Raw genomic sequence first — 144,179 nt, 5'->3', positions numbered from 1 at the left:
TGTGCGAGGTTCTATATAAACTGTAGGGATTCATTCATTCATTCAGATATTTATTTAAGCACCTACTATGCACCAGACCCTTACATGGCAATGAATAGAAAAAAAAATCTGTGGCCTCATAGAACTTACCTTCTCCTGGGTGGACATGAGCAGAGCAGAAGTAAATATGCAAAACTTTGATACGTGGGATGGTGGTAAGTATGGTGAACAGTAAACCCCAACTATACAGAAGCAGATGGGGACTCCAAGGGCAAGAATGATGGGCTAACATGTTAAGCAGAGAAGCCAGGGGAAACATTTGAAGGAGATCACTCAGATGGACATCATCCTAGGCAGAGAAAACATCAAGGACCTACCCTCAGAGTTTAGAATGTGCCTGGTGGATTTGAAGAACTACAAGAAAGCCAAAGTGCTCATCAAGGGGTCGACATGGAGGAAATGAAGGGATAGGAGGAGGGAACGGTCAGAATGGGGTGTTGATGATATTGCAAAAGGTTCAGAGAAGGCGTTGGGAGTGGAGGAAAGATTTGAATCAGGTCTAGAGGCTGGGTAGAATGTGGAGACTCAACAGAAAGAAATAAAGGTGTTCTACACGTGGGAAATGATCATGAGGGGAGGTGAGAGGTAGAGACCATAGCATGTGCTCCGGACTTGAAGCCACAGAATAGGCATTCACATTCCACATTTAGACTTTGCACAATTACATGGCAGGGGAGCGGCATGGCCCTCCCCTGATGTCGTGAGGTTACCTGTGTGCCAACGTAGCAGGTGCTAAAGAAAGACAACACTCCCACAGAAACAGATATCCTTTGCCAGAAGTAAGTGTGCAACTTGCTATTTCCCATCCTGGCTTGTGTACAGGCAGGAGTCTGGTCTCTATGCCACATCGGACACTTTTCTTGCTTTGAACACCTTCCCCCAACCCCCAGCCCCTCATTGAGATAAGGATAGCATTTTCGAGATGGGTAAACTGAACAGTTCGGTGTTTTGCTGGAGGTCTTCCAGAAAGTCAGCTCTGGAAAGAGGAGCCAAGATAGGGTTCCAGGGTCTGTGTGTTCTCCTGCTGAATATGCTTCCCTTTCCCAAAGCTAGCCAAGCAGTCTGTAAAAATGTTCGAGTGTGGTAAGATGTGCATGACATTATATCTTAACTGTAAAGCGTACAGTTCAGTGGTGTTAGGTACGTGCACGGTGTTGGACCATCAATCTCCAGAAATCTTTTCATCTTGTAAAACTGAAGCTCTATACCCATTAAACAACTCCCCATTCCCCACTCTCCCCAGCCCCTGGCGACCACTGTTACACTTTCTGCCTCTCTGAATTTGACTGGCCTGGGAGCCTCAGAGAAGTGGAATCATATGGCATTTACCTTTCTGTGACAGACTTTCTTCACTTAGTATAATATCCCCAAAGTTCATCCATGTTATACCAGATGCCAGAATTTCTTTTGTCTTTAAGGCTGGATAATATTCCATGATGTACACCAATTTTTAAAATCCATTCATCCACCAACGGACCCCCAGCATGCTTCCATCGTTTGGCTATTGTGAATAATGCTGCTTTGAACACAAATGTACAAATATTGAGGCCCTGTTTTCAATTCTTTTTCCAAAGTGGAATTGCTGAATGGCAATATGGTAACTCTATTTTAACCCTATTAGCCATTATGATGGTTTCTGTAGCGGCGATACCACTATACACACACAGGGCACAGGGTTCCAATTTCTCCACAACCTTATTAACGCTTCTAGGAGTTTCTTTTTCCCTTCCTTCTTTCCTTTCTTTTTCTGATGGAAGCCATCCTAATGGGCCAGAGGGGTGTCTCACTGTGGTCTTAATTTGCGCATCCCTAGTGATTAGTGCTGTTGAACGTCTTTTCATGTGATTATTTGCCATTTGTGTATCTTCTTTGGAAAAATGTCGGGTTAAGTCCTTTGCCTATTTATAATAGGGTTGTTTGTTTGCTAACCACACATTTTTAATGATCACCAAGATAAGAAAATAAATATAAAGGAATTGGGCAAAGCCAGTCTAAGAGTTTATCACCTACCCCACTGGCATGGTTAAACCCCCGGCTCAGAGTGGCTGTGACACTAGTGATGAGAAATTCAACCCCCATCCCCTTAGATGGTGAGAACCAGGGCTGGCTCTAGGGCCCTACCTTTCATCCAAGCTAGGGTTAAAGAAGAAATTATTTGTGTAAAAAAAAAAATCTTATCCTTTTCATTTTTCCTCTTGCAGCCCAATCTGAGGATCACTACCGCGACAACTTGAGTAACTCTTGCCACCTCCAGTGCTACTAACACGGATCAAGTGCTCACTGTGTACCACATCTGGCACCCTCAGGATCAGAATCCATCAGTATTCAAATCCCATAGGTGAGAAATAGACAGTCATTCAAGTCATCTGATTGGCTAAACATCCTAAGTGCCTGAAAATGAGAAGAAAATGTGGGTGTTTCTTTCTTTCTTCCTTCTTTTGATTTTTCATCCATACTAGAGAATAATGAAGGCTGTGGTTAGGAATTTTAAGCAGCAGCTTCAGTCAGGCTGGGTGGTTTATAGAGATTAACTTACCCCCTTGGAGTGTTCAGCAACCAACCAGAAGGCTCTCCCAAGACAAGCAATTTTATAATTAAGTGATAATTGTTTTTCGGAGGTTTTTTTTTTTTTTTTTTCCTGGGTAGCCTAGGGAAAGATAAACAGCTGCAGGAATCAATAAGCATCAAGGTCATAGGCTGAATTATTTACCGATTCTCTGCTATTTATCTCAAACTTTCCTCTCTACAAGGAAAAATTGTGTCTACTTCACAGAAGATTTAGAACACACCTGGTTGAGTTTCACAGTTGTTATTACTGTCTTTACCTCTTTATGACCGAGCAAAATTGCCGCCTCACTAACAGAGTCTAGCTAATGGGATCATGAAAGGGTCTGACGACAGGGCTCCTTCACTGAGCCGAGTCAGGGTGGATAAAGCCTGCCCAGGACACCATGCTGTAGGGAGTACAGGGCTCAAGGGTGGATGATTAAAGACGTACACCATGTGCACTATTCCCATAATTGTCCATCTCCATGATGGCTACAGCATCTTCTTCATAGTCCTCTTAGCCCTCCAGCCCTATGGATTCCATATTCTTCAGTCAACATGATCTTTCCTAAACCTAAATCTGTCTGTTCTCTGTGAGGATGTCTTCAGGCCCATTCTTGGTCTCTGAGGATCATCTAAATCCACACACAGTCCTTAGGAGTACAACAGCAGCATTCCTGAGTGCACATACCGGGCCCCATATCCTCCTGCGACATATTTGCTTTCCTCCCTAAATCCTGCCATGCTTCTCAGAGTTCCTCAAACAGACCCCGCTCTTTCTCCTCAGGTTCTTCTTAGCTGTTGGTCCCATTGGGATAATCTCCCTGTTTCCCAGGGCAAGTCCTACTCCTCTAAGTTCTATCAGCCCATACTTTTCAAGTCTAAATGATTGACACTTTGTGGTCCTCGCAAAGCATACCTCCCAACCCCCATGAGAAGTCCTGAATCATTTGAGATGAGGGACCATGTTACACAAGCATGCATTATATCACTAATAATAGTTCAATATGTAGACCATAATAGGCAGTCAGCAAATATTTGTGCAGTTAATGAAGGATTCTCGTAAGTTACCTCATACCACAAGGAAGGAAAGAGGGCACGTGGACAACCATTGCCTAGTAGAATGTTGCTGTACACTTCCAGCCGAGCCTGTCTGGAACGTGTTTTGCTTGCCTTCGATGGAAACTCACATTAGCAGGAAATTATTATGATGGTTTAGAGAGAGAACAATATATAAAAATTAATATTAACAACCTGCTATGTTGTGAGTTGGTTAGAAGATTGGTATTCTTCTAAGCAAACCTGCCCATTTCCGTGTGTTTTATTGTTGAATCAATTTGTATACAACCTGCAAAGAATACATTTTTTATATAAAGCAACAAGGCATTTGTATTAAAATAAACACGTTCTGGTGAGTCACTAGCCCTTTCAGATCATTAGCATATTGGGTGACAGGTATAGGAATAAAAGGAGCTTAGAGGGACAGGTTAGCCTAGAGAGAATCCTCTGCCAATTCTGAATAGAGTTAGAAGCACCTGCTCCCCAAATCGAATTGACTTATTGTTATTTGATGTCCTTCTCAGGTACAGTTCCAGCATTTTTCCTTTGGCAGATAAGGCTGATAAGAAACTTTGGGTTTGCTAAAATACCTCTGTAGATCTGTATGGTGCCAAACATTTGGATGGAAAGCTATTTGATATTCTGTGAACAAAATATTGGGACAGATAACTCGGTCTTTTCTTTTTTGTTTTGGAGTTTTGGATGCTTTGCAGACAAGTCTAAAAGCACATGACATCCTATTCCTAGGTCCTCTGCCCTCCTCCGAGGCCTTGGATGTTGACCTTGACTCTAGGCCAGGGACCAGACATGCAGGCCCAGTGCTCTCAGAGGCCAGAAGTGGCTTTTAAGAGCTTCTTGATCTCTGTTAAAGGTGTAGATACCAACAATGCATTCATTTTCCCATCTTCTTTTCTGTCTCATCCACCCCGGCAACTATTAATGAACTCAAAATCAATCTGTCTGGTTGCTTGATGAGATTAGAGGACTTTCACTAGTCTTGCAACTGCTCATAGGAAACCAGATGCAGTAATCAGTTTATTGTGAATTCTCTCTCTCTCTCTCTTTCTCTCTCTACATCTCTGCTATTGATTAAGTAATGCCACCCTGGGGCTTGTTCCTGATAAAGCAGCTTCGCAGAAAGCAAAGTGATGGGTCTCCACACAATCCTGGTTATTATTCTCTATCCAGACACCAGAGCAGACATGGCTTAACTTAAGTAAGGTAACATGTTGGTACTAAACAGCCCCCCTTGAGAATCTGAGTTTTAATCTGAGATAGTGATTATCATGAGAAGAGATTTTCCAGGGGTTAGGTAGGCCGTAGCCTACATAGGGGCTGGCAGGCTCAACATATTCAATATCAAATACCACTGGTTGTTTGGAAGGATTCAAATCACTTTATAGCAGGAACTCAAATTAGCTTTTCTGAGTGTTCCACAATCCAATTCTTCCCATTATCTTAAGTATTCTAATCCTAACATACAGAGACTGGAGGGCTGCAGGGGGTCTCCACTGTGGCCACTGAAAGAAAAAAACAAAACCCAAACCAAAAAACATAAAAACAAAAGGAAAATTCTAGAAATAGGATCAGCTGAACCTGGGAGACCATAAAGCCTGTGGCCCAGAAGAAGCTGGGTTCAGGGTGAGACAAATGATTAGGTGATTAAAAAACCCTAAGAGTATCGGAGCAGGCTTGCTAATCCCCCTTTCATGGATTAGACAACCAGTGGAGGTTTAGAAGAATGAAGGACTCATCCATGCCACACAAATTAGCACTTGAATCTATACATGTTGGTTGTTTTCTGTTAGTGCAAAACTACATTTAATATCTATGCCTAGAGGGTCTCCACTTCCTTAAAGACTAGCAATAAGCTGTTGTGTTTTTAAGACATAAACTGATTCTATCATGGATAAAGATGGCAAGCATTAAAGTAGGGAGGTAGGGGCAGGATTCTCTTTTCAGAGTCCCTGTCCTCAGTTAAAAAGTGATAGCAATTTTCTGAGTTTTTTTTTCTTTAAATGATCCCTATCACATGAGAAATTTGACTTGCTATACAAAATTACCAATTTCTCTTGGGCAAAGAAAATTAAAGAGGTACTATATTAGAATTTACTCTACGCTGTTATTACAAAGAGAAACAGTCAATAGACTGCTTAAACAAGAATAAAAATCTTAGACCTCTTATCAAAAGTGATTCTCAGCCAGTAGAAGGAGTACAAATGAATGGGGCTCATGCATCATTTCCCTTAAAGCACAACCAGGAAGTGACAGACCTTAGTCACATGGCCACATAGCCTGTCCAACCTTCAGCTGGATACCAATATTCACAGACAAAAGACAGGAGTTCTGTTATTGAAGGAAGAGGGTTGGCCAAATTTTATTGGTGGACAGATTGTAGGCTCTTCCACAGGTGCAAACATAGAAGAAATGCAAGACAGCATGGAACTCAATTTAAGATATGGGTCTACTGCTTGGACCGAAGTAGCAATTGGATTAAAAAAGAGAAGGAGAAAATGAAACTTGAGATAGGTAAATGTAGTCATCCCAGACTTAGATAAAGAGGGCCAAACATAGATGGGTATATTAGAAGTTGGAATTGGAACAGAAAAGGGGCATGCAATCTGTTTTCATCTTTAAATTCGAGTCCAAATAGGCTTAAATCTACCATATGTCAATTTCTAATCAGTTGGGATGCTTGATAATGGCAGTCCTTTAGGGCAGTTCACTTAGTTGGGCTGGTTGTGAAGATTTCTAATTCCTTAGCCCTTGATTTTGAAATGCTCGTCTTTATTCCTGGTAATTCACTTGTTCTGAAGTGTATTTTATCAGATACAAGTATAGCCTCTCCAGCTTTCTTATAGTCAATGTTTGTATTACATATATATGTATATATATTTATATATATAAATATATATATTTATATATTTAAAATTTGAGAAGGTTTCTTGTAGTCAACACATAGTTGTATCTTCTGTAGTCAGTCTAACAATTTCTGCCTTTTATTAGATCACTTACATTTAATGTAATTATTGATATGTTTGGATTCGAGTTTACTATCTTGGTATTTGTTCTCTATTCATCTCATGTCCTCTTTGTTCTTATTTCACCATTTTCTACTAACTTTGGGTTAAGAATTTTCTATTTTTCCATTTTATATCAACTATTGCCTTTTTAGTTATATCTCTTGTTTTATTTATTTTTTAGTGATAGTTCTAGAGGTTATAATATGCATTGAAATAATATTACATCATTTCTTGTATAACGTAAGATCCTTATAACAGAATACTTCCATTTTCCTGCCTCTCCTCTGTGCTATTATGATCATACATTTTGCTTGCATGAATATTAAATATCCCCTAATACATTGCTATTTGTTTTGCCTTAAACATCCATTTATCCTGTAAAGAAATTAAAAGATTAGGAAAAACGCAAATACTGACATTTTAAAGTGCTCTTTATTTTTGTGTAAATCCATGCTTCCCATCTGTTATCATTTTCTTTCTGCCCAAAGAAATTTCTTTTCAATATTTCTTATAGAAATGATTTACTGGTGATAAATTCTTCCAGCTTTTGTCTGAAAAAGGTTTTATTTTGTCTTCATTTTTGAGGCTATTTTCACTGAATATAAAATACTAAGTTGACAGATTTTTTTTCCTTCTATCTGTTATTTAAAGACCTTGTTCTATTGATTTAAGGGTTGCATAGTTTTCTTCTCTCATTCTTCTCTTTCTCTGTACATACAGTGGCTTTCTGTCTCTAGCCGTTTCTAATATTTTGTCTTTATCACCAGGTTCAAGTAATGTGATTATGATGCACCTTAGTGTGGTTTTCTTTCTGTTTACCCTAGGTGGAATTCTTTGACCTTGTTGCATTTGAGTTTATAGGTTTTATCAAATTTGAAAAACTTGAACCATTACATTTTTCAAATATTTTTATATCTTATTCTTTTTTTTTTCCTTCTTGCTCTTCCTATTTCATGTATGTTAGACTAATTGATATTGGCTCTAATTTCAGTCTCTCTTCATTTGATTTTCAGTACTTTTTTCATGTTGGCTTCATTTTATTTTTATTTTTTATTTTTTTTAAAGATTTTATTTACTCATGAGAGACACAGAAAGAGAGGCAGAGACAGAAGCAGAGAGAGAAACAGGCTCCATTCAGGGAGCCTGATGTGGGACTCAATCCTAGGACTCCAGGATCATGCCCTGAGCTGAAGGCTCAACCACTGAGCCACCCAGGCATCCCCATGTTGGCTTCATTTTAGACAGGTTCTACTACTATCTTCACAATTACTAATATTTTCTTCTCTAATGTCTAAGCTGTTGTTAATTTTATCCAGTGAAAATTTCACCTTAAATATTATATTTTCATTTCTAGGGCAAAAATAGCAAGCTTTTTCTATAAACAGGTAAATAACAAATATTGCAGGTTTTGCAGGTCATACAGTCTCTTGCATAGCCTACTATTCAATAGAGCTCAAAGGAAACCCTATGTAGATTTCTAAACATTTTTTTTTTCTATCTAGTTCCCTCCTTTAAGAAACTCTATCTTACACTTCTAGCTTCCACAAGTTCTTCGAACTCTAGTCTTCCTCTCCTTAATTCACCAAGATTGCACTTTGTTAGGGTTCCCTCTTCTGAAAGCATAGTTCAGAGATTGCCTCCAGGTAGAAATCTGGGGAATCCAGAATCTCTGAGTTCACCTCATTTTTCTCTCTTCTTTCAAGAATTGCTATTTCCTCCAGTCTGTTGTCCAATATCTAAAGGCAGTTGGATTCATACATTTTTTTTGCGTGTGTTTTCTAGTTATTTAATATGGTCACATAAGCCCACTCTTTGTTATTCCTATCATGGCTAGAAGCAACGTCTTTTCAGCCCTTTACAAATAAGTTGTCACAAGGGGTGCCTGTCATATGTTTATATAAGCCTTTACATTACATTAGTGTGTCTTTCTATGACAAAATGTCTAACCAATAAATTAACAATAAATGACAAAATGCTGGTAATTCAGTGATCACTGACATGTTTCATGGAGTGATGCTACTCTAGGTTCAGTGATATTCGACATTATAAGATGGTACAGAAATGGTAGCCATAATCTGAAGTTTTGTTTTTCTTTTATTGAGGGATGTTAATAATCATTAAAATGGGTTGGTGAGGGGTCCTTGGGTGGCTCAGTTGGTTAAGCATCTACCTTTGGCTCAGGTCATGGTACTAGGGTCCTGGGATCGAGCCCCACATCAGACTCCCTGCTCAGCGAGGAGTCTGATTCTCCCTCTCCCTCTGCCCTTCCCTACCCCTGTTCATGCTCTCTTGCTCTGCTCTTTCTCTCTCTCAAATAAATAAATAAAATCATTTTTTAATTAAGTAATTAATTAAAAAAAAACTGGTTGGTGAAAACATCCTGCTGCCTCCTACACAGGAAGTGTATTATTGAACAAAATAATGTTTACCAAAAACTCAAAATAAGTGTAGTAGGTATGAATTCAATATCACTCATTTCTTTCCACATTCACACCAATTTACAAACATTTATGGTGTATATCCTGGAGGTCTGACAATTATGAGGTGCAATGGAGATATGTTTCTGGGTGAGGGTGGGGTGTATATGCAGGGAAACTAATTGAAGCCTAGTAATTTAAGCTTGAAGCATGACTACAGGGATTCCTTCATTGACAAAGATATGGAGCAGCCACTTGAGTTATAGATGAAAGAATAAATATCAGTTCAACTTTGTTTTTAGTTCCTCAAGGTTAGAAAGCAGAAAGGACTGAAAATTGTCAGGATGTGAAGTTAATACTCATGGGCTTGGTGCGGAGGGGAAGGACAAAACATCAGAGGCATTTTAGAAGGTCTCCTTTTGAACAAGCAATCAGCATACTTTGTTGGGCTGTCTCTGAAAGGAGTCACATGCTGGGTAAACAGTCATATTAAGGCTTCCCTATAAGGGGTACTTCAAAAGTTTTATAGGTGAGCTCTGTATTGACAAACAATGCATCAACAGTTTTATTAAAAGGTCAAGGCCAGAGCTGTCAAGCAGGAAAGTCAAAATAACATCAGAGTGTACAACCTCAAAATATGGTTTCAAGTTGATCTTGGGAATAATTGAAGGACCTAGGTCATTAGTAGCTAATTTTAGAGACTAGGGGAAAAAAGATTATAATTATTCTTTTTGGAAATATCTTGGACCACCTAGAAATTGAGTAACCCTTAGTATTGAATATAGGAGAATTAGAGAGTTGAATAGACTTTATTTGAATGTATTCCTAAAAGGATAATTTGGACGGGCACATATATCCTCCTGTGCTTTTCTACTCCACCAGAGTAGGAGGCTCTCTATACCTCAAAAGATGGTGCTTACCCTGAGATCATGCTGGCACCCTGAAGCCTAAGGAAAAATCCTCTTAATTAGCACAAGTAAGGCCACAGTCAGAGGGAGATAGCCTTGATTCAGAGTAAGAATTGGAGGAATCCCACCATGATGGATTGTCATCACCATTCCCGGCAGATAGGAGTCTATCAAAATAGTGAAAGGGAATAAAGGGGAAAGGAGAAAAAATGAGTGGGAAATATCAGAAAGGGAGACAGAACATGAGAGACTCCTAAATCTGGGAAATGAACAAGGGGTGGTAGAAAGGGAGGTGGGCAGGAGGTGGAGGTGACTGGGTGATGGGCACTGAGGGGGGCACTTGATGGGATGAACACTGGGTGCTATTCTATATGTTGGCAAATTGAACACCAATAAAAAATAAATTTAAAAAATCTTTAAAAATTAAAAAAAACAGAATCAACAGAGTTTAAGTTTATCTGTACAATTTTAAGAGTGCTTTTATATAGCTGTGCTTTCCAAGAAAACTTGTTTTTTACTTATTATTTTTTTCTCATCTTGGAAGAAGTATGTGCTTCTGTTTTGAGTTCATCTGAGTTCAAATTCAGAAGAAAATAGTCTTGTGCTGCTTTTCTTTGGCATTAGAATGCAGAATTTGACAGTGTCTGGCTTTGAACTTTCAGGCCTGGTAGTAGAACTGGTATTGAAGTGCCTTTGCATTCATCCAAGAAATATTTTGAATGAACCAGTGATACTACAAGGTGATGAAGATACAAAGATGATCAAAGTGCACATGGTCCCTGTCTTGATGGAGCTCACATTTTCATGATAGAGAACAAAAATTAAAGAGGAATCACACACATAATTACGTGAGTACAGTTGTGATCATGTCTGGAGTGGGGGAGGGAGAGTAAATCTAAAGTGCTCAGAACTGATGATAAGGATTTAATTTAGTCTGGAAATTGAATGCTGAGGAATGAAAGATGAGAAATTAGGCAACGAGGGGCAAGGATGGGGGTGGATGAGGAGATGGAGAAGTGGGAAGAAGCTTGACAAATTTGAGGAAAGAGAAAAGACCAGTGTGAAAGGGTCAAAGTGAGAGGGAGGGAGATTGTATGAGATTCTTCTGATCAGGGGCTCATTCAAGCTGGACCATAGGGACCATGCTGAAGACTCGCAACTTTATTCTAAGATCAATGGGAAACTACTGAATTCTTTTAAAACATGATCACGACATGATCAGACTCTACTATTCAAAGGAGAATGGACTGGAAAGACGTAGGAATGCGCGCAGTAAGATGTTGCAGAAGAGCCAAAGTGAGCTGTCCATAATTTACTGATGGTCTCTGCCATTTTCTCATCCTTCCTAATGCTCCACCCAAATTAAATACTCTTTTGTAACACTTAGGGGACAGGTGCCCATTTATTAAGTAAGTGAACAAAGAGGAAAAGAGAACACAGCACAAATTACCAGCCCCTCCACTGTCATCGTGCCAAATGTGACGGACTCTCCCTCGGGTGTGTGTGACTTATGATGCTCATAGAGTTCACGGTTCCTCCAGAGCGTGGCCCCACCTTTCCCATCCTGGAGGCAGCTCAGGGGAGTAGACGTGGATACCAGGTATCACTGTAATGAATCTGAATATTATACCAACCTCAGTGGCCCTGGTCTGTGCCCAGATCCTTTATCATTCCTTTCCCAATTCTGCCTTTGTGAACAAAACTAGTTTTTCACTACATTCCCCATCCTGCACTCTCTAAGAGGCAGGGACCTGTCTCACAGGACTTACTTCCTCAAGATTCAGGAAAAAGTTGGGTGGGGAATAGCAGTCTAATTCTCTTTGGCTCAACATGTTTCTCTTACTTAAAGAGACGAGTTTAAGAAATAACAGCTACAAGAACAACAAAGCACCTAAACAAACAAAAAACCAGACAGATAAAAAAAAAAAAAAAAAAACAAACCAACAACAACAATCTTCTACCAGAAGCATATTAACTGGTAATAAATTCTTTTTGGTTCACACGGTTTAGAATCACACATTTTGAATATCAGCACTTCAACACTGACGTGGCCGTGTTTTTGCTTATTTTGTTTTCTTTGTTTGTTGCAGTGGTAGGGAAAAAGAAAAAAATCAGTAACAAGAAAATTCCTGTATAGAGGCCGAAGCGTGCTTTATAATTTTTCTTCCCATCATCCAGCGTTAGATAACCACAAAAACACTCTTTGATAGCACTTAGGGTAAAAGATATTTCAAAAATATCCTCTTCAGGAGAACTTCTCTGTGATAAGATCGTTTGAGACCAAAATTATCTCTGCTATACTCAAGCCTAGTTTCCATTTCTTGTCTCAGAAGATCTCCAGAAGAGTTTGAAGTAATGCTATTTAGGTGTGGTCTGTGGATCAGTGCCAGGTCATGAAACATTTGTCACTGGTCTATGATTAGATGCATATACAAACCGACAATAAGCATTTGGAAATTTTCATAAAAGCTTCTATAATTTTATGTGTGCTCTATTAAATGTAATAAAGATTTTGTGTAGTCCCATAATTTTTTTTTCATTTTCCTGCTAATTCATTTCTGTTGTGTTTTATAGAAACATCTAATCTACAACAGATTGGGGGAAAAAAAACAAACCCCCAAACCTAGCTCTCTGTGTACTATTCTAATTTTTATGACTTCATCTGAAGCTATAATTCTTTCAAATAAAAACAACAAAAAAATGTGAAAATAAATAGCTGGTCCTTCACCACAGAAAGTTAGAGGAGCATTGAATCAGATGCATATGGGAAGAGTAACTAAAAAAAATCTGAAATTCATGGTCAGTAGTTATGGCTAGAGTCCTCAGGATGTAATTTGTTGCTACCTTTTATATCCATTATGTCTTACTAGAATAATGCTGTGTAAGAAAACCAAACACACACAGGACCAGTGGTATAAACCAACGAACATTCATCTAGCTCACTGGCAGCTCTTCAGAGCTGGACTCGTCATCAGCATCCGCAGTCAGCTGGCTGCTTGGGTAGGAATGGGCAGGCCTCACTGGCCTCAGGTGGCGGGCTCTGGCCCGCGTGGTCTCCCAGTCTCCAGCAGACCAGCTCAGTTTTGTTCTTGTGACAGACACGGGTTCCAAGGGAACACACTCGAGACTGTAAGGTCTCTGCAGGACTAGACTCAGAACTGGCATTTTTCATTTTCAAGCATTCTACAGGCAAGGCGCATGGTCAGAACAGATCCCAGGGAGGTCAGGGAGGTGGGGGGAGGATAGATCCCACTTGATAGGATACTGGGTTTAAGAAAAAGAAGGAGAAGAAGAAGAAGCAGGAGAAGGAAAAGGAGAGGAAGAAAGAGGAAGGGAAGAAGGAGGAGAAGGAGGGAGAGGAGAAGGAAATACAGGGGCCATTTTTCAATCAGCTTACCAGGTCCTGGCTAATTGTAGGAGCTTCCACATTTTCCAAGGTATCAGAGTGATCTCAGATTTCAGATGTTAGTGCCTGATTTCCCTGCCCTAAAGGGCTATTGATAAAAAAAAAACAAAAAACAAAAAACAAAAAAAACTGCCCTCCTCCCTCAAGTGACCAAAATAGATACCATTAATTGATTGCTGTACTCTGCTTGATTAACTTGGGAGCGACTTTAGAATCTTTCCGAATTGGGTTTACAAATTAAAATCTGTCACTCAACCCTACAGTTGTGGGCAGCTGGGACTAGCTCAGAGGCCACTGGCTTGCAGGGCATGTTCCTGGCGGTGAGTAACAGGTAACTATTCCCTCAGGGATTAATCTTGCCCTCCTCCTGGTTAATCGTGGGCCAATTACAAGGCCTGGGAACAGTCAGGTCTTGGTCCAGGAGAGGTAGTGTCAGGCTGTGTGTGGGCTTCCTGGAGCTTCTCTGCATTAAGATATCAACATTTTTGCTTAGTTTGGGGATTATCAAGGATAACGAATGTGATTACAACACAAGAAACCCTCAAGAATGGCACAAAGAAAATCTGAACACACTAGGGAACATACTATCTGAATTTAGGGCACGGATGAGATAGTTGGGATGTTCTCCTAGAGTTCTAGGAGGTGGAAGGACAAGGTCGAGGGAAGTGGTGCTGCACAGGAAGAGGAGGCGCTCTCTGCTGCAGGAATTATGTGCTTAGCCAGCGGCCGCAAGAGTGGCCAGCAGGTTCAGAGAGCAGGGCTGAAGCTGGCCCTCGTGAGCCACGGAGATTTGCTGGAATTCTTAACCAAGTACGAGGTCTCCGTCGCTTGGCATTAGCTGAAGTCTGCCTCTGTAACGATGATAAAGTTCCCCAAGAACAATTATAGAGCCCTGGGGACTTAAGAAGAGCAGAGACTATTCATCAGGTTTTTTTTTTTTTTTCCCATCAGTATCTCTCTGCCAGACACTATGATAAAAATCTCACCTAATCATATTGAACCTTTACACCAGCTCTGTAAGACTGTGACCCCGAGGCGCCAAGGGGAGTCAGTCCTGCGGTCAATATTCAACTCAGACGGGTGACAGTAAAGCCTATATCCTGACCACATACTCTCTAACCTCTCAAGAATTTCAAACCTGGATCCCTGGGTGGCTCAGCAGTTTGGCCCCTGCCTTTGGCCGAGGGCACGATCCTGGAGTCCCGGGATCCAGTCCAGCGTCGGGCTCCCAGCATGGAGCCTGCTTCTGCTTGTGTCTGTGCCTCTCTCTCTCTCTCTCTCTCTCTCTATACGTCCATCATGAACAAATAAATTAATTAATTAAAAAAAAAGAATTTCAAACCTTTCATAAAAGTAGGGGTCGGTCTGGTTTGTTCGGGGGATGAGAACAATCTCCAGGGCTTCCCCAGGGAAGGTGGAAACAGGTCATGGTCATAGCTCAGGTCAGAAGTACCCTCCTCTGTAATCCCTCAAAGACACAGCAGGCCTCTGAGGACCTCGGTCAGCCACGGAGGACTCGGCCCAGTAAAAGGCAGGCCCCAACAGCAGGCAGACCGGGAAGGGCACCGAGCTTTGAGGCTTAGATGCCGGACAAAGCGTAAGTCGTAGGATTTGAGTCTGTGATGCCCTTAGGATGGGCCGGAGGTGAGAGGGGTCTTACCCATCCTGCAGGGCCAGTAGGAGGGAACTAGTGTGCACCAGTGTGGGGACGGGAGGAAGAGGTGACCGGGGAGGTGTGAACAGGCAATGGAAGTCTCCTGGGCAGTCAGCAGGGCCGACCAGACGGCCGTGAGCCGGGCACATGGAGGGGGGACCCTGCAGGGCACAGGTTTGGGGGCAGGTGAGGCCAGCCACAGTAAGGCAGGGACCTCAGCCCTGCAGAGACCACTAATTGCAAGGTGTGCCCATTCCTCCCCTCAGTTACCAGACCCAAGACGGAGCCTTAAAGGGAACAGCAGAGAGCAAGTCACCAGGAGGGCCTGGGTGGAGGACTGGGTCGGTCCCACCCACACTCGCAGGCCCTGATTCACAGACTCAGGGGGACCCAGTATCGCGCTGGCGGGAGATGGTTTTTATAGTTGGCGCAGGGGAGAGAGCCCTTCACCCTGAGTGTCTCTCCTGCTCACGTCAGGCCCGGCTTTCAGATCCAAGGTCTCAGCCTGGTGGACGCCATCGAAATTTCTTTCTTTGATGTCACAGCATTTTGAACCAGGACATTGGCACAGTTTCTTACGGGGTTGGTCCACGAGAACATGAAATTGGCTGGAACTACAGGACGGGCTGAGCTAGACACGTCAGAGGACTTCCGGGTCTGAGGGCCCTGGCAGGAGAGAATGAAGTTACTGCTGTCCCTGTCATACTCGCTCTTTCCCTCTGTCCCTTTCCCTCTCTCTGTGCAGCAATTCCCCCTCCCTTGCATTTCCCTGGCCGATTGGAGCCACAGCTAACAGGGCGCTTCCTTGCTGGGGCTCACTGTGGCTGCAGAGCTGGGCTGGGCCCTGGCGGGACAACCTACTGTTAAATTTATAGGTTCTCATTTTTGTTGAGTGTATTTCTGTACATTTTATTTCATCCTTTAAACATTTATGTTCCTGTGTTATGATTAATTAAGTGTAGTAAAATGAAGTGTTTGCAAAGTATAAAAAGGAAAAAAGAAAACCCCTCACTTCTCTGGAGTCTTTGTTCCCCATGTCCTTTTTACTCTTGCCAATCCTTATTTCTCTTTGCTCTTTTCTTCTGTTTGCCACCTTTCTGTATTCTCCCTTTTGTTCCTCTGGGCCAGTCCTTCCATCCCCACTCCATTAAAGGATTTGCTGATGCAGAATGCTTTCAAGACAACAGGGGTTTCTTCTCACTAGAGAATCAACTCCTCTCTCTCTCTCCCCTCCCCTTCCCTGCCCTCCCTTCCACTTCCTTCCTCTCTTGTGTGATCTCTTTCCTTCCCTTCCCTCCTCTTTTTCTTTCAATCCATTTCATCTCTTTCCATTTCTCAATCTCAGCCAATCCCTCCCATAGTAATAGTTTTATTGAGAAAATGGCAGTGACTAGTAGAGTCGGTCTATAATGTCAGTAGCTGGGGGAAATTCATTGGCAGCGCTGAGTGGGGGTCCCTCAGCCCATGTGCCCCATCAGACAAGGAGATGAGTTATGGATAGGAGACGAACATTCTGCACTCACTTACTTGCAGGCAAATACTCTTCATGAAGGGACTACGAGTAAACCTACCCTCCAGGTTGATTTATCTAAACCTTCCAATACTCAATTCTCAATGGGTCCAGGGAAAAGCTTTGTCGAGTGCTACTTTAGAGATGTCTCAATGCGTGGTTTAATTGATTTACTAAGGGCTCTCAGACAAGACCTAAAGGTCAGCATTGGACAAATAATAGTTTGTCTAAGTCAGTGGTTCTCAAACTTCAAAGCACACAAGCCTCACTTGGTGGGCTTGTTAAAAATGCAGACCCATAGACCTCATCTCTGAAGAGTTTGGTTCAGGGGCCTGGGAAGGGGCCCAAGAAGCTGCATTTTAAAGAAAGCCCTCGGGTGATTCTGAAGCAGATCGCTCATGGATAACACTCTGGGAAATGCTGCTTCCACGTGCAGAGGCTGTCCTCATCCTTGAGGTGAGGGCAAGGGAAAAAAAAAAAAACTCTGAGTACTCCTTGATATGACACAAGAATGCGGGTATCCTCTGTATGAAAAACTCTGCCAGGCACTGAGTGGGAGGCAAGGAAAAAGAAGGCCAGGCGTGCGTCAGGAGTCCCTCTCCTGTCTTTAACTGCTCCTTCAAGTTTGGAACTTGGGGCAATGTATCCATGTCACAATGTACTCGGCCACTTTTGCATTTGCTTCCCTAGGTTCCTATGTGGGCTGTCTGACTACTGTGTAAATACACAAACGGTCGTGAAAATAAGGCGGTAACTATGCTATCAGCAGCAATAGTAATAGCTGAATGGAAGTCTAGGGTTATGTCCAACCAAGAATGTCTTAGAGTCCGTATGGAAATGGTGCTAAGGACATCTCATAGCATGGCCTTTCCTCTACGGTTCTCTGAAAGTACGAAAGGCATCACACGGCACTCTTGCCTGTGATCAGAATGGTGTTTGTGTGCCTGCCGTACTGCTTCTGACCATAGCCAGGCTCTCAGGACTGCGTTCTAGAAGGTTGGGTGCAAACCCGAAAGTCCCTGCAAAGCGCCCCGCAGGAAGGTTGCTTTCTTCTGCTTTAAAGCTCTGCAGCAGTCACCCTGATTGCATAAATTCTGTTTCTTGCCTTCCTGTCTTAATTTTGATCTGTAGCCATGGATTAGTGGAATCATCCTGGCTGCCTGTTTTGGGGGCAAGACATTTTCCTGCTCTTTGCTCTGCCTGCAAAGCCATGAACAGCCAACCTAGGGAGGGGCTGGGGCTCCTGAGATGCTTTGAAAGACCTGCATGATCCTGGGAGGCAGGATGCTGTAGAAACACAGTTTTCAATTCTCTAACTCTCTGCAACATGCAGCTGCCACAGGGAGCATTGAGACTGGGGCGGCAAGAGTGTGTGTGTGTGTGTAAAAATCTGCATGTGAGTATGTCGAGTCGACCTCTATTTTAAAAAGAGTGATTTCTGAAGGGAATTCTTCAAATCAGCTTTTTAAAATTTTATAAAAGGCGTATTGAAAAATTCTTTATGTAATAATCAACTTGGGAATTTTACATATTTTAAATTGGTGTGTCATCAATATTCTATTTGGTATAAGCCAATTTATCTTAATTTTTTTTTGTGGAGGATCTCAAATCACCCCCATCCTCGCCCCAGTGAATGCTATGAATGTAATTCCCAAGAAAACTTACATAAACTGAGTGCAGTATTTTAAATTTCAAAGGATTGGAGACCCGGAAAAGTTCATCCACTGCGCTCTGGGTTAAGAAATGCTGGTAGAGGTGGATACGAAATGCCTTTCCATTTCCTGACTATAACCTGGAGACAAGACCCAGAACAGGTGGCCACCTGTAGAAAGGTTGGCAACCCTTGAGGCACCTGGGTGGCTCAGTCTGTTGAGTGTCTGACTCTTGGTTTAGGCTCAGGTCATGGTCTCAGGTTCTGGAGATCAAGCCCTCTCATCAAACCGGCAAGGGTTCCACGCTCAGCAGGGAGTCAGCTTCCCCTTCCCTCCCCTCTTCCCACTCCCTTGCATGTGTACTGTCTCTCTCTCTGTTTCTCTAAAACAAATAGATAAATCTTAAAAAAAAAAAAAAAGAAGAAAGGAAATGTTAGCCACCCAATGTGAATCATGGAATTGATTTGGAGCACCGTAATCCAAACGTTGAGCAGAAATCAGGAGTTCTTTCACACGACGTTGTAATGGTTTACCTTCTGGTCTGACTGGGATTGAAGTGTGCATGAGAACAAAAAAATAGTCATTAAGAATAAATGCATGTACACTATTTATTTTTTTTAAGGATTTTATTTATTTATTCATGAGACAGAGAGAGAGAGAGAGAGAGAGGCAGAGACACAGGCAGAGGGAGAAGCAGGTTCCATGCAGGGAGCCCGACATGGGACTCGATCCCGGGTCTCTAGGATCACATCCTGGGCCAAAGGCAGCGCTAAACCTCTGAGCCACCTGGGCTGCCCATACTATTTAATTTTTGTGTCTATTCAAATATCTATTACACACCTACATTTTTTTCGATGCCTAATAGTTGTATTACGTAGTATTAGGGTGGAGGAAGGAACGGTGATTTATCAATCAGTTATAAGTTGAGTGTTTTCACTGATTTTTTTTCCCACAAGGATGCTATGATGCATTTAGCTTTATCTCCATTTTGCAATGAAGAAAGGAAAGCTCAAAGAGGTTAGATTACTTCCCCGTGGTCACACAGCTAGTGACAGAGGACAGGCCTTGATGGCAGGCCTTTCTGATGGCAAAGCCTTGCTGCTCCCTCCCTCCTAGGGGTTGCCTGCACCCGTCGCCAGGTCCCCCCCCCAATCCCAGAGCCAGAGGCGAAATGCAGCTGCTCAGCTGAGCCTCAGGACGCCCAGCCCGATCGCAGGCCTGCTGTACGTTGATACCCCACCTGCAGGTGAAGGGACGGCAGCTTAGCGCCAGAGAGTGCTGGAATCAGGCTGGAGTCAGGCTGGAATCAGGCTGAGCTACTCCTGTGCCACTACTGCCCAGATTTCACATTCCTGCCGCCGAGTTTTCTCCATCAGCACCAACTGGACTCTGTCCTTGAGGCACATCCTGCCTCCCTTGCGTGAGCGGCCTCCTTCCATGGAACCAGCAGAACCGGGCCGGGGCCTTGTCCACCCTGCAAAGCGGGCAGCTCCGGGCCCCTGGGGCCTCGCGGGACGATCCTGCCAGGCCTCCCGCACTTCAGGGGACGGCCGAGCAGGTCGCGCTCTCCTCACCAGTTATCACACAACATAAAACTCTTTGGGAGAAAATAAATTAAATCCAGACCTAAAAAAAAAAAAAAAAAAAAAAAAAAAAAGCAATCCTTTCCTCCAAGTTAATTAATTTGAGCACTATTTTCAGGAAAAGCGTTTCTTAAATCCCTATCGCTGAAGGCAATTTTCTTGCCACAATCACTCAGTGTTCCTGACAGAAAGGAGCATAATCACTCCTTGACAGAGGTGACTGGCAGAAAGAAGGCTGAGGGAAAGGAAATTTCTACAGTCACCGAATGGGTGGCAAGTGCCTCAGGGGACCCCACCCCTGTAACCCCAGGGAAGCTCCGCAGCCCGGAAGACATGGTTCTTGCAGCAGAAACCCTGACTGCTGTGGGGGGCGTGGCACGGGGCCATGTGTGTGCATGTGTATGCATGTGTGTCTATGTGCACCTGTATGTGCATATTTGGTGTGTGTGCGTACACGTGTACTTGAGTGGTGCGTGTGTACGTGTGTGTGCCTGTGCTGGTGGATGGAAGGAAGAGCGGGATCTGCACACTCACGGGGACCCTGGGCACATGACCATTGACCAACTGGGCTGCTTTGTGTGCACCATGCATGTGGGCATGTGCATTCCTCAAGCACTGGGGTCTCTTGTCTTGGATTATCTCCACCCCTACCTGTTGCCTTAGCATCGTCTCAAGCCCAGGTGCAGCTGGGCTTTCTCCGAGGGATGGAATTAACCATAATTGATGAGAAAACTATAGGGGAGCTGTTCCCACTCCTGGAAATAGGGGTAAAATATGGGGTCAGTGCCCCAGTTCCCTGAGCCATTAAGAATAATAATGACTTCCATTCATCAAGCAATTGGGCACTAGGTGAATGTCTTCACCTACATTCTTTCCTATCATCCTTTTTTTTTTTTTTTTTTTTTTTAAATTTTTTTTTTTTTTAAATTTTTATTTATTTATGATAGGCACACAGTGAGAGAGAGAGAGAGAGGCAGAGACACAGGCAGAGGGAGAAGCAGGCTCCATGCACCGGGAGCCCGACGTGGGATTCGATCCCGGGTCTCCAGGATCGCGCCCTGGGCCAAAGGCAGGCGCTAAACCGCTGCGCCACCCAGGGATCCCCTCCTATCATCCTTTTAACACTCTGGAGAAGTTGCTGTTTTAGTCAGTGGTTTACAGATGAAGAAACTGAGGCCCAGAGGCCACACGACTCATTCAGTTCATACCACACAGCCAGGACCTGAGCCTCAGTTGGCTTGATTGTCAGTCTTGCTCTGAACACCCCAGGGTCATGCAGCCCATTATTCAGGTCCTGGGCGCACCTCATGCTGTGGTCCCGGGAGTACTTTGACTAGGAGGATGGTCAGAACAAGGGGCTTCTCCTTTCCCCTAGACCCTGGGACTGATTCTCTGTGCACTTCCCCAGCTGGAGGACAGACTCCACTCCCTCTTTGACGGGTGAGGGCAAGGGTGAGGACAGACAGTCTTGAGGGTGCTTGTGTCCCCCAGGATGCGGGGTGAAGCTAGACAGGTGCCTTAACTCCTTACCAGCAATGGGCTCACTAACATCATCACCTCTGAGCCTGTGCTGATTCAAGAGGAAATTGCGGATAAAATATTTGCCTCTCAGGGTTTTGTGAGCATTAAATGAGAGAATATATTTAAATGGCTTAACGCAGTTCCAGGCTGAAAGAATTGCTCAGGAAACGGTATTATTATTAATTATGTTCTCTTCCAAGTGGCAGAGAGCAAACCTGCATTTCATGCTGCATATCTGTACCCATCAGGAGTTCTAGCCAGGAAGGTCTAGATGCCTTCTGGGTCTGATGCTTGTCAGTCTTGTGACACCAGGCATGATATTCATCTTGCTGTGACTTATGTTCCTCACTGGCAAGTGGGGAGGTTCATAAGGTAGTGGATACGGGCGAGGGTCCAGCTAACGTACGCGGCGTGCTTATGGCACAAGAAGAGGTGCTCAAAATGGTAGATGTTGTTGTTGACCATCACCATTATCATATCATCATCATCATCATCATCATCATCATCATCATCATCGCTGTATTGCCAATTCATCAAATCGTGTAGGAGTTGCCCCAACTCCTGTGGAAATTCGGGCTGCAGAGAATGTTCTCCTTGCCTGGAGATTAGTGCATCCGTACAATTCATAGTTCATTAGAAGAGGCTGTGTGCTGCTAAATGAGTCCCCTAGGAGTTGAGGACATTTCTAAAAATTGTTTTAAGTTAATCTGGAGTATAAAGCAAGGACAGAGAGCAGTCTTTTCCTCGGGCCTCCGTTGTGTTCACTTTGCACCAAGCACACCCTGCCTCTGAGAGGACATCTGTCTTCTTTCTTTTCTCAATCACCTGAACTGGAAGCTCGGCACTGGGGACGAGCGTGTCACCTGAAAGATCATTCTGCCCGTGAGAATATAGGATGCGTTCACCTTGCACTGGGCATCGGGACTTTGTCTATATTCTTCAGCTTTTATCCATCGGACCAGACCAGATATGAGTGTTCTCAGGTCTTCAGTCTTTCTGCTGCTGTCTCCCAAATTTATTTACTTGGATTTTACGTCCCTCTCAAGTTCTAACACACTTGTCGTCAGTCAATTCATCTATAAATGTTTGTCTCATTTGGTGGCTCTCAACCTGGTTATATGTTCAAATCGCTTGGGGAATTTTATTTGCTTTTTTTTTTTTTTTAAAGATTTTATTTATTTATTCATGAGAGACGCAGAGAGGGGCAGAGACACAGGCAGAGGGAGAAGCAGGCTCCATGCGGGAGGCTGATGTGGGACTCGATCTCAGGACTCCAGGATCATGACCTGAGCCAAAGGCAGACACTCAACCACTGAGCCACCCAGGCGCCCTTTGGTGAACTAAAAAAAAAAAAAAAAAAAAAAAAAAAAAAAAAAAAAAAAAATACTGGCCCACTGAGGCCGAGGGGTTGGGAAAAGAGGAGATGTCAGTCAAAGGGTATGAACTTTCTGGAGACTGCAGCATGGTGACTATTGTTAATAATAATGTGTGTATACTTGAGATTTGCTGAGGGACTAGATCTCAGGTGTTCTTACCATCCACCCACAGGAAAAGTAGCTGTGTGCAGTGACGGCGCTGTGAATTAGCTTGATTATGATAATCATTGCACAATGTGTACACATATCACAGTATCATTTTTATACACCTTAAATGTATACAATTTCTATTTGTCCAAAAACAAGCAACAGAAGTCGGAGAGCTCCACATGGGGAATGAGGAACATCTGAGTGTGGGATGCTTGGGGTAGGGTGTGCCTGTGAGGGAGGCTGTCAAGGGGTTTTAGAGGAAAATGAGAATACGGGGCACATGAGGGACATGGAATGGGAGGCAGGAGGGATTTTAGCAAGTTGAAGATAAATATGGGTTGTTTTAAAGCAAGATTGGCCCACGATGGACCCTGGGCCAAATCCAGCCTTCTGTCTGTTTTATTTCTACAGCTAAGGCTGTTTCTACATTTTTAAATGGTTGGGGGAAAAAAAAGTCAGAAGAGAAACAATAACTTAAGACACATGAAAATTATGTAAAATTCAAAATTCAAATTTTAGTGTCTACTAATAAAGTTTTCTTGCACCCCACATACAAAAATAAATACTAGACCTGCGTCCCATCTCAGACCACTGAAAGGGGCTCCGGGTTGGGTGTGGGAGGAGGGGTCTGGGCAGCAGTAGCTCTTTAGAAGCTTCTCAGGTAACCATGTGGCCCAAGCGGGACTCTAGGTTGGGAAAAATCCCAGCCTTGCAAGGTTGATGAGGAGATTCAAAATGTAGTCATGTCTGTGGAAATTCTTTGTAAACGAGTCAGCAGCATGCGTACAGATGCCTCTTGTCACCTTTGGCTCTGAGATGCAGACCCAGGAGCTGGAGCCCCGACGTGGGGGCCCCCTGGAGCACTGAGCACCCTCTCTGCATGCGGCCCTAACCCCCCCACCTGCAGGCTTCCAGGCTCCCTCCTCCCACCTCCCCAGGCAACCCGGTTGACCTGCACCTGCCGCTCCGTGTCTCCCGAGCTCGGTGACTTCAGAGGTGGCCTCGCGCCGGGGATCCACGGGGCCAGATGGAACCCTCGGACGCCTCGCCATCGGCTGGGAGCCGACACGGTCCCCGACGGGGACTAAGGCAACCCTCCGAGTCCCCTCGTGCCCACCTAGGGCACCGCGTCACGTCGCCAGGCCCTCGGCCAGGCCTGCCGGCCACTTAGCGCCTGCACCCGAAGCAGCTGCTTGCAGCCGTGTCCTCACGTCGGACAGCGCCTGTGTCAAATCCATTGTCGCGCGGCGTTGCCCTGGCCCTGATTCCGTATGTGAAATCAATTACCGCACATTAGGGCATGTTTAACACTTTAACGGAGTCTTTTTCTGTGCTACCGTTGGCGTGGGGGTGCGATCCCTCAGTCATTACCAAGCGATTAGAAATGGATTGTACATCCGCATGAAGGGACAAGAGGCTGGGGCAGAGGTAAGTGGCTCCAGGGTGTCGAGGGGGCACTCCTTGGGGTCTCATGCCCGCCTCCCCTGATGGAGGGTCCTCAGAGGGGCCTGCTCAAACCTGGTGGATGAGAATGGTTTCTTCTGAGTCTTTCGGGTGGGCACCTGCCTCCGGAGTGCTGGCTTTGTCCACGGCAGGCCACGCACGGCCTAGTCCCTCCCCGAGGAGGCACGGAGGCATGCTTAAAACCGGATCGCCGTGATATGAACCCCGATCCAGCCACTTCATTGCCGTGAGGCCTTGGCCGAGGCACCCAACCTGTCTGCACCTCGGTTTCTGTATCTGCAAAACGGCGGGAACAACATCACCTCCCCAACAGCACGGTCAGGAGCATCAGGAGACGCAGATGCGAGCGAAACATTCGGTCCCGTTCCGGGTACGATCTCATAAATCTGAATGCCATAGTCCATTTGGGCTACTCTACCAGACAACCACAGACCGGCGGGCTGATACACAAAGGAAATTACTTCTCACAGTTCCAGAGGTTGGGAAGCCGGGGAGCCAGGTGCCTGCCAAGCGGGTGTCTGGTGAGGATGACCAGCTTCCTCGTTCATTACTGTTGTGTCCTTGCTGGCGGTGGGGGAGGGGGAATGAGGGGACCCTGAGGGCGCTCACCCCACTTGGGACCAAAGCCCTCCTGATCTAATCACTCCCCAAAGGCCCCACCTCCAAACACCATCTCACTGGTAATTAGGTTTCAACATGGGAGCTTTGGGGGTGACACATTCGGTCCATGGCACTAAATAAATGTTTTAAAGTATGTGGACTTTCTCCCCCTCCTCCTTATCACAGAGCCCCTCGTCCTTCAAACATGCTCTACACCTGCCCAGCAGCACCATATTCTGCAGCCGCTCTTCCTCTTTCTCCCCCTCCTGCGTGCATGTCAATGACGAGGCTGGCCTTGCTTATCTCTGAAGACATTCCCACCTCCAGACTCCTAAGTGTGGCCTGTGAATTCGAATAAACACACACACACACACACACACACACACACGCACACCCTCCCTTGCATGCACAAAGACAAAGAAACCAGATGAAGGTTAATTTTTTTGGCCCCTTCTCATAATGACTCATCCATAACGATTTCTACTGGCTGGATTTTCTTCTGTGACAGAAACAATTTACTGCATTCCTGCAAAGCCCATTTTCTCAGCATGATCTAGTTGTGTGGTGGTTTGGGAAGTAATTTACCGATATTTTGCTTCAAAATAGCTTACAAAGACAAAGGGGTTCTGTTGACACCAAGGTGCATTCCTTATGGGCTGGAAAAATAGGATAAAACAATTTAGAAAGTAAAAACATGGTATTATCATCACTTTGAACTTCAGCTGTAAATCACACACCCCTAGTTGAGACTGGCCTCTCCTCCCCTTCATTTGTGCATCTTGCTCTGAGTGCTCTGCAGTGGACTGTTTGCATGGGCAAATTCGTGTTCTATCTTGCTGGAAGCAAGTTTTTCTGTTTGATCGTGGGCCCTATCCTCAGGATGCTAATGCATGTTTTTCTTCCATTTCCTGTCTTTCAAACCTATAAAAGGCAGGCAGCAATCCCAAGACCCATAACTAAGGAGTATTGCCCTCACCTCCCTGGATGCTGTCCTCCTTCCCAGTGCTCGCTCTCCCTCTCTCTTCCTCCCCAACCCTGGACATTCCTCAGTCTGGGAGTGTGGATTCTGGTTCCCCTGATCCTTCTCTGTTCAAACTTCAGACTAGAGAACTACCAGCTGATCTTTGTCGGTCCCCTGATTTTGGGCAGGAAGGGTGAGCCTGTCCTCCTCATCCTTGAGCTCTCCAGGGAAGGAGAATCCTCAGTCTCTCTGGATAATCCGCTCCAGCCTGAGCTCTCCAAATTAGACAGGATTTAGGCCTCGTATTGGTCTTAGAGTTGGCACACATTTGTTATTAGTTTTGCCCAAGGTTTTATGCTCCTTTTAAAATTAATAATGATTTTGGGATTTCATAATGGGCAAGGTTTATGATCGTCAGTCTAATCCTATAAGCCTAAATCCTAAACCAACACGAATTATGCTCAGGACAGCCTAAGCAGCAGATCTTTGATTTCCTGAGCAGTTGACATGAGTAAGGGGAGAGAAACAGCCTTTGTTAGCTCTACATTGTGTTCTCGCCAACCAAGGGGAGCCTGTGAGAATTTACTTCGAAGGAGGAGGGCTTCAAGGACCTGATCGAGATTACATTTTGTGAAAAATTCATTTGTTTAAGTTGCATTTATAAATTAGAATGTGAGTCTCTCCATTTTTTTAAAGCAAATGCTGAGTTCCTGTACTATATTTCCGGGCACTTTATAATTTATTCTTTCATTCTTTGCTCATTCACAAACATCTACGGAAGCCCTACTACCTGCTAGCCATTGTGGTAGAGGCTTCAAAAAAAACAAGATTTAAAAGTGATCTCGGCTTTGGAGGAGTTCCCAGATTAGTGGAGGATGTCAACATTCTCAAGAATCTGAGTAGCAAGATCCTTGTCTTGCTCTAGTTGTTATTTTCAGTCCTTTTGCTGGAGCTGAGGAGTGACGGGGCTTCCCGAGAAGCGCTGCTGACTCAGTAGGGAGAATGTCTCCTTCCACATTCATTTCTGCCTCCTGACATCTTGACTCTTCCTTCCTTCTCTCTGCTCCTGCCAGCAGATGAGGGTCTATGTTTACTTATAAACAAAAATACCGATGACCCATGAGTCACGAAAGGATCCTAGAAAGGGTCAAGTTTCAGAATGTAATCTAGAATCCTGCCTGTTTCATTTTTGTCTGTCCTGACTTCTGCTGTGTCCCAGGCGTGTGCTGATTCGTACTTCATTATCATAGTGACAACTGAGTTCCAAGGACAGAATGTCAATTCTCTGTTTCTCACGACTCCAGAGCCATGCCATCAGGTAAGAAGTCTGGTGGGTCTTCAGATAGGCTATTTAAGGCCTGAATTGTCCCACCTCTACTCCATGTTCACGACCTGCAGGAAGGGACGGCACCAACAAGAGGCCAACTGTGATCACAGAATTATCACTGGGCCTCTCCTGGACCACTGGGCCACATGAAGGGCATTGTCTTCTTTGTCCACCCCTCGTGGAGACTGCTGAGCACAGCTAAGTGGTCTCGGACCCCGTGGAGGAGGCTGACAGTCCTCTTGATCCACCAGGAAGCCCTGAATCAGCTACTCGACGAGGCCCTTTTAATTTATTAGAAGGGATGCTTCAGGTGCTTGGAACCAGGAAGGAAAAAAAAAGTGGGCAAAGAATGTTTCCTTGTGCCTGTGGCATCAGCTTCGAGAACGACTCTTACTTCAATCTCTTTGACACTTTGGGCACTCAGCTGGTCACCTCCAATAGGAGAAGACTTTGCCCTAGTGTCCCTTCCCCTCCTCTGAGGCCAATGCATTTTATTTAATTGACATCACCCCCATGGTACCTGGACATCTAGAATTTGTCCTAATGGCCCTCCTAATGCCCCAGGGAGGACCCTTGAGGCCAACCCAGAAGGGCAGCCTTGGCCATTGAACAGGCGACTCCATTAATTTGGGATGAACTGAGTGTCAGCAAATTGAGTTTCAAGGGCAGCCCAGGAAACCTGTCAATTTGAAGCAGTCTGCTGTGTGTCCAAAGGATCCTCAGTAGCTGGATTTTGGAGGCTTGTTTATGTTGGTTTATGAAACAGCCACAATCCCCCAGGTAGATTAAGTAATTTCTTCATTTAGAACATACAAAATTGTATGACATTTGAGAGATTTCCTCAACCTTGGCAAGGGCAAATGCTCACTTTATTGTTTTCCCTATTCTTTACTTAAAGACAGCAGACTGCGTTCTCCCTCACGGTGACTGCAGGAGCAGAGGTGAGCGGAAACTACCACAGATGCTTTATGATGCTCAAGCCCTTGCAATTGTCCTCCCCAAACTGACTAATAGTGTCTCTCCTGTGTTTTCTTGTACTGTCTCCTCTAATTTTTCCTCCCATTTCCTTTCCAAGGCAAGATCTTTGCCCTTTACGTGAAGCATAATAATACTTAGGATTTATGCAACACTTCACATTTTTAAGACCCCCAAATGATCATTAATTAGCTAATCCACACAAGATCATGCTTGTACAGCTGGCCAGCTGTTACCCCATTGCACAGCTGGGAAAACCGAGGTCCCAGTGGACTGACTCACAACCCAAAGCCAGATATTCCTTCTCCCACATCAGAGCCTCTGGCTTCAAGAAGAGGCTCCCTCCACACTTGGCTCCCAGATGGAAAGTCAAGTGAGAAAGAAGAAAAGATCAGAAGTTATCCTTATGTGCTTTCTCGATTAAAATCCAACATGTTCTTGTTTTCAACTATTTGTTCAGTAATCGTCTGAGCTATAGAGAATTCTAGGCCTGCCCTGACTGCACTTGGGGGCTACCCATGACTTAAGAAGATCATCTGTGCTCCTATTCTCCATGTCATCAATGGAAGTTGGAAATACTTGAGGACTTAAGACCAGTTCCTATCAAACACCTCTTCTGTGGCTTCCTTGGATTGTACCCACCTGCTAGCGTAGTCACCTAGGCTATGTCGTATTAGCTTATTTGTGAACGTATCTCAGAGAGCAGAACCTTGTTGTAGTAAAGCTATAATTATTTATTAACTCACCATTTCTACGCAGTCCATCTTGCTCTTGGGATAAGAGTAAACTGGATTGGTCGGACACGATGTATCCCTTTCAAAGCCATGTTGGTTGTTACCCAGCACCCAATGATCTCTCTTACAATTAATTCTCTCCTCATGTGTCTTGAAGTTCTTTCTCGTAGGCAACTTAGGTGTTATTACCAATATCTACTTTTCTGAGCTCTAATCTTTCCGACGTTTTGAAAACATACATTGCATTGGTCTCTTTCTAGTCTCTGGAAACTTTATCCCATCGGTCATGAGTTCTCAAAAATGGGGTTTGTTGAAACTAAAATTCTATCAGTCAATGTTTAATGACAGTGTCCACTAAGTTATAAGACTCTGAATAGCAGAGGCAATATTTTATTTTACTGTTTTATTTCTTTATTCCCTGCGGTGCTGAGCACTGTGCCCTGGCAGATGTACAGGTGCTTAAAACCTGTGTGAAATGCACCTGGCTCTCTGGGAAATGCTGAATTTATCATCTTGCCCAGCCTTCTAGGAATTTTCAATTTAGGCGGGCAAGCAAGTTTTATAACCATGAAACTTTTAGAAAATAGTAAATGACAATATGATCCAGGGCCAGAACAGACCATAAAGACCACGTGTATAATGCTCCAGCAAGTAAGATAATTAAGAATGGGATCTTAGAGCCAGCACACCTGCCAGTGTGCTCTGAATACATCTGGGAGCAGTGGCAGGGTGGGGTTCCATTTGAGCTTTGGAGTCAGATTTGGATTCAGCCTTCTGTAATCCACTATCTGTGTGCGATTTGTACAAATTACTTGAAGTCTGCATGCCTTGGTTAACTCATCCATAGTATAGGAGCGATAATATTTCTAAGAATGCAGAAGAAAGAGAATGTTACTACCCCATAGTAAAAGATCAATAAATACTTGCTGAAACAATCAACATCTCCAGGTTTTCATTAGTTTAGGTAATACATTATTTTAGAAATTTAACACAGTATTCAGCATAGTAAGTGCTAAATGAGTTTTTGTTTTGTTTTGTTTTGTTTTGTTTTGTTTTAATAATCTCTATCATCATTTCCCCTGGGCTTACGAGCACTAAGCCTTCTGGCCATGTAAGCCTTGAGTTTTATTTTTCCTCTAGCAATGATACAACAGCCTTTCTAAAAGAATATCAGGTCTGTTGAAAGCTGTACGCACATTGTGACCTGTTTCATGAGTTGCTTTGCTGACTTTACCTTGCTATTTTGTCATGGGTTGATTCCAATCTTTCTGGATCTTTCATTTCTTTGTTATTTTCCCCAGATTATGTGATTCACTGGTGGCATCACTTTTTTTGCAGCCTTCATCTCATCTTGATGGCTGGAGGTGACTTTCTTGTGAATGAGCAATGCCCACTGTGAAGCCATGATACAACTGGAAGGCCTACCAGCTCCTGGATAACTAGCTTATAGTCCCTGGGAAGGCATGTCCTCGGACCTTCTGGGGACTAGAAGAACTCCCTGGCATATGTGAAGCACTTTTCATCCTACCTGAATAATTTGAAATTCAGAATAGGACCTAAGAGACCTAAGAGACACTACTACTACACTAAGAGACACTACCTAAGAGACACTACTTTTGTAAAGGGAGCATAGACTTGGCATTCAGGCTCTGCTCCTTACTAGCTGAACAGTTTTGGAGAAACTCACCTCTGATTTTCTATTTCTTCTTCAATAAATCATGGTTAAAAATACCTAATAGGGTTGTGGTCAGCCTTAAGAAAAATGATGTGTGTAAAACACTTTATATCCTGCCTGGCATATAAGCTGCTTTTATTTTTCCTGTTTCTTATTTCCAGAAACCATGTCCAACCATTCATGAGTTCTCCAAGACAGATCCATTGGTCCAGAAGTTAATTTTCACACATGAAGAGAATGATGCTCCAAGAACTGACTTCTTACAACCAATTTGGAGTGTGGCCTGTACTTGCAGACACTGCAGGATGCTGGGTGCTGCAAAGAATGCCACAGACTATGAAATCCCCCGTCTAACTAATACTCTAGACTCGAAAATAATACATGAGACCACAGCGAGCAGCACAGAGTCGCATTTAATGAGTTAAATTAGGTAGTGCAACATCTCAGTGCTGTGGTCATCCGGAAGAGAAAAAGGTCAATGAGAGCTGAGTGAGTTAGAAAGAGCTCCACTGAAGATGCCCTGGAAGCTTCACTGGTCCTTGAAGAATGAAGTTGAGAGGAGGCAGGGAGAGATTTTTGCTGTCAGCATATTGTAGAGAAAAAGATTTCGCTGGACTAGACTTAACCAGATGCCTTAGAGGTATTACGAAGCTGAAGAAGCTTTCTATACTACCTGGTAGTCAGGAGATACCCCGCCCCCACTGCGCCCCAGTCCAGGAAGAGTAGATGAAGACTGAGCAGTCCTCCATGGTGGTCAAGGCCCACAGGAGACCTGGGACTCGGTGCCCAAGCTTCCATTCACAGAGGGGAAGACATAGCCCTGCAGATGTTGTCCTGGCCAGCAGGGAGCATTGCAGCAGGTGCCCAGGAGGGCAAGGAGTGTAGTGTCAGGGCCACTGCAGCTTACAATTCCAGGGGCACCCTCCATATAGAATACACTGGGAAAAGTGCCATCTGAAGTCAACACAGGGTGGCAGCTCCGAGTGTCGTCCATCCTTCACGAGGGTGCCTTCTGCATTCAGCACACACCCTGTGAAGATGCTCTCTGCAATGAAATAGTCCCAGGTTCTTGATCAGCATGGGATGAGTGTTCAGAAAAATAAGTGTATCAGGGCATTACAAATAGTACAGTGACTGTGTTACTACTACAACCATATAAAAATATGTCACACGCGACAATTCAGCAAAGTGCATCGTGCGTTGATTGTAACTTGGAATCCCCATCCTTTCAACGTGGCTTTTTACAGGCTTGTGTCCTCCAGAGGCTGAGTATGTTGAGATTGTTTGAAAAGAGAGGATGGGCATAAAATGGCCCCCTACTGTTTTCACAAACTTACTCTTTAAATTATTCTTTCTCTTTCTTTCTTCTCTTCCTTCCCCTTCTTCTTTTGCCTTCTCCTTGCCTTTCTTTCTCTTTTCCTTCTTCCTTCTGTTGGCAAAGGCAAAAGGTATAACATGCCCATAAGGAGCTCTGGGTGTGAGCCCCACTTTCCACTAGAGGAAAAAAAAAAGAAGATGACATTAGGGGACAGCTGAAGACACATCGACACATCTGGAGCTTGTCTGACCCACCTGTCACATTCTTGTCTCTCACTTTCTATTTTATTTCTGCCACTGCCTTTGATTCCTGGCTCGGTTCTTCTCCATAGATTTTGTAGAGCAATTTTTAATCTTTCAAACTTTTCTCAACTGTGAGATACAGCATGAACTATATTTTATGTCCTTAACCCAGCAGATGAGCACAAATACACATGCACACACATGCAAAGCAAACGAGTTATTGTTGAACCATAGTTAACCTTATCATGAGTGACATTTTCTATTCTGTTCTCTTCTCTCCCTTCCCATCCATTCAATTTCATTTAGAAATAATTCACTGGGTCATAAGCCACTAGATTCATTTCCTAAATAATGAACGGATCATAGTTAGTGGTTTGAAAAACTGTTTTCGATGATTACTGACTTCTGAATTAGTGCCATCTCTGCATGGTCTTTTGCTCTTTTGTTTCTACCTGATTCCAGAATATTCCTAATTGGATTATCTCCTTGAAATCTTGACCAAACATGATGAGATCAATAATATGTATTAAAGAGCATGTAAACAAGTCTGAAATGGTTTTGTGGAAGCAGCCTCGTGAAGTTAGTTTAAAACTCGGGATCTCACATGTTATTCAATATATGAAAAATTTTCTTTTTTTCTATTCTATTATAATCCCTTCCTGCATTTGGACGAAGATGCCCTCAGGCCCATGACAGGTGTGCCTACTGGCCAGTCAGGAAGGACATTGGCAGTACGCAATCCTTAGGAGTGTACTGGGCAGGCTGGTCCATATCACATCGGCTCTTAAGCAACCAATCATCTATTTAAGTCACAGATGCAATCTGAGTTAGGAAATTAGGAGACACAGCCTAAGATTTTCATCTCTATTCAGAACTTGATTTAACATCAAATCAGCCGTCTGCCGGCAAGACAGCAGCCTTCTCTTCCTCCCTCCTGCAGCCCTAGATAGCCTTTGCTGGGGATGGGCAGTGGGGCTGAGGGGCAGGACCTGAGCCAGGCTCCCCGCGGCGGGGATGGGGATGTGCCAGCTGAGGCCAAGGTGCATGCCCGCATCGACAGAACGAGCATGAGGTCCCAAGTGGGGATTGTCAGGGACCCTTACCCTGTGTCTCTTCACCCTCTGGAAGGAGCTGTCTTAGGCAGGATTCACACTGGCTCTGGCTGACTTTTCCATCCCTGGCCTGGCCCATGTCTGGCCATAGGTAGCCGGGAGCACAGGCTGATCCGATTTTTCCTTTTCCTATGAGTTGGGCACAAGTCTGCTCTTCTTCACATTGACCACCAAAAACCTGGCCAGGAATCTTGGTTAAAGAAGGAAGCTTACCCCTTTCCCATAGGGCTTGGGTGTGGATTCATGGCATGGCGACAGCTCCTTCCAAAGAAAAACTCATCAAGTCTTCCCTTGACTCTTATGTCTTGAGAGGGTGTGAAGTGCTCAGAGCTGAGCAATGAGTTTTCATTAATTTCCTTTGGTAATCTACAGTGCTTTGGCCACTCATTGTGAAATTTCCCATCTACTGCATTGTGGCACCCCTGCAAGTTTTTTGTGGCACCTACATTTTTATGTCCTGTCATTTTATAAAAAATATTTAAAATGACAGCAGGTTAAAGAAACCCAAAAATAAATAAAATGTCATAAAGAAAAAGTAACAATACTTTTTTTATATTGTAACTGTATTGCTGTAAGTCAGGTCAAATCAATTTCAAATTAAATAGTTGCATTGTACTTAATTTATGTCTTGCTTTACAATTGATTTTTTTTTAATTCATGTACAATTACTTTCTGAACAATCCTTTCATATTAAGGAATCACTACCCCAAAATAACAGCAAAACAAAGTCTGTAAACCACTCTTCTCTGTTTTCTCAAACAGAATCCTAAAGCAGGTGTTTCAAAACCCTAAAACCAAAGCAGAAAAGATGTGGTCAGTTACCATGTCCATTACATCATCGGTTCTGCTCAGTTACCACCAGAGGGTAGAGAAAGGTCAAAGTAGGACTCCTCACCCCAAATCATCCCTCATACCCGCCCCACGCCACCCCACCCCACCCAACCAGGAAGTGGAGGAAGAGGAAAGACAAGTTAGCCATCAACGCCAGGAATCGAGTCAGGAAAATAAGGCCTGCACCTCCAGTCAGGGGCTCAGGCTGGAGAGGACCTGAAGTGGGGAGGGAGGTGCATAGAGATCCCAAAAGACCCTAGACTATCCCCGCCCCCCCCCCCCCCAGTTCCTCCCTACTGCTGATGTGGCCAGGCTCCTGGCCTGTTCAGCCTGGCTCTGGCTAACTCTGCACCCTGGCTTCTGGCTCACTCTGCACCCTGGTTCTGGCTCACTCTGCACCCTGGCTTCTGGCTCACTCTGCACCCTGGTTCTGGCTAACACCGCACCTTGGCTTCTAACTCACCCTGCACCCCGGCTTCTGGCTAACTCTGCACTCTGGCTTCTGGCTAACTCTGCACCCTGGCTTCTGGCTCACTCTGCAAAATCTTGGTCTTTCTGCTTCCTGCTTGTTCCCCTTCCCCTGGGCCTTGCAGCCAGTAATGGGAAGATAATTGTCATTGGCTTTGATCCAGCCTTCCAGGTGGCAATATTTTCCTATTTTTACTTCTTTTGGTGGCGATTAAGTATTTTTTACTATTAAACAGCTACTACCGGAATAATGAGAGTTTAGTTTGTAGGATGGGCTTTGCCAGGTGGGGATTATATGAAAACTCTTTGGGGATTGTAAAGAAACACATATAATAAGTGTAACCTGAGGGGGAAAGATTGCTATTTAAAAAAAATAAATGACTTCATCCACTTGTGCATTTTAAGGGAGCACAGGTTTTATCTCAGGGAAGATGGCTCTTTTGTTTAGGAAAGCCAATTAATAGGCCTTTGGGTTAGGCTCCAAAACCTAGTCTGCAGTGAAGGATTGAGACAAAAGAGAATTAAATCTCTCTGCATAATAAAGCAGAAGCCTTGACCCACGTGATCCAAGAGCTGTGCCACACTTAAAGCCACACCATCCAAACTGGAGCTCTGGGTTTGCATCTCCTGAGTCTGTCTCTGCCAGGGTCCAAGAACAGAGCCCTTAGTTCCTGAGCACTCGGGGACCCTTGGGAGCTGCCAGGTTCCCTTCTCAAAGCTTCGTCTTTCATCCAAACCATCCCATCCCCAGTGTCTTGCCACCCTCTCTACCACTGTTGTCCTTCCCTCCCTCCTGCAGGATTTACTAGGCCAGGGTCAGGCTCCCTCTCCCTTCCTCCCACCATCTCTTTCCCTCTCCCTCTCTCCAACCTACTTCCTGTCTTCATTTTTTTTTTTTTTAAAAAGATTTACTTATTTATTTGAGAGAGAGAGTGTGGGGAGGGACAGAGGTAGAGAGAGTCTCCAGCAGTTGCCACACTGAGCGCAGAACCAAAGCAGGGCTGGATCTCAGGACCAGAGACAAAACCAGGAGTGGGAAGCTTGGGCCACCATGCCACCCAGGCCCCCTGCTCCCCTGCTTTTGACAGATTCCCTGGACACCTGAAGGCCCTCTTTCCCTCACAGGTTTCCTTTAAACTCCCAATGTATACTCTTCCTTTTTTTTTTTGTTTTTGACTTTTGCTCAGTCAAATTTTGCTCCAGAAAATTCCTTCCCCCTCTCCTCCCTCCAGTCTCTCTCTGTCCTTTTGTTCCCTCCTCCTCCTCTTCCTCCTCCTCCTCCCAGTTTCCCTAGCTCTCTTTTTTTCAGTTGGTGAGGGACACATAAAAACTGACTCTAATTACGGAGGATGAGCACAAGTAGCGCTGGCTCTACACCTGTATCAAGCAGAAGGCGAGTCATAAGTTTTGAAGTGAAATGAGACATAGTAAAGAGCCTGTGCCATCACCCTCAACAGCCCTTGAGGTAACCTCGAAGCCTCCTTCAAGAGCACCACACAGTCTCCATTTAACTGCTTATCCTTCTCCAATTAATCTTACTTTCTTCGTGAATGAGCTTCCGTGTAAAACGAAAAAGACATTTCACGTTATTGTTCCACTGTTTGGTGTAATTACTGGTAGGGCGCCCTGATGGTTTTCCGCAAAGTTTCCCTGCGTCTCTAACACTGGAACCACACTACCCATTAGATGACCATTTGCGGGCGAGGCCGGAGCTCTATTTATAACCTTGTTTCTATGGGAAAGTTTATTCCAGGTCCCTGGCAGCTAACTTCCACGCGGACCTTCTGATTAGGACTTGGAACAAAGCTTCCCAATGTTGGCAAGTGCTTGCTCAGGACTCTGGAGGCGCCTGTGTGTCCCCCGGTTAGGGGGCAGCCCCCTGCTTTCCTGCCCCGGCACACACAGGGCTGCTGGCCGGGCAGAGCATTGGCGCAGATACCCCCGGAAGGGCAGGTGGCTCCCCACTGTACCCGTGTGGTTCCCAGGCCTGTCCAGGGCTGGGCCCCACCCGGGCGTGGGGAAAGCGACTCCCAGAAACACTGTGGATTGTGGGGAACATGATCCAGGTGAGCGCTCAAAACTCAGTTGCTTTTCTGGCAGACCTTAGAGCGCAGCATTTAGGGTAGGAAACACTGGACAAATGCTGTTTCAGGGGCTTCTGGGGGTCACCTTGAGCCCGTCAACTTAGCTTCTCAGACCCCTTCACAGGAGTTATTTTGGGGGAAAATGCAATAAGTGTGATGCATACACGGCGCACACCCCCCACCCCCACCTACAACCTTTCCTTTCCTAACCCCTTGTGATTTATTGGTTGTACTGCCAATGGCCAACGGAGAATATTTTCTGAACTAACAGGAATGGGCTGCATGCACTGGGGACTTTAATCTTCCCAGCTTCTACCTCCAGCGAGGATGGCTGGGGAGGAAGAGGTTGCCAGGCCCGTGCAGCCCCAGCCCCCCCAGGCTCCGGGCAGGAGTCCCCCGCGGGGGACCATTTACACTTAGGAAGGGATGTGCTCACCTCGCCTACTGCTGCGGTGTTTGGGGCAATTTGAATTGCAATGTGCTGTATCCAATCCAACCAGTAAAGAAAACTGAAACAGTATCATTAAAGCTTGAAGGGTTGAAATAAGTGGCCTGGGCCTGGCTTTCTTGGGGATAAAAGATTCATCTGTTAGCACCAGAATAAGAGCCCTGCTAAGCCTCGGTGGCCAGGCGTCTTCTCTGCGTGGACGGTGTACGCAGACACACACGCAGACGTATGCGTGTTTATTTTTTCTTCTGGTCACTGCTTTTTCTCTCTGAGATGCATGATTTGTTGGAAGGCGCTTCTCTATCAGGAGAGGAACCTGCTTGTTTCCTCTGAGGAGCAGGGATATTTGCAAATTCCTCTAAATTCTCTCCCAACTCCCCCTAAAAGATAAGGAGCTGATTTGCCTCAGGCTATTATTGCAAGAGGGTTGTGTCCACACAGCATTAGCAGCTCCTGATATATGGGTACCTTTGAAGCTGCTGGCAGCACCGCCCTTAATAACACTCTTCTTTACAAAGTGCTTGTTGTTAAATATTTATGAGGCTGCAAGACGGGGCCCCATCACTGCCTGGGAATATATAAAGGCGCTCCCGCATCCTACAGGGCTGCGCCGCAAAAGGGCGGGTGCGGAGTCCTTCCAGTCGTTTCTCCGATGCTACTAAAACTGCACAGCTCGGAGCGGGTGAAATCACCACCCCAGTGGAGGGATGCTGCCAAGGTGTTGGCCACAGAGCCACACGGCAAGGGGCAGGGAAAGGGGGGCAAGAGGACAGTGGTGCAGGGGAAGGAGGCGCAGGAGGCGAGGAGCAGGGCAGAGGGATGTGACTGTTCCTGAGTAAGAGCCAGGGCGGGCTCCCACCATCACAATCTTTTAAATATTAATAGGTTCCAAAAATACGTTCATAAAAAATGAACAAAACTAAAATAAAAGGAAAAGCAATAGAGTGGGGGAAACGGTTGCAGTAAAGATGACAGATTAAAGGTTAGTTTCTCATCGTCAGCCCCACGCGGAGCAGTAGCAGGTGTTCAGCAGGCCGAGGACAGGCACCGATGTCCTGATCGCATGCAGACAGGTGGCCCTGAGCAGGAGGGTGTCTGCGCGTCACCTGCACACCTTGTGTCCGACACCTCCCGTGTGGTGAGGCTGGAGCGGGGCCTGAAGGGCTGCATTTCTCACAAGCTCCCCGTGAAGCTGCTGCATGTGCAGCTCCTGGCCCACCTGGAGAAGCAGGGGTCTGGCCGCTGCCCAATAGAACTTTCTGGGACGACAATGGACTCCGTCTATGCCTGTGATGCCCAATACAGTAGCCACAGGCCACATGTGGATGCTGGCCCTTGAAATGTGCCTGGTGTCCCTGGGGAACTGATGTTTTAATTTTATTCCATTTTAATTCTTTTAAATGTAGTCCTATGTGACTAGGGGCTGCCGGTTGGAGAACCAAGGAGGAGGTTTCCCATCAGTTGGCGTCATAGCCAGCGCCTGTGAGTGGCAGGTAAGGTCCAGAACGTGCCTGCGGCCCAATCTGAGCCCCACTGTGAGCCCAGAGTGCCCAGCAGGCTGCAGCCCTCCTCCTGGCTCTGCTTTCCTCTCCGGTCCGTCCTTCTGCACTTCCACTGAATGGTACCTGCTTTGAGATGGCACCTCTCCACTGGGCTCAGTAACTCACCTCTTTACTGCCTCCCCTTGTCTTTGAGGCCCAAATCCTGTGCTGCATAACCTCAGGTGCCCCTGGGGCCCTGCCTCAGGTCACACAACCTTGTATCACAACAGCATCACCTCCCGCGGGGCCCCTGTGTGTAGACACCTGGCCCTCAGAGGAGCCGGAGCTGGTCCTCCACGTCGCCCCGTGGGCCCCAGTGAGCTCCTTAGACTCTGCTTTACGTTGTGATGGGGCCCCCAAGTGAGCTGTGGGAGGCCCCAGAACCTAGAGGGGAAAGGCTGGGAATCCAAGTTCACATAAACATAGATCCAACCCCTGACTTGTTTCTTCCTACCTGTGTAGTTTTGGGCAATTGCGACTTTTCCATCACCTAAAAAATGGAGCTAACATCGTTTCTACCTTTCAATAATGTTACAGAGAGTTGAGCTAATATTTACAAAGTGTGTTCAATTCATGTATGGGCTGGTGTGCTAGTAGTAACAGCAGCAAGAATAGCAACAATAATGAAATCCTGAGCTTTATTTTTTCAGGGGAACCCACGGCCACCACCTCCACTTATTCCTATTTTATTCTCTTCTTTCCATGAGCCCACAGTCAATGCTCCCAAATCCTTGAAAACGGATATATGTGGGGACAGTATATTAATTCCTTAGAGGGCTCACCAGATTCTCTTCACTAAGGGAAGCACACGGGAAAGAAAATATAAATAGTAAAAGAAAAGTCTTAGAATTCATTTTAGCCCGGCTAATCATTAAATAAATGAAAGGAAAACCACTGCTCAAACTATTAAAGAGTCTGTTAGAGCGATATAATTTTGTGCTGGTGACGTTGTAAATTGGTGTAATAATTCTGGAAAGCAATCTGGCAAAAGCCATTCATTCAGTGGACATATATTGAATGCCTACCAAATTCCAGATATTTTGTTAGGCTCTGGGGATACAGGAATGAATATGGCCAGATCTTTGTCCACAGAAGTTTATAAAATGGCAGGCATCGCGTAAGATGTGCCCTTATGAAAATCCATCCTACTTCTTGACTCAGTAACCCCAAATCAATCATTTTTAAAAATATTTCCTTACAATGACATGCTTTGCTATGCCATCTGTAATAGTGAAAGACTAGCTACTCTCCAAAGAACCAACAGTTGAGAAATATTTAAAATTACAGCTTATCAGTAGGGTAAAATTTAATATTGGCATTCAAATGACAAACACAAGAACCATGGAGACACTTAAGAGAATGTCAAATGAAAAGAACACAAAACAATATGCACAAAATAAGTATGAAAAAAATATGTACGACTAAGAGTCAGATATCAGGAAATCTCATAAATGAGGTTTTATGTTTTGAATGGCGCATTATACTGGGATAGTCATTAGGGCTGCTGCCTTCGACAAATCCCGCCCCGCAACCTCCCTACATTTTGGGTCAGGGATTCATGGCAAGATGGCAAGTCCCTGACCTCCGGGAAGTTAGGCAGGGTCGTGAGATTTGCTTTGGCCAATGACATAGAAGTGGAAGTGCCACCCAGCTCTTATTGGTGGGTGATTTAAGAGCTGGTTCTCCTCGGATGGACAACTCATCACATTCCCTTCCCTTTTGCCAATGCAACCAGCAACACTTCCAACGACAGATGCTGCTTAGCCAGCATCCTGGAGTGAAGATGTAGGGAGCAGAGCCCCAGTGTGAAATGCATATTTACTTTGTGTGGAAAAAAAAAATCTTCATTCTTTTTATCCCCTGAAGATATTTTCTTTTACCAATATCCTGATCAGTAGATATGTATTATTTACTAATTTTTAAATTTTACAGATAATTTTTTAATCCTAAAAGGAAACTAATATGGCCTTGCAGAGTTATATCACAGATCACAAGATTGTATGTAGTTTATGACCCTGGAACTCACCAACCAGGAGATGTCCAAATATTTCCATGAACACTTATAAGTTTGAACACCAGCTAGTATTTTCTAATTCAGCAGTTCTAATACTTTATGGTCTCGGGATCCCCTTTACACACTTAAAAATAACTGAGGTCCTCAAAGAAGTATTATTTTGTGTGAGTTATCACTATCACTATTTGCCATTATTAGAAAGAAAAACTGAAAAGAAGAGAATACTTATTATTCTAAAATAACAATAAACTCTTTGTAAACTGTTTTTATGAAAGATAACCAGTTTCCAAAATAAGAAAAATTCAATAAGAAAAGGGTCATTATTTTACATTTTGCAAATCTCTTTAATGTCTGATGATAGAATTCAGCTGGATTCTCCTACCTGCTTTTGCATTCAATCTGTTGGAACAGGTTGGTTTTGGTTGAAGTACACGAAGAAAATCGAGCCTCACACAAATATGCAGTAGGATAAAGGAGACATATCCTCATAGGTTTTTCAAATAATTATGGATATTCTTTGTTACTACACTAAAACTTGACAGGTCGCAGTAGTTTCTTAGAGGTTACAAGCAATATGGAATCTGAAACCACATTAGTGAATTTCATAGTCTGTTATATAAAAATTCACTGGTCTAACTTAAATAGATCTTTTATCCATGTATGATTTCATAACATCAGGCATTAGTCATTTGGAAAATACTGGTTTGTTGAATTATTCAGATCATCTAAAAGTTGACACGTTCTCTAATCCAATATCAAAACTCCCTTTATTAAAATAACTACTGATCATATAAGAAAAATCCCCTTTGAGTATTGGGATGCTATCTAGCTCATGGTTGCAGGCACACATTTTTTTTTTTTTGAAATTCTGATTTTTTCTCAGATGCTCACATTTTGTCATTGGCAACAAATACTCTAAATTGTTTTCCCTTAACTGGTAGGTTCCCTTTGCTCATTTTTGAGAAAATGTCTGCCAAATGCCCAACTCTGAATAACCATGGTTTGTCTGAAATTTGTTCTTTCAAGCAAAAATTATGTTCCAAGAAAAAAAGTGGCTCACAACTTTGTATGGTGACAGTAACTATACTTATTGCGATGACCATCGCTGAATGTGGGTAAATACTGACTCACTATATTGTACATCTGGAACAAATATGATACCATATGTTAATTATTCCTCAATAAAAAAAAAAGAACAAGTGGCTAGTGGAGCTCACAAGTGAATCATGCATGTTCATTTCCTTGAGATAACTGTCCTCCTTGGTTTTGCCAGTGCATGTGTTTTGTATGTACATCAGCTTGACCCACAGAATATTAAAAATGTTGGTATTTAAAGGATGAGGTTTAATAAAATTAATCATTTCCTTAGAGGGTATTCTTAGGTGAACTGGTTATTTTTTTACTTTCCTTACTACGAGCATGCGGTGGTGAAAAATACAACAGCTAAGAGAGTTTGGTGTTTGTGCCTCAGTTGTCGCTAAGTGATCAACATTTTTACCTACCGTTGCTTTTGTATCACTAGGGCAAGTGTCAACTGAGTGAAAAAAACAAATAACATTCTGGGTATGAGTATGAAAATAATTTTGACCACCGAGGGGTTCCTGTAAAGGTGTTGAGGACTCTGGGGGGCTGTGATCACACTTAGTGCACAGTATTCTAGTCTCTTGCACACAGGATATTGCTGCCATCGACCTAGTGCTAGACTTCTTCTCCATCCTGCCCCTGAGTATTAGGTGACCTTGGGGAAGTTACTTTTATCTACTGTGCCTAACTTTCCTTGTCTGCAAGATAACAGCAATCTTTCCTTCCTTCCTTCGACAGATACTTATTAACTCTTACCAGGCACTGCCTGCATGAGGTCCTGGGGATAGAGCCAAGAAAAGGCAGACAAAGTCTTTGAACTCATGCTATAGTTTAAAGGGGAGCAAAATATGCTGATATATATGGGCATTTATTTAGATAAAAATAATATATAAACATTTAACAAATAAATGAGAGAAACCAGTACTGGCTGTTGTGTGTTCAAGAAGCGAACTTCATCTAAGAGCTCTGGTGAGACCGATGGTGGACAATGAATGGCACAGTGGACCCAGGATGGGCAAGGGAGCCTCTGTTCCCAGAAAGTGACATTTGGGCTGAGAACTAAAGGTTCTGTGCATGAACACTGATTTTCTATGATCTTGACCAGTGCTCAGTGGGGCATCTCAACGGCTTCTGTGGGTTGTAAAAGTGATAGTAAAAGAGGAGAGAGAGGATAAATATAAATAATGCTAATATTATTTAACATTTGTTAAGCACGTGTAACCTCGGCAGTGCTTTAAGGATCTTACTTGTAAATTAACTCATTGAATCCTCTTGGCAACTACATGAAATAAAATTCTATCATTTCCACTTTGAGGAAGATAAAATCAAGGTCCAGAAGCCACACAGGTAGGAAAGAATAGAGCCAGAATTCAAACCCCTGTGGGGTGGTTTCAAAGGGTTCAGCACCCCCTGAAGTACTTAGGAAATACTTGACCATTTTATAAAACATAGATATGGGTGTCTAGGATCACTATCATTGATTTACGTGTATTATTGATATGCATGCATTTTAAAATCCATGCATCTAAATAATACACGTTGGGTTGATATTTAAAACATTTCAGAAACTATAGGACCTATTATCTATGAATCTAACAAATTTTGAAAGGGTGATAAGAGGAATCAAGCTTGAGCTATAAAGAAGGGATAAGGTAAAGACAAGTATGAGGGATAAACCGTGGGCTTTGGGGAAGGTTAAATGTCTGAGCATATAAAGAGCTGGCTCTCTACAGCTGCTCTTCCTTGAGGGGCTATTCTAAGCACAAAGCGTGGCAAACTCTAGGAAAGCTGCCTACCTGCAGGCGAACCTCAGGACGGCTCTGTTTGATCAATTTTCTCCAGCCGCCTCTGAGAGATGCTTCCATCCACCCCTTCCTGGAATCCTTTCCTATGTCCTGAAAGAGCCTCCTCTCTCCGCTCATGCACACACTAATCTTGGCCTAAGGAGAGTGGGTGCACAAAATCTGGCTGCCTTTCTTATGAGGGGTCTACTCTGTTAAGAGCTGATATTTAAATACTCTGCTTGACTGTTCTTTTTTATTTTTTATTTGTTTTTATTTTTTATTATTATTTTTTAACTGAGCACCAGCATGGTCTGTGAAGGCCAAGTTTTTGTTAGGGGTGGCTTCTCATCAGGCCCTTAGACTGAGGCAACCAAGAGACGCAGGTGTCCATGGTCCTGAATTTCCCTTTCAAGAAAGTTCTCTTTTTCTCCAGCAGTGTGCTTTCTATTTCTTTCATTCTCTCAGGATGGATTTAGATGCTGTTTCTTTGTTTGTGTGCTTGGTTGTTTTTGTCTTTTTGTTTTGTTTTGTCTGTTCATTTTGTTTTTTTAAACCAGCAGACAAGGTTCTGGAGAAAAGAGGAGGCAATCTGAACCAGAGGGCCTAGGAAATAAGTATTTTTCACAATTTCGGAGATGCCAAATGATGAAATGGGCATAGCAGCTTGAAAAAGAAGTTAAATTAGAATCTGTGGAGGTTTTTGGGTGGTAGTCCTGGCTCATTTTGACAAGCCACCTGACATTTCCTGTCAGCAGAGCCAACAGGGATTCTAAAACTCGGATATGATATGGATCCATGTCTCCTTTCTGGAGAGTATACTGGGCAAACCCAACCTACATCTGGATATTTTAATCTTGTTCTGCCTGGAACCCCATTTCCGCAGCTGTGAAGGGGATGGGAGTCGATCATTCAATCAACCAACATCTACAGAACACCGACTGCATGCAGGCATCATGCCGCGCACTAGTCATACACAGCAAGCAAGGTAATGCCCTCCTTGACCCCGAAGAGCTGGCCACCTAGCAGCTGCTGTGAGTGACATGTTATGCACAGAATTTAGTCCGGCTGACATACAAATATGATGAAGCGCATGCTGTTTGATAGATATGAAAAAGTCCTCATGATAAAAGAGCTACAGGCATGCCATTTTGGTCTAGCAGTAGTACAGCCTCGGGTGAGTAGCAGTGGTAACAACCAATACCCAGACGTATATTAAAGGTTTTTGTGCTGAAAGAGCGTGAGTATGGATTTCTCATGAGGAAGGAATAGATAAAAGTTTTAGATATAAACTCTTCCTTTTTATCCCCATAACAGAACACCAAGTCTTCGTGTACCTATGACCTCCCACCCTAACATTTAGAGAACAGTTTCCTATAAGCACTCTTCTTGGGGGGAACTGTGGGCAGATACTAAAATGCGGAAGTCCACCATGTTATTAAATACATAATTTAATGGAGAGCAGAAGCAAAAAGAAAAGTCTTGAAAAATGAAAACTTTTGATTTGCCAAGGATGGGCTTTTTGAGAGAAGAGAAAGATCAAGGGATAAAATGTATTCACAGCAACGACGGAATAGAAAATGTGTAATCATGTAATGTTAGGTTCCACGTAGCCTGAGGAAGGGATCAAAATCCCTTCTCGTTGCAATGGTTTCTAGAGGGATGCAGAAGTGGATATCAAGACAATGTCAAAGTTAGAGACCGCTCTTCCTGGGAGCCCCACCTCCACACCACCTCAGAGCTAACTGGGTGGATGGCAGATGGTGGAGCGTGACCCCAATCCCAGGTAAGCTCAACACAAGGAGAACAGAAGAGACATGTGCCTCCCTCCTCTGCCACCCCGGGGGGGAACTCATGATACGTGATAGCAGAAGGGCAACTTAGCTGTGGAGTAGCCCAGACCAATGAAGCACCAGCTTGCAGAATCCTAGCACCCCACCATAGTTACGGAAGAGCATCTGAGAGCGGCACTGAGCCCCCAGGAGACGTCGAAGAATCAGAGAGCCCATGGAGTTGAAGCGGTCTGTGATTGGGCAAAGGCAACGGACTGCTTACTCCAGGCTCCCTCAGGATGCTAGAATGGTGGATACCCGAGGAAGACACCAAAGGGACAAGGACCAAAAGAGGCCAGACGCATCTCACAGGCAACTGACAAAGGTGGGGGATGGGAGTGCACCAGGTGACACCTTCCCTGACAGTCCTGGGTGAGAGGATATGCCACACTCCGTCCTCTCCACACCCACATCATAGACCTGGGGCAGGGGGCCACGGGCTGCCAGTATTTAGCTAGAAGATGCTTGAAGATGCTGAGTTTAAATGAAGACACAGATCAGCTTAAATGGCCCAGGTTACGTTTGCCACAACCGTAGAAATAGGAGGTTCAGTAAGGGTTCAGAAATAGGAGGTTCAGTTCATCCCGTCTTGGCCCGTGTGAGCTGGCAACGCGACGTGCTTGGGACAGTCCGCGTACTGCTTCATTCCCTCCATGGTTTGCATTTTGTTAGGGCTGCATCCGAGTGTGGGCTTCGAAGAGAGCTCTAAGGTGACATACCGGCCGGGGGAGCGATGATCATTTAATTTATAGGTGAAAAAATAATAATAATTTATAGGTGAGCTGCCATAGGAAACCGATAATCACATTGAATGATGGACGGAATTTCTAAAAAGTTACCATAGTAAAGAGACTACACGTAATTCCATAATCTATATGGAATATATACATATCACACGTATATCACAGATATATCCAGGCCCTGATGTGACTTCTGTTTGTAGTGGGGAAACAAGTCACATCAGTGACAAGGCTAAATATATTCATTTTGTGAGTAACTTAAAATTTTTAGTGAGTGCAAAGTTGCTTTGGATCATCTCTGCCGAGCGGATGCCTAGCGTGAGAATGCCACTCATGTGCCTAGATCAATATAAATATGGATACTCCTGTATGAATTAGGCCTGAGATGTGGGACAATTTGACAGCCCCTTGCTGAGACACAGCGGCTCCCATCCCCTGGAAGGGCCTGAAGAGCCAAGCGCAGCCCCACTCCACTACCAGAAGGAGAAGAGCAGCCCGGAAAATGCAGACGCTTTGGGGATGTTCGCTTGACAGACTGAAGGCTGTTTGTCATCTGGGCTGTCACCTATCAGCGTTTTAAATAGGAGCCTGCTATAGGATGTTACGTAACCTGCTGGCTCACACCGGCCCCGGTGGAACAGAACGGAGGGCAGCACGGGCAGTGGGCCGTGAGGTGAGGACCAGGCCCTGCTCCTCCGCCCACTAATGGATTGCCTGCCCCTGCCTTGCCATGCGTGAACACACGCCGAGGGGATGGGGATGCTTGCTCTTTAAAGGCTGTGTCAATCAAGAGAAAAAAATTAATCCTGGCAAAGTTGGGAGCGAGCAGGAGAGGGGAAAGGAGGTTATATGGGGTGAGGGGGGGACAGGGAGGGAAGGAAGGAGACTTGATACTTGAGGCAGTACCCTGGGAAGTGCAGGGGGTTATAACCCAGGTCTGTCCTTGCTCTACTTGGCAGACACCGTCCCTCTGCCCCACCACTTGGCACCTGAAGGCTGATGACTGAACTCAGTCCTCCCCTTCTGGGCAGGAGAGTAGACTCAGTTTCCACAGGACTGTGACATGAGACGAGACATTCATGTGTCTGAGATCATGTAATGCTATGTAGCTTTACAGATGTCCTCTGGGCATCGCACTGCTGGTTCGATTCATACGCTTCCTCAAGTAGGACACAGTCCTGCTGACCCTTTAGGCAGGCGGAGGTTAAGTCAGACAAAAGCCACACATGGAATAATCAGTATGGGAATCCCTTGCTACACGCGGTGGGTGTCGTCCTGGGAATTTACACGTGAAGTTTGGGGATGAGTTTTATTTTAGGGACCCTCGGGAGCTGGCTATTTTAAAGAATCTTGATGTAAGAGTGAAGAATTCTATTGTGATGGGATGATTCACTCTCTACTCCCTAATTTATCTGCTCTGTGGGTTTGGTATTTTGCATATTAAGTTTCCCTTACCTTATGTACGTTACTGCTGAGTCATCAGAGGGCACAAAGCAGAAAGCAAGACTTTGGATAGAAGTGTGCACATGATCATTATTTTATCCAGCTGAAAAAGAGCCTTGTTTGTAGGTTATGGGGCTGTACCAAAGTGTCTGGAATTTTCATACCTGTTGTGGTGGTGACCTTAGTGTCATGTAGGGGTGACATTTCAGCCATGACAGGTTACATGTGGTGCACATAATCGATAGCTGCAAATTCACGTAAAGAATTGTGGAATCTGCCATAACTGGGTTGCAATGTGGCGGCGGCTATGCGAATAGAGAATCAGGTCTGGCGGGCAAGGCCATAGTAGTGTCCTATTTACAAGGTGGCAGCAGCGAATCTCCCTGTTTTATCTTCTCCTACCCTGACTCCGGGTTTGCCCAGGCAACCTGTATTGGTCAATGAGACAATAGCAAATGTAACATAAGCAAGGGCTTGAACATTGCTTGTGTTTGCTGTTTTCCCTTTTTCACTGCTCTGGTGAATCCCATGACCACTTCCATGCCAACGGGCCCGGGCTAGGCTGTTGGGTAAGAAGAAGTGTGTGAACAAGTCATCTTTATAGCCCCCTCCCACCCAACCCTCAAGACACCATCCATCAGCAAGTAAGGAGAGCCACCCTAGACTGTACAGCCCCAGTTGAGCTAGGGAAATAGCTAGTGAAATGATCACAACGATGGACCAGACCATTCAAGATAAGGACTACCTAGGCGACCGACCAGAGCTTGTAAAAGAAAGAATACACATTTGTTGTTCAGAGCCACAGTTTTGGGGTGATTTTTATGCAGCAAAAACGAACTGATACGCAAGTTAAGAACAGGGAGTTACAAGTGCGTTTCTGTGAAGGTGGAGGGGCATTGTCTGGGCGACTTTGGCACCAACACTACGCGACCCATCAATACATTGATGATATAATGAGAGATCTGGAAGCCAAAGAATTGAGAAAAGCTCACATAAGATGATGACTGAATTACACAGAGGTTTATTAAATATTAGCCTAGCTACCTATATCAATACCTGAGATATTTATAACACAGGTACGATGCTATCTCACAAAGGGATGAGCACACTCTTGCAGCTGTAGATCGCTACAGGCAAAGTCTCAGAGCTGGTCCCATTCTTCACAGGCTTCCCCTCAGGCTCCACATTTGTCCCTGCCGGCTGGTCGTCATTTCATGAGATAACAGAGTCCCTAGAGTGCGTTGGCTACCTGTGCACCACAATATTGCTGTGTGTTTATTTAGGTTCAATTTACATTGTTTTAAGCATTTTTCTTAGAAGTCACAGCTGCTAGTGTTACACCATTATTACACCCCCACCCCCCGCCGCCGCTTCTATATTCTTGCGTGTGTATATCTGCACATGACATGGCACTGTGGATATGGGACATCTGCTTCTGTCTTGTTAGGGAGGCAAAGTAATACTGCTTCAATCTGCTGTACTTTAGATTTGATGTACATCATTGCTGCATGCTGGTTGTGGCTTCCCCGAGCTTCCCTAACTACCGAGCTGTACTCATCTGCATGACTTTTTTGTGTGTGGGGGCCATTTGCACCCACTTTCCAGAGTGGGATCTCCCTGTTTCCGTGAGTTCACACTGCTGTAACAAATCTCATAGACTGGGTAGCTTACACAACAAATACTTATTCCTCATACATATTGGGAGTTTTGGAGTCTGAGAAGTCCAAGATCAAGGCGCCAGCAGATCTGGTGTCTGGTAAGAGATCTCGTCTTGGTTTGCAGGTGAGTCATCTTTCTGTATCCTCCTAGGGTGGAGAGAAAAAGCTCCAGTGTCCATCTCTTCTTAAAAGGGCACTAATCCCATCATGAGGGCTCTAGCCTCATGACCTCATCTAAACATCGTTACCTCCTAAAGGCCTCACAGGCCTAACACCATCCCAGCAGGGGTTAAAGTTTCAATATAAGAAGGCTGGTGAGATAAAAACACATAGCCCATAATACTCCCTTCAGTCATTTGTTGCTTAAACTTAGGTTTTGGTTCCTGGAACTTTAAGAGGCTCCGCTCTGCCTACGTGGTCCTGTGGTCACCCACTCCCCTGGCCATATGATGCTCTGACTGCGCTAGCCAACTTAGCCATGGTCACAACAACAACTACTAGCCAATTGACACCATTAAGAGGGGCATTAGCTGTACTGAGAAGGCTACCATCTCTGATGTTTCTTGTCTCTCTCAGGTGCAACGATTCCTCCCATCACTGCCAATTAATTTTGCATGCTCCTTGTAGCCTATGGGCCTGATCATGTTTCTTGTCCTCTGTGTTTTGAATGAAAAGGCCAATGATAGTTCTAAGAACCCTTCTGTGATGGTTAACTTGACGTCTCAACATGACTGGGCCATGGGGTGCCAGGACATTTGATCAAACCTTATTCTGGGTGTGTCTGTGAGGGTGTTTGGGGTTTGATGAACATTTAAATCTGTCAAACCAATAAAGTAGATGGTCCTCCCTAACATGGGTGAGTCTCATCCAATCAATCATGGCCTACATAGAACAAAAACACTGAACCTCCTGCAAGTAAGAGGGAATTTCTCCTGCATGACTATAGGCTTGGGACGTTGGCATCTTCCTGCCTTCCAATGGGAGCTTCTACCATTTTCTTTCTGGGGTTCTAGCTTGCTGACTGCATATCTCAGGGCTTCTTAGCCTCCATAATCACATGAGCCAAAACCAAAAAGAAATATATCTCTTCAGGGATGCCCGGGTGGCTCAGCCATTGAGCGCCTGCATTTGGCTTAGGGTATGATCCTGGGGTCCCGGGATCAAGTCCCACATCGGGTTCCCCACAGGGAGTCTGTTTCTCCCTCTGCCTGTGTCTCTGCCTCTCTCTCTCTCTCTCTCTCTGTCTCTCATGAATGAATAAATAAAATCTTTTTTTTAAAGGAAAATATATCTTTTCTGCACACACACACACACACACACATCCTATTGGCTCTGTTTCTTTGGCGAGCTCTGACTAATCTGACCTATCTTTGGAAGCTGTTGGTCTCAGAAAAAAAGTCAGACCTTTTATCATTTTTTTTCTTTAAATATATTACCCTTCTCTTATTGTTATAACTGAAGCATGGGCAATATACATGATCTGAGTCATACATTCAAATCATTACTCTTCTAGGAGAAACTATCAACTAACATTCTAAAATTCTTTAATTCCTTTCTGAAGCAACATAAGTGGATTTTACTGAAATTTGACATAAGATGACATTAACCTGAAAAAGCATACTATTCTCAAGAGCTATTGATGGCATTGTGAAAACACACACATACACACCCCCACGACCACCACAAATCGTTTGAGGTAAAGGATAGAATTTGAATAAGGTAGAGAGGTGCAGAGGGCACGGTGAGAAGAATGAGGTTGGAGAGAAACTTCATTGGGCCCTTTATTCTGAGCTGGGCTCTAGAGGGAAAAAGGTTTAATTCAGGGTAATCTGTAGTGAAACCTTAGTGATGCCACAGACTTGGGCCTTGAGTAATGTCAAAGTGGAAAAACAATTTAACCTGAGATTGGGGGTTATAGCAATAGCATAGACAGGATAAGCTGTACTTCTCAGGTGCCAAGGGAGTTATGAGAAATGGGTCTGTGAACTTTGGGGCTGAGATGAGAGATAAACAGAAGGAAGTTCTGAGCAGCTGTCTTAGGCAGATGTGGAAGGAAAACTATGTCAAAGACTTGATTATTAGGAAGCTCTGTCCCTGTGATTCCACTCCAAGATTTGCACACAAGTCTACTCCAAGGTTCTCTGCCAGTCTAGTACAGTAGTGTGTGTCGCTCTATTTATTGACTCTGTTGTGCCAAAAAGGACAGAGTGGGGAGTCACCGCAAGCAGACTCAAGCAGGGGAAAGCCACACCCACAGCGTGAGAGAGGAGGATTCACTTCCAGGAGAGCCTGTTCCCCAAAATTCAGAAGCACATTTCAAGAACTGTGTCCCAGTGGCTGCGGGGGATCAGTCTATATCAGATTTACCAAGGGGTACATATCACTTCATGATATTTAAAAAGGGGCATTAAGGGGAAGAGATGTCCTCCTGTGGACACGGGATTTCCTGGTCTCAGGGCATGAGATGAGGAGAGCAAAGCTTTCTTAGAAACTGGGTTCCCTATGCTGGACTTTTCATTTTTCCACTCACAGATACTCATGGCTCAATTGCTTCATGTTTCAGTTTAATATGGGGACACAGGGGACTCTCACTACTAGCAGGTGCCAGATCATGAGCTGCCTGCAGCCAGGAGCTTGGTTCCAAGCCCTCTCACATTTTCCATCACCTGCAGTATCTCTGTGGGCTGAGAAAGCACCCTTGGGAGTGTGCTCACATTATAAGAAGAGAAAGCCCCATTGGAAGCCAAGGCATTCGCTGCTGCACCCCTGGAAGTGCTTTGGGAGAAGTGGGCAGAAAGGGGCAGTCTGAGTAAAGAGGTGACAGCGTGGTCTGGGGCAGCTGGGAGTGTCCTCGGGCTGGTCTTACTGGAGGGCATGCCCAGCATACCTCTGCATCTGGCCCCGGCTAGTGAGCTAGCTGAGGGAGTTTCTATTTTTGCAGGCTGTTGTGTACATGTATAATAAGAGATAAATTCCTACAAGTAGAATGGAAAAGGGAGGGGGGAATCCAAATTTCCCAGAGCTCCTCTGTAAGCAGGGAGACCCTTGGCCTCTCTACAGGTCTTATCCAGCATGTTCCAGCAGGCAACAGCATGTTACTCTAGGCATGTTTGTCCCAACCCACAGCATCGTGATATAGTCGGGGATAGAGGAATTTCTGAGATCGTATAAACATGTTTTGTTTCCTGATATGAGTTTTTTTCAAATAATCCTATCTTACATGTCAATAAATGTTATGTCAAGGAAAAAAAAAACGTGTGTGGGGGGTAGGTAGGTAATACGTAAAGTTGAAGAAGATTGGGATAAAAGAATTTAAATAGTTTACTGCAAAATAATTTAGAGCCATTAATATGCTAGTGTATATAGTGCAGCGCTCTAAAGCATGTTTGGCCAAAAGAGTCAATAAAAAAGACACATGCTGCACGCATGTATGCACACACACTGTCATACACAACCTAAACAGGAGACAACTTTTACCCTTTCTATATGTAATGGCCTCTGGTGTCTTTTATTCTAGTTTATTTTAAGAAAATTCATTGCGACTCACTTAATTTCATGGCCTATTTATTAGTTGTTCATGATCCGCAGTTTGAAAAACTAGTATAGGGCAAATCTCTGCAAAGGGCACGTGCTATTTGATATTTCCTCAATTTGACTGCAGAATCCTCTCCTGTGGAGAGAGTATCATGCAGAACTGGTGTTCCATGGAACATACTTTTGGAAATGCTGAGCTAGTCCAATCCCTTCTTTTTAATGCTTAGGGCATGAGGAACCAGAAACAAGACATGAGTTGTCCCCCCAAATTGGACTCACACACACAAAATTAGTGACAGAGATAGAGTCCTGGATCCAGGTTATTTGATTCCTAGATGGGTTTGCTTTTTATATATCATAACACCATTCTACGTGGTGTTGTTTTGAAAATCAAATGGTGTAATCCAAGTAAGATACTCCTGATTATGAGGATGATGATTATGGCTATTGCATTAAGACATAAGCTAATTAGCAACCAACTGATAGCTGCCAGATAGAGCATAATGGAGAAAGAAGTGCAATGGTAATTAAGACACCAATTCTTCCCGTTAGAGATGTCCTTCCCAGAATGACAGATGAACACATGTAAGTACCTGTGATATAATCCAGACCGTGATAGATGCTTAAATACAGCCATGATCAGAGGACATGGGTAAATAGGAAGAAGAAAGTCAAATGAACATGGAGTGGAGATCTGAGAAGAATTTTGGAGAGCAGAATTTTAATAAAGTCTTGAGTGTTTGCCAGGACTTTCATAGGCATTAAAGGGAATGGATAAGTGCAGAGGTAATTAAGGAATCTTCAGGGGAAAAGACAGCATGAGCAAAGGTAAGGGAGGTAGTCATGTGTAGGGTACTTGGGGGAAGTCCACAGTTAGAGAAAATGCCATGATGGGAGGTAAAGCTAGAAAAGCCAACTGGTGCTGTTTACGGGGCCCTGGGATGCCAGGCTCTCTCACTGGTATTATGTTGTAGGCAATATAGGACCAGGTTTTTTTGAGGACTATTTTCACTTCGATTCTTCTAGTATTCTGGAAACTGGAATGCAAAGAAATACATAGAAGAGAGAGGATTCAGTGCTGAAGTTGTTTCAATGGTATAAGAAGAAGTAAGGATCTAAGCCAACTCAGACACCATGGGTTGAAAAAGAGGGAATTTGGTGCAAGAGATTTAATTGGGTTAGAATCATGGGGGTTTGACAAGTAATGAATGAGGTGAGGAAGAAGAGGAGAACAGTGAGCTGAAGAGGTCTCAGCATCTGAGTGAGCAAAAGAATGATAATATTAACCAGTGTACAGAGCCTTGGAAATGAAGTTTAAGGGAACAATTTTTGTATCTTTGGAGGAGATGGGATTGACGAATTTTAAGCCTAGAGACATTTTCCATAAATTTCAAAAACGAAAAGCCAGTACTCACAAGGATCCTTTTTGAGATCGAGATTGTCCCTACTTAACCTTGTCATATCATAGGTTCAGAGCTGGTAAGGAATTAACTCTTTCTGTGACTGAATTTGAGTAGTTTTACATTTCTGACTTCTTTCTCATGAAATCATTGTTCTAAGACCTTTGTGCAAAATAATTCTTTTCTCCAGTAATGATAGACATTGGAAACTTGATCTAGACCTGGAAGGCATCCTGGTATTTCTGCAGTGGTTTACAGTAGCAGAAGAGAACTTTAATGTTGGGTATAAATGCGTGAATAAAAATAAAAGTCAGAAAGAAATGCATGAATGGCAATGAAAATAAAATATATGGGATTTGGTAAAGAAATCAGCTAGACTAAAGTGGAAAACTCATGACAGGTAGTCAAAAGTAAGTTTTCAAAAAGAGAGAGGTAGGCTGATAGAGGAATCTTAATGTTAAGAAGAAAAATGTGGATATGGTAAGGTTGAAAATAGAAAAAAACATTACATTCCTGAGGAAATCACATGGTGCAAAGAAGTCTTTAATGAGAATTGTCTAGCGTAAAAATTCTTGGTGAATTACAATCGGGGAAGTATTCAAGTCAGGAAGAGCTCTAAGGTTCCTGCAATTAAATAAAGAAGTTGAAGATTGTTGTAGCTAATATGAGGAAACTAAAATTGTTCTTGTCAAGATTGTCAATAGCATCCATTTAGAAAAAAAATATGATATTCATTTACCGTCTTCAGTTTATTTAACCTGTTAACATTGTAGACACTGTCAATTAGTTTTTTCTTTTTAAAAGTCATCTTCTAAGGAATTTTGAAATTCAAGTATAGTATCTATCAAGAAAAGCTTCACAAAGAAAAAATGTACACATAAATTAGCTTTTATAAAGTCAAAACTATCATCAAACCACCATCTGGAGGGCAAAAAAATAGGTAACCACCGGCACCACAGGACTCCCATCACGTCCCTTCCTATTTACCTACATGATCTCCAGAAGTAACTCTTGTCCTGACTTGTGCCACCATCAGTTTGTTTGGGGCACTCCACAGAAATGAGATGTTATGCTGTGCCTACCTCCGTATCGGACTTCTAGGGCTCAATGGTTTGAAGGATTCATCCGTGTTTGAACATAGCAACAGCGCGTTTGTTCTCATTGCCGTGGAGGATTCCATTCAATAGACACCGTAATTTAAGTATTGTGTTGATGGTTGCTGGAGTTACTTGCAGTTTGTGTCTACAATGAACGGTGCTGCCATGAAAACTATCGTGCGTGCGCTCTTCTGTTGCATATACGTGCACATTTCTATTGGGCACTTACCTACTAATGGAGTTTCTGGGTCATGTATTCACCTTCAGGAAATACTGCAAAATCGTTTTCCAAATTGTTATGCCAATTTATACTCCCACAAGTACTGTATACCAGTTCCGTTTGCTCTGTCTCTTCAGCAACACTTGTATTTATTATTGGTCTTTTTGAAGTAAGCAGAGTGATAATATTTCAGTATTTTGAAATTCATGTTTTCCAGATGGCTAATGAAATTGAAGACTTTTTATGTGACTGTTGGCCATTTATATATAACATGTGAAACTCCTGTTCAAATCTTTTGCCCATTTTTAAATGACATTTTGTCTATTTTTTTGTTCCTTATTGATTTAAAAGTATTCTTTATGCATTGTGAATATAAGCCTAATTTTTTGTCAGTTAGATATGCTGCAAATATTTCCTTTCATTCTGAGACTTGGGATTTTATTTTCTTAATTGTGAAAATGAATTTTTAGTTTTAACAAAGTCTGTTTTATCAATCATTTTCTCTTGTTTGGTATTGTTTATGTCTTTGTCAAAAATCTCCCTAAATCAAGGTAATGTAAATAGTGTTCTTTCCAACTTCTAGCAGTTTTATTTTTCTTTTACATTAGGAACTAAAATCAACTTGAAATTTGCTTTTGTATGTAGTGTGAGAAAGATGGCAAAGCTTTATTTTTTCAACATTGATTTAAGTATTCAATACCATTAATTGAAAAAATTATCTTTTCTTCATACCACCAGAGTAATACCTTTGTCATAAACCAAATGACTATAGTGGATTTCTCTCTGGGTTCTTTATCCTGTTCCTGCACAATACTTCACTTTCTCAATTAGTATAGTTTTATAACTTTATAATGAGTCATGATATCTAGCAATTCAAGTCTTCCAACTTTTTTCTTACTTCTTCCAGATAGCCTCAGTTATTTTTAGTCCTTTGTATTTTGGTCATTTTAGTACTCATTGGTCATTTTCCACCAAAAGATACTGTTGGGATATTGATTTAGATTGCCTGGAATCTATGTATGTATAAGAGAAGAGAATTAGTATTTTCACAACTTTTAATTATTGAATTACTGATCTATAAATATATTTCTTCACTTACTTAGGATTTCTTTAATTTTTCTCAGTAGAAATTTGTAGTTTTCTATGTATGCATGTTCTACCCATTTTGTTCAGTTTATTCCTTCATGTTTGATGTTATTTAAAGTTGTAAACAAAACTGGTTTTGTAATTTTTATAATCTCATTGTTGATATTGGATAGAAATATAATTTATTTTTATATAATTATAAGAGTTGTAATTATATTCAATGACCTTGCTTAATCTACTTATTAATTTTAATAGTTATTTTCCATAAATTATTTAAAATTTTCTAGGCTCATAAAGTATGGGAGCTGAAAAACAATAAAATTTTCTATCATGCCATCAACAGTTGAATAATGTGAATAGTGATGGTTTTCTTTCTTTCTTTCTTTCTTTCTTTCTTTCTTTCTTTCTTTCTTTCTTTCTTTCTTATCCTGGCAACCCTCTTTTTTTTTTCTTTATTGCATAGGCCATTATGTCCACTATAATGTAGAATAAAGGTAGTAATAGTGGTTATCGTTCTTACTCTCAAAGGGAAGTCTTCAAAATTCCATTAAATGTTATTGCTGTAGTTTTGTTTTTGTTGATAATTGTTATAAAATTAAGAGATATCTTATTTTTATTTTGATGAGAGTATTTAAAAATTTTATATAATGAATGGTTACTGAATGTCATCAAATGTTCTGCATCTAATGAAATATTTTTATTTAGTATACATATGTGCTGAATTATATTATTTTGTTTTGAAATTTCAAAACTGTGATTTTGAGAAAAATGCTTTGCACTTTGCATTTTTTGTGCAACGTTTTTGTCACATTCCGTAAAAAGTTATGTTGGCCTCATAAAGCTACTTAGACCCAATCTGCTGTGAAGTCCATCTGTGGGATTTATAATATCAGGGCTTTTTTTTTAATTCCAGTTCAAGAATTTGTTTGATATGTTTATATATGTTACATTCTCTGGTGAAATTCTCCATCCTGTCATCCATTTTCTTTTTTTTTTCTGTCATCCATTTTCTTGAACATATTAACTGTAGCTATTTAAAGTCCATCTCTGAAAACCCAAGTCTGTGTCACTTGAGATTGTTTTCTACTATCTGTTTTCCTTTTGCTTTTGTCTTTCAACATGCCTAGTATTTTTTTTTTTTTTAATTTTAGACATTGAGTATAAAGAATTGGAGAGACTCTGGGTGATGTTATCTTTCTGCAGAGTAGTTAACTTTGCTCCCTGGCAGCCAACTAGAATAGAAACAAGTCACATCAGTTCACTCAGAGAATAAGCTAAAACCAAAAAACAGATTTTCAAACTGCAAAACTACTTTCTGACTCCATTCATAGGGTCCAGCTCTTCAAGGTGCTGACTGAGACCTAGAACATCAGAGATGCCCAGAAAATATTTGTTAAATGAGGGATGAAGTGAATGAATGTTGGTAATGGGGGTGTGTGTGGAGAGTAATTATGATAGACAATTTAAGAAAAAGAAATATTTCCAAGACTTTATATAGTGGGTACTGCTGATAACAGAGTCAATCATTGGGAACAGGCTTGAGATATTTGGAATGTAGACACATAGAGGGAGGAGGCAGGGTAGATTATGAGTTCTATTTTATGTTATATAACTTCGGGTGATATAAGACAATCCCAGTGCAGACTTAGGATCGACAGTTAAAAAAAATATGGAATATGGGTTGAGAGGTCTGGGCTGGAGGAGGAGAAAGACATCAAGCCTACCTTCCAGCCCACAGGCTACAGAATGTGCACATTTCATATGTTTACATAGATTTGCCAGCTACTTAGAGTGGCATTTATGGATCTAATGAGAAATTTGGACCAAATGAAAACAAGAACTAGAACTCAAAATTTCTGCCTTCCAAATAGTCCAGAAATAACTAAAGTTCTCTCCTAATTTCAAAGAGATTTCAAATGAACAAGCATAAGACACTTTTTTTCTTTTTCCTGGAAGGAAGCTCTCAGGAGGATATCTTTTCTGCTCATTTTCCTGGATCCATCATAATCTCGGGACCGCTAAGCTTGTTAATAGGGAACACATTCCTTTATAAAAGAAATAACCTTTTTTGGTTCTTTCAAACTCCCTGGATAGGCTCCTGGCTATTTTTAATGTCTGTCATTGGTTAATCCACATTTCTGATCAGATAAATTGTTCTTGTATTTATCCTCCTGCATATGTGCATATTGGTAAAATGTACAATTCAGTATCAGAGTAGGGAGTTTGGCTGCAAAACTCACCTACACATAGTGACCATTATGTTTAGGAAGTTACTAAACCACACAAATCTACTTAGAAATTCATGATTTCCAGTTGTGGGTGTGTATACATTTATTGGGAGAAAAAAATGTAGATAGTGTCAGAACCGCGTTTCTTTTTTTCTGATGATGGAGCGGGGCTCCAAGTAGTGTGGTTTCAGCTGAGTCCCCAGTGTGAATTATAGCACTGTGTTCCAAGAGCCCTTTTGTATCTTAGAGTCTATAATAGATATTTCTAATTCTCATGGAAATATTGAACAAACATCAAGGGAAGATATTTTACAACCTGAAGCTAATGCAGAGGGTCGTTAACATTGTTATTAGAGACAATCCAGATGATTTAGGCAAGACCTTTGACAAGGGTATACACCTGTCCGTGAATAACAGGTGGCTGTTTATTACTCATGCTATTAATTAGATGAAGGATAAGGATGGCAGAATGTCTGCTCCCAAGGGTATCTAAATGGTGAGAGAGCATGAACTAAGTGATTACAGTGACTGCATCATAGAGGGGATACTGGTTACCCAGTTCAGGCTGTGGGCACAGGTTCAAGAGACTGGGCTCAGGTCACTGGATGACTCTACCTCCAAATTCAAGCTTCACCTTCTCCCAGAATTCCGCTTAACATGAAGTCTAGGTGCAGCCTGTGTCAGTTCTACTACTGTGTCCCAGTCTTACCACTATTTGGGGCATTTGAAGCTGATGAAAACCTATTATTTTACTATCATCCCTGAGTTATTTCTTCTGATAATATTGGGATTGTTTAACTGTTACAAGAATAACTCTAGTCTCAGATCGAATCTTGCTTTGCTAAAGTTAGTAAGAAATTCTAGGTGATTACCCTGTAGTATTTTGTTTTTTGTTGTTGTCAGGAAGTAAGATACTAATTATTTAAGATAATGTGAAACAATTTATCTTAATAACTTCAGGAAAAAAATCAAGTAATACCAAAATATTTGGTAAATGACCCAGAAGAAAACACACACAATAGACGCACAAAAGCCACGTGTGGTCTTTCTTGATGAACTTGTAACCCAGGTACCTGTCTCTGGAGTCTGTTCACACCTGGGCTTTATTATTATAAAGCCATTTACATACTCCAGAGTATGGTTTCAACCTGACAGTCAGGTTTCCATTGTCCCCTGTTCTTACTGCATGGACAGTTTTTTTTTTTTTCCATTTTTTTAAACGATTTTATTTATTGGAAGGAAAGAGGGAGAGAAGAGCACATGCATGTGTGAGCAGGGGGAGGAGCAGAGGGGAGAGGGAGGGAGAGGGACAAGCAGACTCCCCGCTGAAAGTAGAGCCTAACTCAGGGCTCTATCCCAAGACCCTCAGATCATGGCCTGAGCTGAAACCAAGAGTCAGATGCTTAATGGACCGAGTCACCCAGGCGCCCCCAGTTTTTCCATTCTTATAACAGGCTCATTCTTGCAGCTGTCTTACCATTTCCGGGTGTTGGATGACGATAAACATCAAGAGTAACCTACGTGATCACTAATGCTTTCTGAATTCTTATTATTATGTGTCAGATCCATTTCCTAATTCTAAAAATGCATTATCTAATTTAATACTCCTAGGAACGTAGTTCCCAGTTTTGGGATGGAGATACTGCAGCTTAAGAGATAAGAGAACAGTTGGCTGTTCCCGTGGCGAGTGAATGGCACAGCTGGGTTGAGGCACACCTAATCTTTTCTTTGAAGGTCCTGAAACTATAGTAAACCGCAAACTTTGATGTGCCTGCAAATCACCAGTGCATTTTGTCACAATGCAGATTCTGATTCTGGAGTCTAGAATGGGGTTAGCCTTCTGCATTTCTAATGAGCTCCCTGGGGACCTGCTAGGGTTTGTCCTGCATCAACTTTGAGTGGCCAGGGCCAAGATGCAATTCTTTCTTTCTTGAGGAGGAGGTGTGGGGGGACCTGGAGGGTGGGTTGCTTCACATTATCCCAAACCTGAAAGTGTCTTCTCAACTTTATCCCCCTTGGACTTTCTGAATCCCAAAGGGGAAATAAATTCAGTCTTTTTCTTCCCCCCGCGGCCTCCATTTCAACCAACGGTCCCTGTGAACAGCCACAGGGAAGGGCTCTCTCTATTGCAGAGGGTCTAGTGCAGGGCATTGCCCCTCTGTTTTTCAGCAAACACCCCTGGATGATGAGCTGCTATTGGGCAAGAGCAGAACTTTTGATCTTCGTAGAAAGTCACTCTATTGTTTGCTTCAAAAATGCCCCGAGGCTGCCAGTTCCCCCAGTTGAGGCTTTAAACATATGATGGCCATTTATCTATTTTCAGGCCTTTCAAATTCCTTCTCGTTTTTTGTGATTTGGGACAGGGGAGAGGGCACCACCTGAATGGCCGCTACTCACCATTCATTATCCAATAGATCTCTATTAAGCCAAAGAATTTTTTTTTCTCCAATTGTTTCTTTCCTTCTAGGGATAAAGACCTCCTTTCACCCATTATGCCTCTGATCATTTTGCTGCCCTTTTCTGAAACTTCACTTTGTTGGCTCTGCTTTCTTTGAGGCAAAGATGATCAAAGCAGCTCTAAGCATGCCAGCAATTTTTACAATAAATAGCATTTTCTGGGTTATTTTTCATTCCCATTTTAATGCAGCTCACTCACCTTGCTTGTTCTTTAAACTGTCCCTGTGCATTTTCTATGGCTTTATATCAAACAGAAAAGTCACTTCAGATTACATCAGAGTAGTTGCCCCTATCCCAAATTCACCTTAACTTAATGCTGAGGTTGGAGAGATTCAGTAAATTATATTCTCCACAATGGTTTTCTTTCTTTGTTGTTGTTTTCTTTTTCCCGGAGTTTCTTGGGGGAGCAGTGGTCTACCCTGGCCGGAAGTACATCTGAGAAGAATTGAGATTTTGAGAGTTTTTCAAGCCTTCATCAACTCATAGCCATTCCCATAAATGATGTATGCTCCCACATCCTATGTTCTCACTTTCTGGGTCTTCCCAGTGGATAATCAATTGTGTGTGTCTTCGCCTTTCCAACCCCAACGTACTCTTACTACTATGACTGTGGCTACTTGCCCTGTAAGGACCAATTCCTGTGAGTGTCTGAAATTTAGTGAGTGCTTACGATGTGCCAGGCACAATGAAGAACTTCACATGTGTTAACTCATTTGGTCTCTCTACCACTCAGGAGGTAGGTTCCATTATCGTTGCATTTTCCAGATGAGGCGATCAAGGTGCAGAGAGGCCCGCTAACTTGACCAGGGTCATACAGCTAGTACATGGAGAAGGCAGGATTAAACTCAGGCATCCTGGATCTGGAGCCTGAGCTTTTTAATACCCATTTCCTCCTTAGCGTGTAACAGTCAATGCATTGATCGCTTTACATACATTAGCTAAATTTCAGTGTAGTATCCTCTTTGGAGAGCCCCAGATTCCCAAAACCCATTCAACGCAAACTATATCTCAGTATTTCAGGAAGACTTTACTGACTAAAATAAAGAAGTAAGCAGAGCTCAGAGATTCCAGCTGCAAATCATAAGGTCAATGCCATGCTTGCCACATTTGCTATTTATGGTTTTACATCTTTCAGCTTCCATATAGACACTGAGCACCTTGAGGGCAGAGGCTGAGTTTTATCCACTTATGAATCAAATCTGTAGGAGTCCCTGAGAAAGCCTCAAACACCTATCTCTCAGGGGTTCAGAAATTGATTCGAAGCCACATAGATTCAGGGAGGTGGGTGAGTGGGGGGGTGGGGTGGGTGTGGGAATCCTTCCCTTACTCTCAGATTTCTGGAAGACTGTCCTCCATTGGTACTGTTTTCTCTGACGTCTTTCTCTTCTCCCTAAGCTCTGAGCAGTCCTTTCCCTGCATGTGCCTGGAAAATTCTGCAGCTTCCCCTGGCCAACTATCGTTGTCCTTAGAGGGAAGAGAGCCAAACCCTGCTCTTTCTCTGCCTGTTGACTATGCGGAGCTGGGGGACAGAGCTCACTTTCTTTCAGAATTCCTTTTAGCCGATAATTCAACACACCCGTCACCCTAAGGATGAAAAGACTCCTACTTAGTCTATCCAAGAAATCAATTCTATTGACTTTGTTCCTTGTGACCCAGTACCCTGGCCTAAGAGAGGCCCTTCCAGACTGTTTTATAGTCTGAAGCTCTTCAAAGTAACAAAGAAGGGTTCCAGCCCCAGATTACCCACTTAGATTCCTAGTGGGTGTGAAATGAATCAACACATCTCAGTTTACCCCGCCATCCCCCTAAACATGTCCCTCAGTGTTCAGAAAGGATGTTTACCCTTGTAAGGTCGCCAGTTAATGAGATTTCACAGGTAAAATGCCAAACACAACGCGAGAACATAATAATCATCTTAATAAGTGCTGAGTGCCCCCCTCCTGCTCCTTTAACTTTCTTTCCTATCTCCATTTTGTCTTCACTCTAAACTCTGAGCCAAGAGAGTAGATGTTGTAATGCTAGTGAACAGAAAGCAAACTGAGGCAAGCAGAGAAGACTTGCCTATAAGAACAGTTCAAATCACAGGCCCCACATCAGGCTCGGTGACAATTGATCAGAGCAGCCTCTACCCTCGGTAGATATGTTCACTCTCCATTGTGGGGAGCTGGGTTCTAGGAATTCAAATGGAAACACAAAGTCATATCTGGAAGTGTTTAAAATAAAACATAAGAATAACAGTGATACTTGCATTCACATAGTGAAGTTGTTTGCTGGCCGTGCTGTACAAAGCGTGTTTATAGGTTATCTTCTTCCGAACACATGTCAGCTAAGAGTCATTTCGTTGGTGCAGTAGAAAATGAAATCAGTAGAAACTCTTTCCCTTACAAATAACAGAAGTTTATTTTACGCTTTGTTGTAACAAAGGGGCGGCTGTAGGCAGTGGCTCATGTTGGTTCAGCAGCTCAAAGATGTTAGGGCTCAAGTCAGCATGTCTGCAATTCTCTTTATCTCCTCATGGTCACACGATGGCTGCAGCAGTGCCAAGAATCGGGTCCGACCTTCCAGTTGGGAAACATCCGGCAACACAGCATATTTCTCCTACCAGGGAGGAAAACTCTCCTTGTTTACATCTCATTAACTAAAATGGGATTAATGCCCGCTCTTGGATTAGGGGCTGATGAGCTCAGGTTCCCTACAATCGAAGGATCCCTTCTGATTCCTAGCCAAATGTGAGGTGAAGTTCTGCCTTTTAGCAAGGAGAACTGGCTTTTAGGAAGGCCGCTCACAGTGCCTGACACAAAAGGGCATTGTACTAGAAGTAAAGTGAGCAAGGAAGTCAGATCATTTTCTTCCATTTGCTCACTGAGACACGTCGCCAAAAATCCTTATGCCTCTGCTTTCTTACCTGTGAATTAGAGATAATAATGGCCTATTTTTCTCATAGGAGCATGGTGAGGAAATATACATATGCAGAAATGTTTTTGAAGAGTTATACAATGCTATAAAAAGGCAAAATTATGATATTGAAGGTATTTTTTTTTTCATTTGGGGTGATATTAGAGAGGCCTAAAACTGTCTCTTCCTAATGGAACTCGTAATCAGGTAGGAAACCCAGACAGTTCATATACGAAATTTGAAATTATTTAAGGTTTAAGTCAACTCAAGACAACAACAGCAAAGTTATTCCGAGCGGTAGAAAGAGACAATAAAATGTAACGGGCAAGACGTAAGGATTCGTAGTTATGCGCACCTGAGTTGAAGTCCCAATTCTAGTGCCTCTCAGCCAGCTGATTTTGGGTAATTCACTTCTGAGTCATACTTTCCTCATCTGTAAAACAGAGAAAAAAACCCAGTTCCTTCCTCACAACGCTTTTGAGAGGTTAAATCACATGAAACGCGTACAAAACACGTGTGCGGCATAGAGCTGAACTCAATCATGTTAATGAGCGAATAGTTGGCGTGTGATGACAGAGATTTCTCTTCTAACTCTTCCTCTGTCCCTTCTGGAACTAGGTGCCCTGTGTCCCTGGGAAATGATGGACTTTTAACATACTGAACAGGTCCCGGGTGGTCTCAGCCGTCACGCAAATTCTCTGAAGCTCCAGATTAACCTTTCTTCCCAAAGATGGTTATTGACAATTTACCCTTAGTCTTTGCTTCCTGTCTTTTTTTTTTTTTGCTTTGGGTCTTTTAACCGATTTGGGGTTTCCAATCGGGGACTGTGCCTATAGCCCTGAGGTGGTAAATGAACTCATTCTTCTCGTTTTGCCTGAATCTTGACCTCTTGTTACCTTTCTCGAAAATGATCCAAGCTGGATTTTTCCCTTGGCCGGAATAACCAGGGGCATAAGGAATGACAAAATGCCAAGAGACCTATCAGCAAACGGAGACCCCTCAAACACGGTCCCCTCCGTCAAGTGTCCAGATTCTGTCCTGCCCCATAAATAGGGTGCAGAACTTTTGGAGAGAGCAGCCTGGGTGACTCAGTGCTTTAGCGCCGCCTTCTACCCAGGGCCTGATCCTGGAGACCCGGGATCGAGTCCTGCATTGGGCTCCCTGCATGGAGCCTGCTTCTCCCTCTGCCTGTGTCTCTGCCCCTCTCTCTGTGTGTCTCTCGTGAATAAATAAATAGAATCTAAAAAAAAGAACTTTTGGAGAAAAATAAGGTAGTTGAACCGCCTTGGAGGTTTTGGGCATGATTGTCTACATTTAAAAGAAAAATAAAGGTATTTAACTTCTGAAGGCTGTTATTTGGAGACTAGTCTAAGGTTGTTTCCATTTGTCAGAAACATAAACAAGACTGCCACAAAGAATACTGTGATTTAAATTAGAATTGCAGGGGTGCTGGGCCACAGGGAAGGGGATTTGAACACCTGGCCCATTAAAGGAAATGCTGTGTAGACCTCTTCTCTGCTGTCTTTTTCAGTGTCTTGCACTTGGAGCCTGCACGGTTCTTAACCTTAGTGCCATCCCTCCCCACTTCCTGAGCCAAACTGGGCCAGAAGAGGAAGTAGAGAAGAGGCTCAGACCTGCAGGCTGCTGGGGTCTGCAGAAGCCTGGCCGTGAGGGGAAGGGAGGGGGCTGGTAGCCGGCAGACCCAGCTAAGCTGCAGCCTGTGTCCCTTGTCCCACCAAGCCGTGCACACGGGTCAGCTTGGAGCCCGCATTCACTGGCTTCCCTCTTGCAGCTCCTGTTCTTTTGGGAGACACGATCTGTTTAACTGGGCTTTGAACCTGCTTTTCTGCATCCACCTCTCTAGCAAGGGCTGAAAACGGACCTCAGTGCCTCAGCCCCGAGTTGGACCCCACAACGAGAGGACGGTCAGAGCTCCGCGCAGAAATCCCAGGCCCGTGGGATGGCCCGTGGTCATCTCTTGCCCTTCCTGGGATCTCAGCCTTCAGGACAGCCTTGGACAGGGCTGCGGACCCGCCAGCTCCTGCCCTCCGGAGGCCACTCCCAGAGTCACAGTAGCTTCTTCCTCTCGGCCTCCCTCCCCGCTCTTCCCAAACCTGGAAACTGAAGACGGAGTGGAGTGTGCTTTTCGCCCAGACCACCTGAACCGTGAGCGATGCTCTTTTTCTGTGTAACCTTTCAGATGCCACCGAGACCTGCCTTCCGAGCCGGGTTACCAGTCCCTGCAGGTATGCGGCAGATGGCCTGGCGCACGGGAGTGGGGACAGACATACCCAGACCCCAAACCTGACTCCGCCGCCTACGAACTGCGTGTCCTTGGGCAAACTGTCTCGTTCTCTGAGCCCCAGGTTCCTCAGCTGCAGATGGAGACACTGAAACCTCACCATGAGGTCGTTGAAATAACACATTCGGAAGCACGCCTGGCACGTAGCAACGGTACGAAGTGCCCATTATATTAGGAGAGACAATTCAAGAAGGTAAAGTTTTTTTTAATCCTTTGCCTTTAAGTAGTTATATTTGACTGTAATTTACAACACAGTTTTAAACATTAACATAAACATCGGATGCATTGTGGAGCAGAATCCAACATTCACATAAATTTTTAAGATAAAACAGGTGAGTTCCAGAAACTTTCATGCTTGCTGTGCTTGCAGGCTCCCCCTCTGATACCCTGGGGATAGAGGCTCTTTTCTTTGCTGTTTGAGGTTTTTCAAAGACTTGAGAAATAAACAATAAAGCTTAAGCTAGGCAAGGAAGAACACGGGAAATATGTGTGCAAGGAGCAGATCAGTGTGTTGGCGGCGGATAGTTAATAGAAGATTCAGATTTGGGGCTCTTTTCATAACAGGCGTTTACTCCTATTTCCTTCATCAGCTCCACCCAACGCCTCTTGTCAAACAAGTGCTCCTTGTCGTGGCCTTGGAGAAAGGATGGCTCGTGTGTTAAGCTGCGGGGACGATGTAGGAAGCTGTGAGCAGGGAGGAGTCTCAAACTCTTTGCACCTCAGTCTCTGCATCTGGAAAATGGGTTTATAATCCTTGCCTCACAGACTTATAGCAGGATTGGACATATGTCTCCAAGCTTTCTAGCACATTCCCTGGCCCTTTGCAGCGTCCCGGCTCTCACTGCCCTCCCCCACTGACCTGGGATACTGCAATTTCCTCCTCATTGGTGTCCCTGTCTCTGTTCCCTCTGTGCCCCCAGCCCTGCCTGTGCAGACCACAGAGAAGCCAGAATGATCTTTGAAGAACTGAGCTCTATCTCGAAGGCCGGGTGGAAAAAGTCAAGTAAGTGGCCAAGTCAGTGCTATCTGAGCTCCAATTGTTTACAAGACAAGACACCATTTCCGTGGGCTCCTTTCCCACCTCCGTAGGGGTCTGGCTGTGGCAGGGATCCACAGCCGTGACCCACCACCCTCCCTTCTGCTCAGGGGTCTTGCCCATGCCTGGTTCTTACGGCCCAAGACTCTCGGGGAGTCACAAGGACTGGGGTTTGCATGCCGGCATTTAGGCAGAGAATAGTGTCCGTAAGAGGGAAACCGCACAGCCCATAATTGCTGTAGGTATCTAAAGGTGTCAGGCCTCTGCTACCCAGTGAGGCTGCAAACCAGCTTTTTCATCATAAAGGAATGAGCTGCCAATGATTTTCATAGCTTGATTAACGCTCTTCAAACCGATCTCCATTGGGTACAGAAGTGAAGCCCAAGGAAGATGGATGTTTCCTATTACTTGATGTAATGACTGTGAGGCAGGCTAATGAAACCTTTACAGCCCGAGTTTACGGGAAAAAAAACAACAAACACAGATCAATACCTGAGTTACAGTTGGAATGCATTGATAAATGGGTGACAGGCTGCGGGCCTGGCCCAGCCCAGGAAAGGCGAGCAGGAGACAGGGAAGGCGCGGTGCAGGGGGCCGTGGAGACGGGAGCAGACAAAGAGGGACCAAACCCCGTTTGGGCTGACGGACCCGAGGGTGCCTGGAGGGGCTTGTGAAATCTGAGCATGTGGGGTGTCCAGAGGATGCAAGGACCCCGCCGCCCAGGAGGAGAGAGGGCACGAGGGGGAGGGTGCAGCCGACCCGGGCTCCTCGGCACCCGGGCCGCCACGTAGCCTCTCTCCCCTCCGGCCCCATAAAAGCTCACCCCCACTGTTTCCATTCCCTGCTCTCATTAAGATTTTCTCGTGGTGACGCACCGTCCTTTGCTTTGCTGGGTCCTCGGACCGCGTCCCCGACGAGGACGGACAGCGCCTGGGCTCGGCGGGACCTCTGTGGCCTCTGTTCTGCTGCCCTCGCGAAGACCCCCTCGGGCAAGGTGACACCGACCGCCGGGGGGGCAAGCTGAGAGTCTCAGCTCCTGAGGATCGACCATTCATCTTCGCAGACGGGGCTCTTGTGCTCCTCGTGTGGCTCCGGGGTGGGAGGAAGCTGGAAAAATCCAGAGCGTTAGCAGGGTGTCCCTCGCCTCCTCCAAGTCCCGGCCGTGGCTAAAGCACCCGGGGTTCTAGTGGCGACTGTCCCCCCGGCGCCCCGCTGGCCCCCCTCTCCTCACACAACGTGCCCTTTACTTCTTAATTTCTGTCCAGTGACCGTCTTGCGCAGCTTTGCTGTAGAGAAGGAAGCTGGTGTGTGTGTTTTTCTCACGGTTGCATCCCCAGGACTTGGAATCAATGAAGAAATGAATGAGGACGGGTCACTGGGTCGAGTCCCGGCCTCGCAGTGAACTAGCCGTGGGGCCACCACCTTGCCTCCCAATCTTTGGAAAATGGGGATAAATCGATCCCCTCTGTGGGAAGTATTTGGCAAACCTGAACCACTCTCTAAATAAAGCAGGTCCCTACTAGTGATGTGGCGTGGGCCGCCCACCGTCATCAACCCCGTGAGAGCCCGCAGCGGCCCGAGCCTGTTCCCCAGCCCACTGCTGACCTGCTGGAAACTCCTGGTTTGTGAAGATCGTCCCTCCATCTGTATCCAAAGGAAGCGATTTGGAGGGGGGCCCAGCACCCTCCAAAATGAGCCCAGAGCGTTGCAGTGTGTCTGCGGGCTGTGTCGTGGAAGATGTGCGCTCAGCACGTGGAGGCTGGACAAGAGGCGTGATGCATCGAAGCCGAGAGCGGAGCTCTGGGGACGGGCGCTTGAAACAGAGGCTAGGATGTCCCTGCTGGCCGACGGGAGCAGAGCCCGAGGCACGAGTCTCTGGGGAGTGCGAACCCTCCAGTTCTGCTGATTCAGGAGACACAGGTGAATCAGCAGGAGGAACTGCAGGTTTTGATCATCACAGTTTGCTCCGGGTGACCAAGTGGGGCTGGGACCAAGGGAAACCAGTGGGTATCTAAGTAGGGCAGACTAGAGCGCCCGAGAGCTAGCAGGGAGGATGTGGGGCTCTACCTCCGATTGCTGTTCCCACGGGGTCATTTTATTTGTATGAAGTCATTGTGTCCAACTCCAGTTACCCAGTGCTGGGCCCTTCTGGCAAACAGCTTGCTCCAGAGCGCCTGGCTGAGGGGTTCCTAGTGGCCCTGCCCTGGCATCTTTCCCTTAGTGTTTCTCTCTGAGTCCCAAGCTCCCCTTCCTCCCCTGTGATGTTGGGTGTGGGGTGCACACGTGGTTGCTTCCTTGTGACGTTGGGCATGGGGGCACACAAAATGCCTGCTGCGGAGAAACCCAACCATCCCCAGCAAGATGATCTCTTGAGAGCTGTGTCTCTATCCTGGAATTGCTGAATCTTAGCACCAGGAGGAACGAGAGCGACCCGGACTACACGATGCCCTACGAGAGAATAAGCGACTCACCCAACATTGCAATAAGCCCCGGAGTCAGGACACCAAGAATCCTGGCCCTGACTGCACAACCCAGGGCCTTTCCCCGTCCCTGGGCCACATCCCATGAGACTAAATGTTAACCAGAGGAGATTCTACACTGCACCACGGGTAGACTTCGCCCACGGTCCCTGGGCACAAGCCACGTGGTTTAAGAATCGCATGGCCGCCACCTCCCTGGGTGACAATGAGAACCACCTGCTGCCTAACAAAGCGGAGGGAGAGAGGAAAGGCTCCAGTGTGGGCTGCAAATAGTTGGAATTAACAGTCGCAGTTTGGCTAAACCCATCGGCATAGCTCACGGGGCGTAGGGCGGCTGGGACCTGGGAAGACAAACCCGGGGGACTGTGGTTCCCCAGCACCTCTGTGATCAAGTTCAAAAAGTGAGGTGACATTGGCTGAACTTCTAATGTGTGGCACACCCTGTGCTGCGTCCCCCGCCTCTTAAAATAACCATCCCATCCCATCCCCGCCCTTCGCCCCATAAGGCATCCCCCATCTTCCGGACCCCATTACGCGCAGCGCTCCCGCTCAGCCTCTGGCAGCCAGGCAAGGCCCTGCTGCCCCGAAGCCCACCTGGCACGACCCCAGCATGCCGCTACCCATGCCAGCTAGTCGGACTCAACCGGTGACGGCTGACAGGTGAGGGGCCCACCACGGGCCCAGAGAAGCAGCGGCCGCAGGAACCCTGGGCAGTGACCGAGATGTGCTCCCGGGCAGCACAGAACCCGGAGCCACCAGCCTGCAGGGACCGTGGCTGCGGGGCCAGGGGCACACGTTGGAGGAGACCTGGGCTTCCGCAGCGTGCCTGGCCGCCAGCAGCAAACTCACCGACCCTGAGGGTCTTGAAGGGCAAAGAGGCCCAGCTGGTTGTACACGAGGGGAATGCAGCCGTGCTCCTTGAAACATGACCAGCTCATCTCGATGTATCCTTTGGGAACTTTCTCTGCTTTCATTAGCTATTGGTCCCAGATAGCAATTTTTTTTTTTTAAGGTGTGAGGATTTGGTTCTCGCCTTCCCCTCTCTAGCGGTGCAGGAGGACCATTTGGGGTCTGCTTTGCTTCTCAGCTGTGCTGACCACCGACAGCTCAATATTCGGGCATTAGCAGGCTGGGGGGTGGATGTGGGGTAGAGACTGGCATGCACTGTGCAGCCCCCAGGCTGACGGCACCCCTTGGGAGCACTTCAGCGTCTTCCAGGGCTCAAACACCAGGGCACATCAGTAGCTATTTCAGGAACCGGTGGGTCAGAACACAGCGATGCTCAGTAGAAGGGTTCATTCCTCCTTCCAGAACACCTGAGAGCTACCCCAAAGTTGAACAAGGATCCAGGGATGGTGGGGGGTGGGCAGGTGGCTGGAGCTTCGGCCCTCTATAGACGGTATAGACGGAACCATGAGACCCCTCTGAAGCGCTGTTCCTGGCCTCCTGCTCTCCAGCAAGCTGCAGGGAGGAAGCCTGGTGGCCCCTGGGTGAGATGAGGTTCCTGGTCCACGACTGCGGCATCACTGCATTTCCCTGGGAGGCTGAGCTGCCCCGGGATGCACCGGCTTGAGGTACCTCCTGGCTTAGTTCCCACTCTGGCCTGAGAGCCCACTCGTGGAGCAGCCCTTCCAAGAAGCTCTTTGGGACACGAAGAAGGTATAGCTGTGGTTATCACCAAACTTTGTGGGTCCCTGGATCCTAAGTGTCAGTGACTTACTCGAATACTAAACACAGGGGAGGGGCTGGGAAAGGCTGTCTGTTAGGTGGTTCTGGGACACCGGGCCAGCTGGGTGGCTTCCCCCCAGTCTCCGGCCGCGCTCCCCTACCTTGGGCCCCTTACATGGTTCACCACGGAGAGAGAGATCTTTGTTCTCCTTTTTTCCATTCCAGGCTTTGTTTACTCCTGAGCTGTGGAGCCTCTTTTCCCTTCCAGTCTGGGTAGAAGCAGATTCTCAAAATCAGGGTGCTGCCTCTGGACAGTTAAGGGATTATGACCCATGGGTGCTGAGCAAATCTGACTTGGCTGACGTCTGCAGGAAGTTCTCAGGATTCTCTGCGGAGTGGCTCAGAATGGAATAAATCATATGGAGAGTAATGGGTTTCTGTGCTGTTAGTTGAGGCATGTTTGAATAACAAAAAAAGGTGTTTTCTGGATTATTATTATTATTATTTTTTTACTATTGTCAGGAGCTTTCCAGACCTACCTCTGCCCCTGCCCAACTATAGAAGCCTTTCGGGGCCTCAGTTTCCTCGCTGAGAATCAGGACATTGGACTAGATCCTGTGCTTGTCAAACTACATTCCTCAGAGGCCGTCATAAGGACGGTGGTGGGTGGGACGCTGGAATCCCCACCTCTGCTTCTGCTGCATTTCCTATGCTTTTATCGTTTTTATCAGTTTACATCTTTGCATAAGATTCAGTTTGAGGAAAATATTTGGTGGCTAAAAATAATTTGAAATCCTTTGACTAGATGATCTCTAAGGTGCCCTCTTAGCTCTATAATTTTAAGGTAGCACCTGCTAATTGGATCGGATCATAAACCCGGGTCAGAGACTAACAGCTTGTGGTAAGAAGTCCTGAGGCTGTGTTTCAACTCATTTTAGCAATTTGCTCACTTCTTTACATTTGACACTTGGGGTTAAATCTGTAGCTGTTGTTTGTGTATGAGCATTTCTGTTTTTAAGCGAATTCTGTGAGCTCTCGGATACTGCAGCTGGGGAGTCTGTCTCTTATCTCATTTCCCCGTTGAGGTTGCTGTAGGATGGTGGTCAGGTCTGTGGGGAAGTCCAAGGTTTTGCCTTTGCCCATCTTTTCTGGAAACTCCAGATACCTCTGCCCCAGGGAGGATTGCCACGCAGGGAGTCAAGCTGGCTTTCACTCACGGGTCACGGGAGAAGTCGTACCTTAGTACCCTTAGCCAAATATAATGACTCATGAAGCATCTACTAGCCCCAGAAGGTGAACCACAAGGGGAAATTCGGTGGCTTTGCCATGAATACCCATCCTATGCTCAAAATAACTCTCTTCACTTCTATCGTTCCTCAGCTATTTGGATTGATGCTCTAGGAATCACACCAGGAAACCTGCTCTTGAAGAGGGAACTAAAGAACTGCTTTACTCCCCAAGGTGATTTTTTTTTAAAAAAAAATCAACTTTATTGAGGTATAATTGACATACAATAAAATAAATTCTCCTTAAGTGCATAGTTCTACAAGTTCAAGAAATGTATCCCCATATGAATACCACCCCAATCAAGATACAGAGCCTTTCTGCCACCCACCGTCTGCCACTGCGCCATCCTGGGGGCATGCCACTGAAGCATAGTGGATAAGAGTGAGCAGGGGGGTGATGAAATTGCTCTATGTCTCATTGGGGTTTGGGTTTTATGGAATACATTTGTCAAAATCCACGCAACAGAGCATCTTAAATGTGTCCAATTTACACTTAAAGAAATTGAAGCTTAGAAAGATTAAATAAATTTCTCAAGTGGCAGACCCTACATTTGATCCAAGGATTGTTGGATTTCAATCCCATGCTCTGAACTGCCATATTATCCTACCTCCTTTCTTTACCATGTCCACAGATAGAGGTAATGCAGGCTGGGAAAGAATAATCTGATCCAACCTTTTTCATTGTCTCAATACGGGAACAGACATGGAGGTGAGGTGATTGATGCCGCAAATCATCGTGAAGCCTAGACCAGATCCCACACGAAGTCTGCTCTCAGCCCAGTGATGGTGCTAAGGGTGGTGATGTCAATACCTTCATATTGATAATGAGTTATTCTATCGCTGACCTCTGCACACAAGAAGAGCTCTTAATGTCCTATTTTATTACCATGACTATTCCTATGAATGTGAAGTGCTTTACAGTCATGCTTCTCAGACAGAACCAAGTGAATCATGTGGGGATCTTCTAAAGTACAGATTCTGACTCAGAAAGACTCGAGAATCCCAAAACATTTTTGATGAATTCAAAAGCAAAATTAAGTAAACTTAATTTAGACATTCCCTTAATTTTCCCCTCTCCCTCAAGAGGAAACACACACGCGCACACACACACACACACACACGCATGCGTACACACATACACACATATCAGCTTTGGTCACAGATATCAGGGTGTTTATGATATCAGCCTTAACTTGATCAGCAAAAGCCTTGACTGTAAGACAAATTCCTGGACATAGATTGATTGGTCACACCCACAAACCACAACTGAGTGCTTTATTGGCTTACATTTTCCAGCTAGAATTAGATATCATAGGACTGGGTATTTTGATTGACTTTGCATTGGGATCAGTCAACATTGCACGGCCGAGGGAATGGCTGTGTTGTGCTAAGAGGTTTTCATCTTGTGCTGCCAGAACCACTTTTGGCTGGTGATTGATTGATAGATCTCAATCCAAATCCAATTGCTCATCTTTTCTGCCCAGAAGGATTTGGGATTTATTGATCTCTGTCCAAACTCATCTGGGAAGAACAATGCTGCTACAACAGAGAGAGTGCCACTTGGGGTCCTGCATTGTGCTGCTTTTGTTTCTCCTGCCAACTCAGACCAAGGCTTTATCTGCAGCACTCTCGGCAGCTGGCAGGCACGATTCCCTGCCTCAGACAAATCTGATTCACCATTCCACTGCATGTCCTTTGATGGCATATTCATTTAGGCACATTACAGTCATACAGATGCAGGCTGACCCAGTTAGCTCTACATGCGTTGTGAATCCAGTTAATTGTATATCAACTAATTGCATAATTCATTTATTAATGGACTAAATTAAAATCCAAGCGCTGCAGCTCCTCTTCAGAGCATTGATGTTAGTGAGAAGCAAAGCCTTGGAAGAATTTCACTTTTTAGATCAATGTTCCCTCCCTGCCCAAAATATTCTCTCTCTCTCTCTCTCTTTCATTTCATATGGGAAAGGGACTATTTCATGAAATGAGTAAATATGAGACAAAAAAAAAATAACCACATTACTAAAAATATTAATCATCCTTTATGTCAAGTTGCATAGTATTAGGATATAAATATTGACAGATCATGTTGGTGCCACCTGAAATTATAGCTTTGAGAATGGATATTCCTATTTGTTTATACTTTTATTTAAATCCAATTAATCAACATACTATGTATTATTGGTTTCAGAGGTAGAGGCCAGTGATTCATCAGTCTTACATAACACTCGGTGCTCATTACATCATGTGCCCTTCTTAATGTTCATCATATTCCCAGTTTAGAAGGAAGCCTAGGTTTTTCTTGTGTCCTCCCAGATGCCTCCTCCTGGAAAGGCTATCCAGAGCCAAATGGTCAGGGCTACATGAGGTTTCTGTTCACTGTGGCTGATGCATTCTTACCACCCATGGAACCCAGGACCTTGGCCTTGGATGCTGGTTTCTTCAGAAGGAGGTTGCGTTGGCCAGCTGCCAGCAGCAAAAAAGCCAAGGTTCCGCACTGCTTCTTCCTAAGAGCTTGCCCCAAGCAACTACCTAATCATCCCCAAAGTCTTTCCCATTGCTGGCTGGGGGGAGTGAGTCATCACACTTCTTTCTGCCGTTTTACCACGAATATAGAAAGAGCCCTCTCACTCCAAGTTTAGGCTGGGATTCCTTAGGAGGAGACCTGAAATAAGAATTTGAGTACAAATACTTTATTTAAGACATGAACTCAGGAAGCCCTGCACAAAGAGTGGGGAAATCAGAAAGGAACAAGGAGGAATATGACCAGGAGTGTGTTATCAAGCAGAACAGCACTGGGGCCAGCGAGGCTCAATCCTTGTGAGCACCTCTGGGAGACCCCTGAGCGCATCCTCAGTTGTCCCCCTAGGAATGAAGAGGCTCTTGTATTTATCCCCCTATTCTCGTCCATGGTTGCTGGAGGGCTTTGCCTAGAAGTACAAACTCCTGGGCGTTGGTGGTAAAGCACTCTCAAAGGGCCTGGGAGGAAGCCCTCGGAGGAGGATCGCAGGTTGCCCAAGAGCCTATGGTCATGGATGAGAATGTTTGGAGGATGAGCAGGGCTCTGGCAGCCCAGGGTAATGCAAGGGTCATTACTAGGTGAAATTCCCTTTTTGTTTTTGGCTCTCTAGGGCCTAAAGAAGCTCACACCAACCCAGTTTAATTGCTTTTATCCTTTGGGCCCAGAGCTAACTGACATCTGCAGAGAGAGAGAGAGAGAGAGAGAGAGAGAGAGAGAAATTGCCCCATCCATCCCTTATTTTATATTCTTTCTCACCTGCCAAAGTCCTAATTTCTTGCCTCAAGAGTAAGTCTCTTCCCAGAGAGATTCTCAGCGTGTCACGTAAATTCCTTTTGGGAAAAGCACACTCACACCCATAGGAGCATATTCTGTTTGTATATCCTGAGAAAATATTTAAAAAGTGATTAGATGGTGGAATTTATTTAATATTTGTGTTGGTAAGTTCAATACATTATGATCTTATAATCATAATAATACCTTTCCTTTATGTTATTTTAATAATTTCCAACATACTTATATTTTCTTAGCTGATTCTACCCAAAACTCCTGGGAGAGAGGCCTTATTAGGTATTAGCAAGAAAAAAACCAAATCCTTAAAAGGGTAATTCAGGCCCCGAGGCAGTGTGAAATAGCTAACAGGAGCTCAGGCTTCTCAAGCAGTTGACCTCGGTCCAAATCTTGGCTCCTTTATGCACCAGCTGGGTGCCCAAAGACGACTTCCCAACCTCCCCAAGACTCTTTCCTCAAATATGACATGAAATTTGTGATATTTCAATCCACTGGATTGTCTTGAGGCTTAAATGGGATAATGGAAGCAATGAGTTTTCGTTTCTATTAACCGACTCGTTCAAAATCGACAACACAGCCAAGGCTGAGCCCACCTCTTCTGATTTTCAGTCTTGTGTCTTTTCTAACATTCGTTTTCTTGGTTAAGTTCTGAAAAATGAGCCCAAATCAGGACTTTCGGGGTTAGACGGTGCTGAACTTTCTCTCAAATCCTACAAAATACGTAGTCAACCTCGGTGCACGATTTGGGAGGACGGGCTTCTCCCAGACCCACAAATAGAAAGAAAATGATTGAAAAATAGAAATAAAAACATAAATAGATCCATATAGCTGCAGCCTCCACGGTTTAAGAGAATGAATGTCATGTACCCGGCACAAACCTATCTTAACCAGAATAAATTTGCCTTTTTATGCTGCGAAGAGGCTGAAATGAAGCTTGCAGGGTCTTGGTGTCACCAACATCATCTTTATGTTCTTAAATGAATAACAGATAAAGGATTTGCCTTATTACAGGAGAAAGGGCCAAATGTGTTTGCTTTCAAGTATAGAATAAAATGAAATGCATATTCTCAATGTGGAACTTCATTTTGATTACCCGTCTGGAGAAGGAGAGCAGAAAAATAGCCGCTCGTATCCACCCAAACTCTCCCTCCTTCTCTCTCTCTCTCTTTTTTTTTATTTGTTATTGAAGCAAATGAGGCCAATTGTTGGAAATTTCTGTGGAGCCCTGAATGCCTCAATGGTGACTCTCACTGAGATTAATGCATTTAATTTACTTCTTTGGTATATCGGAGACGCTATTCAGCAGCCAGTTGGGAGTTCCCGGCCCTCTGAGCAGCTCCACGATGAGACGTGCTCTGGCTTCTCCACGTTGGCTTGCTTTGTAGGGCTGTGGCTCAGCCACAGAGGGAACAGGGTGAGCTCTGCAGTTCCAGGCCCCTCCCTGTCATCCCTAAATGGCTGAAAAAAAAATGGACAAGTCAAAATATAGGGCAAGACAGGCATAAAACACCTGTATGGAACATCTTTCCAAGCATCCGTTACTGTGTTTTCCTAGTGTTCTCATCGGTAAAGAAGTTACCTTCATTCAAGACCAAGTTCCCCATCTGTGGGACAAGGTAAGGGGACTAAATACTTTTCTGTATGGCTCTGTTTTCACTTTGTGTGTTTCTTTGTTTTGATGTCAAGCATCAGCTTTGCCATGGCTCAGGACTAATAGAGGTAAAACTTTTCTATTTTTGAATTTATTCTCAAATATTTAATGCTATCTACTTTACGCCAGGTACCGTCTTGGGGCACAGTCGATACCACAGCCGCATGACCCCTGCCCTCCCTCCTGGTGCTTCTGAACTGATAGATGAGACAAATCCTACATGAACGATCACAAAAAGATCTATATAATTATCGTTTTGATAAATGACATGGGAAAGACACATGGAAGACTTAATCTAGACTGGGGGACTTTGGGAAAATCCTTCTGCAGGAAACTTGGTTTTCATGTTTATATTTTGCAGGATGAGAAAGAATCATGAAGAAATGAACATTTAATGGCCAAGGAGAGAGTAAAACCCAGACCTCCTGGCTTTCAACCTTCGAGTCATTCCTTGGCAGATACCTGCTCATGTGGGGTTGAACCTTTTTGTTGCCTGTCTAGCATCTAAGGTCCCTTATGACAAATACTCATGAACTCCCAGAGGGCAAGAACTCTGCCTCTTTTGATTTTTAGGTCCCCAGCCTTTAGTATGCTGCCTTGTTCTGAGAGCTTGGTGGAATGGAGCTCTTCTGTGTATTTTTGACACTTCCTGGGTGCCAATCCTCAGAATGTGGTTGTGAATTGTTCTGCTTGCTCTCCCAAAAGAATAGGGGAACATTTAGCCACTCCTCCACCCTTTTCTTCCAACCCCCAGGGATACCTTTGGCAGGAAATCACCCCAAAGGGTTTACCTTTAGAGGTTGGATAGGGAAGTTTTGGTCCAAGACTTTCCCAGCCAACTTTACGTAGGATTAAATAGCATAAAGCACTTCCCTACTTCCTGGATAGATTTTTCCCTTCATAACTCAGAGAAACTCAGAGGAGGCCACCTCAGAAGATGAAATTCAACAGGAACACAATTTGCTATCCCTGCAGAAGGTCAGCAAATCTTCTAGGCCAAAGCAAGTTCTCAAATCCAATTTCCCCCACACCTCACAACACGGTAAGGATTCCTCCAAGGGACAAGAGCAAACCCAGCCTTAGAAATTCAAATTATGGATAATTCATGTAGAATCTGGAGCTAATGTCTGAACAAGAAGGTGAATGGGTGTTTCAAAACCTACTTCAAGGACAACTAGAAACTTGCTACATAACAGCGGAGCTCAGGTCTTCTGTTGGAACCTCGGTCATTTTGGTTTATGGTATGGGACAATCTGCCCTTATGATAGTCTTTTCCTGATTGAGATAAAGAAGGATGAGGTACTTCAAAAATGCCGGAGAAGGGTACTGCCTAAAACAGATTTGCATCTCCTCTCTGAGAATGTGGACTGAGAGGTCCAGGAGGCCCTCCCTCAGCGTTCTTGAACAGCCTGACTGTGTGGACTGTGGAAAACTATGACCATCTCCCATGACTCCACATGGGCTTTGTTGTCAAGCAGAGACTGTACTGGCTCCCCCTCCCTCCCTGCAGCCCCATTCCCAGACTGCGGAGACAATGAGCTCTAAAGAGGAGAAGCATCGTGCGGAGTGATGTGTGAGCCTCAGAAGGGCTTCATCATTCACTCTGAAATGTTGGCACCGAGTCAAGTTAGTTCTTATGTGACATTAAAAACCTCACTTCAGTGAGGAAAACAAACAGATAAAGAACACCAGCTAATGACTTTGGAAGGCCAGAGAGCAGCTGAAGTATTGTTTTTTTAAATGCAATAGATTTTAAACGGCATTTCCAATAATGAATAAGTCACCCAATTACTGCACTCTTCTCATTCTGAACACCTGTCCCAGTGATTCTCAATCCCCAGAGTGACTTTTATTTTTAACAATATTTATTATCATGAGTGTTATCACATTAGATGAAATCAGCTGGAGATAGGCACTGCATTCATTGATGGCATCAAGGCGCCGTGGATTGGTGAGGGTTTTTTTTTTTTTTTTTCATCTTCCTTCAGATTCTGCAGCTGCTCTGAGCTGCCATTATTGACAGTCCCCAGTGGACAAGGAGATAATCTCATAACCACCCCACAGAGTAAGATTACCCTAGGGTTCTCCTATGACTGTCACCTCAAAGGAGCCCTAAGAATTTCACAAAGTGCTTGTTCGAAACAGATCTGAGAACAGTTCCATTTAGCATCCAAAGGCCAGTGCTTTGGGGAATGGGACAAAGTCGCTCTGTATTTGCCACATAGATTTTTCCATTTGCTCCTGAGGAACTGCTAGAGAAACTTCAGAAAAGCAAAGGGGGCAATGACCCCCAAATGCCTTCAGTGCCTCTGGTTTTGCTCTTCAAATGTGGAGGAGAATCAGGAAAGGACATATTCCTAACATGTCTCTAGCACTGGCCCTGTCACCTGTCCGTGTGCAGGGTCTAACTTAGAAGAGAAAACTCACTCACCTTAAACTGCTAGAGAGCATTTTATAAAGAAATGTTAGTTTAGTCATTTATTCAACATTTGTGCAAGCCTGCTGCATATCTTACATGTGATATCTGATATGCAAATTTTAAGACACATACTCTGCATTTAAGACAGTTTTGATCCTAGTTACTTGGGGGACGTGACCATGCAAACCTTGAGAGTTTAGGTAAGGTTGATAATCATCAGCATTCTAAGGACGTAGTATGTGTTGAGCTATTCAATCTTCACCATAATCTCCATCTTACAGACAAGATACTAAGACACAGAGAAATAATTCATCTAAGGTCACACAGATACTAAGCAGTAGGTCTAGGATTGAAACCCAAAAAATTTGTGTCCAGAGTCCACAAACCTTATCACTATGCTTTACAGTTTCCAAATGAAGATGGGCAGCTATCATCTGTATGCGTGTGCTTAAACCATAGGCTAACCAATGTGATAAACATTTAACACATATGACATAATTTAATGGTTTGGAGTACCGGCCAGGTAGTCGGGACTCTTGGTTATAGGAAACAGACATAAGTAGGAAGAGGAATTTAACACAAGTAGCTCATAAAATCAAAGAAAACAGGGCAGATCCCAGGACCACAGCATCTAGAACCAGGGACATGAACACTGTTAGGACTCGTCTCTCATTCTCTCATCCCACCCCCATTCTACCTCCTTCTTTCTGGCTCTCTCTGTCTCTGTCTCAGCTCCGCTCTCAATGTCAGCTTCATCCTTATCTACTACACACCAGCTTTCATCATATGGTGGAGGCAAAGAAGGGTGGCTGTCACTGACTTACCTCCTCACACCTTTAACACCAAGAGTACAAGGTTCCTCTTCTAGCTATAAGAAATTTCTCAGTGAAGACATTGGTTTGTCTTCTTCCAAATTCCCAGTCTTAGGCTAACCACTGTGTATGACTAGTGAAGAAAGGTCATAAAAAATGTCGTTCATACCACACATTAGAGGGGTAGGTGTGGGTGGGAGGGGCGACATCTTCTATCGTGCATTAGAGATTTGAACAAGGTAGAATGTATAATCAAGCTCTGTAGGATGTGTGTTAGACCCTGGGCCATGCTAGCATAGGATTAGGGGGTGAACTATTCACTAATCTTCAAAGAAGGGCTGGTGCTCACCCTGCCTATTGAAGAGAGAATAAAATTCGGAGAGGCAAGGAAGAAGTTATTCCAGATAAAGCCAATAGGAAGCAGAAGCAAGAGTTAGGCTGACATGAAGTCTAGGGATGTGGAAGTTGTTGGCCTGGGTCAATGTAATGTGAGTGAAGATTGAGGCCCTTCAACAGAGATCTGTGGGGACAGTGGGTTCTTTGTGCTTACCCCACAAATGATACCTCGTGTTTGGGACCAGGGAGATTTGCTGAGGCTCTTTTGTGGAGCTCATACCTGTGGCTGAATGGTCAGAGTTCCTATGTTCTTGAGGTTAGGGAGTCATTACCCCACTGGGGAGTAAGGGGATGGTGATTCACTTTAATTCATGCCTGGAGATCACAGGCTCAGCCCACACTTTATTCAGTGTTCTAGTTCCTCTAAAGTTTGGAAATGAAAAAAAAGAAAAAAAGGCAGGATACTCAGTTGAACCATCCCCAGCAGAGTCTATAATTAAGTCATGTGTCTGCATTCAGGCTCAAGCCTGATTTGAAATCAGAATTTACTTAGTCTTCCTAGTCCCTACCCGAGTCACTTCCTCTACAAAACTTCGTTGTTTTTTTTTATCTTGAGGGACCCCATCTCTCTCACCTTTACTAGATTTCTTAGAGTTTTCATTGAATGCTAATGCAGTCTATTCATTTCATCCTGTCTTCTTTTTCTTAATCAGGATTTTCACCTTCCCTTCTCTGTCCTCATCTCCTGGTCATATCTCCATTCATGTTTCTTGGCTTTTGTTCCTTTTGGTAGGGAGCCAGTTCAGACACTGTTGTCAGACACTGCCTTCCTGCCAAGTGGGCTTGAATCCTAGGAATTTTCCCAGTCTTCTCCTGTGAATTTAAGTCCAATGGCAAGATCACTGGGGCCTCTCAAAAGGAGGCTCTGAGAATTCATCTTAGGTCACTTGGCTACTTCCACTTCAAGGAACAAGAACCATTCACTTATTGACAAGTTTCTGGCTTTGCCTTCAGTAGAGGGCACCTCAACATAAACATCACTACAAGGGGTTTTATAAATGACCCTATCGAATCTCTCATATTTTACAGGCTTTTTTGGGGGGGGGGGGTGGTGGATAAAGAGACATGTTGTTCTTTAAGCATAAAAGAGAAATCAGGAGGGAAAAAAAAGTAGCACAAATCTTTAAGAACACTAATTTTGAAACTTGTACCCTTCCTTACCTCCAGAGCATAAATTGAATATGTTCCTAAGCGATCTGTGGCCCACCCAGTCTCAGTGCTCTATTTTCCAAGAAAAAGGTCCAGTATTCAAAAACTAATTGAAAGTCTCTAGAATCTTTACTCAGTTCCTCAAAGGGGGAAATGATTCTTTATGATCCCCTATGACTTATTTCTGTTTTGCCTTTTACACTAGGTTTTAATTATATCCTTAGCCAGCCCCTCTCTTCCATGGTTTTTCTTTCTTGTCCTATTACCTAGATTTGTGTGACTAAGTAAAGCAGACAATTGATCCAGAACAAATTCTTCCCTAAAATGTGTGTGTGTGTGTGTGTGTGTGTGTGTGTGTGTGTAAAAGAGAGAGTACACCTACCAATACTTTCTTGATGGTTTTCCCTGTTATAGAGGTTTGCTTGGATCTTTGAGAAGTGAGCAATTGAGCTTGCTATAGGGCTTTGGCCCATGAAGACACGTATAGGTGCTGATCTGGTTCTAAGAAGCTATTCTCTCATGTTGGAAGCATATTTACACATTTTGATTCAACAGGCAGACAATTCTTTTTTTTTTTAAGATTTTATTTATTTATTCATGAGAGACACGCAGAGAGAGAGGCAGAGAGAGAAGCAGGCTCTCTTCAAGGAGGCTGATGTGAGACTTGACCCCATGACCCCGGGATGATGACCCGAAGGCAGATGCTCAACCACTGAGCCACCCAGGCTCCCCAACAGGCAGAGAATTCTTAAGGGCATACCCCAGTAGGTGGCATGGTGGACCTGCTGCCATCTGAGTTGCTTCAATTCAATTAGCAACTATTTTATTAAATCCCCCTCCACCGGAGAATATTCCTCTAGTTGTTTATAGCATCTGTTGAGAGTTTCCTCTCTGTACATTCCCAACTTAGCCAGATTAGAACAAGGACAATTAATGAATGTCCCTGACCTCAAAGAACAGACATCAGGGAGGCAGCTTCTGTCTGTCTCTCATTCTCTCTCCCTGCCCCTTACCTTCCTCCTCTCTCTCCCTCTCCTCCTTTCCTTCTTTACACCTCCCTCCCTTTGTCACTTCTTGTCCTTGTTCCCCTCCCCTACTTCCTCTTTTCCTCTCTTTCTCTCACACAATTGTATGTACATACACATTTATATAATAAAGAAACACTTAGAAACCAGGGACATTCCCTCACTTCAGCCACACGTGGCCATCCTGTTCCTCTTTGTCAGATATGCTCCTGCATCAGGCTCTCAACCCCATGTCCTAGTCTTAGGGTGTGCTCTGCCCCTGATGAATGCATGGCTCACTCATGCACTTCATTTATTCAAATGTCACCGTAGCAAAGCCTTCCTGGGACACCCTGTGTAAATTTGCAATGACCCCTGACACTTCCTCTCTCCTTCACACTTCCCGTGTCTCCTTTGTCTCCCTCACTGTCTAATGTCTAACATATTTTATTTATTTTCCTTATTGTCGGTGTCTACACCAGCATTGGCTATTCTTTACCACCCTTATCTCCAGGGCCTAGAACAGTACCTGGCATATAGTGGGTATTCAGTGAGTTTTGTTGTTGAACAAATGAATAAATTAATGACTTGATTATATGGGGAGGCAGAAGGAGGGGGAAGGTGAAAGAGAAGTGGTTTTTGCTCCTGTGTGATGCTCTGTGTGGAAGATGAGGCAACCGAGAGCACAGAGGCACTAGGTCTGCAATGTCATGCACTGGTTCGATATTGTCCAGTGGGGGGGGCGGGGGCGGGGAACGGAAGGTAAGTCACAGAATCTCTATAGATGATTCCAGAGAACAATTATTTATAAAGAGTTAACCAGATTATATGAAAAATTAAAGAACAAAACACAACACCCCACATTTGGATTTCCTCTTTTTTATGGTTGAATTATACATACATATATATATATATATATATATATATATATATATATATATAATTTTATATATGCTCCTTTGTCAAATATAAGTTGATCTTTTATGCTTGGGTTTATTTCTGGGTTCGCAGTTCTGATCTGTAGATCTATTTGTCTGCTTATGACAGCACCATATTGTTCTGATAATGATAGCTTTATAGTATGGCTTGAAATCAGATGTGATGCCTCCTCCTTTGTTCTTTCTCACGATTTTTCTTTTTGGCTATTCTTTTGTGGTTGTATATAAATTCTGGGAGTGTTTTGCCTACTTTGTGTATGTTGAACCATCCTCACATCCCAAGAATAAATTCCATTTGATCATGGTGAATAATCCTTCTAATGTGCAGTTGAATTTGGTTTGCTAGCATTTTACTGAGAATTTTTGCATCCATCTTTATCAGGGATTTTGGCTGGTAGTTTTTTCTAGTAGTGTCCTCTTCTGGCTATGGAATGAGAATGATGCTGGCCTTGTAAAATGAACTTGGGAGTGTCTCTATGCTTCATTTTTTTGTTTGTTTGTTTTGGAAAAGTTTGAAAAGAATTGATGTTAATTTTTCTTTAAATATTTGGTGAAATTGGCCAGAGAAGTCATTTGGTCCTGAACCTTTCTTTATTGGGAGAATTTTAATTATTGATCATCTCTTTACTACTAAGTGGTCAATTCAGATTTTCTATTTTTCTTCTGATTCAGTCTTAGTAAGTTGTATGCTTCTAAGATATTTTTTTTTAAATTCTTCTAGGTTGTCCAGCTTGTTAGCATATAGTAACCTCTATAAACATAAAAACCTCTAATGATCCTTTGAGTTTTTGTGTTATCAATTGCAGTGACTCCTTTTTCATTTACGATTTTGATGATTTGAGTCCTTTCTCTTTTTCTCTTGGTTACTCTAGTTAGTGCTGGTCAATTTTGTTTATATTTTCAAAGAATTGACTCCTCCTTTGTTTAATGTTTCTATTGTTTTTCTGTTCTCTATTTCATTTATTTCTGCTCTGGTCCTTATTATTTCTTTTCTTCTGGTAACCTCGGACTCTGTTCTTAATTCCTTAAGGCATAGAATAATTTAGTTTATTTGGGATAGTTCTTGCTTCCTAATGTAAAAGTTTATGGTTATGTACTGTTTGTAAGTCCTGGTATAGAATTTTTGGCTGACAGTTACTTTCTTTAAGCATTTGAATATGTCATCCTATGCTCTTTTCGCCTGAAAAACTTTTTGTTGAAAATTCGCTAATAGTCTTGTGGGAATTTCTTGTATGTAACTTTACCCTTTCTGGTGCTGCTCTTAAAATTCTTTCCTTATGTTTGAATTCTGACAATTTTAATATATCTCACTATGGCCCTATTGAGGTTCCTATTTGAAGTCTTTTGGGCCTCAAGGTTCTGGATATCCATTTCTTTCCCCAGATTTGCCAACCATTGTTGCTTTAACTATACATTCCATCCCTTTCTCTTTTCTTTCTGGGATTCCCATATTGAGGGTGTTGTTTCCTCTCCTTCTGTCCTCTAATTCTTACAGGCTTTCTTCACTCTTCTTTCTTCTTCCCCCTCTGACTGGATAATTCTCCAGGTCCCTCATTCTTTCTTCTGCATGGTTGAGTCTACCTTTAAAACTCTCTATTGAATTCTTTAGTTCAATTATTGTGTTTTTCAACTCCAGAATTTCTGTTTCACTATTTTTGATAGTTGCTATTTTTTGTCAAACTTTTTTTTTTGTCCATGAATTATTATTTGAATTTCATTTAGTTGTCAGTTTTTTAAATAGTTCACAAGGCTTCCTTAAGAAGATTATTCTGGATTATTTGACGGTTCATAGATCCCCATTGCTTAAGGATCGGTTATTGGGGGTTTATTAGTTTCCTTTAGTGGTGTCATATTTATCTGATTTTTTATGATCCTTGATTCCTTACATTGGAATACATTTGAGTAACCAGACTTCTCTTTACAAGTCTGTTTTGGCAGAGACCATTCTTCACCAGTTAGCTAAGTTTGGGCTTCTGGTTGTATCTTCTGGTATTATCTTTGGGCAGGTGGGGCCTGCTGTCATTGTCTATTTTTGGTGAGACAATTGTATGTGCTCTGAGGACAGAAATGTAGATATATGTCTCTGACTGAGAGGACTTGGATTGGACTACTGACTTAAGCTCTGTGGTGGCATGAATTCTCTGGTCAGGTTTATGTAAATAGTCTGACTAGTACTCTAGTCAGTAGAGGAAGTGGCTATCAACTGGCTTCCCTGCTCTCACAGGGCAGCAGGCCATGGTCCAGGGCTGAGCAGCTCATTGTTTGTGGTCTTGAATTAGGCCTAAGTTTGCACTGGATTCCCTGGTCAAATGAGACCACCAACGCTGCAAATGAGGGAAGCTACAGGCTATGCTCTCTGTTCAAGTACTACAGTACCTAAGCCTGTTGACTAGGCTATGTTGTTTCCCATATGCTTTGAGTAGGTTCCCTGGTCAAACAAGCTGAAGATTTTATCCAGTGATGTATGGGGCTATGAATTAGAGTCCCTGACTGGGTCCCATGGGAGAAGCAACTTTGAAACTGGTAAAGTTATCTTTTGTTTTGACTCAAGCTGATCCATTCCCCAGGGTCCATGGCTGAGCACAGCCACTAGCTTTGCTCTATAAAATGTTGACTCTGCCAGTTTCTCAAACAGGGACTCCAGTTAGCCTGGGCCAGGAACTACTCTCAACCTTGGCTATGAATGAATTCCTCTGCCTATGTACCACAGGGAACCTCCATACTGATTTTGGCTTTGCTCTGGGGCCACACAGATTCTAGGGGTTGTTACTAGCTCTCTGGTCAGATAGGGCTGCAAAGTACCCTCCACTGGATAGGGATGTGACTCATCACCTTCCCTGGGCATGTCCAAACCAGGATCTAGGGCCATGAAATTTCTCATCTGGGGATCAGAGTCAGGCAGAACTGTACCTTGCTGAGTTTCCTGGTCACTGTACCCCTGACTTGGCTCTGCAGATGAGCAAAGCTGCTCATTGGGTTTACTACTTGGTTTCTGTAGGTATGACTCAGTCTGCAAAGATCCACTTGCTGGTTGGTGCAAGCCCCTTCCCACCTCTCTGTCACAGGCAGATTCCTGGTTGGTTGAGCCCCACATATTCCACTACAATTTTATGGCATGAGAATAGAGTACGGGTTCCTGAAAAGTGACTTACAGTGCTGGGGGAAGCTGGTTGTCCTCCCTGGGTTCTCTTATCCTACTTGAAGAACTGGAGGCAAAAAGAGACCTCTCCATGTGACACTGTGCTGGTCTGAGAGAGAACCAATGTGGCTGGCATGGAGCTACTTCTCTTACCCTTGTAATGCAGCCTGTCTTGGTATCTGTGGTGAAGGGGGTGCTTCAGCTTCACCCCATATTCTAGGATTCTTTCCATAGTTACTTACTGAAACATTGTTGCTGTTTTTATGAAGAGAAGCCAAGTCAAAAACAACCTATATTACCATTTTGGTGATGTCACTCCACCTGCTTATTTAACGGTGAGTTTATACTATACGATTGATTAATGGTGGGCTTATACTATATGACAGCTTTATGCACTGAAAGTGCCCCAAACGCATGGATACACAGCTCAGCTCCCTCTTGCTAGGGTCTCCATGAAACATTTGAAGTGCGGGGTATTAATGTTTCCCATCCATAATAAGTGTACCTCAAGTCTCATCTTCCTTACACCCTCCTCCATACAACAGTGTATGGTGTATAGCACCATCTCTTTCATTCTATCCAATCCTTCCATAACCAGGTGTGTGTGTGTGTGTGTGTGTGTGTGTGTGTGTGTTTATATAAATAGGATTGGCGGGGTAATATGTATATGTGCATGTAATGTCTACATCCATATGCTTGTTTGTGAGTAAAAACACATTTTAAGGTCTTAGATAATTGACACAAATAAAGCTATGTAACAAAGTGCTTAAGAGCACGTGTTCCAGAGTCTTCAGACCTGGGTCCAACCCTCACTCCGCCATTTACTAACTTTTTATTTTGAGTAAGGTACATAATATCTCTAAACTTCCCTTGTCTGGAAAATGAGGACAATACTATATGTTCTTCAGAATATTTAAAAGCCTTCATTAGACTAAGTAGGATAGCATCGGCCTAAATGTTAGTTGTTACAGTTAAAAGTATAATAAAATAACACTGGAACTGTAACACAGAATAAAGGACAAGTTTAACATTGGGGAAAAAAGAAATATGTTGAAGGGGGAGTGTAAATCAGTTTGTGCATGTTTGCATGTCCTCCAGTGGGGGCCCCTCTGTCTCTATTCTTTACCTTGGCTCTTAGGATGTTTGGGGTGGTCCAGTGAGCAGAACACCAGCACTTGGCACCCACCCCTCTCTATGGGCTGGTTGTGGGGCCACCTGTGGCTGTTGCCTGGTGCTGTCAGTCACCTGTGTGGAGTCAGTGATATTTCAGAGTGGTCTTGTCTCAACGAGCTCATGTGTAATGAAGACAGGTTGAGTAAACTCAGAAAGGCAGTTCCTACTTCCTGTTAAAAGCATGGACTCTTCAACCATCTTTTGATGACTCTCTGCATAGGAGGCCAAGAGCCAAAGACAAGGTGAGAAGAGGCACAGAAATAGTGTCCTCTGCCGGGTTCTGGAATCTGACTTACTGGGAGGTGGGAAACCAGCGTGTCAACCTGTTCCTCGTATCTGAGGAGACTGTGTTGGAAAGTAAACAAAGGATTTGGCTCTCAGGGACTCTTAAGCCATCCTCCCTAGAAACCAGCCTCACTCACAAATGTTTAATTACCATGCTCCCACCTTCCTAAAAATAGGAAAGAAAAATCGATAAACACTAAATGGTTACAATCCTTGGATCAAAGTGGTTTTAAATAAGGTTGTGTTCAGTTTTACCCTTTCTCTCACTCACTCTAACTGCCAGCAAAATATGTGAACTAGTTCTTCAGGAAGGGGCTACTGATGTGTCCTAAGGTGTCATAAGAATGAGCTATCCCCATGGCAGTCATTGCCTCCCTCGTATCAAGCACTGTTAACAGCTGGATTTGTGAGAAAATGAGAACAATCCCCAATTCTACTTCCAGTACCTCGCTCCTTTGTCCATGGCAGTGGAATTGTTGGCTAGGCTTAGCAGTTTGGTGTAAGGAGGGAATATGGATTAATTTAGCCCAGTCATTTTGTAATACAGGCCCCAGGGCCTTTGCACCTGTTTCCTCTGCCTGCCCCGCTCTTACCTCATATCTTGATGGCTAGCTCCCTCAGCAACTTTATGTCTTTATACAAACACCATTGTCTCAGTGAGGCTTTCTCTGATCCAAAATTTCAACATTCCCCACACTGAATATCTTACCTCCCTTCCCGTTCTTGACCTTGGTCAGGGTTTCACTGAGCCTTCCCCTCAGCTGTAAAATGGGGTGATAGTAACAGCACCTACTCACAGAGTTGGTAAGGATATGAAGTCTGGAGTATGTCAGATATTTAAACAGATTTTGATACATGATGCATGTTTTAAAAGTGTCCACGATGACTGTGGTGATTCGCAAGGATACCCAACAATTATTAAGAACCTACTATGGGGGCGCCTGGGGGGCTCAGTGCTTTAGTGCCGCCTTCAGCCCAGGGCCTGATCCTGGAGACCTGGGATTGAGTCCCAAGTCGGGCTCCCTGCATGGGCCCTGCTTCTCCCTCTGCCTGTGCCTCTGCCTCTCTCTCTCTCTCTCTCTCTCTCTCTCTGATGAATAAATAAATAAAATCTTTAAAAAATTTTTAAAAAAGAACCTACTATGTTCTGGAAACTGCGTTAACCGTTCAACTTTCAGTGCATGGGCTGATACATGAAAATGCTTAGAATATTGCTTGTGACATATGAAGTGCATAATAAATATTAGTGATTTTATTTTATCTCTAATATGTAAGGTGCACAGTGAGGTACATATAGGATTATTATTCGAGTAAGCTTGATGAGGTTATTTAACTCTCCCAAGCCAGCCTGCTGGTAAGATGGAAATCCAGACAGGCCTCCCCAAGTACCCTTCACAAGGCATTTGTTATGGGGCTACTGACCAGCCTCAGTCATAATTCCAGGGCACGGCATTATTGTTAGCTTATGAACTGGTCTCTCCCTGCCTAGTTAGTTTTAATGACTATAATGGGAAACTCTGAAACTCCTTGGATTACCCAAGTTCAGATTCAATCCAAGCATCTAGTTTTCTTTTATAAGGATGCGTTGCATGCAATTTATCATATGGGGCCTGTTGATTGAAATTGTTTAAATTGGCTCAGTACAGACACTATAAATCTAGAGCGTGGAGCTTCTGAACCGACCTGGTTTGGGAACTGAGGTTGTGGCTTTTCCCTGAGGGCTTTCAGTATATTTGCTGCCCTATAAAACCAAATTTCCTTCTGTTCCTTTCTGCAGTAACTGCTGCCTGGCGGAGCCACACCGGGTTGCCTCGTAGCTGAAGCTGACAGGTTGGGGAAGGAGCCCAGCAGAGCCATAGCTGAGGTAGTGGGAACAAGTAGAAACAAACGCTGACATCTTCTTAAGATCTTAGAGTCAAGAATTATCAGAATTAAAGACAGAAGTGGGAGACGGTCAGCAGGAGAGCTGGACAATCATGGATTTGAGCGGCAGCTGCTCCTCCGGGGGTATCCTCAAACAGCACTCACTAGAAGGGCTTGGTTTCTTTTTGGTTCAGGGCCTGAAAAATTGCCTCTTGCCTCAGCAGGAGCAGGTCATCACTGCCAAGGGTCATTGTTTCAGTTGAGGAGACAGTGCTCTGGATCTGTAGCCACCAGATCTAGAGCTTGTCCCGGGAGGGTATTGGGAAAATCAGTCACAGAAGAGCATTTCGCAAGGGGGCCGGCTACCCATTAAGCTCTACACTGTGCCTACATCAAACTCAGAGGGAAGCTGTTCAAATGGGGTGATGGGAGAAGTCACCACAGGTAGGATCAGGGAAGGGGAGATAGAAAGGAGAGAGTCCATTAATGTATCACTGGAAGGAAAAGAAAATGTGTGACCTGATGGGGCTCTATTAATAGAAGGAAGGAGGAGAGGAGCACAGTCAAACAAAACAGCAGGTGTGGGGATGAGAGACAGACAGGCAGGGATGAAGAGAGGATGATCAGAGACAAAGGGGGGCATCTAGGAGGGAGAGAGAAGGGAGAAGTGGCCTTGCTGAGCCGATGGAGATGGGTGATATTATAAAGAAGATTGTCCTCATTGGGGGGCCGGGTGTTGGCCCACACGGCGGCCTTGCTCTTTCACTGTCACCGCCATGTGGCAGGGCCAGGCTAACAGCATGCCAACAAGGGTGCCCTGAGCAAAAGGTGTGCAGATGACAGGACTATTGCTAGGAGTCCCACCTCCCATACGCCCGAGAGCCTACTTCTTCTTCTTTCCCTTTATTTTTACTTAAAATGTTAAAGTCTGGTGTCACTCTTATGGGATAAACAACAAATTGATCTCTGGAGGGGAGATAGTTGAATCACGAATGCTACAAAAGAAAGCTTGTAGACCTGGTTGCCCTCTTATGAGTACATCACAACCTTGCTTAAATGTCCCACTGGAGGACTCATGGAGGGTGAAGCTTCTAGGGCAGGAGAGACAGATAATGTGCCTTTCTCCTGGGTACAGAGGGTACAACCCAGAATTAGGGATGCAGGTAGAGCATCTCAGAGGGTCCCCTCGGACAAGTAAGGCCTAGGGAGAGTGTGTGGGCATGTTGGGTGAAGGAAGGACCAGGTATGGTTAGTAGAGAAGCTCAGCAATACAAGAAAACGTGGGTAGGCCCTAGGAAAGAAACATGGTGACCCTAAGTCAAACTCTGAAGCAGAGCCATCTCTGGTCTGCTTATTCCTTTCCTGTTTCCCCTCATGGATCAGGGATCCACCTTCTTCACTGGCCACTTCTCTCCCATCTCTTCCTTCCTCTCTGCTCAGAATGGAATCTCAAAACTCTCAAACAGCTTTTCTTAAAATTTATTTATTTTTTATTAAGAAACAGCTGGTTATTCTGATAAATATCTTGAAACGCAATGTAAACTATTAGAGAAAAGGAGAACAGTCTTGTACAGATTCGTTTCAATCCCTCTTGCCTCAAAAATATTCCTCCAAAGCCATGAATGGTAGAAGTCAAAACTAAACACTATTTTATGGAATACACACTCGAGGACCTGCGACACTGTTGCGTCATAAGCATTCCTCAATTTCTCTTTGATCTTCTTTCCATTTCTCATCTCACACGGGAGCTCGAAAGGAAGAAGCGAAGGGAAAGCAGTTGGAAGAAGAGGTAAAGAGGAAGATGGAGACGGGGTGAAGAGGAAGAAGGGGGAGAAGGGGAGAAAGGGGAGTAAAGAAATGAAAGGGGCATCAGCCTGTGGTCAGGGTTGGCAAATGCCTTTCATAAATTAAAATGTTAAAAATGAGACTCCTTGCCAATATTTTTTTAAGTTGAATTTTTTTCTTTTAAGTAGAGAGGAGCAATGCTGTGAAGGTGGTGGGATGGAGCTAAGGCAAATTAGGTTTTACTCATTACATGAAGACCATTTTCTGGTTTTGGCAAGTACCATTCTGCTTTGAGCCTGGAGAGGGTGATGGAGTGGGGGGGGGGGGGGGGGCAATGGATTCTTTAAGCAGAGGAGAAAGAGAATCCCAGAATTAGAAAACAGGGAATAATCAGATTCTGTTTAATGCTTTTCCTTACATCCAGAGGGATTACACCTAAGTCACTTAAGCTCAAGTCTCAAGGGCTGCAGTTGGTCCCATTTCTATTAAAGTCTCCCTAACGGGAAGGAGAGCACAGTATTTTTTTGAGAGGATGGAGAAAAAAGCTGATGACGGTACTAGTGTAACTCTAAATGATACTAGTTCTTCTAATCACTCAATGATGCAGTATGTTTGCCATCTAATTTCATCCAAAACACCCTAAACTGAAAATAAAGTGCTGTTTAATAGGCATGCAAAGATGTCATTTCATTTTGCTGAATGTTCTAGTAGCAACTACTAATTATTTCAATGTATTTTTTTTCCTGTAATTATTTGAAACAGACTATTCAAAGCTCCCCATTAACTTCAAAAATATTTCGGTGTCCTACAGAAATTCAATAGTATAAATTTAAATAGCTTTTTCCCTCCTTTCTTCAATTTGCTGGGAATACAGCTGCATGAGGTTTAGGGAGGAAACACATCTTGTGCAAACACAAACAACCGAGAAAGAATAAGAAAGAAAGAAATCCCATTCCTAACCCCGCTCCTTATACTTCTGGGCCCCTGTCTTGCCACATTCAATTCTCTTCAGGTTCTTAGGGGCGAGTTACAGAACTAATCTCCCCAGATGCTGCTTATGCTTTCTGCTGGCCAGTAAGGCTGGGAGGCCACCGAACAAGGAGCAAATACAAGGTAGATTCAGAGAGTAGAATGGGCTGAGGAAGACAGCGGGGCGGAATTGCGTCACCCCCCTTGGCCATCTGCAGATCAACCTCCTCACAGAATCAAGCCCTAGTTTTTCTGTCAGTTGTTTGGAAGGATGAAGAAGAACGTAGCCTTGCTGTGAACACCTGCAGCCAAGCCACCCAAGGGCCTGCACTACTAGGCTTAGATTTCCTCGACAGGCATTCTAGTGTCCCTCTGAAAATGAGGGCTGTACTATATCTCTTCCTCCTCCAATGAAGCTCTCTGCCCTTCTGGCCACAGCATAGCCACAGGTTTAGCAAGAGCACAGGGACAAGAGCGAGTGGGCTTTGGCCTGTTGCTCTAAGAGAGGTCACACAGGTGTCACATCTGAGGAACAGCAGCCGAGAGAACCTCAGTTACAGTCTAGCTATGTGAGGAGGAGGAAAAGGAAAAGTGTAAAGTTCATCAATTCTACTGAATTTAAGTTGTTACCTGTTTATTTTTTTATTTTTTATTTTTACTATCATTACTCTTTATTTTTTTTTTAATTTTTAATAATAAATTTATTTTTTATTGGTGTTCAATTTGCCAACATACAGAATAACACCCACTGCTCATCCCGTCAAGTGTTATCAGTTTAAAACAAGGTGTTATAAAAAAAAATAATAAAAAAAATAAAACAAGGTGTTATAAGTTTAAGATACTTTATGCAAGCCTCATGGTAACCACAAGGGAAAATCCTCTGGTAATTATACAAAATAACACAATAACGCAAAGAATACTGATACGCAAAAGACACATCAACATACTTATTTTTTTAAATAAAAAAGCAGTAGAATAAGAAACAAGGAATAATGGATTTACAAAAGGACCAGGGGAAAAAATTACAAAATGGCACCGCTAAGTCCTTACCTATCAGGAATTCCTGTAAACATAAGCAGATTAAATTTTCCAGTCAAAAGGAATATAACGGCTGAAAAAAAAATCCAACATTATTCTGTATACAAAGTACTCACTTTATCTTTAAATTATCTTTAAAAATATACATAGACTGAGAATAATTATCTTTTAAAATATACATAGAAAAAAAGACATTTCAAGCAAATAATAAAAAAGGCAGTATTGTATAAGCTATACTTATATTGGACAAAATAGAGTTTAAGCTAGGAGCACCTGGGTGGTTCAGTCTGTCATGTGTCTGACTCTTGATTTTAGCTAACATCATGATCTCAGGGTTGTGAGATCAAGTCCTGTGTTGGTCTCTGTGCTTAGTGCAGAGTCTGCTTATCCCTCTTCCTCTACTCCTCCCCCTGCTCTCTCTCAAATAAATAAATGAATAAAATCTTAAAAAAAAAAGTAAGAATGATCAAAAGAGGCAAAGAAGGTCATTACATGAAGATAAAGTGGTCAATACATCAAGAAGATAGAACAATTGTAAATATTTATTCACATAGCATGGGAGCATGCATATATATAAAGCAAAAGTTAACAGGGCTAAAAAAAGAAGTATATACTAATATAATAATAATTGGGAACTAACATAATAACACCCCACTCTCAATAATGCATACATTATCCAGATAATAAATAAGGAAAAGTGGGTTTGGACATTGTAGACAAAATGGACCTAACAGACACATACAGAATATTCTATGCAACAACAGCAGAATATATATTATTCTCAAGTACACATAGAGAAAAATCCAAATGTTAGGCCATAAAACAAATCTTGGCAAATTGAAGGTTAAAGTCATACCAAGTGTCTTCTCTGACCACAAGGCCATGAAACAAGAAATCAACAAGAGAGGACAGTGGAAAATTCACCAATACATGGAAATTAACGCTTTTCTGAACAACCAATGGATCAATGACAAACTAATGGAGAAATTTTAAAAAATGAGAAAGGAGAAAATGGAAACACAATATACCAAAATTTATGGGATGCAGGAAAAGCAGTTTCAAAAAGGATGTTCTGATAGAAATAAATATCTACATTATGAAACAAGAAAGATCTCAAATAAACAACCTAACTCTATGTCTTGAGGAACTAGAAAAAAAAAAGAACAAACTGGGCCCAAAGTTATCAGAAAAAAGGAAATAAGAATTATTAGAGCTGAAATAAATAAAATAGAGAATAGAAAAGCAATAGAACAGATTAACAAAACTCAATAAAAATTGACAAACCATAGGTAGACTGACCAAAAATAAATAAATAAATAAAAGTAAGGGAGAGAAAGAGAGAAAAGACCTAAATCAGCAAAATTATAAATAAAAAAGGTGACATTACAACTGATAACTACAGAAATTCAAAGGATTATGAGAGGCTATTGTGAATAGCTCTACACCAACAAATTGAACAACCTGGAAGGAATGGAAAGTTTCTTGCCAACATACAACTTACCAAGACTGAATTAAGAAGAAGTAGAAAGTCTGCATGGAACAATTATTAGTAAAGAGATTGAAATAGCAATCAAAATTTTTCCAATGAAGAAATGCCCAAGACCAGCTGGTTTCCCTGGTAAATTTTACTAAACATTGAAAGAAGAATTAACATCAATCCTTCTCAAACTTTTCCAACAACAACAACAACAACAACAACAACAACAACAACAAAACTGAAGCAGAGAAAACCCTCCCAAACTCATTTTATGAGGCCAGCACTATTGTGCTATCAAAACCAGAAAAGGACACTATTAAAAAGGAAAACTGCCGGTCAAAATCAATGGAATATTATTAAGCTATAAAAAATGAGGAAATCTTACCATTTGCAACAACATAGATGGACCATGAAGGCATTGTGCTGAATGAAATGAGTCAGACAGGAACGACAAATGCTGTTTGATCTCACTTATATGCAGAATTTAAAAACAACAATAACAACAGCAACAAAAATGAAAAATTATAGAAAAAGAGATCAGACTTGTCTGATTATCAGAGGCAGAATTGGGGGTTAGGATTGGAGGAAGGTGGTCAAAAAGTGCAAACTTCTGGTTCTTTTTTTTTTTTTTTTTTGAATATTTTATTTATTCATGAGACACACACAGAGAGAGAGAGAGAGAGAGAGGCAGAGACACAGGCAGAGGGAGAAGCAGGCTCCCCGATGAGCAGGAAGCCTGATGCAGGACTTGATCTCAGGACCCCGGGATCATGACCTGAGCCAAAGGCAGACACTCAACTGCTGAGCCACCCAGGTGCCCCCCAAATTCCAGTTCTAATGTAAATAAGTACTGGGGATGTCAAGTACCACGAGATAATGATACGAACACTGCTGTAGGAAAGGTGTTAGGAGGGTAAATCCTAAGAGTTCTCATCACAAGGAGAATTTCCCCCCCTTTTTTCTCTTCTTCTTTCATTTCTTTTTATTGTATCCATAGGAGAAGCTGGATGTTAGCTGAACCTACTGTGGAAATCATTTCACAATATATGTAAATTGAGCTATCATGCAGTATGCATGAAACTTACACAGTGATGTGCATCAGATATTTCTCAGTAAAACTGGAAAGAAACAAACCAAACAGAAAAACAGAGCGTATTTCTATTATCATGCTACCTAACCCGTAGCTGTATCTCAGAGATCAAGAACCAGGGAGAGAAGTTACAGAACACATAAACTTTTTTTTTCCTCTGATAGAAGAGTCTCCACTTTCATGTATACATATTTTATCTCTCATTCAATCTTCTTAAGAATACCCAAAAGGAGAATAAAAGGCACAGCATAAGGAATATTGTCAATGATGTTGTAATAGGGCTGTATGGGGGCAGAGGGGAGCTACGCTTCTGGTGAATATAGTGTAACCTATAAACTTGTGGAATCTCTATGTTGTACACCTGAAACTAGCATGATGTTGTGTGCCAACAACACTCAAATTAAAAAAAAAAAAAAGAACACTTAAAAGGGAAATCTCAATTAGTTAGAAATTAATCAAATAATATTTACTTAAGACCATAAGGAACTATCCAAGGAATGATCGACAAAGTAATACTTCCAAAAAGAGAGAAGTTCTACCCAGACAGTACAGAAAGCCCAAGAGTCAACTGCTTGGGCATCATTTTTACCTGTGATGTGCAGAGCAAGTTCCTCTAGGAATATTCCCACCGGGAAACAAAATTAGAGAACAGGACCAAACTTTTCTCTCTGCCAGGTGTGCTGAGAAGCTGTGAAGACACACTTCCCTGAAGATCTTTACTGTGGGCCCTGCAGGAGTTTTGGGTTAGATTAGCCCTGCCCCTGGGGGGAGCTTCTGACTTTAAAATTCAATAATCTAAAATAATAATAATAATAATAAAATAAAATTCAATAATCTTTTGCTCATCTCTCTCATTTTTACTGACTAAGAGTGTCCATAAGTAAAATGTGATTATCACATATAACTTCATGGTGTTCAAAGTCCTCTCATGTGTATGCATCCTCCCATTCTCCCAGGACACACATGTGCTCACCTGGTGGGTGGGGAAATGGCCTCTGGAGGTGGAAAGTATGTTCCTAAGCTCATCTGAGCTCTTCAGTAGCTAGGTGGGGGATCTCTTTGTTTGGACTGCTTGATATCTCCTCCAATTTCTTAATCAACACCTCAACCTAGATGCCCCATCACAAGGCTCACGTTCGTTGCCATTTCTCTATAGTTGTTTATCATCCTTAAACGACCCCTCTTTCACTCTCCATAGCCATCGGTGAAACGTAGGCCATGGCAGTCAGCCTTGATTTCTCTCCCTCCTTGGTGCTCTGTGGTCACCCCACTGGGTAGTTCATAACTGTCCTCCTCTCCACGTTATTGAACATACCGTCTTCTACTTGCATTGCTGTCTATTACCAGATTTATCTCCTCAAATCCAACCTTTATACAGATCAATTTTTATAAATGCAGAATTTGGCCGGTTTAATTTCCACTTGAAAGCCCTGGGTGGCTCCTCATATCCTTCAAAATTAGTTGGGAGTCTGGAGTCCATACCATTCACTCCTTTGCCCCCCGGAGAGTCTGCAGAGGACCTCAGAGTCTAGGATCCTGAGGGCTCCAAACCCTATTGTTTGAAAGTCGCTGGCTGACTGAATACAATGATCCTGCCACGCAGTGAAAGCCCTCCTGACCTGGCCTTGGTCTATCTCCTTAATCAGATTCCTCGTCATTTACCGTCTTCCAGTTTATATCCTACAGGAAAAATCCTGAGAAAATAATAAATATTTTTCCTTCTGTGTTTTACAGATGACACAACCGAGTCATGGCATGATTAAATAACATGCTCAAGAAGACGCAGTCATCACGTGAGGTAATGTGAGCCCAGAGTCCACATTCCCATCCCAATTTTACCGTCTATGCCACAGATCAGACACCTCTCTGGGTGGATATTCCTGAGCAGAGTCTCGGTTGCTAATTGTTTAGAAAAAGAAGATAAAGAATATATCATCCTTGCCTTCAGAGAATTCAAGTAGAAACACCTAAGTACCCTTAAATGCACTCAAATAAAAAGTGCAATTAATATAGTTCTGACAACAGATTCCTGATCTATAAAATATTGACCTTATATGGGGGTGAGGATTAAATATGATAACGTATATGGAAGTCCTCTGTAATCTAGGAAGCAGAGAGCAGAAGCACGAATGCTCACAGGAGCCAGACAGGTGGCATAAATTAGTTTAGCTATCCAGGTGGGGACAGGGCTTACGAAGGAGCGCTGCCCCATTTGAAGAGGCAATGAGAGGTTCCTCAAAGAGTTAAAAATAGATCTGCCCTACGACCCAGCAATTGCACTGCTGGGGATTTACCCCAAAGATTCAGATGCAATGAAACGCCGGGACACCTGCACCCCGATGTTTCTAACAGCAATGTCCACAATAGCCAAACTGTGGAAGGAGCCTCGGTGTCCATCCAAAGATGATGGATAAAGAAGCTGTGGTCTATGTATACAATGGAATATTCCTCAGCCATTAGAAACGACAAATACCCACCATTTGCTTCAACGTGGATGGACCTGGAGGGTATTATGCTGAGTGAAGTAAGTCAATCGGAGGACAAACATCATATGGTCTCATTCATTTGGGGAATATAAAAAATAGTGAAAAGGAATAAAAGGGAAAGCAGAAAAAATGAGTGGAAATATCAGAAAGGGAGACAGAACATGGTAGACTCCTAACTCTGGGAAATGAACTAGGGGTGGTGGAAGGGGAGGAGGGCGGGGGGTGGGGGTGAATGGGTGACGGGCACTGAGGGGAGCACTTGACTGGATGAGCACTGGGTGTTATTCTGTATGTTGGCAAATTGAACACCAATAAAAAATAAATTTATTATTAAAAAAAACATTCTTGAAAACAAAACAAACAACAAAAAAAGAGGCAATGGCAATTTAAACAGACTGTTGCCAGGGATTCAGAAAGTATGTTGCCAACATTTCTGATTGTTTGAAAGAAACCTCCTGAATTTGTGGGCAAATAATAATAATAATAATAATATAATAAAATAAATAAATGTTTTTAAAATCATTGCTGATCAAACAAAGTAGTACTAGGAATCTGAGAGAGAGTTGGGTCTTGAGGCTGTCAGTTTGCAACCTCTGCCTTGTAAAGGGCTTCGGGAAGCTGACTTTGTTGTTAGAGCCCTGGAACCTCACAAATGCAAACCACCTCAGGGCAGAGGAATTTGGAATCCAGAGAGCCATCCTCCCTAGGTGGTATGATTTTAGCAGGGTCCAGAAGGAGGAGACTCTAATGATTGAAGACAGGAAGCAAACATGATAGGTGGGAATCATCAAAGAGGCAGAAAATTAGAAGTGTCTGAATCAATCTGCTCTTTACAGTCAAAGGACTCAATCAAGGTGGAAAACAATAAAGAGAAAACTAAAATCAATGAGTTCCAAATGGTTTGTTTTTTGAACCCTGGCTCAAAAAGGAGTCACATAAAATGCTGTTAATATCTTCCCTAGGCACTTCAGTGTGCTCACTTCCTCCCCCAAAAAAGCAGAGGAAAACAAAACAGAACACTATCCCTTTGCACTGAGTTGTGTGCAGGATTCATAAATTGGAACCTGTCACTCTTCTGCTTAAAACCTTTTATGACTTCTCCTACTATATTCAAGGAAATAAAAACCAAACTTGAAAATATCAGCAGATAACCAGAAACTATAAAAACATTCAAAAGGATAAAATAGAAATTGAAACATAAAAAAATCACAATAAACTGCCTTTCCCCCAAGTCTCCTTAACCAGTCCCCCCCTACCCCAACGCGGTTGATGGCAATTCTATCTTCTAATTGCTCAGGCCAAACAAGCTGGAGTCACGGCTGACGCCCTGACCTCGCTCACAACCTACATCTAATCTGTTCAGAAATCTTGTTTGCCTAATCTACAAAATATATCCACAGTCCAAGCATTTCCACCGCTAATATCCTCGCTCACGCCAAAATCATCTCCCATCTGGATTATTGCAATGATCTCCTGTGGTTCTCCGGCCCCATCCTTGCCTTCAATGCCGGTAATTATAGGTTCCATCATGGTACTCAAATAAATATCAATCTCTCGGTGACTTGGCCAACAAAGTTACTTCTCGCTCACTTTCACATTAAACATAGGTTAGTTAATGGAGGGATTAACTTCATTGCAATTTCTCACCAACGCAGACTGACAAAGCATCCATCATTGCCAGTCATGTGGTGGAGAAAGAATTGCCCAGAGGCCCTTAAAGCTTCCACCAGGCAGTGAAACATAGGATTTATTGTCACATCTCATTGGCCAAGCCATGGCCATGCCTAACGTCAAGGGGGCAGGAAGGTGCAATCCAACCATGTCCCAAGGAATCAGAAATAATTTGCGGACAGCGCTAATGACTACGGCACCCTCCTAGGATCTGTTCTCAACCTAATAGACCGAGTGAACTTTTTAAAACATAAGCCAGATGGAATCACTCTTCTGCTCTCCATTTCCCTCTGAGTCAAAGTCAGAGTTCTTATGATTACTACAAGGTGCTACATGATCTGACGCCTCATTAGTTCTCTGGTCCCATGTGTCCTACTTCTCATTTCTTTGCTCACTCCATTCTGGTGCTACTGACCTCCTTCCTTTTCCTCAAACAAGCCACACACACTTTCATCTTTGGGCTTTTGTACTGGCTTTTCCCTCTGCCTAGAACACTCTTCCCTAGATATATGCATGGCTATTACCTTTAATTTTTTAATCTCACTCCCTTCAGGTTTTTTGTTAAAATTCCATCCTATTAAGATAGCATTGCAGTAGTGCCTGGATCACTCAGTCGGTTGAACATCAGATTCTTGATTTCACTCAGGTCATGATCTTAGGGTCATGTGGTCGAGCCCCATGTCAGGCTCCACGCTCAACAGGGAGTCTTCTTGAGATTCTCTTTTCCCTCTGCCCCTCTCCCTGACTTCCTCTCTCTGTTTCATAAATAAATAAATAAATAAATAAATATTTTTTTAAAAGATTGCATCTGTATTTCTCTATGTTTGACTAGAGGATCCATAATTCTAGTTGCACTATCTTGAGAAGTCTGCAATTTTCAAGAAACTCTCGTAAGATTAGAATGATAGTACTCACCTTGCTGGGTTATTATGTAGATTGAATGAGAAAACACACACATGGAGCTACGCCCCAGTTGTCATCAATATGACACTGGTCCCTCTCAGCCATTCATAAGCATAATAAAATGCACAATGGCCATTTAATGGTCGTTTACAGAATACCATTCGTGGGCTGGTAGGCACTGTAAAGATCATCTGCTCTAGTGTTCTGAAATTATCTCCAGATCTTTGTTGGTACTAAGTAAAATACAATAGAGCAAAACCAAACCAAACCAAAACCAAGCCCCCAGATTCTATGGCCAAGTAAGTTGGGAGTGGGGGATGGATTTTCTCCTATTTATGGTCACCTTTTGGAGATTCAGAACTTGCATTAGCATAGCAAAAATTCTGAGAATCTTTGTAGTAAAGAAATCTGTTCAACCTTGCACTTTCCAAAGTTAATTGACCACAGAACTCTGTGTTTTCCCCCTCACATTAATGATTATTAACATCCGGTAGAACTAATGTTCTGTTGAACACAATTTGGGAAATGTTGATCTACTCTAAATCTCATGTTTACCTGAAAACTACACCATAGACGAGAAAGGATAAGCACTCATCCCATTGTGAAACACAGGCAGGATGACGTTGATCATGACTTGGGTCATGATCAGTAAAGGGTCAGGTTTCCCATTTTGCACCCACTTCACAAGAAATAAAGTCATCAAACATGAAAAAAGAAAGAGTGTGGCTCTCACAGTCCATTTTAATTCCTTCACTTTGTTCTTGCAGAAAGGAACCCTCTTCCTTTTACCCTCAAGCTTCTCCAACCACTTTGGATTTCAGGGTGCACAAAAATAAATAAGTAAAACTTTGAGAACAATGTCTAGCAGAACTGTTAGGTATTATTTATCTGTGCCAATGTGCCTTGCTAGACTGTATGTCTAAATGAGGGGGAAAATTGCTCTATAAATAACAACAATAATCACCCCATTGCTCTACCTGGCAGGAGAGTTCACAGAACAAAAGTTAGAGATAATCTGCCTTTTTCTAGATCCCCTTTCTGCCCTCAAAGTCCCCTGTGCCATCATCAGCCCGCCACATGGACATGCCTTCTTTATCATTTTCTACTATTTTGTGCAATGGGATGTGACAGATAGACATTTTTTTGGGATAAGAGTTTGGAGGTGAGATGGGTGGCTAGGGCCAGATGTTGGACATACACTGTAGGAAACACAGTTCCTGGCTGAGTATTGTGATATTTTCTTTCTTGGTGTTCCTTGGTTTATTAAAAAACAAAAACAAAAACAAAACAGTGTATAAGAGCTATCTCTGAAGTGATATTTACATCTATATTGTTATTTATGTCTATAAAGATTATGTGTTTCAGTAATGTATAGTTGACCCTTGAACAACATGGGTTTGGACTGCATGGATCCTCTTATGTGTGGATTTTTTTTCGATAAATATATTGGAAATTTTTTTGGAAATTTGCAATTTGAAAAAAAAAGTGCATTTGAATCATGTGGTTTAGAAATACTGAAATTTTTTTAAAGTTGGATGTTATGTAGTATGTAGTACATAATACATAGTACAAAATATGTGTTAATCAATCATTAATGTTATCAACAAGGCTTCTGGTCAGGAGTAGGCTGTTTCAGTAAAGTTTTGGGGTGCTCAAAAGTTATATATAAATTTTCAGCTGTGTGAGGGATAAGTATTCCTAACGACTATGTTGTTCAAGGGTCAATTGTACTTTATTCTCAGACTTTGTGATAATAAGTGCAAAATCACATTTCTGATTGACACATGGTTGTGTCATAGCACATCCTTTCCACTCTGATCTTTATGAGATTGTGGTTCTCATTAGCTTGTTTATATCTCATAATTACACTATGTAATGGACAGGGATGGTGTGACTTTGCCTTTTTATAGGTGAGTAAATTGAGGTACTGGTCAGAGAAGCATCTTGCCCCAGATCAGATATCTAGATATTTGAAGAACTAATGCATGTCTCAGTTATTTGAGAAAAGAATTGAATGAATGAATGAATGAATGAATGAGTTAGTGCTTATTGGTGTTCTTTCCATCTCCAGCTGTAAGTTAAGAATTATATAAACATGTGAACAGGCTAGAGGAGAAATAGACAGGGAAATGTTTGAATCACCATTTTGATACAGATATAAAGAAGATGGTAGTGTGGTAGTCATTTAGGGGAAGAGACTGTATTTATTGCTCAGGGGGAATGGGGGTTGTGAACTGTATTTCATCCAGGTAGGGAGACAACAGTACAGGGTCAAGTCCCTGAAAACCTTGCCTAATGTTCTAGCCACAGGGGGATCTTTGTATCTACTTGGTAGAAGTTGTCTGACCCTGCTCCATGGTGGGAAGGCCTAACCCAGCATTGCCCACCAATTTTCCAGGACCTTCTTTCCTGTTACATTGTTCCAAATTCCCACTTTTCCCTAAATTCAAGACCAGCATGCTGAAAATCCAGCCTCAGTTTCCCTCATACTCAGTCTCTGGAAGACCATTTATCATTGTCCACAAACACTAAATTCTTTATTGGCTACATTTCAATGGGAAATCATACTCTTTACTCCAAATCATTGGTGTTGCCAGATACCAGGATTGCCTCTGAAGAGCTCCTTAGGCTTCGTTCCACTGGGCTCCTTCTTGGGAGCCTAGAGTTCAGACTTAAATATCTAATACATCTGGGCCTCAGAGAGAGGGAAAGGAGAGCTTCATTCTCTCCTTTTAAGCAATGCACAGAGCCAGGGCATCATCTCTTGGCCTTTGCTGCATGTCATTACCTTGTTCAGTGTACTCAGCACTAATCGCACAATAAACACAAATGTGTTTGGTGAGCTGAGCAGTGCAAAGCAATAAACTGGATGGGAAGATTAGATCACAGCCATGCTGTCGGGTGAGAGTCTCAGGCAGAGGTGAGTGGGGATGAGCATAGGCCAGTGGAGTGGCACTGGTCTGCTCCTTGGAAAGCAAGTACAGTCCTTCAAGAAAGGATCACAGGAATATTCTTGCCCCTTGTCTCTTCCTCTCTCCACCTCACTGGCCTTTCTAGCTTCTAGCCCCAACTATTAAAATGAGAATGCTTGGCACCTAGTAGATAACCAATAAACACATGCTGATTTAAACAGAGAGACTATATGGTTAGGTTATCCAAATATTTATTGAATGCCTCTCTTCCAGAAGTTATGTTAGGTGCTAGAAGTGAGATAATGCTCCCGCCTTTGTAGGGTTCTAGACCAGAAGGGGGAAATTCACACACAATTAAAAAAAAAAAGTATGATGTCATAAGAGCCAGAATAGACTTATGCTGTTGTTTTATGAAAGAATAAAGAAAGAAGTGACTCTCTTAGCTTATCAGGAGAGCATATAAAAAGTGATATGTGTGTCTGTATTTGCTTAATCTGCATTGAGCACCTAAGACATGCCAGGTGCTGTGTAAAGCATTGGAAATAAAATGGTGTAAAATCAATTTGGTTCCAAAGGAACTTATATTTTACTGGGAGAAACAGGCAATGAAAAGGCATTGAGTCTAAGTGCTTGTGGTAGATTGTAATATTGTTTACAATTATGGGATTCCTCCTCTGTAGGAACATCATATATGCCCATTCCTACCCTGCCTCCCTGGGAAAAGAATATAATTTCCTGCCTCACTGACATTGGGTTTGGCCATGTAATTTGCCCTGGCTAGTTGTGTGAGTGACCTATACCATGTGCCATGAGGAATTGTACATTTTGTTGGATTGTTCCGTTCAGCTTCTTGTTTTCCTATGCCAGCTGCCATGAGAATAGCATGTTTCAGAGGAGAGGTGCCCCTTAAAGATGGGTCCTAGAAGAGAGGTTACCTGGAATGGATCTAAAACTGTCCCACAGCCTGAAGCAAAGATTCATCAGCCAGCTCTTATCTGCAGACATAAAACACAAGCAGTTATGATATCTTTTTGGTTTGGCTATAAGCTACTGAGACTTTGGGGTTGTTTATTATGTCCTATAACCTAGTGCAACCTAACATAGTGGTATAGCAGAGGTAAGTAGAGAACACAGTGAGAACACATCCAAAAAATTCAAAAGCCAGTCTTGAGCAGTGGTCAACAAAGACTGACTGGTAGAAGAGATCCAGCTAAGTTGAGCCCTGAGGACAGAAAACTTGAAAAAGAAAGGATGATCCAGGGAGTGGGAACACTCACTGGAGGGCACACCCAAGTGGAGGGCAAGTTGGGGAACAGATTAGTGAGAGACAAGACTGGAGGTAAGAAAAGCCTCCTCTTGAAAACCTTTCTGTGCTATGTCAGCAATTTGGACTTCATCTTTTGGACCATAGTCACTGAAGGGACTTAGAGGGGGGTGAGGGAAAGGGACTTGGGATTTGAAACTGATCATGCTGTTTGCATCTGGAGTATTGACTGAGGAGAGGAAGAAAACTTGAAACCAGGAGGTAGTTGAGAGGCATTTGCCATGCAAGTGTGGGAGACACAGTAAGCAGAGAGAAAGGAATGCAGTCTGGAGATACTCAAAAGTATCTGCCAATCAAGAAGACTTGGCAATGGGTGAGGGGTAAAGTAGAAATAGGATAGCTCAGGGACTTGCAGGTTTTGGAGGGGCAGTGAATGAATGGTGATGTTCTTCTCTCAACTAGGGAAAAAGTACAAGGATTGGGCTTAGGAGTGGCTGAGGGGGAGACAAAGGGGAGTTCAGTTTGGCGCATCTAAGTGAAGATCTCCTTTAAGCATTGGCTATACGGTCTGGAGCCCAGAAGAGAGATCTGGCTAGAGATACAGATTCAGGAATCATTAGGATAAGATGCTAATTGAAGCCCTGGGAACAGATTTGGGTGAAAGTATACAGAATGAAAAAAAAAAAAAAAGAGTGTTAAAAATGAAGCAGATAGGAGCTATTTCTTCCAGGAACCATAACTGTGAGGCAGGAAGAGACACATGTTTTGTTCTGGGAGCATGTTGTGATGCTTTTGGTTGAACTGTGTCCCCTAAGAATTCATATGTTGAAGTCCTAACCTCTAGCACCTCCAAATGTGACCTTATTTGGAAATAGGGTCATTGTAGATGTAATTAGTCAAGAGAGGTTATTCTGAGTAAGTTGGGCCCTAATCCAATGTGATGAGTGTCCTTATAGAAAGGGATATTTGGACACAGAGGCATGCACACGAAATGCCATGTAAAGATTGGAGTTACGCTGCCACAAGCCAAGGAATGACTGGAAGCCAAGAGGGAAGCCTGGAACAGATCATCTCTCGGTGCCTTCAAAGGAACCATGGTCCTACTGATAACTTAAACTTGAATTTCTGCCTCCAGAACCATGAGACAATAAATTTGTGTTGTTTATGCCACACAGTCTATAGTATTTTCTTCTGATAGTCCCAGAAAACTAACACAAAGGGGGAAGATGAGGTTTTGTTCTTTGATTTTCTTTCTTTCTTTCTTTCTTTCTTTCTTTCTTTCTTTCTTTCTTTCTTTCTTTCTTTCTTTCTTTCTAGCATGACAAATTTACATGGGAATAGGAAAGGCCTGGAAAGGGAAAGAGGTTGGATATACAGAAAGATAAGATATAATTGTTGGAAGGAGGCCTCTAAGGGGGAAGGAGGAAGGAAATGCAACCCAGAGCAATGAGGAATGACAGCAGAGGGAAACCTTGGCTTCCACTGTGGCCACACAGGTGGGTGTGCATACAAAGCACTTTGAAGGCAAAGAAGAAGAGCTTGAGACATTTTCAGGTTGGTGTTCCTTTGGAGCCTCTATACAGACATCACCTTATCAGTGAAGCCTCCCTTTACCATCTATTTAAAATATCAATTTGACCCTTCCCTGCCCCCTCTTTATTTTACTTCGCTATCAGACATACCCTATACTAGTAAACTTGCTCATTTCTTTACTGTCTGTCACTTCCCAGTAGGATGTAAGCTCCATAAGTTCAGGCATTTTCATCTCTTTTATTTACTATTTTATCTCTAGAACTCAGAAGTATTCCTGGCTCATAGAATGGGCCCAATAAATATTTGTTGGATGAATAAATGGATGAATGAATAGTGCCTTATATTTTTTTCCCTAGTGAAATGGGAGGCAATGCCATCTGCTGAGGGAGGAGAAAAGAGCATGACAATGGGGAAGAGAAGTGTTTTGGGAAGGGTAGAAATATCATGGTGAAATGTAAAGGGACCATTAGTATTTGGGACCATGAAATAACTTGAAAGTTGTGATTTTTTTTCCCTAAAGTTTCTTAGCAGCCCCCATAGAGGGAGACAGAAGATACTTGGATGGATCCAGTGTTGAAGATTTTTTTTTTCATGTCAGTATAATGGACAGGAAGGAAGCATGGATATTTTGGAAATCTTCCAGGAGTATGATTGAAGTATTAGTCAATGAGTTCTTGCCCAGAGAGAGAAAAGGAGAAGGCAAGAAGGGGCTGACTGATTGGGAAGGAAGAGAAGACATCCCTATGGTAATGAAATTGAGAAATCCAGGCTCCATGGATGGAGGTATGCAAGCATAACCTGTGTGAGAAGGAGCTGAGCTGAGCTGACAGGAGACGTGCTTAACCCACATGAGGAAGAGTCTCGCATACTGTATTTAGGGATTGTTATGGAAAAAGACTGTGGATTTGGAATCCAGACCTAGGCTGAATTTGGACTCCGAAATTTGCTAGAGTATGATCTTGGGTGAATTATTCTCTCTAGGTATCTGCTTTCTCATTTTAAAACTAGGGATAATAATAACATCTTTCTCATGGAACATTTATGAGGATTGAATGAGATAAGATATGTAAATGCAACTACTATATTTAAGAGAATAAATCAGATGACATATGATACTGCATATTGCCTGTATAGAAAGAGTGTTTAATAAATATTGGTATTCTATTTTGCTGTTTGTCTGCTCATTCTGTTTTCTTTCTGGGCTAGAGGTTTACACTTATGATGTAGCTGTGGGAAGGGTGCCGAAGTAGGGGATTTTTGATTCATCTGGGAAGTTTTTATTTGTTTGTTTGTTTTCTTATCAGATGGTCCTTCATTTGGCTGGAACTTCATGTCCTAGCATCCCCCCACTGGCCACTCTGCCTTAATCAAACCACCAGAAGTCTCCTGTGCATGGTTTCACCCTCTCTGGGGTTTTGCATTCTTGGTAAATGCCAATCCTCTCCTCCAATTTCCGATTCTTGAAACGACTGACTTAAAATTCTATTCTTTCAGGAATTCCTCCATATTTTATCCTCTGCTTCATATTGTCTTGGAGCTGGCCTCTCTTGCACCCCAGAGGGCTTTCATACTGTTTCTTGGCATAAGCATGCAGGGCAGGGTCTGGCTCTTCCAGGTTCTGGATTCCATGGCCACCTGTCCTTTCCAAGCCTTTGAGGAATGGAAGAGTCCAAGTCCTCCCCTGAGCCCCTGTTGCTCTGCAGTTGTGTTCTCGCATCCTCTTTGAGGCTGACGTCCTTGTCTGACCAGGTGCAGACTGCTAGGTGGTGCTTCCCTGCTAGTTGACTGCTTCTCAGCATCTCATAAAGATTCTAGTACCTCTTAGCTCAGCTGAGGATTTTTTTTTAATTATTATTATTAGACGTTATTTCAGTATTCTCTCCAACTTGAGCCTCATCCTGCTAAGAATAGCTGCAGGAGGTAATGGGGTGCCTTTGAAAGTTTTTATGTAGATGACTACTAGGTCTTGATTTGCACACATAGCTCTGGTGGTAAAGCAGAAAACAGAGAGATGGTGGAGGAAACTAAAAGGAATCTCAGAGACAGTGGGTAACATGGAAGTCAAGATGCTTCTCTTGGCAGGGAACTAGGAGAAGAGAGAGATTAATTTGACCTCCTAGTAAATTTTTGTTTCTAGGGAATTAAATATTAGGACTGGTCAGAATTCAAATCCTGACTCTTCCATGATTGGGTGTTTAACCTGTACTAATTACATCATCTTTAGCTTCAATTTTCTCAGATGCAAAATAGAGAAAATAAAATTCATTACAGAGGACTGTTGTGGGGATAACAGAAGCTCATGTATCCTAAAGGCTTCTCACAGAGGTCCCATCTGGCAGGAAGTAAGTGCTCACTAAATGGAGTAGTGGTTATCATTTATTTTGTTGCTACTGTTTCCATGGGTTTCTGAATCTCTGTTTTTTTCAACAGTTTTTCAACAGGTGGATAATCATGAGCTATGTAGATAGAAAATAATGTTTGGCTACTATATTAATAGTAATATAGCCACTGGAAATGACCATACTCTAAACAAAAGAGAAGTTTAGTCCTCTCTCACCTAATGACACAGAGTCTGTGGAGCAGCTCTGGATCCCCAGCATGTGGCTCTGCCTCAGAGTCCAAGGCAACTGCTCTAGTTCTGTCATACTTATTTATTTACTTATTTAGGTAGGTAGGTAGGTATATTTTATTTATTCATTTATGGGAGACACACAGAGAGAGGTAGAGACACAGGAAGAGGGGGAAGCAGGCTCCATGCAGGGAGCTCAATGTGGGACTTGATCCCGGGACTCCAGGATCATGTCCTGAGCCGAAGGCAGATGCTCAGTCACTGAGCCACACAGGTGTCTCTAGTTTTGTCATCTTTAAAACTCATAGGAGTTCTAGTACTAGAAGAGAAAAATGGATAATGGAGTAGAAGAGAAAGGAGAACAGGATGACTCTAGACAAGGGAAATTTAGTGGGAAAAATGCCTATGATACATCCATCAGACGACCTGGAAAATTCTTAGCAAGGCATGGCTAGCCCCTCATCTGCCAAAGCTAAATCAGATATGGCTTAGTCCATGCACCTGAGTGACAGAAAATATTAAAGCCAAAGACATGGGAAGGTGATTACCACAGAAGTCTTGTGAGTGGGGAATCAGGTGGTCCCTTGGTAGGACCACTATCCCTACCCAGGGGCTTGATTTTAGCAGTAAAATTCCTAAATCTTAGGAAAACACTCAGCCCCAGGGAAACCTGGATGGTTGGTCAACCTTCACTCAGGTTTCATTTGGAAAATGATTTTTCAGTGATGCTTCTGATACTGTCAAGGAGGACAAACTTTCCTTTTCCCCATCTTCATGACAGCAACATACATATGGATTGAAATGCTATGGTCAGTCTCTTATGGAAATACAGGCATCAAGAAAAAATATTCATTTATTCAGTACTTATTAGTATTGATCATATACCAAATTCTATGTTAGGCATGTCATATATAGGGACAACTTAGACATGAACCCTGAGTTTTAAATGTTTACAGCTGATGTGGGGAGAGAGATCAGTAAACTGATGATTGCAATAAAATGTGGTGAGTGGTAAGTGCTGTGAAGGAAAGAAGCCCGGATACATGGAAATGCAAGGGGAAATGTGCCCAGCTAAGCCTGTGGAAAGTGGGGCACGTTTCTTGGACATAATGACCCTAAATTCTTGCTTGAAAGATAGATACTAATTTCTTAGGCACAGTAAAGTGGGAAAAGAAGAGGCACAGAAAGGTGGAGAGGAGCAGGTTGGGTGGGTAGGAGGAAGAGGGAAGGCAGCTAGCTGTCTGAAGCAAAGGGCATCTGAATAGCTGGAACAGAAACTTTGGAGTTGACACTTAAGAAATAAGTAAGTTGATTGAATGACTACCCCCCTTCAAAAATCTCCCCAGTCCTTCAACCCTCACCTTCATCACTTCCTCCCAGCTTTGGGTGAGCTGGTTGTTACAACTGTGTACAGATCTTGACACGTTGCTGGGAAGTCCTCTTGGAAAACTTCATCCTTAACCGATGCTCAACGTTCTGGAAAGCAGGTGGATAAAGTCAATCAGAAGAGGATCACACATCAGTCCGTAAGAGTCCCACAAGCCCTGCCTCTCAGTCCTCAGTGTGCCCAGCCAGGAATCACGTAAATAAATACTAGAAAGTGTGACCTTCAAGTTGTAAGTGAAGCACTTACTAATTCATCATTCTCCTCTGGAAATGTTTAGTGTAGGCTGCATAGCTCTCTCACATGGAGCTGGGTTAAGCTGGTCTAGGGTCCAGAGAAATTAGTAAGTGAGAGGTTCTTCCCAATGTTGTCCATGAAGAATATTTCAAGTATTGACTAAAATAGTTATTAATTAAATCACAGGTTGCCACGACTGAGTCTAGCCAAAATCCTATTTGATACTTACATTAACATTGGCCGTGACTTAAGTTGCATGAGTTTCTCCTCCTGGAACAAGGTCCTGTCCTAATCAAGGTTTAATCTCATGGGTATCTTCTGTTCCGGATACATTATTAGCAACATCAACAGATACTTATAAGGGAACCACCTGGGATGCATTTCTTGGCCCTGGCACAAATAATAATAAGTCCTCCTGTTCTGGACTAAATTGTGCCTCTCCCCCCAAAATTCATAGCTTGAGCTCTAATCTCCAAGGTGGCTGGATTTGGAGATAGGGACATTAAGGAAGTCATTAAGATTAAGTGAGTTCATGAGGGTGGGGCCCTAATCCAATAGGGCCAGCGTCTTTATTAGAAGAAGAGATGTCAGATCTTCCTCCCTACCCTGAACCTGTAACCTGTACACACGCGTTGGAACTCAGAAAGAACGAGGCTGCCTGTAAGCTGGGAAGTGAGCTCTCACGCTGGCACCCTGACTGTGCTTTCAGTCTCCAGAGTAGTGAGAAAATAAACGTGTGCTGTTGAAGCGTCCGGTTCATGGACCTTTGCTATGGAAGCCCAACTGGACTCATTCATCCTTTGGGGAGATGTCTTCTGTTCTCCTTAGGTAAGTCTCTTCCCCCAGCTTCCACGACCCAGGCTCCTCACTGAGTGAGAGAGAAAAGAGGAAGGGCTGGTTCCTGCACTTCAGTCGGCCAGAGGGCAATATTTTTGCTAGGAGAAAAGGACTGACCTGATCCTACACAGACGTCTGCATTCTTTTTGGGTTCTTCTCTACCCTCAGTGGGATGAGGGGCAGGAAGGACTCTTAAGAGAACAATTAAAATAAATGACAATGGCAGGAGAGCACTTGAATCGGCACATCTTAGGCAGGATTTCAGGTGTGTTTGGGAGACCAATCCAGGTTACATCATGTCTTTGCTGGAAATATGTCTCCTTTCTTGCTCTGTGGGCAAATGTGCATCTCTATCCAAGACATCTGAGGGGTCCTTCTTCTGTAGAGAAACTAAAGGCCACCTTTTCTAGTCTGCACACCCGCACAGGGCAGCTCCCACCTCTTGGCCAGCGAGAAGCATTGTCTCGATCACCCACACACATGCCAACAGAGTTTGAGCATGAGCACACGAGGAATGATAAGGGATGCATCTGGAAAGCACCACGGAGTGAAGAATGGAGGCGTTCCCTCCCCGGCACTTATGAAGAATTCATGGGTATCCTTGCTGCAGCCACTTCATTTAGTCAGAACTTTTGCAAAAGAAGCATGCATAATTGAAAGGCCAGAGCCAGCTCCTTCTCGATGAGAGCAGAGGGGGTGTGTCTGAGTGCTGGTTGGTGCATGCACACAGCAGCGCAGGGTGGGCACTGTGACAGCATCTTCTGTGGCCTCAGCATGACTTTATATTTAGTGCCTCAAAATTGGCACCCTGTTCAGTGTGGGGTATTTCTTACGTAAGTGGATGGATGCTGGACGGTCACTATGGCATGGACGGTGTGGAGAGAGAATGTCCATCTCTTGGCTGGTTATCTAGGAACTGGATAGATTACTATTTTCTAACTGCAAGTCATGTCACATGGTGGGTCACAAAATCAATGTACTGGGTCGTGGGCAGCATTTTGTTTTTTTTTAAATGAATGGACTAGACTAGAATAAAAATTTTCAGTACATGCATCACACTCACCTACGCACACACTCATAGACACAATGTGTCCTGGTATAAAATGTGCATTGCACTAAAATTTTTGAAAGCCATTGGAGTCTATGACCTTTAAGTCCCTCTTACACCTGAAATCTCATAATTCCATGATTTTTTTTAATGTGTGCTGAGCACTTTGTGAAGTGTTGCAGACACAAATATGTTTAAGATAGTATTTCCTAAATGGGAGACCTACCTAGTTCAGGGAAGGAAAAGCCAGTTAACACTTCCAGGCTCCTCCCCCCCGGGCAGGCACTCTGCTGGCTCTTTCTGCAGTTCCCTCTTTTAATTTCAGCAGAAATTGTGTGAGATGTGTATTTTTCTTTTCATTTTCCGGGTGAGGGAACAGGCCCAGAAAGGCTAACGGACTCCATATAGGTTACAGAGCTCTCCTGGAACACGAGACTTCACATGAAATAATAAGCTGATATAATACAATGCAAAACTCACATTCCAAAATGTTTGCTACTGGCAGCTATGGTTGTAGGGAATCCCTGAGGGAAATCAGTGTGAAATGTCCCATGCGGGCCAACTGGTTCTCCATGGTAAGCTTTGTGAAGGAGAACATCCTAAGTTTGGGGAAATAGAATAACTAAAGAAGCAGAGATAGTGTAGATCCATTCAAAACAAAACAAAACCCCCCAAAACAAAACAAAACAAAAATAAACATTGACTACATTCCAGATCCTGTGATAGCAACTGGAGCAGAGAAGCACCAAATATTCTCATTCCCAAGGAGTGTCACCTTCAGGGCAGGTGCTTCCAGAAGGAGCACGTGGGGTAAGTGCTGCCTGTCTTTATATCTAAAAGCAGATTGAAGAGACCCAAGCACTTTCCTGGTGGCCATGTTAAAGTTATTCTTTTTTTTTTTTTTTCTTTTTTCCCCAGGCTACTAGGTTTCACTGATGAGAGAAAGAACAATTTACTGAATAGCATAGAAGAGCTGCTGTTTCAGAACAGCCAAGAATACAACCAGGGAGTTTCTCAGGCAGCGAAGCGTCTTATTCAGCAACTCTGAACAAAACCAAGGTATATCCAACGAGCCAAAGAATGGATTTGGATAAGATTCAACCACAATGCTTCACGCACAGAGCTAGTCCCAGCACTGCACCCAGGGCCCAATCATCTTTTGGGTGTGCCACCTCTGATGCTCAATCAGAGCCCTCTTATTATTCTGAGTCGACATGCCACGGCTAACATACCTCCCTAGTGTCCAACTAGTAGCCACCATGTGCTTCCCTCCAACATTTTCTCATCTCTCTACCCCATGTTCTTTTTATTTTTTTAAGATTTTATTTATTTATTCGTGAGAGACAGAGAGAGAGAGAGAGAGAGAGGCAGAGACACAGGCAGAGGGAGAAGCAGGCTCCATGCAGGGAGCCCGATGCGGGACTGGATCCCTGAGCTCCAGGATCACACCCTGATCATGAAAGCAGAGCTCAACCGCTGCACCATCCAGGCATCCCACTCCCCCATCTTCTATCAGAGCCAATACTGTGGCCTGGATTTCATTCTTTGTCCTATTCTCTGTTCCTCTACCAGCGTTTCTGTTTTTGCGAAAGCTCAGCAAAGTGTGTCTTTGTCCATCTCTCTTTCTCCCACTCATGTCATTCCCAGTGCATGCCTCAAAGAGCGCCTGTAAGGCATCTTTTACACCTGGAACGTGTGTCGATTCTTCAAACACCTGCCATCTCTCCAACTAAGCTCCTTTAGGAAGTTTTCCCTGACTATTGATCAGACAGACACCGTCCACCCTGTAGAAACCTCCTTTTCATAGAACTGTTTCTCAAAATGAATTGAGTGCAGCAGAAACACAAGATCATTAAAAACGGCAATTTCTTGATCTTTGCTATGTGGCCTTAGAACAGGTGTTTCCACTGGAGGGAATTTCTTGTCTTTCTACTACCTTATTATGTGCTGCTTACACCCTGGGAGTGTTTAGCCAACAGAAGCAACCCTGGGATAGACCAACCCATTTGCACACAGTTAGTTTCTGATGTGTGCCATCCTGCGCTAAGCGTCTGTGCTGGGGATGGAGAAGATTAAAACAGAACCTATGTCCTTCGGTAGCTTAGTTGAGTTGGGAGAGTGGGGTGCAGATTTATTTGCATATATTTCTTTTTTTTTTTTTTTAATTTTTATTTATTTATGATAGTCACAGAGAGAGAGAGAGAGGCAGAGACACAGGCAGAGGGAGAAGCAGGCTCCATGCACCGGGAGCCCGATGTGGGATTCGATCCCGGGTCTCCAGGATCGCGCCCTGGGCCAAAGGCAGGCGCCAAACCTCTGCACCACCCAGGGATCCCAATTTGCATATATTTCTAAGAGGACAGAACCCTAAGTGGGAGTGATAATGCAGGATTCCAGATTGCTCTGGTCACGTGCTCTCGCTTGCTTGTTTGTCTTTTCTCTCTGATCCAACAAGCCCACAGTCTTTCTGGAGATGCTCATACACCTTCTTGGCTCCTGGCTTCCCCTGCCCCCACGGAGTGTCCCCACCTTTCACCTGCCCTGCCCTCCCCAGCAGTCAGGAGATGGCTCCCTGAGGGCGAATAAAGGAAGTGGATTTCATCCTCCATGCACTATGCTCAGCTCTTGGGAAGGGCATCCTGGTGAGTCAGGAGCTTGGAGAGAGTGCTGAGGGTGTTAAATGATAAAAAATGCAGTGTTTATGTTTTTTTAAATAACCCAAATAAAAGCAAAAATTTTTCTAATACTGCATGTGAGCTTCTCAGTTCTTCTATTATTTTTACCATAGAAACACTTCATGATCATGTTTTCAGGAGGATAAATGAAGATGGAAATATACAAAGCGAAAGAGGAAAGCCTTTCCTCACCCTTCCTCGACTCCGACCCCAAGGTGAGCACTGTCTGTCCACTGATTCACCTCCATTCACCTCCCAAGATACATGCACATGTATACTTAACCTTTTATCAATAAATGGGATATTATACTCATTGTGCTTTGAGTTTTTCATTTTTCATGTAATAATTTCGTTTAGAGATATTTCAGTACATACAGCCTCACCCCATTCTTTTACACAATGGTAGAGCATCCTGTAGAACAGAAGAACAAATGTGTACTTTAAAACATCCCTTCTGATGGATCTCTGGGTGGTGCTCATTTCCCTTTCCGCAATCAAGATTGCAATCAAGATTGCAGACAACACACTTGTGTAGATGGTTCTTTGTACCTCTCCATATTTCTCCAGTGTGGAGCAAAAAACATACCATTGTTGACTAAAAGAAAATGCACATCTAAAATGTTGATTGACACTGCCCAACAGCGTGTGAAATGTTCTTTTCTTACATCCTCAACAACCCTCAATACTGTCAACAATTTAAAAATGTTGCCAATCTATGGCAGAGGGTAGAGTGGAGAATCACATTATTGCTTAAAATCGAATACCTATGCATACTAGTACACTTGAAGATCTTCTCATATATTTATTTATTGGCTTTTGTATTTCCTTTCTGTGTCTCCTCTGTCGGCCTGTTTTTATATTGGGGTGTTTGTTGATGGGTAAGGAGATGCGCTGCCAACCCATGGGGGGAGGGGCAGGCCAGCAGCCTCTTAAGCGTCCCCACTCTATGCTCCAGGTCCGAATCAGCTTCTCAGAGAATCCAACCTGTGGCAGGATGCCTGTCTTCATTGTAATGATTTGTAGGAGCATCTTAGGTATGCTGGTGCCTAATAAATGTTGCAAATACAATGGATTCCAGACCCCCAAAAAGCTACAAGTGAAAGATCTCATTTTTCTCTCACTTAATTTGATTTCAGCCCTTTCCACTAGATGGCAGAAGCTGAATCTGAGACCCAACCATCATCACTCCTTCCCTTCCATTGGGGCCAAGTCCCTGGGGCAGGAGAGTACAAAGGTGTTGGCGGCCAGATGCATCCGGGCTCCAGCCACCTTTTGTTCACACTGCCTCCCCTGAGAAATAGCTTATACCCTCTGGTTCTTGATCTTTAAGGTAAAGCTGAATGATCCTTTACTTCCATTCAAGGTGACTTTGCGTGCAACTTCAGTGCCATTATTCGGTGCACTGCGATAATTTGGCTGTTTTGTTGAACATGAGAGAAATCTGTAAGAACAGGTCAAGCCTGTCTCCCCAGACACATCATGCAGGTGTTTTCACTCTAATGCCCACAACAAAGGGCTGGGTTAAGAAGTGGAAACACTAGGGTCTTGCTTGGCCCTGAGTTCCACTTGAGAAAAAGAGATATAAGCTTCTGTTTCTGCATTTTCTGTCTCTAAAGCCTGCCCCCCACCCCACCCCCCGCCTTACATACACACTGTAAGTACACCCCTCACCCCTCAACCCCCTCATTCTCCCCCAGCCCCCCACCCTCCGCCACACCATTCTCAGCCCTTGGCAAAGGCTGGAGGCAGGATGTCTTTCCCAAGCATCCACCAGTTTGGTCCTTCTCTTTACTTCTCTCTGGACTCCTCTTCTTCCCAAAGCTAATAGAATCTTGATTGATAATCTAGACAATTAGATCTTGAGAATGGGATGGTCACAAACACATTTTTCCAGATAGTTTTTCTATGCCCTGCCCTAGGCTTTTGTAATTCAAAAACTGAGAGCTGACTCCTTTGTTCTCTGCATTATGCTGTGTCATCTGTTCTCTGAGGCAATGAACATAGAACACCCTTGCTGCTGCCAAAAGAAGGAGGGGGCAGCTGGTGGGGTTAGGTGGCAGGTATAACACGAAGTCAGAGAGAAATCAGTTCTAATATCAAAATATTATTCTGCTGCACCAGTATTTCTTTTACGTGTCTTTTAACTTTGTTTATGGAGTCTTTTGTCATGCAGACATTTATAATTTTTGTACAGAAAAGCCTGTCTGTCAATCTTTCCTTTTATAAATTCTAGGTTGGGTATCTTAGGAAAGCCTTCCGATATACAAATTAAAAATATATTCTTTGATATTTTCTTCAAAGACTTAAAGAATTTTGTTTTTTACCTTAAATACTTTATCCCATCATAAATTAATTCTTTTGTATAAGATCAAGAAAGGAAGAGTCTCTCTCTCTCTCTCTCTCTCTCTTTCTTTCGCTCCTTCTTCCTCTTGGATAGACGATTATCATTTTCCTAACATCATTTATTTAATAGCCAATTTCTTCCCCACTGATTTAAAATACCATCTTTAGTATTAACTAAATTCCAGGAGGCACACAAATCTTGTTCTAAACTCTATTCCAGAGTGTTTCAGCCACAGAGTAAGGATGAGGTGGGAGTTGTAAGTATGTTTTTCCTTCAATTGGCTTCCATTTCTGTGTATATTTCATGAAGATGAATGTGATCCGCATGTCTAAAGATAATATGTTTTCATGCAACGTGCCTCTAAATTTAAACAAGCAACTTCATTTTTGATCCACCTCTAAAAAAACCAGTGAACTCTTCTAATTCTGGAAAAATGGTTATGCTAGACTCCTAAGGGATTTTAAAAGCTATTTTTGACTGTCTGCAATTTTGTATATGATGAGGCTCCATTGTATTCTTGTAAAATACCGGTGGATCCATTCTGAAATTTATTTGATGATTATTCTTCCTCAGATTTCTGCCTACTGAGTCAATGTTACAATTCCATATGCTTAAGAAATCTTCTGTTTCATTTAGATATTCAAAGTTTTGGCTTAAAGATGCACCTAATATTCTCCCAATGTTTAAAATTTAATTTGTGTCTTCTTATTTCTAATTCTGCCTGTGTAACAGGTGTGCTTGCACTGACCTGAGCTTTAGCTATTATATTATCTTTTCACATAACAAGATTTTGTTTTTATTGATCAGGTTTTCTGTTTTAATCGTTTCTCATATATCTTTTTCCTCTTGTTGTTGCTCATTTCCTCCATCAACTCCTCTATTCATTTTCAAATTTCCCCTTGCACCCAGCATTGGCCAATTGCTATAGTTTTGGCCAATGAAAACTAGTGGGATTTTGGGAAAACATTTGCTTTCCTGATACAAGAGGGTGGACAAAGCTAATGCACTCTTTACTCCTCTCCTTCTTCTTGCTTGGGATGTGAATGCAATGTCTGGAGAAGCACTAAACATCATGAGAGATAAGGCAAAGGGTAATAATAGACTCACAGAAACATCAACCCTGATACTGCCTAACTGCTGAACCAATGCCAGCAAATGCCCATCTCTGGACTCCTTTTTAAATAAAGAAAAAAAAAAACAGCATCAATAACGACTCGTTTTTTTTTTTTCTTTTTAACACTGAATTTTCAGTGTTTTTTTGTCTGCTATTTGTATAAATATTCCTTAATAGACACGTATGCCTCCTGGATTTACTTCTACTACTTCTGCTTATCTAATGTTATTTAAGACTATACTTTTTTTGGCCACATTCCATGCAATTTAATATGCAATGTTCGAATTCTTTCATAAATATTTTGTAATTGTTGCTCAAATTCCTGTTTAAAGTAAGATTTTTCTCCTTTCAAGTGGTTTCTCTTCTCTTTCTATTAATTTCTAAGTTTATTGTATTTTATCTAAGAACATGGCCCACAGCATTCAGAACATTAAAATGTATTAAGATATGCTGACCTGAAGATAGTAGATTTGTGAAAATTCCATTGTGTTTGAAAGGATGAACACTGTCTATTTTGTAATTCAAAGTTCTGTCTCTTTATATATCTATCATTTGCCTATTTATGTATCTATGTCTACCTATATTATTCATTTACTTATTTTCAGATGGTTCATTCATTAAAATCTTCTGAGTACTTTTTCCCTAACTATTTGTGTACCTATGTTTTTTTTGAGAGTTGTATTAATATTTTTACAACAATTGTGGAGTGGTCCATTTATCCTTGCATATATGAAAGTTTTTTAAAAAAAGATTTTATTTATTCATTCATGAGAGACACACAGAGAGGCAGAGATGCAGGCAGAGGGAGAAGCAAGTTCCCTGCAGGGAGCCCGATGCAGAACTCCATCCCAGGACCCCAGGGTCACGACCTGAGCAGAAGGCGGATGCTCAACCGCTGAGCCGCCCAGGTGCCCCTATATGAAAGGTTTTATTATGTAATTACTTTATTCACTTCACTGAAGTTACTATTGTTTCTTCTTGGTGGATTGTACTATTTATCCTGTAAGTACCACCTTTTCTCATGATTAATCTTTCCACCTACATTTTTGTTTCTTTTGATATTAATATTCATTGTACCTGTTTTTGCTATTATTTTCCTGGGCTATTAATAAAACTTCTATATTGTTTTATTTTATATGTATCATTATTAAATAGCCTAAAACCAAATTTTCTCAGTATTCATATCTCTGTGTTTTAACAAAGAAAATTAAGACACATAATTATTAATAGTGAAATCTTTATATTTTTTCTAGTTATCTACCTTTCTGTTTTCTCTCTTTTTTTGTTTTTTTTTTGTTTTTTGTTTTTTTAGATTTTATTTATTTATTCATAGACACAGAGAGAGAGAGGCAGAGACACAGGCAGTGGGAGAAGCAGGCTCCATGCAGGGAGCCCGACTTGGAACTTGATCCCAGGTCTCCAGGATCACACCCCGGGCTGCAGGCGGCGCCAAACCGCTGCGCCACCGGGGTTGCCCAACCTTTCTGTTTTCTATATTATTCTTTATAATTGCTTAGTTAGCTCTGTCTCAGATTTTTTAAAAATCTTATCAAGTTTTTTGCAGATTATCCAAGCATGTTTAAGTCATAGAATTAAATGTATTGTACTTTTCTAAAAACACATAGAATTTTTTAGGTATTTTTCTTTTCCTTAAGAACTTTTCCTTAAGAACCCAGAATCTTAGCTTTTAAAAATTATTTTCTGATTTCCTATCTACTGCTCTCTACCCATCAAAACCCTTGGTCTCTCCCATGTTAAGAGCATCTGATATTTGAGTTTTAGATGTTAAGTGGCTTTTTTTCTTTTTTCCCAGAAAACCATAACATCAACAATTATTTAAGTTTAGCTATAAGTATTACTGGTTTCTTTCTACTATTACTTGCAGCTGTTTCACTTTGGAACTTCTTTTTCTTCTTAATTGCTTTTCCTAGTAACCACCACGTTTGATGAGACTGTCCTGAGATTTCCAGGATCTAGCGAAGTTATCATATAGCAAAACACCTTAGATGAGGTATTTCTAGAATTCAACTTCTGCTTGCTATCTCATGGCATTCCTTAGTTATGGCTCTTTTCATTTTTGTCTAAACTCTACTTTTGACTTCCTAAATGGTGTCCCTGCCCCATATGAAACTTAGCAGGAGCTAAAACAAAAAAGAAAAAAACAAAAACAAAAACAAAGCAGCAACAACAAAAACAACCCAAAAAACCCTGCAAACAACTTTCCTGCCTTAAGCCACAGTCTAGCGTTCTTCTTTTGTGTCAGTTAGTGTCATTTATGTTGATTAATTCAATATTCATGATATTTATATCTGCTGGTCAGTCTCTCACTTAAACTGTGAGGAACTTCAGGAAAAATCCCAAATTTATGAATAGTTGTTTTGTAGTACTTGCAAACTGTGTAGCTCACAGCGGGTGCTAAGTCAGTATTGTCCCATCTGTCACAGGAATGAGAGTGTGCCTGCGAATGGCAAGGATGCCCGGGTACCGTATCTGGGTAAGACACAGAGCCCATCACCATGCCTGGACAAAGCTGGGGCCCAATCAACACTTGTTGATAGTTTGATTTGTGAATACATGTCTTTAAGTCTCTCTTCCTTGGTAGAGAAACATAATAAAGTTTTCTGTTTCATTTAAAGGAAATAAACCCCTTCAACACCTTTGCAATATGATCAATGTTCATCTAGTGTGAGGACATCGTTTGCAGTCAGTGACTGCAGTGTGAGGGCTGGGGGTCAGACCTCATAAGGGTCCCTTCTGGTCTGCTTACCCTGCGTCCTTTTGCTGCTCACTTTTTCCATCTGCAAGATGGGGAAGAAAAATAAAGTTGAGCAGAGCATGCCACAACAACCAATAAAAACATACTAAAATTCTGGTTGTATTTTCAGCCTTTTTACTTTCATGTGTGGTTTAGATTGAATTACAGTTGTAAACGTAGAAAAGAAAGGAGCAGAGCCTGTGTGTGTGCATGTGTGTGGGTGCGTGCACGTATGACTCTTCTTCCTGCTTTTATTAAGAACCTCACCTCTTGCCCTGTGTGGGTGCCTTATTTGTGCAGTGACATTTCTACACACATTTCATTTCTAATAACATCAAATACAAACATACTCGTTAAAGCCATTTTTCCCCATACAAGCCTTTGCGATTGCATGATAAAATTTCTGAATTGCTGTAGAAGGCATGAACCATGTCTACATGTACACGTTTCTATTAACAGTGACAGGAAGTTGTGCACTGAGGGTCCCAGAATCCTCACATTTTCTGGTCACAGGCCTCCTTTTGAATGAGATGGATGCAGGAATACCATTCTGCCTGGAGTCATTTCTTACCCCATATTTTAGTAACCAATTTCAATATATTTTGATATTTTGTCAGTGTATGCCACCCCCAGAAAGCTTTTCTGGGCTAAATGCAAAGAAGGTATATGGAAGCCTACTTCTTCTATCAGGTTAAGAGTCTCTTCTTCATTTAAAGAGAAAAAAAGGGAAAGAAAAAAAAAAAAAACAAAGGAAAAAGAAATTGCAATTAGAACAAATAAAAATGACAATTTTAATGTAAAATCTATCTTTTGTTTACATAGAAAGTTTCTCCACAAATAATTAAATTTGTCCATCTGAATTGAAAAATAATGCTCTTCTAGTAAGAGAATCAACATACACTCCGTGGCTACTGAGTGCCAGTGGCTTTACATATATGCTGCATTCAAACCTATGAGGCTGTTGTTATTCGATAGCCCATGAATGGGGCACCTGCAGCTCAGGCAACTCAAATCTCTGGTAAAAAAAGAAAAAAAAGAGAGAGAAAGAAAAAGCAAAGGTGGGACAGGGGCAGAATCCAGCTCTGCCTCACAAAGACCACACATCTATTCTGCCTCTAGGCCTCTAATCTATCTTGTTACTTTCTTCCCTCAAAAGGTGGTATTTCTGTTAATGTTTTTATTATCATCATCACATTATCTCTGTGTTGTGTGTATTTCCTTTTTTTGCTTTATATTAATGATAACTCATGCCTGAACCAGTGGAACAAAGGCAGGGGGTTAGGGAATCTGAGTTCCTTCTAACTCCATTTTTTTTTTAGGATTTTATTTATTTATTCATGAGAGACGCAGACAGAGAGGCAAAGGCAGAGGCAGAGGGAGAAGCAGGCTCCATGCAGGGAGCCAGATGTGGGACTCGATCCCGGGTCTCCAGGATCAAACCCTAAGTCAAAGGCAGACGCTCAACTGCTGAGCCACCCAGGGATCCCCCCAACTCCATTTTGGACTGCAAGCTTCTCTCCTCATCCTCTCTCTTCTGGATATCCAAGTTATATTTCTGTCCTCCTCACTTCCCTAAGCTTACTTTCAGACCTAACATGCTATCATTTTCTCTATCTCAGTCTCCCATCCCCCTCCAAAAAATGACAATAACACATATTACAAATATTTTTTGAAAATACTTGGAAATAAAATGTGCCAACATACTCTGAAAATTGAAATTCAGCTTTGAGATATATGTAAAGCATTAGTGTTATGAGTCTATCCATAACGATAGTCATAGAATAATTTGTTTGCAACGGACTTTAAAACTCATTGATTTTGTTTCCCTACCAGTTAGCCCTTATATCATCCTAACCTAAAGCCTACACAGAATGGTGGGAGCGACCTGCACACAAGGGAGGGACAATGGATCACACACAACTCTTCAAGAGACAAAGGGCAGACTATATGGGGAGGTAGCTCAGAATACTCGAATACTCAGGAATGATTCAGGCAACTGTCTCTGTCTTTCTTCTTCTGGGCATAAATCAAAGACTCTAGCTTTCTAGGCTGCCAATTCAACACCTTTTATAGGCACTTAATTCACTCAGAAATTAAAAATATATACATACTCCTTACAGAAAGTACCATTATTCTTCAGCCTGACACATGATTTGATTTTAAGCCTTTATATGTCTCTTCTATATCCTACTGTGGGTTAGAATCAGTCAAATGTCTGTGATGAATAGCTATTGCTGCCTAGGCTAGTCAACTCCCACATACACTCTGTTGATACCCTCCTGGAACAATCTTTATCTCTCCCTCTCTGCAGAAATCATCAATGCAGCTGATGGGGGCAGCCCATGGACAAGCCGGTGGCTTGATAAGAGTATTAACCATGCCCTCTTACCACTAGATCTTTTGTCTCCTGCCTTGCAGAGCAATTTCCAGAATCACTAGGAAAGCTGGGTCCATCATCCTTGACAGACCTAGCCTCTCTGGTTTCCATCCCCACCCTCCCCTCTCCTTCCCCCATACTCCGCATACCACACGTGCTCTTTTGTTCTCACTGTCACCCTTTTTTTTTGTAACCTGCACTTTATAAGGAAGTTGGAACCCCTTCACCCTAAACTTTCAATAATAGACAGTGGGTTCATGTATGTATCCCATCCAGGTATGATTAAGAACTTTCAGTGGCAAGGAAGACAATTTGGAGGTAGAAGGGCAAGCCAGGGGCTATTGTTTAGGCAGAGGAGTTTTTGCCAGGAGCCGTTCAATCAAGCTTTGAACTAAGGCATTCAGATATATTCTGGAATAAAAGAAATAACACTGGACAATAAGTCAAGAGAGTTCATTCTACTCCCAGCTCTGTTTCTAACTTGTATAAATCTAAGCATATTATTGTGCTTCTCTGGACCACTTTTCAGCATAAAATGGGTGTGGGAGACCAACAGAAATATTCCCAGACTCTGTTTATTTCACACTGCTGCCCAAACCCAGTTGACAGAGTTCAGCATGGTTTTAAGTAGTGTTAAGATACTATGAGGCCAAGCGATTAAGAAACACATAAATCTTTCTTCAGACCAGACCTCTCCTCCCCATCATTTCTTCAAATCAGATATGTACATGAGGATGAGTGGTCAAAGACAATAAAGTGACACTTGATGGTCAAATAGGCTGAACTATCACTTCCAATGTAGGGAAGTAGAGCTGTCCCAGGTATCCCTAGAATGCTCCCACCTTCTTCTAAGTTCAAGCTTGGTTCTCACCACTGTACTATCGTCTGTTCAACTGCCTGGTGGACAGTGGGCTACAAAGAAGAGGTTACCAGGGCCTGTGTATGTGCCAGAGTCACTCATGTGTGTGACCTGTGGAATATCCCAGAGCCACTGTCCCACAATCTGCCCAGTCAGACTAGGAAAGCAAAGGACAGGAAGGTGTCCAAGTCCACAGGGCCAGAGACTAGATCAGGCGAGGAAGGGATCTCCTCTGAGGGAGTGATTTGCTTTGCTCTGCGTTTTGTCCTATTAAGCACCAGAAATACCAAATGTTATTTTACCAATTTTTTTTTCACTTTCTTGCTTTGAATCAACAGCAATTATGCTTTCAAATTCAGTTCAAACCTCCTGGACACTTAAGTCCTTCCAGTTTGGGCCCAAAGTACAGGTACTCTTAGTTATCTTGAACACATAGGCTCAAATCCACTCAAGTTGGATCACCTTGATTCTCACAGAGCTCCATGTTTCCTTCCAACAATTTGCTGAGCCATTCACTTCAGTTTGAATAAACTCCCACCTTCTCCTATTTAAAGTTGATCAAGACAGATGTCTTTTTCATAGCTTTCATTGACCACACAAGGCTTCTCTGATCTTTCTACTTTGAATCTATTTTACTTAGAGTGTATCAAGTATGTGGGGGGAAGAGCATGGCCTTAGGTGTTCAGAAGGCCTGACCAAATACTACCAGATGACTATGGATGAGTTAATTTACTTCTTTACTTGCAAATTAGGGGTAATGATATTCATCCTCTAAGGATACTCTAAGGGCTAAGCAAGAAGGTACAAAAAAATGCTACCACAGTCCATGGCATGCAAGGGGTTCATTAAATGGTGTTTCACTCTATATACCCCAACATTTAGAAGGAGGAGAGATTTGGTCCATCTTGACTCCATCTATGACCTTATTTTAATCCCAATTAAATAATAACACTAACCATTTGTTTTATAAAATATAGGGCCTTGGACACTTATATCTCTACCTAAGGTGTCAGATAATATCCAGATATTTTCCATGTATCAGAGAAAGTAATGTAGAAAGTAGAAGGAAGGAAAGGAAGTTTGTATTCAGCCATTGTCCACATGGTCCCTATCAGTCTGGACCTTTTCAGTTGCAAATGATAGAAACTCAATTCAAAATAACAAGCAAATAAGGGAACCGGAAATCTGAGGGTGTATGTCTGCCTTCAAGCATGACTCATCCTACTTTTAATGATGCTCTCTCCTCTTGGTTCTACTTTCTTTTTTGTTGACTTCATTTCCTTGTAGACTTTCTCCACCTGTTAGGAAAGATACCCCCTAACAGCAATGCCTCTTTCCAAAAGTGCCTAGAAAAGTCTCAGGGAAGAAACTGATTGGCCAGGCCAGGGTCATTTGTCCACTCCCACACCAAGAGTCTAACAGCCATGATGAAACCACATAGCACTAATTCCCTGATGGGCAAGTGGAAGGAAAGTGTGCCAGGCATCCAAAGACATTGCCCATGTTCCAGTTCAAGATGGTGAGGTGGGAAGGCCCTGAACCTACTACCTCACCAGATCTATACATCAGGGCAATTCCTCCTGAAGAAGAACTGAAGGATGACTGAACAGCTTCTGCACAAAAAAAGATGAGAGACCACATAGAAAATGGTAAGGGAGACAAAGACATGGTAAGGAAGGCAGTCGTCAATACCTACACGTGAACTGCAGTAGGAAGGATAGTACTGAGGAACGAGAGCAGATTTTCTGCCCTGGGGCATGGAAAAAAGCTGTAGTTTAAGTGTATTTTATTATTTTAATTTTTAAAAATATTTTATTTATTTATTAATGAGAGACAGAGAAAGAGAGGCAGAGACACAGGCTGAGGGAAAAGCAGGCTCTATGCAGGGAGCCTGATGTGGGACTCGATCCCAGGGCTCTGGGATCATGCTGGGAGCTGAAGGCAGATGCTCAACAGCTGTGCCACCCAGGCGTCCCAAAAAGCTGTAGTTTAAAAAAGCAACTAGAATATAAAATATTCAGCCTTAGACTCCACCAAATGGTGGTGGATCTCTTTTGGGGTCCACAGTTAACATACCCCTCAACTGTGATAACACCAATGGGAGCAGGGAGCAGAGGTCTCAACACCATGGCCCCTTCAGTGAGCCCTGCCTTGGCCCCGGTGTGCTGGGTAACAGAAAAAAAAAAAAAAAAAAAACTGCTTTGGTTTAAAAAAAAACAACTAGTATATAAGAGAACTAGCCCAAGAAGCCTTCCAAAGGCAGGTAAGCTGCTGGGACACTCTCTCAGTTGAAGTGGCTGATGAGTGTCATAGTTTACATTCCCCTCCACCTTGAGAGAGTGGATGGGAGCAGGTTCCAGGTGCCTTAGGTGGACCACTGCCTCATGAGTCCCTGTTCCCTAGGCCACATGAGCCTCAGTCATCCCACTAAGGAGTCAGCAGGGTAGTACACATTGGGACATGTCTGGTCAGCATTCCCTATAGCCCCAGCTGTTAGGCCAAGGTGACACAAGTGCAAAGCACCCCAGAACACACCAGGCCCTCATTATTTGGGCTTCAGATGGCTTTTTAGAGCACCCCCAGCACAGAGTACTCCACAACTGCTTAGCTCACACAACTTTGGCTCCAGCAACCCTGTGAAGATTCCCTCTACGTAAAGTGCCCCAAGTCCCCCCAGCTTACATCCCACCTCAACTCCAGCCATTGGCAAGAGCACCCTGCACTTAGCACCCAGGGACATCCTGGCCCATGTGCACTTCATGACAGTGGTCTTGCCATGGTGCCCTCTGTGCTGAGTACCCTGGGACTCCCTGGCCTAAGCCCCATCTCAGCTCAGGCCACCCTACCCTTCTGTGCAGAGAGCCCCAGGACCCTTTTCCTTATATTCACTTCACCTTCATCTATCCTGCCTGGGCCCTGAGATCCCAGAGATTGCCTTAGCCCATGCCCACTTCAGTTCTGACCATCTTGGAGTGCCCTGGAATCCCCAGCCCATGCCAGACACAACTCCAGTCAGCCATCCAAAGTCACCAGGCATAAATAATCTACACAGGGGATTACCATACCTGAAACCCTTCCTTCAAGTATAAGAGTAGCTGTTCCACCTAACTCATAGAAACAAACACAGAAAGTCAAGCAAAATGAAGAGAGAGAGGAATATGCTCTACATGAAAAGACAAGATAAAACCTCAGAAAAAGAACAACATGAAATGGAGATGAGCAATATGTTTGATAAAGAGTGGAAGGTGGTTTTTCACAAAGATGTTCACAGGATTGGAGAGAAGGGTGGAAGGACTCTGAGATCTTCAACACAGAGCCAGAAAAAAATATATATATAGAATGAATCAGAGTTGAAGAATACAATAACTGAAATGAAAAATACACTAGAGGGAATCAATAGTACACTAGAAGATACAGAAGAACATATCAGTGAACTGGAAGACAGGGTAATGGAAAGCACCTAAGCTAAACAGTCAAATGGAAAAACTAATTTTATAAAAGAATAAGGATAAGAACTTTGTACAATGGTAGCATTGCAGTCAATGCACTTCATCTGAGATCTGATTATTGCTAATTGAAAAAGTGAGGATAGATTAGAGGATCTCTTGGACAACATCGAGTAAATAAACATGCCTATCATAGGGATTCCAGAAGGAAAAGAGAGAAAGGAGCAGAGAACTTATCTGAAGAAATAATAGCTGAATACTTCCCTAACCTGGGATAGGAAACTGACATCCAGGCTCAGGAATTACAGGAAGCCCTAAATAAGATGAACCCAAAGAAGTCCACACCACAGTACAGAATAATTAAAATGTTAAAGTTGAAAAGTAAAGGGAGAATTTTAGAAGTAGGAAGAGAAAAGCAAAAAGCTACTTACTACAAGAAAAACCCCAGGACACTGTCAGTTGAGTTTTCAGCAGAAACGCTGTAGGCAGGAAGACAGTGGCATGGCATATCCAAGAACTGTAGAAAAAATCCCCTCAACAGAGAACACTCTAGCCAGGAAGGTTGTCATGCAGAATTAAGGCGAGATAAAGAGTTTCCCAGACAAACAAAAGTTAAAGGAGTTCATTATCACTAAACCAGTTTTACAAAAAGGTGTTAAAAAGACTTTTTTTAAGGTGAAAAAGGAGAGGCCCTAATTAGAAGTACGAAAATTATGAATAAGAAGATGTCAGATATGATAACATATACATAAAACATGTTGTGGGGGAGTAAAAAAAAGTTCTTTTAGAAAAAAATAAAACAAAATCGAAGGTTTAATTAATGGTGAATTTCTTGAGCAAAGCAAACAGTGAGCTGATACAAACATATTTAGAAAACGACAAAGGAGAATAGACTTCAGGGAAGGTAAAGCAGATGATAGAGTACTCAGCAATGTAAAGGAAGAGGTTAGGGAAAGCAAGTAAAAGTAGACATATAAAAGAGAGTTACGTTGGAAACCATATAATTATAAGAACACCCCTTGATTTTTTTTACATGGATAAGAATAATTATCAGCAGAATGTGTATGTGTACAAAAGAGACGAAACAATTAGGTAAGTATGCACTGATCGAGAAAGAAACATATACAAAGAAAATTAAACTATGTTTAATTTTTATTTTTTTAAGATTTTGTTTATTTATTCATGAAAGACACACACACACGCACACACAGAGGCAGAGGGAGAAACAGGCTTCATGCCAGAAGCTTGATGTGGGACTCAATCCCGGGTCTCCAGGATCACACCCCGGGCCAAAGGCAGGCACCAAACCGCTGAGCCACCCAGGGATCCCCCTACTATGTTTAATTCTAACAACAACAACAACAACAACAACAACAAAGAAAGACAATAGCTCCTCAGTCTCCTACAGATCCCAGGGAAAACTTTTTAGTTAGAAGCATCCTGAAGGCAGTGGCTCTTTCTGTGAGGTTCTCATTGTATATGATTCAGCACAGTGATCTGTTTCTCAAACAACAGGATCACAAAGACTGGGAGCCGACACGTGGGTTAGACATCACAGGGGGCCTTTCGCAGTGTTCGCGGGGTTAATGCCCATCAACTCTGCGAGGTTGATATTACTATTTCCATTTTAAGGACAAGATGTGAGGGGATGAGATGAGAAAATTGAGGATCATGGAATTGAAGCTGATAAGTGGAATTAGACTCAGATCCAGGTCTTCTGATTTTAAGTGTTAGATTCTTCCCATTACGCTACTATGCCATATTGCTTCTTTTTGAGATGATGATGATAATTCATAGAAATCACAGCCAGATGACTGTGCCTCTAATTCCAGTTAGAAAACACTGAAATTTGTGGGAACGCAGACTTAAATCTCTGTGTCCTTAATCTCTGTGCTGTGAGGACCTAGGCTTTCATGTTTAATATCAGCTTAGGCAATTTATCCATACATCAGGAAATCTCCTGATAGGGGTCCAGTGCTCAAAACGGAGCCCCCGTAATTCCAACACTTGTGCCCTCGACCGATTCCATTCACATCAAAAATGACCATACACGGGAGCCGCAGTCAAGATGGCTCTTCAGGGAGAGCCCCTTGCAGAGGTAGGAGGCTGCCTTCTGGCCGCCAGGCCGCTTCCCTCCCTGAAGTGACAAGTCAGAGCTGCATCCCCAGCCCAGGTGTGTGGAGGGCAGGCCGGCTCCCTCCCCGGCGGAGGCGGGCCCTTCCCCGCATCTGAGCTGTGAGATCCCCTGCACTGAGGCTCAGCTGAGGCAGGCCGCAGCGGGCGGACGGCAGAGCAGAGCAGAGGCTTTTGTTAAGTCCTGCACATTATTTCAGTGCTGCTCTTTAGATTTAAGCTCCTGCGGTTCTTTCCATAATAGCTGAGAGAAATAAAAAACACTGGCCCCCACCCCTTCCTCCCTCCTTCCCACACAGCATCCACACCTACCTCCTCCCCCTCACTGGGGCCTTCTGTCTGCCAGGCCTCTGGGCCTGGAGCCCCAGGGGTGCACTGTAGGCCGGCCCTCCTCCGGGGGCTGGAGGGCTGCTGTCAGGGCTCAGGTGGCATTTGATGGTGGGACAGCCAGGCCCACGGTGACCTTCCCGGACTTCCTGTCTGACTCGGCGAGGTGACAGGTGCACACGGGGGCAGTTTACAGGGAATCAATCCCTATTTATACTAGCTCACTGCACACCGTGCAGAATCTTAAGCTACCTGATGATGAGAGGTTCATGAAATGCCATCCTGGCTGCCCTCTTCTCAGCAGTCAGGCACCTCATCTGTTTTCCCCTTCCTTATGCCTTATTTCTTATGCTTTTCCCTTACCCCTTACCTACAAACAGCAAAATTATTTCTGTCGTAAAGTTCTCTTGCGTTGAAGGAGTGCGAAGGTGGGGGTACACCATTCCGCCTCCACTTTGAGGTCCCTTTCCTGACATTAATTTTGTCTTAAGACCACTCACCCTCTTTTGACCCTGGAACTGGGAAGTCAGTGGTGCATAACGTGCATCTCGCTAATCCAAGAAGCAAATTGAGTCCTGCAGACACCTGATTGTAAGTGCGCACACCTCCCAACTCAGAGGAGGGAGCGGTGATTGTGGAGTGAGGCACGGCGATTTCACAGCATCTCCTTCCAATCAGAGCTCCCCCCAATCAGAGGCTCCTTAGTCATTCCCCCCACCGCATCTAGTCACAGGAATCCCAAACACAGCCGTAGGTCACCCCAACACGAGAGGCCTGGCCCTAGACCCCTGCTGTTTCGGGGCAGTTGCCACAACAGAGATTTCTAGCTCTAGGCCCGAAAGACTCTGAGACTAAAATGGAAAAAGGAGAGGACAAATTCTGACTGCTTGGGTGAGACCCACTTCATTAAGTAAGGGATGGGCCTGGTTGAACAGAACCCTTCTGGGTATAGCCCAGGATCAGCCTTTCAATCTGTAATGATATCAATGAGCTGCCAAACGACCCAACAGGCCTCGACAGGTGACATTGTGTTAAAGCCCCATGACAAAGGAGAGGCAAAGATGGCTTCTCCGGGAGGAGGTTAACTGTGTGCTTTTGTGAGACATGAAGGCCATTGGGAAATTACTCCATGTGGTAAATTCAAGCACTGAAAGAGATACAGCTCTCTAGATAGTTTAGCATTTAGCAGCACTCAGAGCCCAAATTAGACTCTTTGGTTTGGCAATCCCCGAGGATATATTTTGCCTTAGTGAATCCACAAAGTACAATTCTGAAACTACTCCCTCCTGGACTCATAGTCCACAAGCGCTGGCAGCTCCTCCCAATGGCTCATGGGAGACCACATGGGTCTCGGTTTGGTTAAAATAGTAAAACAAGTAAAAATGAGTTGGTGGCTATGATGGACGGTGGTGCTTATAAGGGAATTCGAATCGTCGTCCCCATTTCAGACCTGGAGTGGATAGAACTGAACCAAAGGCCTGTAGCGCCGAGGGGTTGGAGCTGGGATGTGAACCGAGCCAGGCTCAATACCAGTCTGTACTCTCTGTACTCTCAGTCAACAGGCCACGTTGACGGTGACGGGTGTCTGTCGAGGGCTCCTCTCATGTGCCAGGCATCTTACATCATCCGTGTGTAGGAAGTAACTACTATGGATCACACAATAGGCTGTATTTCACTTTTCTTTTTTTTTTTTTAGTCTTTAAAAGATTTTATTGTGACACAGTGGGACAAGACGGGAGATCTCAGACAGGTCTCTGGAGCCCCAAATTTATGTGATGTATTTCCATCTCTAATTTCTAATTTACGGCTTCCCTTGCCTGCAATATTCTTCCCTCTGCCTGAGATTTAGTCTCTACTTCACTTTCAAGGGGTATCATGACTTTCACTATCCCCATAAAACTTTTAAAAACTGTCAGAAAATCTCTTCTATCACTTGTTTGCATTCTGATAAAATTAATTACGCGTACCGACCGTATGCAATTCAATGAATATTTAAAACAATATAAGGGTTTTTCTTGTATTGCCTCTATTGATATATGTGTTTCATATAATTTGCAATTTCACATGCTATTAAAGAAGCAAAAACATCATATGTGAAGAGTGAAATCTACTTGGGTCCATCAGAGTTTTGAGCATAGGACAGTGTTTAAGAGGTTCTCTTGAGAGGCAAAGGCTGGGACTCCAATTCTGGCTCCACCGTGTGCCAGCTGTGTGCCGACTGTTTCCATGGTGCGCCGACTGAATGCGGACGTGTTTCCTTTGTGCCTCAATGTTCTCATCTGTCAAATGGGTGGGATGATAAGCGAGGACACTTCGTAGGTGAGGAGTTAGTGAGAAAAATGCATGCAAAACACTGAGCGCCATCCCTGACGCAAAGCATATGCTCGATACGTACCACCTAGAACTATCACTTGTTATTGTTGTCACACATACAGATGCTCAATAAATATTGGTCAGGGTACAGATTTACAGCAGTTTAGGGTGAGGACATTTACAAACGTTAGTGTGCCTGCCTCTCCGGGGAGGGACTGAAGACTTATCGATGACCCATGGCTTTTCTCGTCACTCCGGGGAGCCGCGGGCTGATGGTAAAAGGAAGCCCTCCTTCCTCTGAACTGTACTGCTCGCGTTGCCACAGCCATTCCAAAGCATTTAATTGCACATGTCACTCCGCTGAGCACCACACAAAAAGACTGGTAGGGAGATAAAATTCTCGTCCACCGGGAGCTCACAATATCAAGGACATTTTGATGGACATGTGAATTAGAACATAGTGGCAGGGAAAAAAAAATCTGTTAACGTAAAAACACCTTTAAAATGGAGAGATCCTGGAAATTGTTCCAGTTCTCGAACTTTACAGAAGAGAGGCCCAGGATCACAGGGTCAGATGAGCTGCCCACGGTCCTTCGGCGTGTGTGAGCACACCTGGGCGCTCCCTCCAGCCGGTCCCTGGGCTGCACGTCTCCGCGGGGCCACTGCTCCTGTTCACACTCAGCGCAGGTGCACGTGCCGCTTACACTCGTGCAGAATGGCCCATGCGCTCCAGAAGATAAACAGACGGGAAGTGCTTTCATTCTACGCCAGTCTGGAATGAATCTGTGCCCTTAGTATCGGGGTTAGTTGTGGAGATTTGGAAGAAATATCCCCAAAATGTCCATCAGGGCATTGTGATGGTGTGTATTGAGGGTCAGCTTGGAGAAGTTCTTTGGGGGGCTAAGTGTCCCCAGAAGCCCATTCATATCATATAACTTCCTTCCCATAGGAAGAAACCAAAAATTCATATCAACCTCCAGGCCCTTGGAGTTAAAAGTCACTCTAGAGGTCCTTAATGCCCTTTTGACTATTTCTGTCTGATTTTTCTTCTTACCCATCACCGAGGAGATGGAGTCTGCAACTCTCTGAGGACATTTCATAACCACACACAAAGTCCACAGTCAGAAAGTCCTTCAGCACGTCTAACTTAAATCTGTCTTACTGCAGTTTAAGCCACAGGCACTTACATTCTCCATTTTAATGAATGAAGGCTGACCGAGGCGTGAAGAATAAGCCCATCTCTTGTTCTCTCTTGGAGGAGCTTCTCCTTATTCAGACTGCAGCTCCCCAAAGACCTCAGAAGCCTCATCCTTGCCCATAGTATTCTCCCTGGCATCGTACACACACCGAGGACTTCGGGAAATAAACGAAGGGAACGAAAAAGACGAGTCATACAAGAATTCTGAAACAGGAGGGATGGCACAGGAAAATAGGAAATTCTTTATTATTTTCCAAAGCAACTAAGTCGGGGGTTGATTGGGGAAAGGTGAGCCATGAGAGAGAGAGAGATAGAAAAAAAAATCTGTCACTGAATGATATTTTCATCGGAGAGGAAAATAGGTACCAACAAATGGAATTTGACTCATCTTTGCAAGTTTCACTGAGCATGAAAATATCCCTTTAAAATTTCCCGTAAGCCGTTGCCGGCTATGGGATTTTTCCAGTGCACGGGGAATCTGAGTTCCAGAGGCCAGGGAATGCCAGAAGGAAAGGGATTTTTTTGATGCTTGGGGCTCTGAGACTGTCAGTTTAAAAAATGAAAGTAATATAGAAGGGGCAAAGTGGCATTTATCATCCCATCTCTCCGGGCTCCTGTCTCTTTAATCAGCTAGCCTGATTTGCCCAGTAAATGATTCCTGAGCGAGTGTGTGTGTGTGTGTGTGCGCGTGTGCGTGTGCCGGCGCGCGTGTGTTGTAGCTCTGTCAATCCTTGGATTAGAACCAATGATTGCAGCTTGTAGGAGGGCTGTCCAGGGCCAGATTGTACGATGTGTCTCAGTGCCAGAGTATGAGTAGAGATAATTACTGAGAAGTCACACTCTCTCACACCCTCGGCTTTCTTGTGTCCTTCAAGCAAAACAGTGGATTTAAATCTCCTTCCAACAGCTTGAGAGCAACGCAATCTGTCAGGAAAGACAGAAAGAAAAAACCGAACCTGACAAGAAAGAAGAAAAAGAAGAAGAAGAAGAAGAAAAAAAAAAATCATGAAAACCATCCAGGCAAAAATGCACAATTCTATCTCTTGGGCAATCTTCACGGGGCTGGCGGCTCTGTTTCTCTTTCAAGGTAAGAGCTTGCTATCGATTTGCCTACCGTAGACCCAGGCATCGCACAGGGTGCTTTATAGGATCCGCAGGCTCCTGAGTCTCGGCTGTGCTGCACGGTTTGCAGGTGGAGGCGAGAGCGTTTACACAGCATGGCTGGGACTTCATTCTCCCGAGCAGGCTGTGAGAATATTGATTCGATTCTGGCTGCTGCCGGAATGGGGGAATGTATATGCATAAGTAAAATGTGGCTGGGGCTCGGGCGAGGTGCGGGGCTGCGTGCCGGTCTCCCCGGCTCTCTGTGCATTCTTGCACACATGCACCACGGAGCGCACACGGGAGCGGTGGGGGAGATCACAGACCCGGAGGGCAGCCGGGGCTGCTAATGTGTTGCTTGTGTAACCGGGAAGGAATTACGAGAGGAAACTTTAAATATCGGCCGGTAAACTTGCAAAGCTTCTAAAAGGAGCGGCTGGAAAAATGCAGGCTAGGAAAAATCAGGTAACCGTGCACCCTGCGAGGTTCTGGTCGCAGACCCAGCTCCGAGGGATGAATCAATTTGCGGCAGCAGCGGACAACTGTGTTAGTTCTGGATGTGTCTGGGGGTGTGTTGGCGGTGGGGGCTGGCGGCCGGGCTGGGGGGGAGGGTAGCCAGCTGATAAAAGGCGGTGGGAGCACTGGGCGGGGGGACCGGAATTGGGGGAAAGATTTTCCAAGTTGAAGGGAGAGAGGCAAGAAGAGTCAATGCTAATTTGGTGTTTATTTATCCGGGTGGGGGAGAGCCGAGGCCCTGGGGCGGCAGGCAGCTGGGGAGGGCTTGCCCCCCCACCCCGTCCCGGCCAGGGCGGGCTGTGCTGGGTGCCTTTGGACGCGGCCTCAAGCTCCTGTCCATCTGCTGCACCCTGTGGCCCCGCGCTCGCCCCGGCTGACGTTCCTGGGCCCGTCTGCTCACCTGCGGCCCGCACCTACCCTCCTCTGGAGGGTCTCACTTGCCCTTTTCATAGGAAAGGCGCCCGGAGTCCCCGGGCTGGGGGCTGGCAGGGAACTTTCCCTGGGTGGTCCAGCCCAGCCGCAGCCGGGATCCCAGGCGGAGCTCAGCCCCGCACCTTGTATTCCCAGAGGAAAGTTCGGGCTCAGGGGGCCAGAGAGGATGGGGAGCTCCAGCCACCTGGCCCCTCCTCATCCCGGCAGTATGGACTTCTCAGCTCTCGCCCTGGTGTCCCCGCTCCGGTCCTGCTGACCCCCCTCCGAGGGCAGGCTCTGGGGGCTGCTGTGGCTCCTGGACGTAGGCTGCAGCATGCACAGTGCGGACCCATGTGGGGTGGGCAGGGGGCGCCTGGCCGGGAGAGGCAGGTGCGTGTGTCCCCTTGGCTGGGGCTCAAGGAGCAAGGCAAGGGGGCTGCAGGGACGCGAGTCCGACCCCAGGAAGTTCAGGAGGTGCATTTTGCAGGGGTGGCCTGAGCGTGGATATGGTCTGCTGCCCTCAGCCTCTGAGGGGCGCCGGCCCTGGCATCTCTGTCCTCTCCCACAGGGGCCTTGGTGCGTGGAGGAGGAAAGGAGCCAACTTGGAGGCATCCTGGGCTGACTCCTCTTACGTAATAGGGAGCAGCAATAGTGCGTGTGCGCATGTAAGTGTGTGTGCATGTGTGTGCAGGGGAGGGTGCGCGCCCTGAGTGATCGGGGCCCCTGGGGGGGCTCCCCTGGTCAGAGCAGCGCTCCGACACTCGCAGCGGGGAAACTGAGGCAGGGCCGGCCTTCTCCCAAGCTAACCACAGACCTGAAAACTAAGCAGGCAGAGGGTAGAGTGAAGGATCAGGGGAAGGGGAGGGGAGGGGACCGACCCTCGGGAACCCCCATCTGTCCTCAGGTCCACATCTCTCCTCTCTCTACATGGAACTGGAGACAATGGCCAAACTTCCACCTTCAGCGGCCCCACTGGCAGCAAGCCAGGAGCCCCAGGGCCATACTGAATTTACATATAAATTAGCATACGTGATTTTTTTTTCCCCCATCAGAAATAAATGCAGGGAAGCATAATATTTGCTCATACTTGGACTCATCCTTGCATAGACGCGTAGAAAGTGGCAGATCCCAGATGCCCCAGGGCGAAGTCAGATTTCATGGTCTTGGTCCTCCCGTGCAGTAGGGCCCCGGGTGGTGAGTATCATAACCATCTCACATCCCACCAAATCTGACATTGTCCCCGGAGACCTGTGCTCCCCACCTCGAGCCAGCTGTGAGCAGGCTCCGCTGCATCCCCAGGAGGCAGGCTGTCCAGTTTTAAGGACGACGAACCCGCAAAGACACCCCCCACACCCGCACACGCCAGCCGGGCAGGCAAAGGTGCCGTCTGGTTTCCCTCTGGGGGCTGGAAGCTGGTGTCCCCACTATCTCTTCAAGTCAAACTTAGGAGAGACTGAGGCAGCGGGGTCTGGCTGCAGTAGCCACCCCTACTGCCCTGACCCGGGGGACTAGTTGGAATGCAGGGCACATTCCAAGGCAATTTTTTCTGCTCTGTTTTTGTTTTAAGCCAGCTCTTCCTAGAGCTGCCACTTCCTGGGTTTCTTGCCTTTTTTTTTTTTTTTTTTAAAAAAAAGGTGTCCGGAGCTAGTGGCGGATTAGGGACCCCTCTCCTCCCCCACCCCCTGTGCCCCCACCCCAGCCACTGGCCGCCCAGATCCAGATTAGAGGGGGAGGGAATTTCCAAGGGAATCAGCGCTGATTAGTGCCGGGCGGGGGGCGGGGAGGGGGTGATTAGCGCCCTGGGGCTCCGGCCCTAAGATGCCCCAGGGTTGATTAACCAGCAGCTCCTCTTCCCTGGGAACAGGAGCCGGGAGGCTGGATTAGGCGGCTGTCCTTCTCAGCACACCGCCCACCTCCTGCCACCGGGAGGCTCTGAAAGGAATGGCTGGTGGTGCTGCAGCCTTTCTCTTTCTAGAAACCCGGCCAGTCCTCCTTCGAAGGATGAATGCTCCCTTCAACACCTTGCCTGAGCTTGGCTAGGTTCCTGTCTTACCTTCCACATTTTCTCTCATCTCCCCACGTCCCACATCAACGTGTATCCGGGCCCCCTGAGACCCAAAGGGGCGGAGGAGAGGGAAGGGGACCCTGGGGCCAAGCTCTTGCCCTCCTTCACTCGGACACTGTTCAGCTGGCAGATGAGCCAACTTCCTGCCGCTCACCGGAAACCTACATTTGAGTTCCAGCAGGAGCCTGAGTTGGGTGATGCTTCAGGGGTGCGAGGGAGGCAGATGAGGCCGTGCACTGCGTTTACTGGCAAAGTGAAAAATCGATGTGTGATGATGGGCCCCTGGGCCTGATGTAAGCATTGTGGGCACTTGCAAGCACAGCCAAAATAATAATAATAATAATAATAATAATAATAATAATAATAATAAGAGAGAGAGAGAGGAGCCTCACAAAGTAAACCCTGGCTGTCAGGCTTGGAGCTGGGAACTTGGGGCAAGTTAGAGGCAAGGCGTGCGCAGCGTAACACATGCACTCACCTTCGTCCTTCATGCTCGGTGATGGTCTTGTGAGCAGTTCACCAAGGGGACCTGGGAACACCCAGAATCCACCAGCAGGTCTTGCCGCATAAAGACCGTTCTTGGGATTGCAGCTCCAGTTCCCAGGTGCACAGCCTCGTCCAGGTGCTGGTTGCTCCTTCCTGACACTGGTAAAGCCGAATATAGGTCCAGTAATGCCTTCCTAGGAGCTGGACGCCTCGCCGCGACCTCTGGGGATTCTCAGCAGGCCTCTCCCACAATGCTGGTATTAGGGGTGGGTCCTTGAGGAGCCGGCTCTCCTGCCTCCCTGCTCAGGGGCTGTGCTCTGGAATGTCTGGCTCCGTCCTCAGCATGCCTGCATTCTGGTGGCCCAGAGTTACAGTGACTCGGGCGGGATGGCCCACTGCTCACAGAGGGCCCAACAACTGGGGGTCTTCGGCCACAGTTTATCCACTGGGATGCGGTGATCCCTCTTAATATCCTTAGGAAGGAGGATATTTCTAAATCAGTATGAGCCACATGCCTCTGGTGTGTTCGGGACACCTGTGCTAGAAAGATCCGCAGCATCTTTTCGTGTCTGTCTGTTCAGGATGAACACGTTTGGGGGGAGGCAGGACGTCATGTCTGAGAGGGGGCTCTGTTCCGGGTTGTTATGGGTTTGGAGTTCACGACCTGCTCCCACGCACCACCCAGAAAACCAAAGATGCAATCAAATTCTTCTTTATTTTGACCTCAGCAGAGGGCCTCCAGACTCTCCAAAGCCTCTCATGCGCATGCCCTCCGGGTTTCAAGCCAGTTCTGGTGGCCTGCACAAGCCTCGGTGGGGAGCAGGTCCATCTGAGCTCAAAGTCCCCTATGTTTTCTGTAGGGGAAAATCTTTCCCTCTGTGCGCCTGTCTCCCCACCTGCCTGCCAGGCTGGGGGGCAACTCCCCTGGGTGCTGTAAGGACTCATTAATGCTCTTAACGCTCCAAACATGTGGCGCTAAGTGGAACTCCATGCTGAGACTGGTTGTATTTATGCAGTTTACTTCCTTTCTGCTCTATTGGCTTGTTAAATGTTTACTTTATGTCTATAGTCATTTGAAATTCAATAAAACAAATTAAACATAAAAGATGAAAACATGCAAAAATAGAGTGATCGATGGCATAAGGGTCAAATGGGGTCTGGTGGCGCCATTGCAGCCTCCCTCCCTTGGTGGTGGATGCTTCCACTCAGTTCCACTAGCAAGGGCACTGGGGAAAGGCAGAGGGGCTTTGGAAGGAGCATGAAGGAGGCCTACCCCCCACCCACTTGCCAACGGAGGTGCCATGCTGGCTGGGCCGGTGGCAGAGAGGAGGTGGTGGAGAAGAAAGCTGGAGCTAGTTTTGGAAGGTTAAAAAAGAGCTCTAGTTTGGATCAGAAAGAAAAAGTGGGAAAGAGAGGACTCAATCCTCCACCTTGACTGCGAATTTGGTCAATAATCTCTGAGAGTCTTAGATTTTATTTTCTGTATTTCTGCGTTTATTTATGCAACCTTCTGGAGGAAGCCTGCTCGGGCTATCAACTGCTTAGACTTAAAGGATCTGTGTGTTCCTGCACCTTCCCGCTCCTCCTCTGTCTCCCCATCCCTCTCCCCCTCCTGCCTCCTGCCCTCTCTCCCCCTTTTCTGTTTTTCTCCATTTCCCTTTCTCTTTCCTCCTTTCATTCTTCCTTCTCCTCCACGGGAACAATAATTGATCAGTTGACAGATCTAGGTCATGCTGGCAGGGGTTGCTCCGCTTCATGCAGGCTTGCCCAAGAGAAGGAGGGAAAGTCTGTCTTCCCAGTTCACAAGGAGCCAAGATGATAGGGCATCGCGGGGGGGGGGGGGGGGGGGGGGGGGGGGAGGGGGAACCAGTGAACTGGTGGGCAGTTTCCGGCATCCTTAGCAAGGCTACCCGGGACCCCGTTGATTGATTGCAGAGTGCTCAGCCCTGTGATATCCCTGCCACTCCAATTTTCCATATCCGATTTACCTTTGCCACTTGCCCGCATTTTGCTCAGCTTCTATACCCTGCCTGTTCCCATTTTCCTTTCTACTTTCCCCTCCTGTCCTCTTCCCCTTTTCTCCTCCTTCCAAAACCACAACAGATCACAGATACTCCCACCTAAGTCATATTAGAGAGATGGCCTTTTGTTTATTTGCAAGAAGGAAAACAGAAACCCTGCCAGAAGAACTCTGTAAGTCATTTGCAAACTGCAAAACAAACCAACAAAGATTCACATTTTCGGTGCTGAGAAGAGAATATTTCAAGAGAGACTGTCAAGCTAAGAAATCAAATATTGGAAAACACATTCTTTAGCACTGTTACTAAGGACATCTTAGGTTACTAAATTTGAGGGGTTTTTTTGTTTTTTTTTTTTCTTCTCTAAGAGTATTGCCTTCACAGTTATAAAAGACTGTTCAAAGAACTGGCTGGTTTTGGCTTCAATGGTTCATTCAGATTCACTCCCTGGAGGGGCTGCCTTTGCTTAGTCTTGGTGGTGCTACGACCAAACTCTAACCCAACACAGCCCGTAGCTGTCTCTGTGTTTATTGGTTGGATCACCCAGCGTTTATTGAATGTTTATTATGTTCCGTGTGGAGTCGTAGGTGGTGGGAATAAATATGTCGGTGACTAAAACAAACTAAAGGATGAGACCAAAGGCAGAGTAGAATTTCCAAGATTTGGCTTGGTTTGCCATCCTTTTTAATAGTGCTCAGAAGCACCAACAAGGAGTGCCAGAAGCAAGCGGGAGAGTGAACGACACAGCTTCTGGTTTCTGGCAGAAATGAGGGCGGGCAGCGAGGGAGCAACTAACCCTTGATCACTGTTCCACCTGGAGAGCACTGGGAAAGGGTGCATGGCTCTAGTCCTGGGTTAACAACAGATGAGAGGTGCTGCCTTTGCTCCTCCCTGCCGTCTCCTGCCAAGAAGGGCCTCATGCATGTTTGATGTGCCCTCAGTTAGTACATGGATGATGAAAGCTGGCGTAAGTTAGTTGGCCTTGTGACAATTGTCTTTTGTCATTCAAGTTATTAACTGATTCTTGGCACAATGCCACCTGTCTGGTAGCCTCCCCAGCTCCTTTTTGCCCTGCCTTCTGCACGGAATTAGAGGACCAAAGAAGGTAAGCAGAACGGGGATGGGGGAGCGGTGGGGGGAGCTTATATAAAACCAGGAAAGGCTTTGCCTCTGGCAGCTAGTCTGCATGGGGCAAATGCTGTGCAGCGGACCTCTGTGAAGGATTCATAACTCAGGGTAAATCTAAGATGATCTCCCTTATGAGAACCCTTTGACTTGCTATCCACTCATCATACCCAACTTAGGGTTCCGAGAATAATAAAAATGCATCATGATTTATTTGTTCTCCTCTGGTCATATACGACAGTTGGGGCACAAGTCTTCTTCCAATCCATCAACTTGTCTTTTCAGCCATATGTACAAGAGGGAATATAGCTTCTCTTTAGGCTCACACTGTACTAGCTGAGTCCGGAATGCTCTGAGATGATTGCCTATCTGGCTGCTTCTATCTGCATTCCCATAGTGGTGGTGATGATTGTTCTTAGCTTTTCTCCTGTAGAAGAACAGATAACTGCCTTTGTCATGGATCCTGATTCTTCCAAGTCAAGCAGCCCACAGCAGTTGGGATCTCCTGACCTCTGGTCCTTGGGGGTAGGTTCAATGTGTATTTATCTGCAATATTTTCATTCCCTATATCTGTGGTTCTCAAACTTGGTGTATTCAAGTGCCTGAGGAGATTTACAAAAATACCAATGACTGAACCCTTTCCCAGGTGAACAAAATCAGAACTTCATCATCAATCTTATTCAGAGCTCTGTTAGAGGTTCTAATA

General features: G+C 43.8%; 1 protein-coding gene across 6 annotated transcripts in view; it reads left to right on the top strand.

Annotated features, from left to right (window-relative positions):
* The first annotated feature begins 136,195 nt into the window (after nucleotides 1-136,195).
* The window catches only part of NTM (neurotrimin), a 930,011-nt gene continuing 922,027 nt past the window's right edge, over nucleotides 136,196-144,179 (top strand). For 4 of the 6 annotated variants that reach the window (XM_025998900.2, XM_025998899.2, XM_025998898.2 and 1 more), the window contains exon 1: nucleotides 136,216-136,838. In XM_025998900.2, coding sequence (XP_025854685.2) covers nucleotides 136,757-136,838 — 82 coding nt within the window. In that variant the 5' untranslated portion in view covers nucleotides 136,216-136,756. Of the gene's footprint in view, nucleotides 136,839-144,179 lie in introns of all 6 variants that reach the window. The other 2 variants (XM_072729300.1, XM_072729301.1) reach the window with 2 other exon arrangements.

This window comes from Vulpes vulpes, chromosome 12, assembly GCF_048418805.1.
Source record: "Vulpes vulpes isolate BD-2025 chromosome 12, VulVul3, whole genome shotgun sequence".
NCBI lineage: Eukaryota > Metazoa > Chordata > Mammalia > Carnivora > Canidae > Vulpes > Vulpes vulpes.
This window is presented reverse-complemented; position numbering and strand designations above follow the sequence as displayed.